At 43.3% G+C, this 144,179-nt stretch overlaps 2 protein-coding genes across 6 annotated transcripts in view; one reads left to right on the forward strand and one right to left on the reverse strand.

The window, feature by feature from the left end:
• Positions 1 to 8,600: 8,600 nt before the first annotated feature.
• On the forward strand, positions 8,601 to 85,400 carry ENTREP1 (endosomal transmembrane epsin interactor 1). 2 transcript variants are annotated; one of them, XM_075597714.1, is made up of 11 exons: positions 8,602 to 9,277; positions 20,055 to 20,111; positions 27,860 to 27,970; positions 52,318 to 52,446; positions 58,834 to 58,941; positions 63,240 to 63,367; positions 68,134 to 68,263; positions 71,313 to 71,388; positions 75,062 to 75,202; positions 80,721 to 81,010; positions 84,620 to 85,400. In XM_075597714.1, the coding sequence occupies exons 1-11, from the start codon at positions 8,906 to 8,908 to the stop codon at positions 84,821 to 84,823; spliced, it is 1,746 nt and encodes a 581-aa protein (XP_075453829.1). In that variant the 5' UTR covers positions 8,602 to 8,905; the 3' UTR covers positions 84,824 to 85,400. The 2 variants fall into 2 exon arrangements, with proteins under 2 accessions (XP_075453839.1, XP_075453829.1); XM_075597724.1 differs by lacking the exon at positions 27,860 to 27,970 and having other exon boundaries at positions 8,601 to 9,277.
• Positions 85,401 to 116,471: 31,071 nt separating this feature from the next.
• Positions 116,472 to 144,179, reverse strand: part of APBA1 (amyloid beta precursor protein binding family A member 1) — a 160,180-nt gene continuing 132,472 nt past the window's right edge. For 3 of the 4 annotated variants that reach the window (XM_075597746.1, XM_075597738.1, XM_075597755.1), the window contains 10 exons: positions 142,458 to 142,497; positions 141,179 to 141,324; positions 140,216 to 140,248; positions 138,366 to 138,452; positions 132,966 to 133,151; positions 129,117 to 129,296; positions 124,139 to 124,351; positions 120,766 to 120,885; positions 118,141 to 118,281; positions 116,472 to 117,418 (listed from right to left, as the gene is read on the reverse strand). In XM_075597746.1, coding sequence (XP_075453861.1) covers positions 117,347 to 117,418; positions 118,141 to 118,281; positions 120,766 to 120,885; positions 124,139 to 124,351; positions 129,117 to 129,296; positions 132,966 to 133,151; positions 138,366 to 138,452; positions 140,216 to 140,248; positions 141,179 to 141,324; positions 142,458 to 142,497 — 1,218 coding nt within the window. In that variant the 3' untranslated portion in view covers positions 116,472 to 117,346. The remainder of the gene's footprint in view (positions 117,419 to 118,140; positions 118,282 to 120,765; positions 120,886 to 124,138; positions 124,352 to 129,116; positions 129,297 to 132,965; positions 133,152 to 138,365; positions 138,453 to 140,215; positions 140,249 to 141,178; positions 141,325 to 142,457; positions 142,498 to 144,179) is intronic. The other variant, XM_075597763.1, reaches the window with a different exon arrangement.

Consider the following 144,179-nt stretch of genomic DNA (forward strand, 5'->3'; position numbering starts at 1 on the left):
AACAGATAATATTGTAAAAGTGACAAAATCAGATGCTGCCTAAATACCTGCAGTTTCCCAAAACAGCATTGGCTACTAAACAAAACATACAAGTGTTTACGGCGCAAATTGATATATAGTGCAATAAGATGTAAAAATAACCCAGTGAGTATGAAATAAACACTGATATCTTATATTCTACTGCTCCATGGAAATGAATCCACTCGGATGTGTGCTCCTGGTAAACCTCAACTAGAGAAGAAACACAGTGCCAAAGATAGTGCATTAACATTTACTTGGCATGAAACAAACAACACAAAGGAGAAATGGAACACTGACACTTTCCCCTCAGTAAAATCGCAGAGAGTGACTCTGGGCACACTCAGCCCTACTCCAGACTCGGCTCCTTGGTGTGTATGTGCAGACATGCACGGTTTTCACCCGATCGCGTCTCTCACTCGAATCGGGTGATGCTCCACCTCCTTCACACATCCGCCAAATCAGAATCCTCGCGGAGTGGGTACAGTGGCCTCAGTAGCTCAAAACCCGACGCGTTTCATCCGTGTATCGACTTCTTCTGGGAACACGATGATGTCGTCCAGATAGACTAGGCATTCCCGGGGGTTCATATCACCAATGCTCTTCTCCATTAGCCTCTGGAAGGTCGCAGGCACACCGCAAATTTCTTGGGGCATCCGGGTGAACTGATAGAACCCAAGGGTACAGACAAACGCCGTCTTCTCCTGGTTTTCGGAGCTCATAGGTACCTGGTAGTACCCAGACCTCATGTCCAGCATGCTGAACCACTGACTTCCGGACAGTGTGCTGAGGATTTCTTCTATCCGTGGCAAACTGTACTGGTCTGTAACTATATGATGGTTCAGGATGTGTTAGTCTACGCACAGGCGGACTGACCCATTCTTCTTTTGTACTACCACGATCAGGGAGGCATAGGGGCCAAGGGACTCCGTTACGATGCCCGCCGTCTCCATCTCCTTAGGACGTCCATCACGTCCTGCACGTCTCTGCAAGCTATGTGTCTGGAACGCTCCTGGAATGGTGTCATTCAGCTGAATCGTGTGCTGGGCGTTCTTGCTGCAGCCCACATCCATCTCGCTGGTGGAGAATACTTCCCAGCGCTCCTCCAATTTGGCACTTAGTCACTTCTTCCAGTCCGTGGGCAGGGTCGATTCCCCAAAATCAAACTGCAGCCCGACAGGCTCTTCTTGCACGGTAGCTGCGTTCACATGAGCAGGGGATTCCACAGGCGTAACCGGGTATATTTGACCCAGTGCTTGCCCGATGTCAAACCGTATGGGGTGAGGCGAAATATTCTGTATAGCCACTTCGAAGCGATTAGGAAGGGCAGTCTTCCATTCCTTCATCTCTGGCACCATCCGGAACCCACTTTTGGTGTCCTCTTCGGGTGTAGTCTCTATTGAGAAGTACCAGTCGGCGTCATACGTCCCGGGTTGTTGGGCACCACAACCATGTGCTACACTCCCCCTGGTGGAATCACGGTCAACCCCTTCTCTAGATTGAAGAATTGTCCGAATCCGTCTCGGGCGGAGCTCCTGTAGTACTGTTCTTAGAAGACTAGGTGAATCTGTAGGGAGGATAGGGGTAATTCTCCCACCTCTTGCAGGTAGGCTCGGATACGAACCCGCACAATCTGCATTGGTTCCTAGTATGATGGGGGAGCTTGGATGTTCCCGGGGCTTGGGTAATATTAGAACCTCCACCTCAGGGCTAGGCACCGGGGCGCTCTCCAAGGAGGTGGTGGATTGCTCTGTTGTTTGTACTGTGAAGTCCTTGACTTTGGGCAGTCTTTTGCAAAGTGACCTACTTGGCGGTTACTTCGGCTTGCACCAGCACTAGAGATAGGGGCCGCTCTCCGGGACATCCTGGGTGCGGAGACAGGCGCCACTGAAGGAGGGTTATCCTCTGCACTTTCGGTGTCCTTAGACTTCTGGGCCGATGCCCCTTTGGTCTCTTCCTTGCAGGACTCCTTAGACTTCTTGGGGGTATGCAAGTATCCGTAGTCGGTATGGAAGCTGTGGTCAGGGCTGGCGACAGAGTTGCAAGGTCCAGGAGACAGAGATCAGTGCAGGCGAAAGGCAGCGAGGTCGGGGTCATGGTCCGGGGTCAGCAACAGGGAAATCCAATGAACAGGGGAGTCACAGGGATAGGCATGCCACAGCAATAGGCAAGCCACATAGAAGGCTCAGGAACGGGGAAACCACAGGGATAGGCACGCCACAGCAATAGGCAAGCCACACGGAAGGCTCTGGAACAGGGAAGGCCCAGGAACTAGTGGCCAGGAACACAGCTAAATGCATACAATGCTCGGGCAGGGACAGGGAGTCACTGGCTGCTATTTAAGCCTTGGGACAGGTGCAGCCAATATAGCAGGCTGCCAGTAACCAAAATGTCCACAGCAGCCAGGTAAGGGAGGGTTCTAGCCAAAGCCAGGACTGGAACCCTTAAATCCCTTGCATGAGCGCACATCGGAGCATGTTGGCTATACGATGGGTGGGGCTTGACCCTCTCAGGAACTGCATATGGTGGGATTCATCCACTTCAGAGACGGGCATGAGCTTGCGGGTGAGTAGCGGCCATAGTACTAATTGTATACGAATGAACGCAAACAGCTCCTCCCATTCTTTCTGACAGAGAGCATAGTACTAGCCCAGAGATCACATCATCACCATAGGCCTCAATTAGGAAATCCACTAGCATCCGAGCTGTTACGTCCCCATTCTGTTCCCGTTGCATGCTCACCATTGTAGAGGCGGGGGTCTTAGGCGTTCCATGATCCGCTGCCTTTTACCGCTTCGGTGCATGACCATTTCTCCAGTACCTTGAGTATGTTCTTTCCATGTTGCAATCCCTTCTTCTCTTACAGGAGTGGGTGATATCCCGGAGAAGGCCTTAAGTTTACGGTAGTTGTGAGACTGCGAGGACTGTGCTAGGGCTTCCACCAGCTGTTGTAGAGTTATCCCCAAGTCTGCGCTTTCGGTTGACAGGTGACTGTGGTATTCAGGCTGGTGGCTATGGACTTGCTCTGGACTAGTCCCGTACCTTCTAGAGTATATGAGGGTTGCAGGATTTCGGGCTAGAGGGACGCCTCTAGTGTGGTTCCCGGACTGAAGGTTACCCTGGGTCTGGGTAAATCTGGGTAAATCACTGAACTCGTGGCCGGCACTCCATTCCTCCATGGGGTGTAGGAGGGGAGTGAAGATTCTGCCCGATTGGGTACCTCAGATAAGGGTCCCGGACTGGAAGCTGCCAGTGGAGTTGGTAGATCGGAGTATATCAATGGGCAATCCGTGGGCAGGGCTTCCGGTAGATACAGGGCCTGTGGAGCACCCTCTTCACATATTTCGTGGCCCGCGGCTACTATTACGATACTCCAACGGTATGTATGGTCGTACTTTCGGCCTATGAGCCGTGCATTGGCTAGACTGGGGAGTTCTCTTAGGTGGTTGCAGACGTCACGCTTGGGTGTATTGGCGGGAACGTCTCCCACATGGCGGGAAATTCGTGGTGCTTCAAGGCCCAGTGGCGGACCTCCTTGCTTGGGTGGCACAAACATGGTTTCGCTAATTTGCACTACTCTCTCGGGCACCCCAGGTCTGAATCTCAGCAGCGCCTCCAAATGTAGCCCCCATCGTGTCCAAGGGAACTATGCATGCTGAGTTACCTGTCTGGCGTGCAGGAGGCCTGATCCTCCGCCACTGGGATTCTGGGGTGATCGCGTTCTCTCTGGTGACAGCGCCTCCACTGAGAGGGATCCTAGCATAGCTGGATAACCCTCACAGAATACCCAATACAGTCTGGGACTAAGTATACACACACGGGTATAACAAACTTATCTTTACTGACACAAACTTAATACACAATAACAATACAGGCCCCACCATACAATACCCACACACAATGTATATATATATCACCCCGGTGGAACCCCCAAAGTACTGAGGGTGCCCTGGGCACCTAACCACCCCGGTGTCCACAGAGTCAAGCCCACCTGAAGTGTGGGGAATAGCGCTACCCCGTGTGTGGCCGTTGGTGCACGTTGGGTACCTTCCTGGTCTTAGGCCAGACCAGGCTGACTTGAGATAGTAGATCTGCAGAACCGCAACGTGATCCCACAAAGTGGTCTACCGGATCCTCTCCTGTCCATAGGTGTCCGCCTCTTGAGGGCGCTCCCGCTGGAGAGTGTCCCTTAATGTCTATGGTTGCCTGCGGTCTGGTCCCAGGCGCGCTGTGGAGCTCCGGCAACGTGGTCACCTCACAGCCGCCCCCCTCTCCGGTGCAGGAGGTAAGAGGGGGCCCTGCTACTTCTATATACTGTATATTGGTCATACGGCCTTACTTTTTGTGTATATAATCGATACTGTATTGTTCAACACATTACAGTATAGATTATGTACACAGAAGATAAGGTTTCATAAGGGAGTTATAATTAGAAACCTAAACATGAAACCTTAATTCTTCAGTATGGCTCTGTAGACTTTACTGAAACAGACGTTTACAGGAGATAATAACTAACTGACAGACTCACTTATTTTCCCAGTGCAGTGGAGCAACTGCATTTCAAAAATTAAAGATACAGTAATTAAAATAGCAGGAAACCAAATACTTTTTCGGCGAGGGGGGGTTAGATGCCATTTTTAAAAGGTTAATTGTGTATTTATGTATAAAAATAATGAAAACTGAAAGGTTATTTTTACAACAGATCTCGTATTCTTTTGGAAATGCAATGGAAGGTTATGTTTCGTAGTAGAACAGTATTAGTATTCAGTACCTCTTTGTACCATCATACATGTACCCCACTACCCCCAGTCGTTAACTGAGCCACCTGTGCTGAAGCAGGGATATCCTGAAAATCTGACCTATTTGTGGCCCTGGAGGACTGGAGTTGGCCAACCCTGCTCTACATTATCTTGTTGTACCCTAACCAAAAATGGTGCAATGTCGTGTATTTCCAGTTCCTGTGCTTTACAGAAGAATGATTGATGACTTTTTCAAGGCTAAAATGCAACAATAGTAATACAATCCGTAAGAATGTCCTGTCTGTCGGTGGGAAAGCAATGTGTGCATGGAGGCAAGTCCACATTTAGTCATTAAAATGATAGGCAGAGGGCATGTTTTCTTGTAACTTCTCAACAAAGCTGGAAGGAATCTCTCTCTCTCTCTCTGTCCCCTGCCAAGTGCTTCCCTGGCATTGGTGACCAGTTTAGTAAATTAATCCCGGCATACTTTCCCTGTGACTGTGGAAAAGGAAACCAAACCTGTTCGGATGTGAACCTTATTACAGCGGTGGCAGCACAGCATATACGTACAGTCATTTCAGACGCAGCTGGTTGAAGGCAATGAGTGTTGCAGTAGTTTTATGGTGAGTTAAAAAGGGTAATCGAAAGAATACCATACACATGAATTTCCTAAATTCAGCATCTCTTCGAAGCAAAAAAAAAAAAGCTGAAAATACATCAAAGTAAAGCAACCACATACTGTGCACATCACAACCCCCTGCTGCAGCCGAGAGTCTCTTGTCTTAGGCCTCGTCCAGGTAGGGAACGGGCACACTGGCTCTCCAACGCTGCGCCCTGCTCAGCAGTGCTTTTTCTGGCCGGCTAGGGGCGCGCGCGTCTGTAGGCGCGGCCCCGTCACAGAGCTGGTTCGCCCTCATTGGGCAAACTGCTCACGGGACGCGCTTGCGAGCAGCAAAATCCATTTTGCTTGCTCGGCGAGCGCTGAGGTGGACCCGCCCGCTCACGCAGGCCACGTGTATTGTCGCCACGTGTCCAGCGTGAGCGTCACCGCCACCCTGGACGAGGCCTTAGGTCGCGCTTATAGTGCCGGCGATGGTGACGTCGCCCAAAAACAAACTCATTGGCGCCGGCGCGTGAGCTTAAAGTAAGCGCAACGGCGAAAAAGCGACAGGGCGACGCGAATTTCTGCAGCCCGAAATATTTGATTTTTCAGGGGCTGAAACAATCAATGGCCCGGTTGGCCTCGCCGCCGCCGCAAAGCGAAATACAACTTTCGCTAGCGGCAACAGCTACGGGTGATGTCACGCGTTTGGTCACGTCGCCCGTCGCGGGCACAATACGCGCGACCTTAGGCTGTGTCCATGCTTCCGCCAATCACACACACCCCTGCTCGCGCTTGCAAAATTCTGCAGGACAGTCTGCGCTCATGCTTGAAGAGTTAGTGACGTCACCGTTCTCACGCATGAGCGCGCTCAGCGGCAGCGTGGACGCTGCCTTACAATTGCAACTGTACAATGACCTTTAAATTACCTCCAACTTCTGGGAATTGAAGGAGGAGAATGGGAGGGGTTTGTCTGCGCCTATGTATTATTTTCTCTAAACAAAAAGGTATTTTTGTACCACTATAAAGCTGACCTGTGTCCTCGAATGCCAATAATATTTACGTTTGGAATGTACGACTCAGTTGTTAGACTTGAACATATTAAGCAACTTCAAACACCTCACGTCCACAAGATACCAGTTTTTCAAGAATATACACAATTATAATAATAAGAGGTCCCACCCCAACCGTATTGATTTGTACATTGGGGTTAGAGGTGGTTGACGATCAATTATTGGAGGTCTCCAGTAAAGTTTTTCGGATGTTATTTTCTGAGTGACATAAAATTGTACATGGAGGGCAGTCTGTGATCCCACAGTGTCACTTTATATTGCAGTATGTCAGTTTTTCATTTGCATACTGTACTGTACACAGGTCGGTATCAAACAATATCAGACATGTCAAAGAAATGCCATTTTTTTTTTTAAACAATGCTGGTGCTACACTTAAAACCGGTTCTTACTAAGTTTTACGCACAGGATAGTTGTATACTGTAAAGTAGCCCATTGGCAGCAGGGAGTGTATCCCCAACAGTCTCCACAGGAAAATCAAATTAAAAGAATTTCTGGAACAAGGTCACCAAGGAGAACTTTTGCAAGGTGAACCTATTAGTGTGGGGTTTTACAAAAAAAACCTTTCTTTTTCATTTTAAGGATTCAAAAAGAAGAAAACAGAATGGAGTTTCAGGGATACACACATAGAAAAGGGGAGAGGGAGCCATGTACAATATACCACATTAAGAAAGGCTGTGTAAAGAATGTAAGGGCTTAGGGCACAGGTGGCTCAATCTGTGGCTCAGTCAAAGTCCTGTGCTGAAGCAGGGAAATCCTCAAAACCCGACCAGTTGGTGGCCCTTGAGGACTAGAGTTGTCCACTCCTGGCTTAGGCTGCGTCCCCGCCAGCGCTGAGCGGGCGGCGCTTGCCGCGTTAACTTACATATATATAAATATGTAAGTTCCCGCTCACGCGGCGCTCGTGCGCGGGCACACACTGACCCACATTCGGCGCTTACCAAAACAAAAAAACTATACTTCCCAGCGCGCTCAGCTGGCCCGCAATGCTGCCTCCCCTTCCCTCCCCTCACCCCGCGCTTGCATAAGGCCTCGGCCATGGTTATTGCTGGCGGGCGGAGGCGCGCTGAGGCTGCGGGAAAACGGGTGCTTTCCCTGGCCTTAGACAGCGCGCCGTCCGGGGGCGTGTCAGCGGGCGGGCCAGTGACATCACGGAGCTGGTTCGCCCTCATTGGGCGAACCGCTCACGTGACCGGCCCTGCACTCCGGCAAGCGCGAAGATTTAAAATTTTCCTAAGACCTACGATTCCATGCGCTTGCGGAAGCGTACACGAGCCCCTACTAAAGCCGCTCTCATTGCGGCTGTAGGGGCTCAGTGCCGAGCGGAAGCGAGCCTCAGCCCGCAAGCACTATCCATGGACGCTGCCTTAATCGGAGGACACCCGGCGCTCATGCTTGGAGCGCTCTCCAAGCATGAGCACGCTCAGCGCCAAAGGGGACTCAGCTTAGGCTGAGTCCCCGCTAGCGCTGAGCGGGCGGCGCTTGCGGCGGTTACTTACATATATAGCTATATGTAAATCCCTGCTCACGCGGTGCACACACGCTCACCCGCGATCGGCGCTTAGGTAAACAAAAAACGATACTTACCCCTGCGCTCAACCACCCGCAATGCCCCCCCTCCCCCGCGCGCATACAAGCAGGACACCCGGTGCTCATGCGCTCCGCGCCAGCGGGGACTCAGCCTTAGGGTGTAGCTCTGAGACACCTTTCCCCTAGAATAATTCCGCAGGGTTTGATATAACTAAATCCATCACAGGTTAGCTATGGGCTATTATTTTTCTCTGGTAGTTGAAACCCAATCATGATACAGCGGGGTTGTGTCTAGACTGCATTGACCTCTTTTTCTCGCATCAAGGCTGCCAAATCTTTTTTTTTTTTTTTAATTTCCGAGACCTTATCGTTTAAAAGAAGAAAAAAAAGGTTTCATTGTTGTCTTTATTAGTTATTTTGTGTGTTGGTTTTAAAGCCTGTGAGGGGGAACTGCTGCTTCCCAAAGCACCCACCCATTTTGTTCCAGTGCCAAAAAATGTGAAAGTGAAACGCAGCCCAGCCTGTCCCTGCTGCTCCCTCCTCCTGCTAATCACTGGAGTTATTTTAAAACTTCTAGCTCGGATAACCCTCTGAAAACAGCACCCAGGAGAGAGGAAAAGGGGGTGGGGGAAGGGAGAGAGAGGGGGAGAGGGGGGAACAGACATGCAGGGATAAACACTGCAGGAAGCAAGGGTTGCACCCACACACAAAAAGAGGAGCAAAGAGAGAAAGGGGAGTGACCAGGGGCGGTGGGATCCCAGGGTCAAATAAATAAGGGTGAGCAGGGGTCAGTGCTTTGGTCCCTCATGCACTGGCTGTGTGATAATATCAGTGCAAGGAGATATTAGGCTGTGTGTTTTCAATCTGATCGGGTTTCTCCTTCTCCCTTGGCTCCCTGCCCTGCTTCCCCCCCCCCCTCTCTCTCTCTCCTCATCTCCAGCCCCCCCATGATGTCTCTCCCTGTGCTGCTCCCTGGCTCCTGCTGCCCCATGGCCGGGTTGTCCTCTTCCATGGGCAATGCAGCCTCCAGTTCTTCCCCCGGGAGGGACCTCTCACATTACCGCCGGCCCCGCAGGACACGCGGGGGTCTGCTGCAGCCCCCTGGTTGCTCGCTGGGTCTGTGCCCCCCGCCTCCTCCTCCCTTGTCCTCCAGGCGCCGGGCGGGGTCCGGGCTGATCCTGCCCGGGAGACCCCTGCTGTCACTGGGCTTGTTGCAGCTCATCTTGGGATGCTGCACGGTGGCTCTAAGCTTTGGGGCTTTGTCACTCAGCAAGTCCCCCCAGATCAGGAGCTCCTGCCCCTTCTGGGCTGGATCCTCGGTGAGTACATGAGCATGTCACCTGCTGCACCCTCCTCACAGAGGGAGACCACATGGTGTGTTGGCTCTCACACACCCCTGTCCCCATACACTGGGTGGCTGAGCCTACACACACATGTGGGATTAGTAAGAGGGGGATCCTGATTCCTGACGTGCAAGGTGGTGAATGTGATGCTATTCCGTGTGTTACTAAAGTATGTGTGATAACAACTGATGTGTGTCTGGTACTGTATGAATGTGTGTAACTAGAGAGATTGTGACTAGTACATGTGGTGTGTGTGTGTGTGTGTGTGTGTATGTGTGGGTGTCTGGTATTGTATGAATGTGTATAACTGTAGAGAGATTGTGACTAGTACATGGGTGTGTGTGATTGTTGTGGCTCTGTGTGTTACATTGTGTGATTGTGTAACTGATTTGAGTGTTTCTAATCTTGTGTGAGGTATGTATGTGCGACTCGTGTGTAACTGATGTGAGTGTGTGATTGAGGTGTATGACAGACAGATCATGTCTTTAGGCAGACTTGTCACCTCACAGATTTTTACCTGCACTTGTTATACTTCAGTGGACACTCACTGATGAAAATGACTTTTCATTTCCATATCATTTTTTGGTCCAGAGCTCCCAAACCTCACTAAATTTAATCCATCTCTGGCTCACCTTGGAGAAACTGATCTCTCTCTTCTTTTTTTTTTTTTTTTTTTTTTTTTTTTTTAATAGCAAGTGATGTGTATCAGAGGGTGATGAGGGAGAAAGTGTGTGTGTGTGTGTGTGTGTTAAGGACAATACTGTACACTCAAAAGCTATAGATTAACTGATGGATGTAAGAAGATGCTATTTGAAGTGTGGGGGGGGGGGGGGGGGGAGACTGATGTGTGTAACAGGGAAATTGTGACATTGAAGAAATTATACTTTTCAAATCCAATTGTGTGTAAAGGGGTGACCCTGATTTTAAGTCCTTCCCTGACGAATTTAATCCAATTTGGCAGGAAAAGGTTTAATAAACATGATGGACTTAATTGATGCTAAATATATTTTTCTATTAGCACCTGCCTTCAAAAAAAATTCTCTGTCAAGTCTTCAATTTCTAAGAAATATTCTCATGAACTAGTGTTTTTATAGACCTCTAAATACTGACACCCTTGTAAATAGAAAGCCCTGTAACATTTTTACCTCATTTAGTATCTTTCTATAACCAGTTCCTAGCCAAACCAATACATAGACAGTCCCTATATGTATAATTTTATGTATGAAAAGAAGATTGTGGGCGCTGATGGATACTATCTACAATCTTGTGGTGGTTTAACGTGTGTGTGTGTGACACACACACACACACACACACACACCATTGGAAATAGCATTTTATTTTAACACCATGGAGTAAATTTATGTTGCCATAATACATCCCTACAGGAAATCCAAATAGATTGGATTGTGTTTCTCTATTCCCCTGTGATCAGGGAAGAGGGTTCATTAAATCCCTAACAGACATAACGTGGAGACAAATTTTCTTCTTGGGGCCTCATGCAGAGAGCAGCGCTATTAACAATCTCGCTAAAAACAGCCGAAAATGGCGAGGTATGAAAAAAGCGCCATTTTTTTTTCTATTTATAAATCTCGCCGCGCGTCTGGCGAGAACCTACATCTCGCCAGTCTGAAAAATATCCAAATTCAGAAAGGCGCGCTCGCCATCTAGCGGCTGTTTTTGGCGCGATTTTCGTCAATTTTCTCCGCCAACTAAAGTTGGCAAGAAGCAGGAGCTCGCCGGCTATAGGGAGAAAAAAAAAATGCGCGATTTTTTTTTCTCCCTTTCAGCTGCGCGCATCTCCTCATTTACAATTCTCCACATGCAGTAATGCTAAAAAATAGCGGATTTCGCCCATTTCTGCATATGGAGAATAAAACTCTCCATTAAAGCTACTTTTTCTTAAACTCTCCAATTTATTCTAGCGCTGCTCTCTGCATAGACCCCTTGGTCTCTTATTGTGGTCCATAGTGCCTAATGCATCAAGCATAATCAATTGAAAAAACTCTGATTGGGAATATATTAATTGATTGTCATTATACTGCATTAATTAGTGTGTGTAAAAATAAAATTGTTTGCTTTGATTATTATATATGTTTTTATTAAGTGTTGAATATAATTAGGGTTCAGGATTCAAGCTTGAACAAGGTTTTAGGTATACTAAACTTATAGTTTGGTATTTGTTGTAATTATTATTCGTATAATCGTTAAATTAAATCTTAAATAATTTTTTTTATTACTTTAAACTGCATTTTTATTTTAGGAACCTGGGTACCATTTAACCGCCTAACAATTTAGGGTATAGTATTTCTTAGATTTTTTGCGCTAGGGTATTTTTTCCCTCTAATAATGATATATATATCTCTTAAATGGGCTCCATGTGAATGATATTCCAGGCAAATGGTGACACATTGTGTGCTCATTTGCATGTCATTTCCCAGAATCCCTTGCTGCAGTGGGAGCACTGTATGCGAGGTGATGATGGTGAAAGGCAGGGTTGCAGACCTGTCGAAGACATGTGAATGTGCTCACAAGTGATATTCTTTATTGGCTATATGCTAAAGGTGGAGGTTTTCTGTCGCCTTTTTCACCCACCATAATTTAAAACGTGTGTGTGTGTGTGTGTGTGTGTATATATATCTATATCTAGCGCATGGGGCGGAACTAGTCACTGGTGGGCCCAAGTTCAAACAATGATTAAAAAAACTCCTAACTGTGGAGCAGGTGTGTTGGCAACGACGGAGGAAGCCCACCCCGGAGATGATTGACTTCAAGTGGGGCCTAACTTCTGTGTTAGGATCACCTGGGTGGGCTCCCTCTGCCGGGTAAGCCCCGTACCACAGGTAAGTCCTGGGGAAGGGGTGTGAAAAGAGGGGGTGCTAGAACATTGTTCCGGAGCATGGTGGATGGGTCTTTATGGTGGTGGGCCCTGGTGCAGCTGAACTGGCTTCTCATATGGCAATTCTGCCATTGTATAGTGCCAACAATGTACGCAGTGCGTCATAAAGTTACAATACAAGGTAAATAATTTCCAAAACAGTGGGGTAAATTAAAACGTAAGGCAACGGGAGACCATCTGCAGTAGGTGGTATTTGTTGTGCCTTTTGGCGTTGGGCTGTTGGGAGTACGTATCAAGTTACTAAACACATTTAACATTTTTACAATATTAAACGAGATGTTTTGACTGCTCTCACTTTATTGAAAATTTATTGTATGTACCTACACGGCACTGATGCTGTAATACAGTGATATAAGTAAAGTCTGTAGGGCTCTTCAACTGGTAGCCAAACACAAAAAGAGGACTTTGGAATGGCCCTTGGGCGCTCTGCTCATGCTAATTTCATTGTGGTTTCTCAGGCTGCTAAGTACACATTTTCACTCTAACATTCACTTGCCAGATAAAGTAATGTAAATATATATGGTACATACTGTATGTTTATAAATGGTTGCACATTCTTGAAGTATATGAAGTTTTCAGTCTTTAAATGTCTCCAAAATTACATTTATAATACTACTGTGGGCCTTTTACACATATTTATTTTGGATCCGTCTCTAAGTTTCTCAACATACCACTTAGATTGTAAGCTCTCCGGGGGAAGGGATTTCCTTTCCTATTGTCTGATTTTGCTTGTTGTACTTATTGTATTATAATTCCCTGTATTGTATTGTAAAGCGCTGAGTACAGCTGTGGGCGCTATTCCGCTATATAAATAAAGATATACATACATACGATACATCTGTCCCCTTTGGAAAGATGGTTTAAGAGCCCTGCTGTAGGGTCCTGCAGTATGTATAACAGTGTGATTCAAGTGGAATACAGACAAGTGTTATGTGTAAGAGGTTATTTTTGTTCAATATGCCATGCATCTGTCTTGCCAGTGTTGGAGATGAGATCTGCTTCAATCAAATGAATGTGATAAAACTATGCTCCACATCAGAGAAGCCACATCACAGTATATTAAATAAAGGCCTATGAGGGCACGGTGGGTGAAAGTAATGGAAATAAGCAGGGCACCCTCTCTATAAGGGTGCTCTGAGAGGGATGTAGATGGAATTTAGAAGATGAAGGCAGAGTCTGAACTTGCTCACTGAGGGTTAAGAGAGAGAATATATTTTCGCTGCTTGTTGCTGCCCTAATAATTTACTTATTTAACTTTTTTTTTAATTATTTTTATTTATTTTTTATGTCTGTCTCTTCAAGTATATTTTACATTTGGAGCAATATTTTTTTTTATTTTTATTTTTTGCTGGGATTTGTAAATGTTCTGTAATGCAGGCTTTACAATTTCTTTTGCAGTCTTTCCTCGGTTAAAATCAGGAGCCTCTAACCAAGCCTTTATCACAGCAGTATATAGCCGTTCAGCAGGGACTTCTAAGAAAATTGCAGGGCTCGGTGTAGGACAATGGTGTGGGGCTTTTTACCTTTTCCTTTGCCATCTCTTCCTGTCAGTGTCCCTCATCATGGCACCACCATGGCAAATGGCGTCAAATTGCCATGACAATGCAATGCCATGATGAGACCTTGCAGGAAGAGAAGGAGAAGGTAAGAGAGTTACAGGGGCCCCGTGCTCTTCCCCGGCAATCAGTTTAATTGTTGTGGGGAAGATCGCGAGGCCTCTGTAACCGCGGGGGCTCGGTGCAGTGGCACCAACGGCACCACCATCAATCCCGCCTTGACGTTCAGTATGTTACATAGTTACAGAGGAGATGATGTTGAAAACAAGACATACTGTACATACATCACATTCAACCTATGTTAAATGTAGATGACAAATACTTAACATACATTTGTATTTACAGTATATTGATCCAGAGGAAGGCAAACACAAATCCCCAGTGAAACATTATACAATGAGAAACGCACAATCACAGCAAGCTCGAACACCAGACACCAGAGCTTGCTGAGATTTGTGTGTTTATTAATTTTCAACTGGTATCAGTTGGTTGGGGGTTAGTGACCCCTCCTCCCAGGGTTTAAGCCCACCCCACTTTTAAAGAAGCATTTTTTTTCATGTACATATGCAGGACAAAACACACTGAGGCCATTCTCTATCCAGCAGCGGTAACTAAGCATTGTCACAGGTAGTGTTAGGACCTGCAGAGTGGTCATGCCGTGATGTGGCTGCAGGCTTGTAACGCTTTGGCCATAGGGTTTAACTGAATTTCCCTTACTCATGAGAATACTAACACTGAAGTATTTAACTATGTATTTTATCACATGTACTATTGGGTATCTTTATCTCTTGTTGTATTATTCTATGATGTCTTCTCATAAAGGAGAAAAAATAAATTAATTCATTACTCCAGTAATGGCAATCAGATTACTCCCTGGATCAACATCCTTCCCATGTTTACTTATTTGGTATATTGTGCTTTTCCATTTCAGGTTTGTGGGCCTAACTATGCTCGGGTATCATATCTTAATTTACGAGACAGTCCGTAAACACATCATTGAGATACATGACTGCTTTCTTTTGTGTTGCAGTGTTAGAAGTGGAACTGTTGCTTTTAAAGCAACAATCTCATCTTCGGTAGAATAGGAGACTGATGGAGCGACAGTAGAAATTGCCACATGAGTAGCTACTGATGACATATCTAGTTCCCTTTGACACTCATGGCTGGTGGTACAGGAGCAAGATAGACCGTTATCCGAAGCTTTGTATCTCCCGTTGTCTGTACAGTGATTGCTGGGAAGTGTTGATGTTCTGGACATTACTTGGACTTGTATCTGAAAATAACTGACAAGGTTGTACAGCTGCTTGAAATGAAGATAAAAACGAGCACACTACAGTTTATGATGCAATAAACAACTCCTACTGTTTCTGGGAAGTATGAGAATATAAGGGTCAACCTCCCTATTTATTACAGCCAGTATTACGAGGAAAATGTTGTGCTGGTTATAAGACGGCACCAGTGTCTAATACAAGGGAATAGTTTCACTTTTCATGGTGCAAACTTGTGACAGCTGTATAGGGGCAGGTCCTTCTAGGACCAAAGTAAACCAATGGCATGCTTATTAGGCATAGTCTAGGTCAGGGGTGCGCAAGCTGGGGGGCGCGAGATTGTCTTTTGGGGGTCGCTGTGGTTACAGAGGTCCCGCGCTCTCCCCCAAGGCATTTAAAGTTAAATGCCGGGGGACCTCGCATAGCCTCTAACTAACGTAGCTTGGCTTCCAGCGATGCGTCGTCATGGTAACCCGGCGGTAAATGATGCCGCGGGGTCACGTGACACCGGAGCAGAAGGGGGGGCGCGAGCAGAGGAGGAGAGCAGGCAGGGGGGCGCAGGGGGAAAACATTGCCCAACCCTGGTCTAGGTGATTGTGGGTTTAATACTCTGCCTGATATGTATCTTTAAATATTTGTTACATTTTTATTGTTTATATAACAAAATAGTTGTGAGGTTTATAATAATCTTTCATCTCTGTTGCAATAAGTGTTTTTGGATCTTAAGATCCAAAGGTAAATGGGTAGGGTCTTCTTCTGGTCTTTGTAAATTAATTTTGTCCCACTAATTAACCAAACAGATAATATTGTAGGTCATTATGTCTTTGACAAGCATAAACTTTAAGGCCCTGGAGAAAATAAAAACACCCTTATTAACGTATAGTATGAAAGGCATTCCCTCCTAGGGCTAAATAAAAGATTATTGGGTTAAATGTAGGTGCTTGACACCAATTTTAAACAAATCAGAGAGGGGGCAATTCTATATTGTCCAAAGTTAGCGGTCCGACCGTTCGACTGAAAAATCCCCATTGACGTTATGGCGGCTTCGGATAATATAGAATCTACCTGCTGCAGATTCTATTTTTTGGGACCCCCTGTTTTTTTTAACATAGATGGAAGCAAGGGGTCTCTGGAGCTGAACCGCGCTCATTTCAGCTCAGAGGAGTCCTGGTTCCTGAGATACTTACAGAGGAAGGTTCCGCCAGTACTATCGCCCGCGGGAGAAACAAAATGGCGGTTTTCTATTGATTAAATTAGCGTAGTTCAGCTCTGGGTATGACCTACATCCAATCTATATTAAGAAACGAAACTGGGAGCAAGGTGGGGAATGCTCCTTTAGGGTCTCCGTAGTAACCAAATGCTTTGTGGTGTTTTTACAATCTTTACCTAATCTCGTTAGTGGTAAAACCAATGTAACCCTCTTTCCTGCTGACATAGAAAGGCTACTAATGCTGTATATACCTGTTGGCTCAGCGAGATCTGAGCCTCCGCGAACTGGGAGCCTGGGGTAACAATAAGTACTTTGGCAGCGCCTCCACTTGCCCAGGATACCCCAATAAGTGAGATGCCCCTGGACAAGAATAACAAGGACAATCCACAACTTTGTAACCTTTTACTATAGGAGTGTAGAGCATATAGTTATAGTTATATATGTGAAACAGAGGTCTGACAGTGCATAGCATATACCTGGCAACGATAAAGTACACACACACAATATATTTGTCCTTCAATAGGACTCTATCCACACTCCACCAGCTCCAGCAGCCGGTAACTGTACTTCGAAAAGGATCCGCCGATCCAGCGTGGTCTCTCACGAGTCTTTACTTGGATCCAATAGCTTGATCCCAAACTACCGATCGCCAGGTAGCGCAGGAAGATACTGTGTCCCTGTCTACTAATATCAATAAAGGGTATGCTGTTCCTATCTATGGCTGTTCCCTGCAGTACCACAAGCTGGTGGTGACTCTGGGCCTGTACTGGGGCCTAGAGGGAATTCCTGGCCTATGCAGAGGGTCATTGACCCCCTGCAATGCACACCTCCTCTCCCCTTGCTCTCCCAGGACACTCTGGCTAGCGTGGTCTCTGCTGCACGCTTCCCCTTCCTGCCTGTCAGCAATACTCACACCCTATTGGCTGCTGAGCCCCCTCTGACCCTACTGAGACTCATGGTGAAGTGTAGTCCCAGCTCAGAGCCTCCTATCTATTGGCCAGCCGTTCGCACACTTACACTGCGCATGCGCGACCTACCAGGGATGCCCCGTCGCACATCTACTCTGCGCATGCGCCAAGATACATCATTGCGGCACCCTGTTTTTGTCGGGCCGCTGCGGGGCCTCCGAAGTACTGGAGCGTTCCCTGCTCGGCCCCCACCTTCCAGACCTGCCGGCGGTCTGCCGCTTGGCTCAGGCGACACCCCCGATACCCCTGGCAGCGCAGGTAACAAGGGGACCAGGAGAACCCCATTACACCAGTAAACTGTTTTACGTTGAGATAACTTGTTCATTCAGACACACAGGAAGGGACACAGAATGACACATGGCGGGGTGACCCGTAATGACACACCAGAGGCACACAGAGGGGGACATAGAATGACACACACAGTGGGGGGAACCTGTCTCTGTAGCTAAGATATCGGACGCCTAGAGAGCAGGAGATGTTATCATGCAGAGCTGAGTGGGAGATATGAGAGAAGAGGAGGTGAACTTCCAGCTGTCATATAGACGTTTCATTAACACGTTCACTCTAAGGGGCAATCCCTCGTACTTTTAAATAGCACATTTCCTGGACCCTGACCACTTTTTTTCTTTTTTTTTTCTTTAATGGCTTCTCCTGTCCACACGCTTGAGATTTTTAGATAACATAAACAAGTCTCTGTCATAACAACTGTTTTGCTGCCTAACTTCTCACACACATTTGTGGAGGGAGGGGCGGGGGGCACTGGCAGGTCCTCGAGATTCTGATTACACCCGGCAGCCCTAGAGAGGAGGCAGGAAGGGTAAAAACCCCGATCTACCCCTAGCACCCTCACTTTTCTGCGCTTGGCGTGTATTGGAAGCAGCTCCTGCACAAAGTGGCCGCCTCCTCCCACTTGCTGCACAGGGTGAAGCTCTGGAGAAAAGAAAAAATTTTTTATTTAGTGCAAAAGTCGGCATCAGATTTATGAGTAAAAAATAAATCCTATTGCTTTCAGTGGCATCTCTTTACTCTGAATGTTTAAGGACCTATTTTCATTTAAGCGGGAATCCACGCTGCTTGCCTTTTTTTTTTTTTTTTTTTAGAAATCTACTTTACGAGATCGAGCTCTACTTGCCCTTTCCAAAGCTGTTTTTATTTTTAAAATCATAACCACGTTATGATTCTTCGTACAAGAGATATAAGCTTTCGACATATTAGGAGTTCGGGAGGTTCAAATTAAGTTTCCCAGAGCCCAGTGCAGTCCGAAGGTTACCATGGTAACCTCTGGAGCTAAAGATGTTTATGTTTTTATTTTAACACTAGAAAACGATAATGAGATGTATTATATTCTGTGTGTGCAATAGGAGGAGTTAGGGAGGAGTTACATGATGCACAGGTTATAATGATATGTATTATATTCTGTGTGTACAATAGGAGGAGTTAGGGAGGAGTTACACGATGCACAGGTTATAATGAGATGTATTATATTCTGTGTGTACAATAGGAGGAGTTAGGGAGGAGTTACATGATGCACAGATTATAAAGAGATGTATTATATTCTGTGTGTACAATAGGAGGAGTTAGGGAGGAGTTACATGATGCACAGATTATAAAGAGATGTAATGTATTCTGTATGTACAATAGGAGGAGTTACATGATGCACAGGTTATAATGAGATGTATTATATTCTGTGTGTACAATAGGAGGAGTTAGGGAGGAGTTACATGATGCACAGGTTATAATGAGATGTATTATATTCTGTGTGTACAATAGGAGGAGATAGGGAGGAGTTACATGATGCACAGGTTATAATGAGATGTATTATATTCTGTGTGTACAATAGGAGGAGTTAGGGAGGAGTTACATGATGCACAGATTATAATAAAATGTATTATATTCTGTGTGTACAATAGGAGGAGTTAGGGAGGAGTTACATGATGCACAGGTTATAATGTGATGTATTATATTCTGTGTGTACAATAGGAGGAGTTAGGGAGGAGTTACATGATGCACAGATTATAATGTGATTTATTATATTCTGTGTGTACAATAGGATGAGTTAGGGAGGAGTTACATGATGCACAGATTATAATGAGATGTATTATATTCTGTGTGTACAATAGGATGAGTTAGGGAGGAGTTACATGATGCACAGATTATAATGAGATGTATTATATTCTGTGTGTACAATAGGAGGAGTTAGGGAGGAGTTACATGATGCACAGATTATAATGAGATGTATTATATTCTGTGTGTACAATAGGAGGAGTTAGGGATGAGTTACATGATGCTCAGGTTATAATGAGATGTATTATATTCCGTGTGTACAATAGGAGGAGTTAGGGAGGAGTTACATGATGCACAGATTATGATGTAGCAAACTCTGCATCTGCGTCACTTTTGTATCTTGTATTTGTGTCAAAACAACAAGGTCTGGTGATGTAACATTTTCTGACCAACAATTTGTCAGATATAAGAAACACTGATACATTTGACCCACACGTGAGCATAAATTGGAGAAATGCATCAAAACAAGCTCTTATTTGCACTTTCTTTTACTTTGATAAGAGTTAAACTCCTATACTGTAGTCTTCTGGGGGGTGGGGGAGGGGGGGTGCTGCTTTAAACATATTGATTATTTGAATACGATAGTTATGTAAACATCTCACAAGTCAGCCGTAAATCAGCGCAGAAATGCTGAGTTTGTGGCAGTGCTGATCTACATTACCTGTCAGTCCTTAACCATGTCTGTGTGTCTTTTGCTGCTGCAAATACTTTGTATAGTTTATTGTTTTTACATGTAATCAATAAATATTGGGATTCTCATAGTAAGCTTTATGCTTTTGTCTTTATTGCAGGTCATTCTATCAGGTATAATAGGATTAACAACATGGAAGAGGCCAATGGTTCTCCTAGTAAGTAAAACTATATACATTATGATAATTATCACTGCTTCTTTTTCTTACATAGCTGCAAGGTAAACTGTAGGTAGATGTGTCTGAGATATTATCTTTTATAACGGCAATAAAAGAGCCCGTCCTTTGCCAGCCATCACACTAGTTTGCAATGTATTTGTTGAAGAACTTATTCCTGAACCTTTATCAAGACCAATTAATAAATGTACTGTTTCTTCTATGTCCTCCTTGGCAGCCAAACACGAATTCACAGCTGGTAGGACAAGCTTTTCTTGTGACCCCCTATATGAGGGGGCGTTATCCGCCTTAGGTCAGTTATTCTTGTCCTACCTAGGAAAGACGTCAGGCAGGTTCCCTGGCGGCTTCATTTATTCGTGTGTATTTTGTTCTGAGGGCCGCGCTGATGCCGCCCTAAACGGAATAGGAGGGGATTTCCTTACCCAGCTTGCCTCGTACGGCCGCTTTCACGCCGCCCTGGGAATGCTATTGCCAGCCTCATACAGCCTTGTTGCAGGCATCTGCCCGTGACCCCGTGGGAGACGCTTCTCTGTTGGGAGGGACACAGCGCTTTGATACCAGCAGATGGCATCATGACAGAGCGGGTTGGTTTTTTTTTGCGCCAAATGTTAGTTCCCCACTAGGGAGGAAACTGGTTCTGGACGCTAGGTATTTAAAAAGCATGCATATTCTCAGTGGTTGACAAATCACCAAAAAATCTACTCGCCACACAAAAAAATCTACTCGCCACCTAGTACCAAACGTGTGCTGCTTGGGCCAATAGTTACTCGCCCGGGGGTTAAATCCACTCGCCCGGGGCGAGCAAATGTATAGGTTTGTCGAACACTGCATATTTTTGCTTATTTATTAATCTTATGTTTTTTTATTGATTTATTTTTAAATAAATCAGTTCTGCAGTATTAGATAATACAGCATTTTTTTCAACTCTTAAAGCTGCAGACCAAGCAACATGCATTTTTAAAAAAAACTTCTAAATGACATTTTTAATGTATTATAATGTAACAAGCGTTTTTGTTTCTATAACGACCATTTACAAAGTCACATCCCCCTTCCTCTCCTGAAACAGGCTCTGGCACACCCCTTTTAGAGCCCTGCCCTCTCTCTCTAGCAGTACACCAATAGTATATAGTGACTGCCTGGTCACATGATCTTCCCCACAGAACTTTGCAACTTTAGTCCTCTTCTGCTGCACTGACAGTCATTTAGTGAACCCCCGAGACGTATGTTCGCCGATTGATTGGCAACTTGGCTAATTCCTTATCGTGTGGTTTTGTATTGATGCACATATTAAAGGGGAAAAAACAAAACATGTTTATTTATTTTTTATTTTTAAGGCAGCTTGGACTGCTGCTGTGTGTTTTTTTTTTTTGTTTTGTTTGTTTTTTAAATAGTTTTTTTAATTGGGTTCATAAACATTAAACAACAACAATACAGAAAAAAACAATTCCAGACTAAGACCAGTAATAACACCAATCTTGAACTTCGTGGACAAACAAAAATTGCTGAATGCTTACAAAGAGTGAGAAGGGATCTTATATGAAGGAAAAAAGATCAGTTTATTTCAGGAGTATTCTATATGTGTGTCCCAGAAGAGGAGGGGATTTGGGAAAGAGTGCACGCTTTTGTTCAAACAACGTACAAAGTTTGCTCTAACATACCCTGCCACAGTAAAGATTGTTGCAGACTCGGACACGAAAATCTTTTATTCAAATGCAGAGGCAGGTGTACGTCGAGAGCAGAGGATCAACAGGCAGAGCTTGAGGTTCCCAGGACAAATCCCCATCTTCCAAAGGCGCAAAGCAAATCACCAGACGGTTGACAACAAACCACAAAAGACTTAATTGTTTATTGAAAAATATGTGTCATGCTGGGGAAAAAAAATAAGAAAGGGGGAAACCTGCTCTGGGCTCATAATGTAAGAATTTGAAGCCATAACACCTGATAAAAAAAAAAAAAAAAGAGAGGGTGCAAGGGAGAAAGCTGACTAGATGGGGGGGGGGGCGCGTGGATGTGCGCCCCCCCCATAAATTTTTTTATAATGTGGTCAAAATGAAATAATACGAGTGAGCATAACTGCAAGGTGATCCCAATCCCCGACATTAAACTGGAGCTAATATCTGAGAACGTCAAGGGGTTGAACAATCCTAGAAAAAGATCTTGTTACCTGAAAAAACAGAAAGCAGATATTGCATTTTGAAAGGAGACTCACCTAGACTCTATGGAAAATGTTAAATGTCGAGAGATTTATTTATAAAATGTTTTTTTTACCAGGAAGTAATACATTGAGAGTTACGTCTCGTTTTGAAGTATGTCCTGGGCATAGAGTTATGATGACAGAAACATGGTGACAAATACATAGTTAGTGTGATTGGTTACGATACTGTATCTTCTCCCCTGCGAGAGGGGAGGGGGGGAGGGAAGCAGGGATAGCTATCTTAATAAATACAAACTTACTGGTAGACTAAAGAATATATTCAATGTAACATACAAGCTGGCCCCACTCATACAGCGGGTTCGGTTCCAGGCTCCGCTCAAAAAGGTGGAAATCACCGAAAAACAGAACATAGCTTTTTTTTTTTGCGCAGAGCGCACCAATGCTATGTTCACTGGCTATATCCCGTCCCTCCTCCCTCCTTCTTCGTCCCAGAATGCAGTATTCTGCACATGCGCGGAGTTGGATGATCCCTTCGGCGCATGCACGGAAACATGGTGGAGTCAGCAAATAGTACCGCTAAGTTAGCGGAACGCCGAAAAGTGGAACGCTGAGAAGCAGGGCCCTACTTATATGTTCCTAATGACCATGATGTGAAATTCTTCCATGACATTACAACAAAAATATTGGGACCTACAAGTGGAAACCTGATTGTGGGAGGAGATGTGAACTCCATACAAGACGCATTGTTAAGATAGGTCAAACACAGGAACTAACACTCCCAGATCCAACACACAAACAAAAAATATGCAACTATAAAGAAACCATGGGGGTTAGTAGACACATGGAGAAATTTAAACCCAATCAAAAGGGACCATACATTTTATTATAATGGCCATAATACGTTCTCTAGGATTTTTACAGGGCTGGCCTTAGGGCAAGGCGGCCGGCCGCTTTGGGCCCCGCGCTCCCTCCTCTCTCTCCTTCCCTCCTGTCGACGCTGGGATCCAACTTTCACCCAACTGGAGGAGGGCGTTTTTTTGTTTGTTTTGTTTATACATGGGGGGGGGGGGGAGGCTGCTGCCAACATGCTGCCTTGGGCACCACAAACCATAAGGCTGGCCCTGTAATACTTATAAGTTTGCATTTATTGGGTAACGTGTCAGATGCTCAAATAGGAAATATCGTCATATCAGATAATGCCGTGGTTAGGATGGATATGAAGAAGGTGCAAATACCTGGATATTTCCTAACTGTGGCAACCAACGAAAATGGTCTTACAAGCAAATGGAAACAATTTAGTGGAACAAATAGGGAACACCGCAAAAACCCTATACTTTTTATTGGGAGACGTCAAAGGGGGGACATATTTCATATGTAGCGAGGTTACAAAAAAGGAATATTGTAGCATATGCGAATGCAAGAACTATCCAAAGAATATGGGAATTTTAAAATACTCCCTTCATAAAGGAAGAATGAAATGTATTTACAAAAACAGATAGCTTGTGAAATGTGGTTAGGAAACGAGGGAAAAAAAAAACAATTAGGGAAGCCCAATATTTCAGATATGGGAACAAAACAAGTAGACTATTAAGTAACCTACTAAAAAATGTAAGCACTCCACTCCTATCACAAAGCTATTAGAAATCAGAACGTGGCATTTCATCCTAAGAAAATAAACAAAACATTTAAACATTTCTATACACATCTAGGAAAATCACATCAGATAAGGCAAAAGAAGAATGAAAAAAAAAATAGATTACCCAAGATATAAAAAAACAAACTGCGCACCAAATGCAGCTTATTATAATAATAAATAAATAATTGTGAACCGTTTACAACCCAAATAAAGTTGTGAATTTAAAAGTGCACTTATAAAGGTTTAAGGGAACACAATGTTGTGTTCCTAAATGTGAAATAAATAAATTGAGAAGAAAATAAGATGCAAAAAACCTTTAACATCCGTGGAGAGTCTGCAGCCTGTCAGAGTGGATGGCTCAACATCACACAGGGAACATGCAAAAAAGAGAAAACACAGCGCACGACTCTCATAGACTATGAGAGTCGTGCGTTGTGTTTTCTCTTTTTTGCATTACCCAAGATAGCATGAGGATATGGAGATTCCTTGTCGGAGAAGGAAGAGACCCAAGCAGATGTGGGTTCCTTTAAGACAGATGCTATAAACTAGCTCATTAAAAATATGAGATTGACAGTGAACATTGAGGACATCAGCAGGGTATCGAACTACCCTATAGCCAGCAATGCGGTGCACGCCTGGGGATCGCTGTCAGTGTCGTTCTCGTGTGACACACTGTAATGCAACAAAAAGTGGGACCCCAAGGAACGGGGCACCAGAATCTCCAAAGAATGAGTGCACTAATAGTACTTGCCAAAAATATCAAAACAATTTCTTAAGACAATAAGGGCTGACGGTAACACACAACTTAAAACTCTAAAACAAATACGTTTCAGAGGATTCAGAGCAATTCTGAATCTAAAAGAAATAAATGCCTTTCTCAACATCTGGCACTTCAAGATGGAGTCCTTGAGGGCAATCATAACAGTGATGGCGCTACCATCGTGATTGGTATGTGCGCTTTCATTGCATTTTATTGTTATGAAGCTGCACGGCATATCGCTGTTGCGCGCGATTTCTGTTTTAATCATGGCCTTAATGTCTATGGTGCCGCTGCTACCCGCAGTCACGCGACCGAGTTGGTTGCGACACTGGAGGATTAACGTGGCAGGGGGTCCCATTCGGAAGCATGAAACCCTGCATGTCAATGGCGCTAGACACTGTCTTCTGCGCCGCGGACTTTCACTTTTATGGCCGTGGGACCGGACAAAGTAAGTCTAGGGACATCTGGGCATGAAAAATCAATCCTCCTTCATACATTATCATTAATTCATAATTATCATTATATATTAATTTGTGCGGTGTATGAATATATTGTATTGTTCCTTGCCAGTGGTCCAAGTGGCTTAAACAAACAAACAAACAAACAAAAACTGTAGCGATACTGTGACAGAAATATAACAAAAAACGGATCTACATCTGCTAACCTTTGTGGCCACGCTTTGTGTACTCTATTTTTAGAAATATTTAAGGAAGGTAGCAATAAGAAGGGATGCAAACGTCTAACGGAAAGCCTTTTTTTTTTTTTTTAAACAAATAGGAATTGAAAAGTTGTAAACCAGCAGTGGCTGTAAAAATAAAAAACAAATGAGTGGTGCCTTCCGGTTACCACCATACGTTGAATGCTGTTCCTTGCCTATGTTTGTGATTTCTTGCATTTATTGGCTTGTGAGGCTGTCTCGTCCCTCTTTCCCAGCAGGCTATCAAAACTTGGCTCCTGCCACTTCCCCTTCTTAAAGCTTTTACAAAATGTTTGTCTGTGTGATTTTAATCTTTAATTACAACTGTGTGAACTGTTGTGCAGGCTTTCCTCTTAATGTGGAGTTCTGCTAGCAGGCATTCTATACCAGGGGACTGCAACCTCTGGAGGAAGAAGAGCCATTTTATAAAAAAATTTCTTTCTCCAAAATATTCACATGCATGAATATTACACCCCACAAACAGATACATATACTGTACACACACTAATAGTTATATACTGTATAAGCATTAACATACGACAAAATATGTGGGGGAATAAAATGCATCTCACAATAAGTCCCTTTATTTCTTTTTTTTCATTGTTTTTCTGTGCAAAACAGTGTCAATTACAAATACATATATACATACACTCACTACCCCCTAAAAAAACCCACCTACATGACCCCCCCAAACACACACACACACACACTATCCCCCCAAATATACACACACACTTAAACCCCATTATAACGCGGTGCTCGGGGGCCACAGAATGAGACCGCGTTATAATCGCGAAATGGCCGCCGCGCAAGGACTTACCCGGAATCTGCAGCTCTCCTCTCTGCAGCATCAGGCTGCGTACACGTGCGTGGCGCACATCTCCAAAGTTTTTAAAAAAAATTATAACATTCAATGCTTTATTGCTTACAGACACACACATACATACACACCTCCCCCTACACTAATAATTTTACCATACCATGCAGGAATCGAACCCATGACCCTTCATACACTAGTTGCAATTCTCTAGCTGCTACACCATAGGATTGGTGTGATGTCATTGACTCTATAAATAAACTGCTACTGCACAGTACTGCCTTTCAGTACTGTGCAGTAGAAGTTGTTTGTTTATAGAGTCAATTACATCACACCAATCCTATGGTGTAGCAGCTAGAGAATTGCAACTAGTCAAAGGGTCATGGGTTCGATTCTAGTGTAGTGTGAGCAATAAAGCATTGAATGTTATAATAATATTAAAAAATAAAAAAACCTTGGAGATGTTTTTAAATCGGGAGCCATGCTCAGATCGCGTTATAAGTGGATCTGCGTTGTAGTGGATTGCGTTATAATGGGGTTGAGCCATACATACATATACTTTGGGCCTCTCTGCCTCACTGTCCTGCCGGTGGCTATCTAGTGCTGATCAGGCCTCTTGTTACCGCCGGACCCGGCGTCTCCACAGTTGCTTGCCTGCCTTTCTCCTGTACTGTCCCACACCGGGATCTGTGATGTCGGCTCGCGCCGGAAGTTGCGTCACACACTTCTGATGCATGAGAGCCCGGCGTGGTTCAAGCTGCCGTTTAAAAACAAAAACATTTTCCATTCAATATGTGCATCAATACAATCTACACACTGAAAAGTGATTAGCTAAGTTGCCGATCAATCCGTTCTCCTGTGATCGATCGGCGAATATTCGGCTTGGGGGTTCACTAAATGACCGTCAGTGCAGCAGAAGAGGACCCAAGATGCAAAGTTCTGTGTGGAAGATCATGTGACCAGACAGTCACTAGATACAATTGGTCCATTGCTAGAGAGAGGGCAGGGCTCACACACAGGGGTCTCAGAAGAGGATGCGACTTTTTAAATGGTTGCTATAAAAACAAAAAATGTTTGTTACATTAGAACAGGGAAGCGCAAACTTTTTGAGCTGCACCCCCCTGCCTGCTCACTCTCGCACCCCCCTCACCTTGTTTGGTGGTGTCAAATGACACCGCGGGGTCATGTGACGTGATGTCACATGACCCTGTTACCATGGAGATTGACGTGTGACGTCACTCCACATGACACCGCGGCGTCACTGGATGCCGCGTTGCCCTGGCAACACATCTTAGCAGCTCTTAAAACTGGTAAGTGAGTTGGAGAGGCCTCACGCGATCCCCCGGCATTTCATTTTAAATGCCTCGGGGAAGAGCGCGGGGCATCTGCAACCATCCACTCCCTCACTTTGTGCACCGTTGCATTAGAATCCATTAAAAAGTCTTTACATTTTTTTTTTTTTAAACACACATAAGATATTGCTTGAACTGCTGCTTTAAGAACCAAGAAACCTTTATAACAACCCTTCTCACTCCTTGGAACCCCAGCCTATCCTACCCACCCAATTCACCTGGATAGGGACTTCTTGCGAACCCACAGAGTTTTCCGGTACACGGTTGAACACTGCTGGTCTGAATATTGTTGTGTTTTTTTTTTCCATTCAAGGTAAACCTATTTGTCATGTTATCGGTCGTCTGTGTCCTTCTGAACCTTGCTGGATTTATCCTGGGATGCCAGGGAGCTCAGTTTGTATCCAGTGTTCCCAGCTGTCAGTTGGTGAGTTGATGATTGTATTATAACTGTAGTGTGTTTTCCTGACTTGAGAACATCATGGTTTTAGTATTCAGTAGTTGGTGTACATTGTGCAACATGCAACTTCGCAGCACTCCTGATACTGTAGATGAAGAAAGGTTAAGAGCCGGTTGAATCACAAATGGCATCATTTTTTATTTTAGGAACATGGAGAGATGTATTTAACAGCTTAATGCAATTCTATCTGAACCATCTATATCAACCATCCAAGACTATTGAAGAACCAGCACAAGAGAGGTTAAAAAAAGCCATATGTCCACCAAGTTCAACCTATGTTAATTTTAGACTGATACTTATCCTATATTTGTACTTATAAATTCCTTCCTGGCTCTAATAATTGACAGTCAGATAACTCCCTGGACCAACATCCTTCCCATGTTTACTTATTTGGTATATCCCTGTATACCTTTCCTTTCTAAAACGAATAAAGAAATGTCAATGGTCACATAACAAACCCGATGTTTTGGTCCTATGGGGTATCCCTGAGGAAGGTTCAACTGAGAATTGAGGGAGAGAGAGAAACAGTGCAACATATGTACTGTATATACTTATTATAACATATTATTAGAGTAAATGTGTTCTATTCCATTCTTACGGCATATTAAATGTGCAGCTTCTCCCCCAAAAATGTTTTTTCAAAAGACAGGAAATAAAATTTCAGCATCTTGGTTTTATTTTCCTTTCATTGTTTACATTTCTCCCTAGAACGCATATTGTACACATTAAATAATTAGGCAGCCAAATGGTTTTATGTTTGTGTCTGTGATGTGCAAGCGAAAGGTATGTAGGGAATGTGTGGGCAACTAGATAGATGTAGCAAAGTAAGTTTTAATGTAACAGATACAGATCTTATTTGCTGTATAACAGGAATTGTTGCTGCGTTCCTTCCATCAAGGTTCTTCCCGATCTCTGCAGTGTTTGAGTGACCTGCAAATACATCGCTAACATTATGTTGTGGACACAACTATTAGGGAAGAGCTAAAAATGTGTAATCTCGTGTTAATCCTAGGACCAAAGTGTATTAATGACCGTGCCATTTATGCCTTTTTTTTCCACTGTCTTTTTAAATATTGGTAGCTCAGACTTGGGAGAGGTTTGATTTTCTCTGGCTACTCCTTTTTTCTGATGTCACTGTGTGTTCAACTACAATTTGCGCAGCCATACAGTAAGTCCCAACTCTCTCCTCTCCCATTATCTTTATTGGCTCTCTGATAAGGACAGGGTTTGAGTAACGGTAAAGAAAATAATCGACAAACGCTCCACCATTCAGAAATGCATTTTGTTGAGAAACAAAGAAGCCAAACCTTTTGCGTGTAGCATAATTAAATTGGTTTCACCCCATACGGGTTAAACATTTGGACGCACTCTGGGGGCCCCTCATGATGTACGTGTGTCGTGTCTTCTTTGCTCGTTTTCAATGGGAAATCACAATCAACGCTCCCCAGGAGAGCGGAACGCGAGGACCGTCTGCTTCTATTCACGTTATAGCGGTGACGTGGAAAATCATTCCCCAAGAATGAGCACATGATCGGGATTTGCCGGAAAGGCGGTGTCACTGTGGTAATGCAGACCCACCAAAATTCAAAAGGAAGCCAGGTAGACTTGTACACTGTTTATAAAAGTTTATTTTTTTGCCCGGTATGTGGAATTGCACCTAAATGTAGCCGTCTCCCCCTCCCTCCCCCCCCCCCCCCCCATTTCAATATTCTGTGAAATCGCTTTTGCAGTAAAACAAAAAAGATCAGCTCTATTCAAATAAATTGTACTAAAATCTTCTGCATGGGGACCTTTGTGGTACTGCATTTGAATGTAGGGTAGAAAAATATGAAAGCGCAATCCACACTGATCACATTTCTGCCTTGCATACTACAATAGATCTCTTCTTGCCCTTTCCAAAGCTGTATTTATTGTTAAATCTGATGTTTCGTTGAGGAGATGTGGTTTTTAAAATGGAGTTATCCCCAGGACCGAATGTATTCTAAAAGTTAGACGCCAGAGAGGAAGAAAATCATGATTTTTAACACTAAAAATGTATTTATTCTTTTTATAAGCAAGCACGCTCGGTGATCAAGATACTAAAAAGTCATGTTAAAGTATTAAACTCATATAGGCTCCGGGGGGGGGGGGGGGGGGGAGAGAATGTTGCTTTAAACAAGACTGAAAACTATTTAGATTTAGTTACAAAAGGCCTTAAGAACTGAAAACGCATGATTTACATGTACATTTGTTTGCCCAGCTGCATGTATTTTTAAAAATAGATAGAATATGTACAGCAGTAAATTGTATATATTTGTCTCTGTCTCTTTCTAGTTGTTTGACTTAAATACAGAAGGGCCCCGCTTTTCGGCGGCCCGCTTTACGGCGTTCCGCTCATACAGCGGTACCGGGAAGGGGGCCGCCATGTCTGCACATTCACAGGATGGGGGCTGCCCAGGTCACGCATGCGCAGAACGGGGGGGTGCAGAGGTCGCGCATGCGCAGAACGGTGGTTGCGCATGCACAGAACAGAGGTTGCGCATGCGCAGAAGGGAAAATTGCCGGTCTGCGCATGCGCAGATGCCGAAAATCGCCGGTTCCGCTTTCCGCCGATTTTTTTACTTTGCGGTGGGACCATAGAACCGAACTCGCCGCACTACCGTGGCCCGCCTGTATGCATAGTGTACTTTACATGTCCCAGTCTAACAAAGAAGAGAAAAGCACTGCTCAGTAGTACATTTAAGTAACATTATTTGGTGATTTTTAAAAGAATACAACTAGATTTAAAATGTGTTTATAACATGTGGCACACTGTGAGTGCTCATTTGCATGTCATTACCCAGAATCCCTGGCTGCAATGGATGCATTGTATGCTAAGCGATAATGGGAAAGACAGGGTTGCAGACAAGGGCTGACTGGCAAATTGTAGCAGTGGGCAACATCAACAAACCAGCCAAAGATTTGGGTGGCCCACACATCAAACACTGATGTACGTTACACGTACACAACACCCACCATACACAGACACACGCACATCAGATACACGCACCATACCCACATGCATGTCATACACTGTTCAATGAGAGCAGTCCATAGACATACAAAAACACAATAAACACAATAAACACACACCAGATACAGGCTATAGATACTGCGGCCCGAAACGTTGCACGTCATTGTTTTAGTTTTTGTATTTTGAAGGCATCAATAAAAAAAAAATTTTTATATACTCCAGAGTGCTGTGGACAACCCCAATTGTGTGTGTATGTGTGTGTATGTGTGTTGAGGCAATGTAGTAACGTACTCCTAAAAAGTAGAAACCAAGATGGCACAGAAGGAGAGTCCAGCACATTTCTTGACGAAGATCCCAGTGGGAACCGACACGTCGATCACATTTAGAAAAATCCCAAGTGTGCTGGACTTTTACTTTGTGTGTGATATAGATATATGTATATATGTGTGTATATATTACAGTTAGGTACGGAAATAATTGGACACTGACACAATTTTCATCATTTTTGCTCTGTACGCCACCATAATGGATTTCAAATGAAACAACCGAGATGCAATAGAAGTGCAGACTTTCAGCTTTAATTCAAGATGTTGAATAAAAATATTGTATGAAACGTTTAGGAATTGCAACCATTTTCATACACAGACCCCTTATTTCAGGGGCTCTAACGTAATTGGACAAATGAACACAATCATAAATATAATGTTCATTTTTATACTTTGTTGAGAATCCTTTGCAGGCAATGACTGCCTGAAGTCTGGAACGCATGGACATCACCAAACGCTGGGTTTCCTCCTTTGTGATGCTTTGCCAGGCCTTTACTGCAGCTGTCTTCAGTTGTTGTTCGTGGGTCTTTCTGCCTTAAGTTTTGTCTTCAGCAAGTGAAATGCATGCTCGATCAGGTTGAGATCAGGGGATTACTCGGCCATTGCAGAATATTCCACTTCTTTGCCTTAAAAAAACTCCTGGGTTGCTTTCGCAGTATATTTTGGGTCATTGTCCAATCAACTTTGCTGAATCTGAGCAGACAATATATCCCTTTACACTTCATAATTCATCCGGCTGCTTCTGTCTTCTGTCACATCATCAATAAACACTAGTGACCCAGTGCCATTGTAAGCCATGCCTGCCCATGCCATCACACTGCCTCCACCGAGTTTTACAGATGATGTGGTATGATTTGGGTCATGAGCAGTTCCAAGCCTTCTCCATACTTTTTTCTTCCCATCATTCTGGTACAGGTTGATCTTAGTTTCATCTGTCCAAAGAATGCTGTTCCAGAACTGGGCTGTCTTTTTTAGATATTGTTTGGCAAAGTATAGGATGTTTGTGGGGAGCGCAGATATATATGTGGAAAGAAAAACAGAAGCAAAATAGTGCAAATATGCCTTTCAAAAAACTGGATATTCAATGAGTTCTTAGTAGAATCCAGAGAAATTTGTACTTACAAATTTCCCAAAGTACACATGTAAATCAAGGTATCTTTTATCCCGAAACAGCAGCTTTCACCGAGATGTGTGTGTGTGTGTGTGTGTGTGTGTGTGTGTGTGTGTGTGTGTGTGTGTGTGTGTGTGTGTGTGTGTGTGTGTGTGTGTATTGGGACCTTATCCGAATAGAACAGAAATACAGGACATAGCTCAGACTGTTCAAATTTTATCTTCTTAAAATACAAAGTATAAAAATGCACTCACATTTTACAAAATATAATCACGCATTTCAGATATAATATGCGCACCAACAGAACTCTGCTTCCACAATCTGTATGGCGTGTGACGCCTGCTCTCACGTGTCTGGAAGGGAATCCCTCAGGCTGACTGGAGATCGAGCTGCAAGCAGACAGATGTTCTTGGATACGCCCACCTCTGACGTCACTCTGATCGTCACATCTCCAGGAGGCGCCTTCCAACAGCGTGGAGTCAGGAAAGGTAGTGCAGACCGGTCTCAGCTCATGTGTCCCTCTGCTCACCAATGCTGGATTACACTCTACGCGTTTCACCTATGCAGGTTTCATCAGGAGTGTTTCATGATGGTAATTGCACACTATAAGTACCCTGTCTCTGCTTCTCATTGGCTGATAATAAACCAATAGAAAGGTGTGTTATTTACCGTACTATAAGTGCCCTGTCTCTGCTTCTCATTGGCTGATAATAAACCAATGGAAAGGTGTGTTATTTACCTTACGATATATGCTCAAAATCGAAGATGTAAACATTGAGTCACAAATGTGATAGCAAAAATTAAAATTCAATGTAAGACATACAAAGAATTCCAAAATTGGAGGACATTATAATAACATATCATATTAAAAATAATTCTAAAATATTAAGTATAAACTATAAACAATCTCTACTTAAATTTTTTATGAATAAATAAATAAAATATTTTGAAATCTGGAAGAACAGAAGGAAACTGATATGTCAAATGTAGATCTAAATTCATTGTCTACCTTTTGACTTGTCCCTGTGGACTGCAATACATTGGGAAGACCATCAGACCACTACGTACCAGAGTCTTGGAACATGTGGGAAATATCAAAAGAAAGTTGGAGAAACATAGTGTCTCCAAACATTTCCTCAAGTTCCATGACTCTGACTCTTCCGGATTAAGATATATGGGTATAGAATCAGTTTTACCACATTGGAGAGGTGGAGATAGCAATATAGATCTTATTAGGAGAGAATCATTCTGGATCTATCAATTAAACACCCTCAGTCCCGCTGGTTTAAATGACGATTTTGATCTGAGTGTTTTCTAATATTCTGTTTCCTTCTGTTCTTCCAGATTTCAAAATATTTTATTTTTTATTTATTCATAAAAACTTAATAAGTTAGCAATAGCAATAGATAATAGCAATAAATGGGGAAATAAATATACATAGTGCAAATTAAATCTGTAAGTCAAAGGAGACTTTTGGTTATATCCTTTGATGCTATTGCTATCCCAATGGGAGAAGCGCAGGGATTCACTTTCTGTTTTTTCACATTTGTATGGCCAATCCTTTAACCAGCAGCATGCTCCTTACACTGAGAAGCGCGGTGAATATATGTTTGTTTTACATTTTCTGTTGGGCGGAATTAAATCCTTAGCAGCACGCTCCCAGAGGGCACCACTATTAGGGTGTGAATAATGTGTTTAGCCAATCCACCTGCAACTGTTTATTGAGCAGTTTGTGGGAGGCCAGTCCCTCCTTTTTTAAGGTATATAATCTCCCGGTAAGGTCCCTGTAAATTCACTTTTCACTCTACTTGCTTACATGTAAGTAGCTTCACTGGTATATACCAGTTTTTAACTGTACTACGTTACATACGCTTACGCTTAGTATATTAACCCCTTCAGGGTATATTTCACAGAACATTTGTATGCATTTAGCATAGGGACCTGCTATTGAGACGTACCTTGATGTTGGTTAGCAGGCTCGGCATTATTTGATCAAAGGATATAACCAAAAGTCTCCTTTGTCTTACAGATTTAGTTTGCACTATGTATATTTATTTCCCCATTTATTGCTATCCCAATGGGAGAAGCGCAGGGATTCACTTCCTGTTTTTTCTCATATGTATGGCCAATCCTTTCACCAGCAGCATGCTCCTTACACAGAGAATCGCAGTGAATATATATTTGTTTTACATTTACTGTGTGCTCATTTGCATGTCATTTCCTAGAATCCCTTGCTGTAGTGGAAGCACTGGATGCTAGGCGATAATGGTGAAAAGTAGGTTTGCAGACCTGTCTAAGACATGTGAATATGCTCACACGTGCTATTTTGATTTGCTATATTTTGCAAGGAAAAGAAACTCCACAGACTGAGGCTGAGAACGGTATATTCTGCAGCAGCCATCACAACCACAAACAATACAAACAGGGACAATCACCAACAGCAAGACTGCACTGTTAACATCTCAGACTACAAACCAAAGCAGAGTCCTCGGCCTCGGTATTATCAAAGGGACTCACATTCTGCCTTACCAAGCCTATGGACAAGATTGAGCTGTGCAGTGACCTGGAAGAGTTCTTCAGAAGATTACGTCTTAAGGAGTTCTTCCATGACAGACCCAACCAAGATTATGCCAACACTGCAGAAGGAGAGCCGCTGCACATGAGCAGGGAGAAGCAAAAATCCAACTGGATCCCACAGACTAAGCGCAACCCCAAACTGGACCAGTACATAGAAAGCTTTAGACACCAAGCTAAATCCACTATCCTGGACAAAGAAAGGAAACAAACGTATAATCTGACACCGTTCGAGAGGAGAGCCATAGAATCGCTAAAGGCCAACCACAACATAACAATCAAACCTGCGGCCAAGGGAAGAGCAGTGGTCATAATGAATACCACAGACAACTCTCTGATGCAAGGTATTAGGCTGCGGCCACATTACCTGCGCTGCATGCGCGTCAGCGAGACTGGCGGCGCGTGCAGCCGATTCCCCTGGTCTGCAGGGAGCTGCAGACCAAAAAACAGGGGGGGGTGTGACGGGGGCGCGGCCGTGACATCACCCGGCAGGTTCGCCCTCATAGGCTGAACCGCCGGGGGGCGTGGCTTAGCGCTCCGTCGCGTCTCGTGATCACAATTCTCTTGCGAGCAGGAGTCGTGTCGGCAGAGCGCAGCGCCCCCTCTCGCAGCAGGCCCGGTCCCATTGTGCAGCAGCTATTGTCCCTGCAGCGTCCCCAACAGCGGGCGCTGCAGTAGCCAGCGGGGGACCTGGCCTTACACCAAACTGCAGGAGGATCCGACAAAAAAACACATGAGAACTCAATAGGATCATTAAAACACTACCGATTCACATAGGAGAACACATTCTGGACCTGATACCAGCTAACCCAGTACCTGACACATTCTACATGCTCCCTAAAATTCACAAAGAGGGTAACCCTGGGCGCTCTATTATCCCTGGATTTGGCACACTGACTGAGAATATTTCTGGCTGGTTGGAAGGCATTCTAAAACCACTTGTCAGGAACACACCCAACTATATGCAGGACACCACCGACCTGCTAAACAAACTTAATACCATCGCCCCCCTCGCAACAGGAACACTACTAGCAACTATGGATGTAGAATCCCTTTAAATAAACATCCCCCACGAAGATGGGATTTCAGCCTGCAGATACTTTCTGGGACAGCAGGATCCACTCACAGAGACATTGACTGAATGCATCAAATTTATTCTGACCCATAACTACTTCACATGTGGAAATTACACATACCTCCAGACAACCGGGACCACTGTGGGCACTCAGATGGCGCCACAGTATGCCAATCTGTTCTGTGCAAAACTGAAGAGTGATTTTCTTTCCACCTGTCACTTGAACCCCCTTACATACCTTCGGTACATCGATGACATCCTCCTGATTTGGACCACTGGTGAACAGGACCTCATACCATTCCATGAGAACTTCCATATGTTGCACCCGACCATCAACCTCAAACTTTCCAATTCCCCGGACGAAGTACATTTCCTATGCAACTTCATTACTATAAAGAACAACCAACTACAGACCTCTATATACCGCAAATCTACAGACAGAGCCAGCTATTTGAGGGACAGCTTCCACCCCAAATACACTAAGCATACAACCATCTACAGTAAAGCCATATGATACAACCGGATATGCTCCGACACAGGAGACAGAGGCCAGTAGATTACAGCCTTGAGATCGGATTTCATAAACCGTGGATACAACCACAGAATTCTAGACCAGCAAATCAACAAAGCCACCAGAATATCAATAACCAGAATTGATATACAGTAAGTGATCTCCTTCATTACAGAAAGAAAGAGACAATCGACAGGGTACCTTTTTGGTGGTCACATATAACCCACACCTAGAAGCCCTACGCAAGATTGCCAAGGAACTACAACCCATTCTCCAGGAAGATACAAGACTGCAACAGGTCTTCCCTGAAACACCCTTATTATCATACAGACAACCACATAATCTCAAGAAAATTATGGCGAGGATTAAAGTATTCAACAGTACAACTGAGTGCGAGACAAGACCATGCCAGGACGCAAGATGCAAAACCTGCGCAATGCTCCACACAGCGGGCACAATACAAATACCACACAGGAATCTGGAGTACAAAATCAGAGGAAGGTTCACCTGTTCCTCCAGCAATGTCGTGTACCTTATCATGTGCATTAAATGCCCACAGGGCTGCTACTACATACTGTAGGTGAGACGGGACAGGGGCTAAACAAGAGAATGAATCTGCATCGCCATAGCATCACATGCAGAACAAGATACAGCCCTACCGGCGAACATTTCTCTGACTCTGGCCATAAGATGAACGATCTGAAGGTGGCCATACTCAAAGGTAATCTTAGAACACCCCGAAAAGAGATATGGTTGCACGAATACAAATGTATTAAACTGTTCGGGACACTCACCGGTGGCCTAAACCGAGATTACAGCTTTATGAGCTACTACCCTGACACGAGAGAACTCTCTTCCCATGAGTGCTAAAGCCCATATCTATTAACACTGCGCTATATGAATGCACACACACACCTGTCTCGTACACATACAAATGTACTATGTACTATGTACTATATACCAATAGGGACTAAATAATAGCCTCACACATAAACAGAAATGCAACTCCCTCTCACATTTCTACACCTACCCACACCATTGTTATAGGCTTCCCCTCCACACACCTTTTGTAAAGTGCTGTATACACTATGGTCGCTTTATTAATTAAGATTTATGCATGCACATACGTACACACACACACACACATACATGCATTCCCTTACATCTCAAGCATTCAGGGACCATTTAACACCTTAAGTCATAAATCGCATGTTGTACAGGGGGAGGCTTCACCAATAGATAACATTCCAGTTGCCTTTTTTCTAAGAAAGTTTTTTGGCTTAATCAATTGTAACATCGCCCGAAAAAGAGATCAGTGCATCTCGAAAGCTCGCACAAATAAAAGCATTTCCTTAGTCACAGAACGGGTTTGAGTATCTGTTTTTGATTATGTATACACAAACACACACACATCATATACACACTCCTTTAGCAGTAGCACACAGCAGGCAGCCAAGGAGAATAGGAGCTGCTGGGCTCTGCATTGCTGCTTGCTGACTGGAATCTACAGTGCGCTGCACACATGTTCTCCTCTCTGCTACTGGACCAATTCCTTCAAATCTGATCAGTCCGCCCCTGGTTGCAGTCCTGTCTGAGACATGCGAATGTACCCACAAGAGGTGTTTTTATTTACTTTATAACGTGTGAAAGTATAAAGAGTCTTGCCTCACTGTATAATAAATGTAAAAAACAAAACAAAAATAGCAATTCAAGAACAGCTGCTTTTTAGGCCTCATTGCAAATGAAAAGGAAGTTGCCAACACAGTTCTGAAGTAGAAACTGTTACATATTCAAATACATTTGTTTACAGTGGCAAAACAGATCAGCACGCGATTAGTGGTTTCAATTTGTGTGTGAGCTGCAAAACTTCAAGGCTGTAATTGAGTTCTTTATCCGTATCCTGTGGGGGAAAAAATCATGTTTTCCTTTTCTTCAGTTCTGCTACTTACGTTTATATGTTTAACTAATCACAGCATCATAATTACTTGACAAGCAGGAACAAAAGGGAGAATTCCATTCAGCAGTGGACTTGAGGATCGAGAAACCGTCTCTGACAAGTTATTAAAGATTTATTAAAATATTCCAAAGCATTTGGCTGCCATAGACACATGAAGGGCCTTATTCTTTATTCACCAAAGCGGCAGTTTGGGCCATTTTAGGTTGACAATCCCCAGTGACTTCAACATGGGGTTTTTCATCTGAAAACAGCCAAAATGGCTACTTCAGTGCATATAGAATGACCCCTTACACATTTGTTTAAGAAAAATTAAATATTTAACTTTTCTGTTTTTACAATGTCATTATTGATAGTTATGGTTGTTGTGGTTTTTTTTTCCCAACACTTCATTTTTATTTTTTTAAATTGTAGTGACCAAGGATGCAGGAAAAGGGGGACAACACTATATTTTCAATGTCACAATATGTGTATGACAAAAGAGGAAAGCCAAAGGGACAGACAGATGTAAAGGGGGAGTGGAAGAACAAGCTAGTGGGAGGTGGGATCCAATCACCAGTAGACTTGGTCGAGAAGAGAGAGGCTCAACGTAGTGAAGTGCATTCTGTGACAGTAAGGTTAGATTTGGCTACTTTGAATAAAGGTTAAGCCCGCCATTACCCTTACCTGTCAGTAATACATTTGTATTATGTATGTGTTGTGTTGCCTGGTTCCTGCACTTCAGGGACCATGGGTTAATTCTGTACTCAGGAGAAATGTTGCTAGTTCGGGCTGACCTTCTCCATGTAACTGTTTTCATGTTACTCTTTTAATGTTGCATGTTAACCCACCGATCGGTGGCTGGGTCATATTGAAGGCACCTGGCCCTAACCCTCCCTCAAATGTAACTATGTTGTGCCATGGAGTTTAAAAGTGGAGAGGGAGGCCCTTGTTATTTAGTTCTAGTGGGGATTCCAGAGCCAGCTCCAGCCTGATGCAGTGTCAGTTAGAGGTCCTAGAGTTCTGGGTTCCTGGTGTGTTGGTTGGGGTCTCGGAAGGAAGCCTGCTAGATACGGCGTGGGAACATCACAGGGAAATTTTCTTTGCATAGGTTCCTGCACCTAGGCCTGCTGGGTGTTCTTTAATTACCCCAGTTGGGAGTGTGTGTATTTATGTACGTGGTATGCACGATCAATTAAAATCTAAGGAAAAAGAAACCCTAGAGAGTGAAATGAAACATCTGTAAATCAAACTTAAACAGTACACCCTTATGGATGGCTTTAAAGACCTGGAACGAACCCTCTCAACAAATATGAACAAAATGGAGGGGGAAATCATGGCAAAAAAACAGGGAAAGTTTGAACGAGGCCGTCAGGATTATGAGAAGAAATAGGTTTATTCCTGGCAGAGACCTCAACCTACCCCGAAGGTTTAATTATTCAACTCCATCTGGAATAAAAACAAGACGCCTCAGAACTTTCCCTTTAACAAGTCTATTCTGAAGAAGAAATCGTTCACAGAGTCAGCGAGTGGGGACTCAGATTTCTCTGATACGGATCCCTTGGCACACTCGGCCTCTTTCCAAAGTCCTAGTTGTTCTGATAAACACCCCAGTTCTGATAAGTCCCATGTGCCCCGGACCTTTTGAGGACAGGATTCTAGGGAATCTAGTGACAGAAGTTATTCTGGCTATCAACAGCAACAAAAGGAACAACAGCAGGCAAAAAACTCAAATGGATCAAGCTGGGGTGGGTGGGGTGGGGGGAGGAAGAGGATGTTGTCAAGGAAATCCACAGAAAAGGTAGAAACATTCTTAAATCAAAGATCGGGGGTGATTCATACCTCCAATATGGAGTTACCAGAATCTGAAATCTCTCTCTTGAATAAGGGGTTGAAGTATGCACCTACCACTAATTTTAGAATCTTTGACACTGTAATTGATCTAAATACATTTGTTTGAACGATCACTCTCAATAGATTTTTTGGTGCCAGAGATAAAAATACCAGTGAAATTTGAGGCGTACTTGACCCAAGTGTTATTGAGTCTCTTCCCAATGATGTTGAGGGTGGTGATAACTATATGGATTTCAAAGATCTTTGTAGGGTACAAGACATTAATTACTCAATGATCAGTTTGAGGGTGCTGAGCCCCCTAGGGAATTGGATAGCCTAAGTTCAGGCTTTAAGAACAAATCAGTTTTTTATCTATCCTTCGTTAAGGGTCACTACATATCCACCTTTTGAGAGATTAGTTGAAAGGGACTTACTCCTTCTTGCTGGGGGTTATAGCTTTGAGACTTGCCCTCTTCGGCATCATTTCAAACAAAACAATTTAACCAAGGTTTAATAACTAGCCTTAGTTTCCCTACGGGAGAATAAAAATGTGGTTATCAAAGGCACGGATAAGGGTGGGGCCATTGTGGTGCAGCATAGGAGGGACTATCACTATCATATTCATTGTATACATCTATGTGTAGCAAGGGATACAATAGTTAGAGCCAATCTTGCATTAACATTTGGATCATTAAAGGAGCATATGCTTTCCCTCCCAAAAAAAATGTCCCCTTGGTGGGAAACAAGGGGTCTCCGGAGCTGAACTGTGATAATTTCAGCTCCAGGGACCTCCTGCTCCCCAAGATACTAACCTCCGTAGGCGGTGCTGGTACAGGCTCTACAGGTTTAATTGTCCTTGTTAGGCCAATAACGGGAAGCATGGGGTCCATGAAGCTGAAGTTAACACAGTTCAGCTACAGAGACACCCTGCTTCAATCCTATAACTATATTAAAAAAAAGGGAAGCAGGATTGCTGCTTTAATATTGTTCAGCAATGGATTTCAGACTGATTGAAATTTGCAGCATTATAAACCCGGGGTGGTTTGTAGTTTGTAGAGATAATCAAAAATAATTGTAAAAAATCCTGTGACAAAGACACATGGGCATCAAATTCAGTAGGGAAGGTGTGCTGGCCTTTTTTTTGTTTGTTTCAAATTTTTTTATTGTTTTTTACACAGAATAACAGATTATACATTTCCGACTGATCAATAAAGAGTGGAGTACACTTAAAAATGTAGTCACAATGGTTCACAGGCTTTATAACACTTAGCTTATCAGAAACTTAGACATTAGTTCTGACAGTATGGCTCCCCATACCTTTGTGGGTTAGGTGAGGGTGACCTCAGATGCATGAGTATCTTTGAGTTTGTCCACTCTTAAGGTTAACCAATTTGGAATGATAGGACAGAGAAAGAGAAATAATAGAAAGTGAGAGGGGGGAGGGGGTGGGTGGGGAGGGGGGTGTCAGGTAGGGCCCGAGCTTGCAGAGCCTCATCATCTCTGTCAATCTTTTGTTAGTTGCTGCTCCCTATTCCCTTATTCCTCTGCATTGGGGGGTTGGTCTGGGGTTTAGACTAGGATGGGGACCATATGTCCCAAACTTTGTGGAATTTTTCCACTTTTTGGGAGAGCTGGGCCGAAAGCAGCTCCACTGTTTTGACTTCTCTCAACCTTTTGTTCACCGTTTGCTTGGAAGGTGCATTGACGTTCTTCCAGGCAGCTGCTATTGAACAGCGTGCGGCCGTGAGGATGAATCTGATCATTTTGCCCTCTGGTGAGGGGATCTCTTCCACAGGCTTTCCCAGTAGGTATATCATCAGGTCCAAAGGGATTCTCAGCTCTGTGGTTTCTTGCAACATATTTTGTATGTGCGTCCAGAAACGCTGTATCTTTGGACAGAACCACCATATATGTGCCATATCTCCTCTCAGGCCACACCCTCTCCAGCAGAGATCCGGTGTGCCTGGGAAGATCTGGCTCAGCCTATTCGGGGTTAGGTACCATTGAAATAGAATTTTGTATATGTTTTCTTTCGTGGTCGTGCAGATTGATGCTTTAGCTGCCGATTCCCAGATATCGTCCCAATCTTCCCTATCTATTTCTATCCCAAGGTCTTCGGCCCATTTCAACATATAATTATGGTTTTGTGGGGTGGTTGTCGAAGTCAGTCCCGCATATATCCTCGAGATCAGACCCTTCTGGTGCACCCCTATTGTGCATTGTCTTTCAAATTTTGTCAAATTCGGAAAGCTCTTGTTCTGCGAAACCGACTGCAGAAAGTGTCTAACCTGTAGGAAGCCAAAGATTGGGATATCCCGTGCTTGGTATTTTGTTTGCACCTCTTGGAATGTCATAGGTTTGCCTCCGACCACAAGGTCCTCTAATCTTACAATGCCAAGCTCCTTTAGTTTTTTAAGGAGTTTTTTATACCCCCTGGGGCAAACTCGGGGTTATTATATAAAGGAGTTAACAGTGATGGATTCGAATTGAGTGAGTATTTCTTTTTGGATCTGGACCAAATCTCCCACGTTCACCTCATCGATCCCAGCTCAAATCTCCCGGGAGGTCCCTCGCCCTCCGCTCCGCCCCACAGGGTCGAGGTCAGGGAGCGAGGGGACACAAAGACAGACTCCATCTGCAACCAGCCTGCAGAAGTGGGGTCGTTGTTCCACGACACCACTTGTTTTAACTGGGACTCTTGATAATATTTGGTGATATCAGGTACCCCCACGCCACCCTCCCCCTCCTTAGGTGACAACATTACTGTTCTCGCCACTCTCGGCCTTTTGTTCTTCCATATAAATTGGAACACTCTATTTTGTATGTTTTTAAGTTATGCTATCGGGACTTTTACCGGGATTGTTTGGAATAGGTATAACAATCTTGGGACTACATTCATCTTTACTGTGGCTATCCGTCCCAACCAGGAGATCTGTAGATCGTTCCATCGCTGAAGATCTTTTTTTATTCTTTCAAACAGCGTGGGGTAGTTACTCTTATAGAGTTCCCGGTATGATTTTGTTATTTTAATTCCAAGGTATTTTATATTATTAGCAGCCCATTTGTATTTAAATTTGGATTGTAATATTGCCCTCTCTGCATCTGGTAGGTTTAGGTTTAGTATTTCAGATTTATCGTTATTAATTTTGTACCCGGATATTTTGCCAAAGTGGTTTAGTTGTAGCTGGAGATTGGGCAAGGATATTAATGGGTTTGCTATAGATAGTATAATGTCATCTGCGAAGAGGGAGATCTTATAGTCCACCTCCCCTATTTTGATACCTTGGATGTTTTGGTCTTCTGTAATCGTCGCTGCCTGTGGCTCAATTGTTAATGCGAAGAGGAGTGGGGACAGGGGGCATCCTTGTCTGGTGCCATTTCTAATTTTGATTGGAGTTGAATCCCCCCCGGGAGCTTGACGTAGGCAGTGGGCGATCTATACAGGGCTCTGACGCCCTCCAGGTATGGTCCCGCGAATCCGAATTTTAATAGTGTTTTATCCAAAAAATTCCACTTGATTCTATCTAACGCTCTCTCAGCGTCTATGCTTAATAGAAAATAGCCTTTGTATCGGCCAGGTGTACGCAGTCCACTATGTTTATGACTTTTCGGGTGTTGTCAGAGGCCTGCCTGTTTTGAATGAAGCCCACCTGATCTATATGGATGAGTCTCGGCAGGATCGGAGACAACCTGTTCGCTAAAATTTTACTATATATTTTCAAGTCGGTATTCAATAGCGAAATAGGCCTATAGCTTCCACATTGAAGGGGGTCCCGCCCCTCCTTATGAACGATGTCTAGGTTGGCCATGGACAATGAGGTCGGGACGCGTTCCCCCTCCAGGAAAGAATTGAATGTCTCAAGGATATATGTGGAGAGCACCTTCGCAAATTTTTTATAGTACAGGTTGGAAAAGCCGTCCGGGCCTGGGGTCTTATTTGTTTTTAGTGAGCCTGTGGCCTCCATCAGTTCTTCTTTAGAAATGCTTTTGTTTAACATTTGGGATTCCTCCTCATTTAGTTTCGGTAGTTTACAGTTATTTAAGTACTCTGTTATTGCCTCGGACCCTGTGCTACCCTCTTGGGGGGGGGGGAGTGTAGGTTGTATAATTTGGTGTAGAAATTTGAGAATTCCCTAGCTATCTCTTTCTCATTATATGTAGTTGGCCCTGCTTTTGTACGAATTACTGGGATTTGAGATTTAACTCTCAGACCTCTTAGTTTGCAGGCCAACAACCTATCTGCTTTATTCCCTTTGTCGTAGTATCTTTGGTTTGTCCATCGTAATGCTCTCTCCACTTCGTCAATTTGGGTTTCCTTTAGATCTAGTCTGGCTTTTTCCAGTTTTTTAAGAGTTTTCTTACACGGGGTATCTTTATATTGCCTTTCTAGTGAGGCTAATTGGATAGATAGTTCTTTATATCTTTTAAGTTTCTCTTTTTTCTTGAGATGCTATGGAGATCAATTCTCCTCTAATCGCTGCTTTATGCGCCTCCCACAGAATTGACGGGCATGACACAGAGCCTTTATTCAATTGAAAGTAGTCCCTCAACTTTTGCTTAACAGTCCTCTCTATCTCTTTCGAATTTAATAGAGAGGCGTTCAGTTTCCACGTGTAACTGTTGTTTTTACCGAATGGCAGGGAGAGCATTAACTCTATCTGAGCATGGTCAGACAAAGATATAGACCCTATATTTGACTGGGAGGATGCCTGGGAATATTGTTGGTACCCAAGAAACAATCAATCCTCGAGTAGGTCTGATGAGGGGCTGAGTAGAATGTATAATCCCTTTGTCCCTGATGTTGGGCTCTCCATATATCTGTTAGTGAAAACTCCTTGATTGTCTCTCTAAATTTTGTGGAGTTTGCGCGTAGTCGACTAGATTGGTTCGTACCTGCTATTGTGGTTTTGTCTATGTCTGGGTTGTAGACCACATTCATATCTCCTGCTATCAGCAAGGAGGATAGTGTTTGTTGATCTAGGGTCTCCAAAACCCCGTTCAAGAATTCGGCTTGGGCTTCATTAGGGGCATAGACATTAAGAAGGGAAACTTTAACTCCCGCCAGAGACCCTATCACCAACAGATATCTGCCCTCTGCATCTGATCTAACCTCATCCACTGCAAATGGTGTATTGTTTTTAAACAAGATGGCTATTCCTCTTTTCTTTGTTTTAGAGGATGCAAAGTATGCTTGGGGATAAGTTTGCTTAAATGTGTTGGGGGGAGAGTTTGTATTGAAGTGTGTTTCTTGAAGGAACACTATGTCCCCCTTTGACTTTTTAAACTCCTGAAGAGCCAATCTTCTTTTTTTGTTAGAGTTGAGGCCCTTTACGTTTAGTGATATTATTTTTATGGCTGATGTGTTAGCCATAGTCTAGTTCCCTTGACCTTAGTCAAAGGGGAAAGATAGAAAGGGGAGATAGAGAGAGGAGAGAAAAAGAGCGTTTTTTTTGGAAAAAAAACAAAAATGGAAACCATGATCACCTGTGTGATCTGGATTTTGGGCTTATTTCCCGTGTGGAGACGACCGTGAGCCATGAGCACACTCAGCCCTCCGTGGTCGTGTCCCAACCCTCCACTAAATATTTATGTCTGTAACCTTTTTTCTTTCTCTCTCTTTTTTTCTTTCCACCCCAATATCTATACTGTATGCTACTGTGTCCTACGGCACCTTAATCGACAGGCCACCCTGTGGTTAGGGTCACAATCGGATAGTCACCCTCCTCTCCCTGCTGTAGGCCTACCGCTGGGGGTAGAAACAGATCCTGATATTAGGCCCGCATTTTGTAGTTCTTCTGGTCTCTTACTGGCGCAAGGCTTCACTCAACCAGAGGGGTTAAACCTCGATGTGGTGGGAGAGGGGGAGAGGGGGGGGAAGCCGCGTGGGAGGAGGGGGGAGATGGGAGGAGGGGAATGAGAAGGGGGGTGGCAAGGGGGGGGGGTTGGGTGGACGGGAGTACGATGGCTTGCTCTTGTCTGTTTGTTATCTGGTACATTTCAATTTGGACATACGTCCTCTGTTGCTTGTATTTCCGCTATATCGTGTCTTTTGCTTCCATTCCTGTATAGAGGGGGGGGCTGGGGCTAGGGTGTTTTTAATACAACACTTTTTACAATAAAAGTGAATTTTAGTTGCTATTTGGGTTCCCAGGAGTGGACATCCCAGCAAATTCACCCCAAGGTCAGACCGTGCAATGCTCAGAGAAATTGCAAAAAAAACAAGAGTTACATCTCGGACTCTACAGGCCTCAGTTAGCATGTCAAATGTTAAAGTTCATGACAAACAATTAGAAAAAGACTGAACAAGTATGGTTTGTTTGGAAGGGTTGCCAGGAGAAAGCCTCTTCTCTATAAAAAGAACATGGCAGCATGGCTTAGGTTTGCAAAGTTCCATCTGAACAAACCACAAGACTTCTGGAACAATGTCCTTTGGACAGACGAGACCAAAGGGGAGATGATTGGCCATAATGCACAGCGCCACGTTTTGTTTTTGCCAAACACAGCATATCAGCACAAACACCTCATACCAACTGTCAAGCACGGTGGTGGAGGGGTGATGATTTGGGCTTGTTTTAGAAAGGTGGTTCTACAAGCTATTCAATCATATGGTATACTTAGTTTTTCACACATGGCTTCTCCATTTTGGCTTTATCTTTGTTAAATAAATCATGACACAGTGTAATATGTCATGTGTTGTTGTTCATCTGAGGTTGTATTTACCTAATTTTAAGACCTGCTAAGGAACAGATGATTGTTATTATGTTCTGATATGTAAAACCATAGAATTCTAAGAGTGTGTACTTTCTTTATGTGTGATTATATACACATATATATATGTATATATATATGTATATATATATATATATATATATATATGTGCACCTTTTCAGAGGGTTATATCTATTTCATTCTCACTAGAAGTGATACACTTTTGTCATTTTTATCTTATTCGTTGTGTTTGTGTTGTGCATATTCTAAACTCTCTTTGTATTCGCAATAAAGCTCTATTTTGATTCTCATCATACCTCTCCCAGGGGGTCTTTGTCTTCTGTTGATCTGTCTGTTGGTGTACTTCAGGGCTCTGTTCTGGAAGCTCCCCACCCTTTTTTTTTTTCTCTCTCTCTCTACACACTATCAATTGGTGACCTCATAAACTCGTTTGGCCTCAGGTATCATCTTTATGCAGATGATATGCAGATATCAATCCACCACTACCCTCAAACCTGAAATTTATTCCCAAGTCTCTCATTGCCAACTGGCTATATCCTTGTGGATGGTGCTCCGCCGCCTTAAACGTATGTCTAAAACCTGATCTCCTCATATGTCCCCCGAAACCTAGCCTAATATTCCCTCTTTCCATCACAGTAAACTTTACTACCATCTATAGCAGGGGTGCGCAAAGTGGGGGGTGCAAGATTCGCTGCAGGGGGCGCGGGGTTTTACAGAGGCCCCGTGCACTTCCCGAAGGCATTTAAATTGATGCCGGGGGAGCTGCAAGGCCTCTGTAAACTTCTCCTTACCTTGGTTCAGATGGCTCCTGGTGACGCAGCGTCAAATGACACCGCGGGGTCATGTGATGTCGCGTTGCCATGGCAACATGACATCAGAGACAAGGTAAGGAGGGGGCAGGCGCGAGGAGAGGGGGACCGCCGGCAGGGGGCGCAAGGAAAAAAAGATTGCGCTCCCCTGATCTATACTGTTGCCACAACATGTTACTTAGGAGTAATATTACCAAAATCTACTCTTTCCACTGTCAATCTACTGTTAAAACTCTAATGCATGCCCTTATGCTCTCCCATCTGGATTATTGTAACTTACGGCTGAGAGGCCTCCCTGCCTCACAACTTTCTCATTTGCAATATATCCAAAATGTGATGCTGGAACAATTTCACCTTTCTGCTCATCTCCTTTATATCCCTTTCCTGGCTTCCCATCTTCTCCTCCCTACATACCAACTTTGATCTCGTTATGCTCCTGCTCACCTGCTGTACTCTACCCATAACTGTTTCCTTTCCACCCCTTTCATCTCGACTGCTCTCTGCTCTCTATTGCCTTAGACCCTTTTCCTTCACAGCCCCTTACCTGTGTAACGCCCTCACACTCTGTATACGCCAAGCAGCCTCTCTCTCTCCACCTTTGTCAAACCTTAAAATTCACTTCTTAAATTAAGCATTTCAATAGCCAGAGATTCATGGTTACTGTCCCACTCCTACCAACCATTGTGGCCACGCACTGCAATCTACTACATTTATTTCCTCACTTGTCTATGTAAGTCTCCCAGGATGTAAGGATATTCTCAAAAATCAAGGGGGAGCATATAAGGGAGAAAAGACAAACAAAACACACAATATAAGTGCAGATGTATGACATTCTGAGATGAGGCACTTTGTGTATTCTTGGCTCGTATGCTCAGCCTACTCACAGGATGCAGATGAGTTAAAATCACTTGCAAGAAGGGCTGCGACCCATAGTGGATGTGTGTTGACAGGGACTCCCCTCAATGGCACAACCGATGATGAGATACGATTTGGGAGAGATGGAAAAACGACATAGTGCGATCAGACTGATAGACTAAATCTTTATGTAAAAAATATAAAATGTGCACTTACAATGTGCAAGTAAAATACAGGCATATATCCCTTAATGCGTGAATTGAAGGGTCACCGCACCGCTCACCGCCTCCTTTGCTTTTTCAATCTTCCACTGCTTGTGGGCTGTTGTTGGAGCTTGTCCCTGCTCTCTCGCATCCGTCAGAGTGTCTAACTAGGTAGGCATGGTTAGGTACGGATCGCCTCCAGGACCAAAAAAACAACACTCTACGCGTTTCGCCCAGTTTAGAACTGTTTCCGGCTTCATCAGGAGTGTATGGAAGACTGAAAAAGCAAAGGAGGCGGTGAGCGGTGCGGTGACCCTTCAATTCACGCATTAAGTGATATATGCCTGTATTTTACTTGCACATTGTAAGTGCACATTTTATATTTTTTACATAAAGATTTAGTCTATCAGTCTGATCGCACTATGTCGTTTTTCCATCTCTCCCAAATCGTATCTCATCATCGGTTGTGCCATTGAGGGGAGTCCCTGTCAACACACATCCACTACGGGTCGCAGCCCTTCTTGCAAGTGCTTTTAACTCATCTGCATCCTGTGAGTAGGCTGGGCATACGAGCCAAGAATACACGAAGTGCCTTATCTCAGAATGTCATACATCTGCACTTATATTGTGTGTTTTGTTTGTCTTTTCTCCCTTATATGCTCCCCTGGATTGTTTGAGAATATCCTTACATCTTGGAACCAGTGAAGACAGGTCCCACCAGAGGGTTTGAGCTGGGATATTAGTTTCACTTTTTTATTTGTCACTATTTTATTATTATTTTTATGTGCATTATATAGTTCTACACATTCACAGTTTTGATTTCACTTTTAGTTGTTCGCGCCTTGATATTCACCTTCACGATTCACTATGTAAGTCTCCCAACATACCACTTAGATTGTAAGCTCTCTTGAGCAGAGATTTTCTTTCCTATTGTCTGATTTTGTTTGTTGTATTGTTTTATTGTTGTATTATAATTCCCTGTACTGTATTGTCTTGTAAAGTGCTGATTACAGCAGTGGGTGCTATATAAATAAAGATATAAATACATAAATCTGCCCCTTTTGGAAAGCTAGTTTAAGAGCCCTGCTGTAGGGTCCTGCAGTATGTAGCCCTGCTTCCTAGCGAACACAGGCCACTACCATATGCTGTATTACCTGTAGGCTCACAGGGTCTGAGCCTCTGCCACGGAGAGCCTGGGGTACACACAATACCTATAACTTGGTGCAGCGCCTCCACCTGTGACAGCTTCCGCCCGAGGGGAAGTGGGTCTTCGCAGGACTTATGTACATAACACACACACACAGCAATATCCCTTAACCAATCAACTTTACTTGCAGAAGCGTATGTTATACCAACAGGTGTCCCTCCCTAGAGGAGACACTATACTCGCGTCTCGCCAAACGCTCACCCTCCCGTTTCCCTTCACCGGGTGATCCCAACCCGTGTCCAGTTCCCCTTGGGAATAGTTCTCCCACCCTCAAGTGAGTCAATGAATGTGTATGAGTGTGACTGCGCAGCCATTTTGTCCTGAGTGAAAGATGGTACCGTTGGTGCACTTTAGAATTACCTGCCGGGCACTCCAGTACCCGGTGCGGCTACAATCTTCACAAAGGATCAGCGAGGTGTAGATGACGTCACCCGTAGGTGTCTGGGGCGATCCCATCCAGACACGCTGCGGCTCGATAGCGGGGTCTGAGCCCAGACCTCCAGCTCACTTAGAACTGTCCCAGTGGGGATAGTGTGGCAATAACGGCAACCGGAACCTAACTATGGCCAGTCCCTAGCTCCGCTTGTCTCTACGGGGACTCAGGGTCTAACGGCCTGGGGCATGCGGCCTGGGTAGGGGGTGGTCTGCCTCCCCACACCGAAGCTCCTTCTCCTCTCCAACCAACTCTGACCTCACGTGCGCGCAACCTCTTCCTTTTCCTCCTGGCCTCGCACCTCATTGGTCCAGGCGCATCACGGGGACCCGCGGGGGGCTGCTGGGACCCATCGTGCTCTACCTCCTTCGCGGGCTTTTCCTCACCCTCGCTCTGCGCATGCGCAACCTCTGCTAGACTAAGTCTGCGCTGACGCCAACCACAACATGGTGGCTCCCTTATGCGGAACCTCCGTTATCGGAGTGTTCCTTAACTGCAGCATACAGAGGCGGCACATTTTATTTGAGTGCGGCTAGCTCCACAAGCCTGGGGATGCCCCGGCATGCTAGCCGCACTCCCTCGGCGTGCTGACGCGCGGTCACGCATCATCGGGTGCCTGGGGACCCGGCGGACCCGGCAGCGGGAGGGAGAAAGCCCCGATCGGAGGGCGCTCCTCCGTGTCTTCGGCGCGCGCCCGGCACCCTCTGGCGCGCGCCAGGTTACTGCTGCGGCCGAGAACGGGCAAATGCTCGAATAAACTCGGCCGCAGCAGTACCCACCCATAACAACCAAAAGGGTGGAAAAGGGGTCCCGGCTACAAGTATGTATAAGAGTTTGATTCAATTGGAATACACACATACAACCAGGAAGTTATCCGCTTCTAAAAGATGCCAGGGGAGTGTCCACGAGGTTGATTGGGAACAGATGTGACCTGTGAGTAGTAGAGCTTAAAAGTATGCTGTGCCAGAAGAGCTATACAGTGGCTGCGTTAGCTCACTGCTACCCTGAGTTCTGTTCCTGTTTGGCCTGACAACATTGTACAGAGGAAAAATGCACCATCATTTTGCCCTTCAAAATGGTCTATTGCATCCTTGGATACGAGAGGTCTTCCTGTCAATTTGGTTGTGCTCCCCCCAAACCTTGTCCATTGCATGTTATTATATAAAGGGTACCTTTTTAATAGATCTTTGTACTTAAAACATTAGTTACTCCCCCTCCAACACCCCCCCTCTTCTTCCCCATGTCGTTCCCAACTATCCACCCGCCCCTCGTCGTCCCCTTTCTTTTTACTACTGAAAGTAGGAAAAAATGGTTTATTGTGTGTCTCAGAGTACTTCACTGTAATGTGCCTGTATTCCAAAATGACTTGTTATGCTGTGAATGTCACCTTATTATCCACATGTATGTACCTTGCAAGACGCCAATAAAGGAAAAAAATATTTAAAAAAAAAAAACATTAGTTACTTGAGGTGGCTGCAAATGACAAAGGTGTGGTTTTCCTAAAAAAAAAAAAAACGTTAACCCTTAACTGAAACAATGTAAGTCTTCCCTGGCAACACAATGTTTACCATTCTTTTTTTTAAGCAAAATGGAGGCTGTTCATGAAGATGTTTAACTCAAAGGTACAGCTCCGTGTGAAATGCATTTTGGTATTATCTGCATTATTTAGTATGATTGGTGCAAATATATATTACTTTAATAGAAGTTATTTCTGTCATTGCAGGTAGAAATGGTTGAAGGCAAAATCTGTGTGTGCTGTGAAGAGCCCCAAGCCAACAGTTGTTTGGAGAAAGAGAATGTTCTGAAGCTCTTCCCAGTCCAGTCATGTAATGCAGTTCATCTGTTACTCAAGGTACGATTAGGAGGCTCACCAACACCAAGATACAGTACACTCACACACGCATTTATTATTTGCAAACTGCCCTCGCTGTACTTTCTCTTTTTATATTGATGATTTGCTGAAAGGAGCGTGTCTGACTCAAATACGTTTTTGAAGATTTTGTTTATTAAGCACAGTACGCAATAAAAAGGTAGTAGTACTGCGGTGTCCCCATGTGTGAGAGACCAGCACCACTGGTCTAAACACCGGCTCCCTCTCAAAGCATCAGTATATACACGGCTAAAAACATGAACCCTGCTTTATTCACAACTCATTCTGCACGTGTGTACTGTCCACGCTATCTTTATCTTCTATGAAACCTTTCCCATGCCTTCTTTATCAACACCAGGGTTGCCACTACTCCGGGTTTGACCCAGAGACTACGGGTTCCGGTCGCGTATCTCCAGGCTATGAGTTTACCCGAAAAATCTCAGGGTGGCATGCGGCTGCATTTCCCGGCATCTCCCCCTGCAAATCCCATCAACATGGCTGCGCGATGTGAAATGGCGCCGCATTGCCATGACAACAGGACGTTACGGGATGTCACTTGGCATCCCGTTGCCATGACCTTGGGGCGTCACGTGACGCCTCCGCACCATAAGGCATCCAGTTGTCATGGCAATGGGACGTTATGTTGTCATGGCAACGTGCACTGTTTGACGTCACGGAGCCATGCTGACTGGACCTTGCAGGGGAAGGTGATGCCGCCGGTAAGAGAAATGCAGCCGGTAAGACAAATGTAAAAAAAAAAAATATTGCAAAATGTCTCCGGGTTAGCCTTCAATAGACGGGGACAACCCTTATCAACACCTTATTCTGCATTCCTTTGGCGTAGTGTATACGAGGGGAAATCCCTCTGTTCCTTGTATTCAGTGTCTACAGCTAGTACCTAAATCATCTTTGGCGCTGGCAATGGACAGTTCAGCGATAACGGTTTTGCATATTTACTGCCACTGTGTCTTTTTCCTTCGCCCTTGTTGATCTGTCTGTTGTTTGGTCTCCTACTGCATTGAACATTAAGCCCCTTTTTTGTGCTGGAACGTAACACACCAGTAACACCAGTTCATACTCCGTCTCTGGGATTCACAGTCCAAAGTCCAACATTTGTCCACGCGTAGATTACTGGATCCAGTTCTGGTCACCTCAACTTAAAATGGAGCGTTAAAAAGAAATCTGCCAGGTCTGGGTGGCGTAAACCTAACATTTTGCTCCAGATATGGGAAACTTTTTTTGCTGTAGCCCCTTTACCCCACCCTAAGTGAGTTTTGGTCTGCTACTAGTGTTTTGGTGTAGAATGGTGCATACCTGTGAGGTAACAGGAGGGCTGAGCACTTCCGCGTTGGTGGGGGGAATCATCAGGATAGGATTTACAGGGTACCTTTGTTCATTGGTTGCAGCGCCTTCAGTCAGCGTGGATCCTATGGATAGTAGGATGGTCCAGACTGACACCTTTCTTTAGCCCAAGACAGTGAATCACACTGGTATATGGTTCCATGGTATTTATTGCAGTGTTTAGGATCTTACACAGCAGGCACATCACTTTGCTTGCTTCCCCTAAGAAGGTGACTTCAAGGCTTGAGGCCTATTCAAGCTTCCTCCTGCATGGTGCTCCTCCTGATGCCCCCTTATGGGACACAGGGAAGCTGTTGCTCACTCCACAGACGGAGGAAAGAGACACACCCACTTTTGGGAGAGAGACAGTATTTATACCCTGGGGTTGGGCTTGTAACCCTGCCCCATAACAGACAGGTCATCACAATCCAGCATGACACCCAGACAGTACCTCCCCTAGGCTGACACACTGGCTGTTGCTAGGCCCGCCCTTAGATACAGCTACTGCATCTATTGCTGCAATAGCAAACAAGGCCTTATGGAGGAATTAACCCTTCCACTGCCTGTACCCAACACGGCTTACACTGGTAGGGCCCAGGGAAATAAGTAGCTGCCGGAGGCTAGGCTTCATTGCATTTCACGTAAACGCAGGCACAAAATTGAGGAATGTCTTCCAAACATCTCTACACTTCTTTTTTTTACATTAAATACAGGACTGTATGGCATATTCTGTGATTTTATTTTTTGTTGGTATTGTTTTATATTGTTTACACTTGTAAAAGCTATTAAACACATCTTACATTCTGAAAAACAAAACCGTTAAAAACGGAGAGAGAAGCAGTTCCATACTTTCACTTACTTGCGACTGCAATAAACATTCTGAGCGGGCTGCACCTTTGGATCATTGCTTTTGTTAACGCTTGCCTGCAGACTGTAAGCTTTGTATTGTTTTCAAAGATGCTTAAGTAAGATATCAAATGGTCTGCTGTTGCCATCTATACATTAACATGGTCAAGGTGACCTTCCTGTTATGCTGAAGTGTTCTAATTTCCTGTAACTCCTACGTCAGGTATCCTCTTATTTGATCAATAGGTTGTCCTGACTCTAGCAACGCAAAAAGGCTTCTGTTATTTTGTGTAACATTCTAAGAAAAGAAAAAATAGTCGTGCAGTTGAGTAGGGGGATCTTTTCATTGTATCTCATTTATAGGATGTGTTTTCATAACAGACAACCATTATTGCAAGCACCTCTGGTGTACTTAACAGTGTTATGTTTATTGGAAATAACAGAGGGCATAGAGAATGCATAACTTGCACAATTGCTGCTTCACTGCCATCGTGATATAATATAGCAAGAATCAGACCTTGCTTAAATAAGCCGTTCCTCTCCCCACAGACCCCATCTCTTTTTTTTCTTTTTCTTTTTTTACACGGGGAGGAAGTTGGTGGTTCACGGAGCTGAACCACAGTAATTTTAGCTGCAGGGAGCCCTAGCTCACGAGATACATATTGTGAATGCTAGTGCTGGTACTTACTGGCTGTCTAAATCCCCCGCATCATGCAGGCCGACATGAACTGATGATGGGCCTTCCTATTGGCCGGCGTATTGTGGAACATTTCACGTTTCGTTTTATTTTCCTTGCTACATTTGCAGGCAAGTATCTTGGGAACAAGAGGGTACCTGCAGCTAAAATTAAAGCGTTTCAGTTCCCAAGATACACTGCTTCCTACTGAGCTGTAAAAAAAGGGGGGGTGGTTAAAAAAAAAAAAAAAAAGTAGGGAGAACTGCTGCTTTAAAGGAGAGGGGAAAAAAAATCTTACTTGAACTGGTCCCCCAGAGCGGATTGGTGATCCCCCTCCCCCCCACCCTTTTATTTTCCCTATGGAGGTGAAGCCCCTGAAAATATGTTGAGGTGAATTAATCTTGGCTGGCTGCCAACACTCAAAAGGTGCTTCACGCAGAGCACTGCTAATGTACTGGCAGCTTCCACACATCCTGCACTTAATAGTTCTTCTCTGCAGCCATAGGTATGTTTTATTGGTCAGCAAAAAATATATTAGTGGTGTTGGTGGGACTTTTAAATTGTGACTTTCCAGAACATCTGGATTTCGTAAAAACAACTTTGTCCAGCAGCAAATGCCTAAAATTCCCACTCAATCTTTTTTTTTTTTTCCTAGAGCTTTCGCGTGGCTTTAGTAGATACTTCCATTGCGTGTTAAGGCTCAGTAAGGTCTTCAATTCTTACTGGCATTGCTTTACAAGGTATGCAGTCCAGTGATAAAGATTTAAAGGTAAACTCTCATAAGCAGAGCACTCAGTAACTATTGTGTAGATAGCATTCATTTGTTCTTATTCTGTATGTCAATCTGTCTATGTAGCCACGATTTCCCCATTGTACCACACTGCGGAATATGTTGGCGCCTTATAAATAAATGATGATAATATTAATAATAATAAAGGTCAACTCATCTGGTAGTGGGAGGGAATATAATATCATGCTGGGATTAGCACACAGCAGTGCACACAGAACAAGACATTCAGAGCAAGGGATTGTGGGACATACTATAATCTACAACCAACTCCTCTTTCAAGCAACAAAAATAAGCAATTGCTTATTAAGTTCAATAAATGTATATTTTAATAACTTTGCATTTCTGCCTTCTATTCTTATTATAGGTGTTGAGGTATATTGTATAGTTGCACACACCCATTCGGTTCTTTTCTGTACCTACCTCCCTTCTACATATAATTATTATCATATTATTAACATAGCATGGTACCTGACATAGGACATATGTAAATGAAAAGTGACAGTGTTGGGGAAAATCCATTTAACTGCTTTGTTCTCCAAGTGAGCATTAAAAAGGTCACATTTGGGGGGCATTTTTCAAGTATTTAATTTTTCTAATCTATTGCAAACGTTTCCATCAGACATGGTAAAATATCAGCCCCAGACAAGTACTGTACCAAAACATACAGTCGTATGCCATTTATAGTTCAAACGTTTTTAGAGTCTGAAAACAGATTGAAGCAGAAGTAGCCAGTCGACGATAATGGTTTATTATGGAGAATACTTCTTTCTTTACATTGGACGCCACCATTGTTTTCACTGGCAGAAACGGAGGATATCCATGTCAATATGACTTCCAGCAAAAATTGTTGGACCTGGGACAAAGACAAAGTTGACTGTGGGGAAAGGGCTAAGATCAAGGAAAAAGACAAGGGGTTAATAATATAGAAGATTTCAGGGGAGAAATAGAGCGGGCTAAGGAGAAGCAGGAGACTATTTGTCACGGGAGACCAGGACTTTTAACACTTTTATACTGGGATCATTCACTAGGCAAAACAAAGTAGTGTAATAAAATGTAGTTTATTCGGGTAAACCCACGTACACCCAATGAATATACAAAATACAGATGAAAAACGCACTTATTGGGCTCTGGCGGTGAAAACTAGGCTAAAATAGGTGCAGGGTGCTTGCTTCGGAAGGCTTACCCTGACAGGGATATCCACCCAGGCTTCCTGGTCCTCTCTTCGGCTAGAAGTTCTAGCTGCGACAATTACGTTCTAAAACGAGAACTTGGACCTCGTGTCTGACTTAGCCTCAGCTAGGCAAGCTTTCTTAGCTCCAAAAATGAAGCTGGTTGCTCTGCTATTCATAACAGAGAAACTTAAAAGTCCGCCTTTGCATTACTGGCCCAAGTCACAGGATCGTCTGGTTCTCTGACTGGGGCTTCTCCTTACATACCTTCCCCTGTTCTATGTTCAGCTTGGAAGTAGGAGGAGTGACCAATCAGAGCGTGGGAATTCCTCCCCATCAGCCAATAGGAATAGGAGCTCGTCTTTTCGCTGATGTCAGAGGGGGCGTGGCCAAGCTGGCACGGGATGCCCTTTGGGCAGGACATATGAATTGACCAATGGGAAATGTGCCAACATTCTGCCGCTTCCCCTAGTCAACCCATTGCCACCTACTGGGCAGGCTCCACTGAGTCTGGCAAACCAGAAGGTCCTCCCCGCAGGGGGTCTCTGTTCTCCGGACTCAGTACTCCACCCTGCCCCGGCCACTTAGCACCCTGACACCTTCCAACATCCCGTCTCCTCTTTGAACGACGATGTCTATCCAGACTTCCCGGCACCTATATGTATGCCCGGGCTGACTGAATAGACATTTATAGTAAATGCACAAAACATTATAAAACATATTTTAATACATGTTATAACTTTGGGAGACCCATATCTATGAGGGACATAGGATTGGGATATCTGGACTCGAAAACCAGGAGTCTGGGGGACACTGGGCAGTCCCGGTGTAATTCAACCCGCGTACCGGCAAATCATGCCTGCACGTTGGGGAGAATTAGGGGACTACCGGTATCTTTGGCCCCCGAACTCCTGCAAACAAAACAACTGAATTTCGACCCAAATATCCCACCTAAAACTTACACACAGAAAGTTTCTGTCTGGGGCAAAGGGAACATGAAAAGTGGAAAAGCAGGGGACACTAACTTTTGCATGTTTTGTTACCTGGCCCCTTTTCTTATGGTGCTATGTAGCTGCCATGGACCCTACTGTTTCAGGGGTAACCAGATGGGCTTAACTTTTATTGTATAGCCTGGTTACCCCCTACCGTCACACTATTGTTAAACCCATATGTAACGTTAGCCTGGTAATAACCACTATTTAGAGAATGAGGGCAAGCATTGTTGCATCAATAGTATTAAATGCATTCCCTGTCCAAGGTGTCTGCAACACATTGCTTAGATCAGTTTTAATGTCATAAATGCATCTTAACCAATGCAGGCTCTTGGAAAGCACTTGTGTTCTTCATAAAGAACTCGTATTGTTACAGGACAGGTTTCTTAAAAGTTGGATTATAAAAATGCACAAGCTGTTTCCGTCACTGCGTTCCGACACCCTCTAACAACTACATTATTGAATATATCATGGCTAATTAAATGGTACCTTCCCCACTTTTGTAGCTCTGGATAGTACATCAACAATGTCAACGCTTTTTCATCCCTCCTTTAGAAAGTCTTCTTCGCGGTATGTGCCCTGAATGCTCTGACTACAACAGTCTGCCTGGTCGCGGCCGCCCTGCGTTACCTGCAGCTGCTGACTGCTAGAAGACCCTGCACAGTAAGTGAGTGTAAAGTATAAATGTTGTACAATTATTTGTCATATGGGGCAAAATGCTGAGAATCAAGCAGGCAAGATGGTAAATATTTGGTACAAGTGGGAGTGTTTCATCTTGTACATCAACGTAGTAGAAACAGGAGTATTTGTTCGTTACATTTCTTATATGTAACTTTTTGTTACTTTATGTAACTTTTTCACGGTTCCAAATAGTACAACTTGGCGTTTCTGACGGCGTCCCTTCACCTCCATTTTGTGTTTGTTTTTAGGGAAAAGGGCGCTGGAGCCCTTAGAAAAGTCAAAATAATTTAGATCTAGACTAAAAGAAATGGTTCAACTGATTTTTTTTATTTTTTATATATAAGTAGTATAAACAGCATTTATTCCATGCCAGCTAGTATTCAAGCCCATTCCTAATATTGCCATCATTACTGGAGTTTGTTGATCCTTAAAAAAATGTGCTGGAACTTAAAAAAACAAATTGGTGCTGGAACTCAGGGGCTGTAAGTCCCCACACAAATATCCCTGTGTGTATATAACCACAACATTGTCCTCTGTATCAGTGTAAATATTCTGTTTAATTGTAAACAGAATTGTTCTTAAAATACTTTTTTTTAAACACAAACAAAACATATTTTGTAGCTTTTGGGCATTTACAAGTGACTAGCATGCCAAGTAAACATACTGTACTTTATGGGTTCAAATTCTTGTATACACACTAAAGGACAGGCGTCAACTGCAATGTTAAACAGCTTTTAGATGGAAATGTTGATTGCGGCAATCACTATTCTGTTGCCACTTTGATGCAGAGAAACTTCATGATGTTCCTTATAGATCTACAAAAACTTGCTACATGTCCCCTGCATTTGCTTTTTCATTTCGGTCCCATACTACTTTAAAACCTCATTTCCTGTCTTGGGGAAAAGGAAGTGACACTTTAGAATAGTCTCTGTTCTGAATGTTCTATTAAGTGTATTAAAACTCTGCCCTGATCTCTGCAACCTTAAAATGACAGCAGAGTGGTGTCCTTATATGAGTATGACTAATTACTCTCCAATAGAAGAAGCATAAATTGCGATGCTCATCGGTCGGGAGTCATAAAGCTGTCATGTGGGTGATCTGGTGGTATCTGCCATTAAAGGGTAGATCCGCAGAGGTCCATTAAATCTCGGCTACTAACGGGACGATACATAGATCACGCCCGTTCGTTTCCCTCGGTTTAATGGTTATCCACAAAGCTAATGATATGCAAAAACAGCAGCGGTTCAGCAAACTAGCATCATTACATTAGCTGTGTTAACAGGGATTTTCATTGCACAGAGACGCGTTAACCAATACACTACACATGCGCAAAACTATAGCGTGCATTCCAATTAACGAACATGTGTTACAGACGTATTACCCAGGGGGCCTAGTGAGCCGGGCAGTTCTGCTCCATAAGAGAAAATTTTCTGTAAATATTTTTCTTGTTATTTGACCTGTACATTTTTTCTTCCTTTATTGTTTACACACAGTCTTGTCTCTTGGAAATTATTGTTATAATATGTAGACACGTTATTGTATACTCATACTTATTACAGTCAAGATTATATACTATATTAGGTCAGACAAACATATCCTACCTTCACTTTAATCACTAAAAACCGTAGTATAGTTTTATTACAGGAACTGTATGACCCATTATCAGATCCATCTCTTGATGTGTTTTAGAGATTTATATGACCCATAGTATATATCTGTGTGACGCATAACTTTTTGTAATGAAAGGATTAAGCTCTATAATGGGTACAATCATTTGTGTAGCACTATAGACCTGCCAGTTTTCCTTGTAGGCTCTTCCCTGAAATAACACTATGACAGTCATGATCTGGATGTGATTCATGGAAGGTTTTGGTGTGACCTAATTACCGTAACGTTATATCCATAGACTAAAATTAACGGAGGTTTGTGGATCTGCGATGTTAGGTTAACAGCTCATTAGCATACGATTAGCATACGAGTAAGCCAGAAGTCCATTTAAACGTTAGCGATCCGATATTTTTCTGGTTAACGCGAGGACATCATAACACGAATCACATTTGTGGATATGCGTTACGAGTATCAATATGTTAAATGGGGAGGGGGGTTACGTCACAATAAAAGATGTAGTGGACCTCTGGGGATCTATCCCCAAGTCTCCATTACTCCTGGATATATATATATGTGAGCAATGTGTGCAATGTGTGTAATGTGAGCATGAGATAAAAGGTGGCACTGTGTGCTCATTTGCATGTCATTTCCCAGAATCCCTTGCTGCAGTGAAAGTGCTGTTTGCTGGGTGATAATGGTGAAAGACAGGGTTGCAGACCTGTCTAAGACATGCAAATGAATATACAGGAATATTTACAGTTGCTTTATGCTTTACTGTGGAGGGTTTTAGTCACTTTTCTTACCCACCATAACCTTAATAGTCGCGGTGATTACCTACTCTTATCTCATTTGAGCAAATGTCAGCGAGCCAACCTCACACTGATGATACCCATCAAGGTTGAAACATGTCTGTGAGTGGGTTAACTGACTTTGCATCTCCCAAGTCCTTGCTTAAAAGCTGTGTTTAAAGCAGCATGCATTGACTAAGGGTTGCTCATGTAATGTGAGCATGAGATAAAAGGTGGCACTGTGTGCTCATTTGCATGTCATTTCCCAGAATCCCTTGCTGCAGTGAAAGTGCTGTTTGCTGGGTGACAATGGTGAAAGACAGGGTTGCAGACCTGTCTAAGACATGCAAATGAATATACAGGAATATTTACAGTTGCTTTATGCTTTACTGTGGAGGGTTTTAGTTACTTTTTTTACCCACCATAACCTTAATAGTCGTGTATATATATATATATATATATATATATATATATATATATATATATATATATGAGAGCTTGAGTTTTTTTAGTTAAGGATTTTTAGAACGAACATTACAAAATATATTTTTTCATTAAATTACATTTTTTTTAAATGTATTGCGTACACCTGGGGGAAAAACAGAAAAGACACAGCGCAAAACGCTCATAGTGCAATAAAAATTATATTGACATAAATAACAAAAGGTGAGTATTAAGCGTACTTCAATAAGGCGTAAAACAAACAGTTTCGGGATATTGTTACCCAAACACCACAGGAAACCGGAACAGATGTCCTCGCATGGATATGGACACTGGTGCCTCTGGTACACAGTCCTATTGGGGTAAGTAGGAAGCCTTTGAAAGTTCTACTCCCATGACACGGATTACACGTGTGCTGCTGTCCCATGCAATGCTTTTTGACAAAGCGGAGCTCCACGCCAGCTAGGTTCTCTCTTTCCCCTCCGTGCAGAACACTTCCGGGTTGATGACGTCACCGCGGGGAAAAACACCGATTTTGGCGCCGTTTTCACTGGGGCAGCTCGCGTGATGGGGTAGTTGTTAAAGATCAGACTCTTGACAGTTTTTCCAACGCGTTTCGAAACCCGTGGGTTTCTTCTTCAGGGAATTCCCTGCATGCGAGGACATCTGTTCCGGTTTCCTGTGGTGTTTGGGTAACAATATCCCGAAACTGTTTGTTTTACACCTTATTGAAGTACGCTTAATACTCACCTTTTGTTATTTATGTCAATATAATTTTTATTACACTATGAGCGTTTTGCGCTGTGTCTTTTCTGTTTTTCTCTGTTAGTTACAGGGGGTCCCTGAGCCCCCCCTTCATCGCAGCTGCAGACGCTCTGTTCAAGGTCACGTCATTTATATTAATATTCATCACGTCACTTAATATAACTTTAGTTGCGCACTTTTTCTCTTTTCACCCGTACACCTGGGGAGCCAGAGATTTCTTTGGGGGGGACGCGATGGTTACAAAGGCCTCCTGGGGGGCACGGCATTTGCAGAGGCATTTAAATTACGTGCCATGGGTTGTGCAAGGCCTGTGTAACTTCCCTTACCGTTAGTCGGTCGCCTTATGTGATGCATCGCCATGGCAACGCGACGTCAAATGACATTGCAGGGTCATGTGACATGATGTCACATGACCCTGTGGCGTCATTTGATGCTTCAGACTAGTAAGGGGAGGTGCGAGCAGTGGGGAAGAGCAGGCAGGTGGGCGCAGGGCAAAACGTTTGCGCACCCCTGGTGTACACTGTATGTTGCTTAGAAATTTCTCCTTTATGCCTAACATTTTATACAAAGAGAACCATACAGCCTTTAAACGTCCAAATTATTCTTTTGCTTCTGACACGCCTGCCATTGTATTGTATCTTCCTGTATGTAACCGCGCATTCCTTTTTGTTTTGTTAGGATGAGTCACAAGTTTCAGCAGAGGACGCAGAAGTACAAGATCGGGTTCTAGACCCTGAAGATTTTGTTCCTCCTGCACCTCCCCCTTCATACTTCTCAACATTTTACACACCCACAATCAATCAGAGGTACTGTACAACAGTTGTGCATGCATATGTATTTTACAGTATTCTATGTATTCTATTTTATAAGGTAGGACAAAGGGGGAAATTTGTTAAACTGCTGCAGGAACACGTTTTTCCTTCAAAATCATGTAACAAGTGGGATCCAGGAAGCCCCCTGCGTGTGCGCGCAGGCGAGTGCCGCAGTGGGAGAAGGGGGGGGGGGCGCTCTTGGCGGCGTGCCGGAGGAACAGGGTTCTGTTCAGTACTTGGTCCACTGAAAGTGTTTTGGACCAGAGGAGAGGTCATGGATACCACACCACCAGGTACATGCCCCCAGACTGTTAAGACTCTTCCACTCCAAGTTTCCCCAGAAGCCATATTGGAGTTGTCCTGAGGCCGCTCCTCAAGGGTGGGTGGGGGGGTACTGTAAGGACTCGGGGAACACCTCTCTCAAAGAGGGTTCCCTCCTTACCTTCTGCTGTCTTGCGTCTCCCGGTCCCTCCGGCACGCCGCCAAGAGCCCAACCCTCCTTCTCCCGCTGCGGCAAGCGCCCGCGCAGGGGGCTTCCTGGATCCCCACGGAGTGAGGCTCCGCCCCCTGCTCGGGCTGCGCGCTCTTCTCCCGTGCCGTACACACGCAGGACGCGCGTGCACCGTTCCCAAGCCGCGCGGCAAGAGGATCAGCTGGTCTCCCTGTCTCTTACATCTAAGGACCAATCTATGCCTCCGTAGTGGTCGCGCCTCCGTTCCGCCCCACAGCCTTATTCGTCCAGCCCCACTATTTAGTTCCTGTTTCCACTTCCACGCTTTGCTGAGCATAGTTCTATGGTTCCTTGCGTTCCCACTACTCTGCCTGTACCGACCCGGCTTGACCTTTGGACCCTTCTCTGGAAATTGACCCCGGCTACCTCCTGACCTTCCGCTGCTCACCAAACCCTCGACCTCGGTTTTCGGACACTGACCATTCTCCTGGCTCCAACCCCGGACCTCGGCACTCGGACTCTTACCACCCTCCTGGCTTCGCTCCACGACCCGGCAAGTATTCTGCTAACCCACCTTCTCCAATCCCGACCCGGCACTACAGACTATCCTTCTACCGGGCCCGGCCCCGTTGCCGTGGGTGCGTGGTATCATACCTCCCCACCTCAGTACCAGGGTCCGTACTTGTTTGTGGAGAGCGTAAGCATTACAGTGGCTCACATGTATCCAACTGTGAATTACTATATTCTTGCTATTCTCTGCAAATTTATACCCTATTACTGAAATAAGGTTTATTATGTATACCATGTTGTTAAATGGATGGTCATCCTTGTAGGCAAAAAGATTCAAATGATTCAGTCTTAGGCCCGGATGCACAAAGCTCCGTTAGGGATGAGATGCAAGAGGCATGCCTCCTAACATTTCATATCCACTAAGGTCTGTTATAGTTAACGCGGGGACTTAAATGTTACGTTAGTTAGGTCTTAACTAAACTTGGCATTACTCCCACCCAAACCCTGAAATAGGGCGTTTGCAGGGTCTAAGTGGGTAATACCATAGTTGGGTATGATTAAACTAATATCGCGTTATTTTCAATATTATTTCCTTCTCCTCTACTTTTTTTAAAATGTAGTTAAACATCTATTTCAGGGTCTGGAAGGGAGTAATGCTAAGAGATACTGAACGGCCCGTTATAGGAAGCTAACGCAATGTTGTGATACAGTAACAGGACTCGAAGTCTATGCTAATGAGATACTGTGGGCATTATTTTTACATATAATTAGCTTCGTGCATATGCGTTAACCTCAGGGGAAATAACACCTGTTCCGGTTTTTGGTAACGCCAGGTGCCTTCATTTAACAGAGCTTAGTGAATCGACCTATAAAGTCCATAATGATTAACGTTAACTACTGTTGGTCCGTTGCTGTAATGTTTAAAAGCATTGAAAAGCTAGAGGCTTAAAAGGCTTGGTGTGAGAGTGTAATCCTTTTCATTTTCAAGAATTCAGGATCAAGACAGACTTTACACCACTGTAATCAGGCGTATCATTTATCTTAATATATTGAATGCATTAAACAAAGTAAGAAAATTCTTGTACATACAATCTGTAACTGTTAAAAGCATCAATCCCCCCCCCCCCCCACCCTCACCCCGAATCCTACATGAATTTAACTCGTATAATGTTACTATCTTGCCCACTCAGCATGCTCTTTCAATGGATCTTTAAAAAAAGTTTTATTTTTGTATTTTTGTGTGTGTTAAAAATCAGTTTACTGTGCAGGACCACCGACAGGGCTCGGGGAGATCCTTAAATGCATTTGATCTAAGGCGCGCTATTAGAGAGGGTTGGGGTTCCTTACAATGCATCTGATCTCAGACACGTTATTAGCGAGGGTTGGGGTTCCTTACAATGCATCTTATCTCAGACGCGCTAATAGCGAGGATTGGGGTTCCTTACAATGCATCTGATCTCAGACGCGCTATTAGGCCTCGGACATGGTGCAGGGAGCGGCACTGACCCGTGCTGAGGTGCGCGCATGCTTACCAGTGAGCCCCTGCAGCCGCAATGAGAGCGGCTTTAGCAGGGGCTTGCGCACGCTTCCGCACGCTTGCGGAAGCGTGTGTCTTACCTAATCTTTAGTTTCTGCGCTCCCAGAGCGCAGGGCCGGTCACGTGAGCGGTTCGCCCAATGAGGGCGAACCAGCTCCGTGACGTCACTGGCCCGCCCCCCAGACACGCCCACGGACTGCGCGCGCTCTAAGGCCAGGGAAAGCACCACTTTTCCTCAGCCTCAGCGCGCCTCCGCACGGCTTCAGTCTCTATGGACTTAGCCTTAGAGAGGTTGGGGTTCCTCAGAATTTCACAATATACTGTAATTATAGGTTTCCTAAACAACAACAAAAAAGTTAATAAAAAACACTGGAACAGTATGTACAGTACAAAGGCAAATCATTTGTTTAATACCTCTGTCTTCTCCTGTCCATTACCAATAATTTGCCTGCCCAGCTCACACTGAAAGGGTCCTACATTCTCTTTTCTTTTTGCTATTAATGTACTTGAAGAACTTTTACAGTTGATTCTACTTTCTATTGCAATCGTTTTTTTTCCGTTTCAATTTGTTCTGATTCAAAATCTGGCTGCCCTTATGCAACTTTTGTTACAGTACATTCCTGATCATTCTGAAATGATGGCTCTGCCTCCGTTGCAAGGATATCCTCAATTCACAGCGCTAAACATGTGCATTGTATCTTGTTCATTTCAAAAGGGGACTCCAGCTAATATTTAACCCCTTCAGTGTTGAAGGGTCACCCGGCGCAAGTCAAAAACATTTAAGAGATTCATGTCTCTTACGGCTGTGGCCCCCAAATAGATTCTTGTGGTTTTTGTGATACAGCTGTTGTTAACCCCTTAGCTGCCCTGCGGGGGTTAGGGGAAGGGGGGGGGGGGGGGCAGTGTTGACCGGAATGGCAGCAAAAATACTACTTAACTACATTAAATAATCTATTAGGAGCTTGTTCAATAAACTCTAAAAAAGCTGATCTCAGGAAACTCCTATTCAAGACAATTATTTATTTATTTATAAAAATATTTTACCAGGAAGTAATACATTGAGAGTTACCTCTCGTTTTCAAGTATGTCCTGGGCACAGAGACAATGGGAGTGTTCGGCCTATCCTTATGGGGAAAGACTATCCTCATAAGTCAAACTTTTACTGTTGTGGTAGCTCTAATGTTCATTTTTTTGCAGCGCAGAGTTTGAGTTTATAGAATAAAACCCTTACAGAAACACACTCTAGTTTTCCCACAATTGTGCTCACTGTATAATCGGAAGCATGGTTTCAGCATTTGCTTGACAAATACCATGCAGCTTACTTTTGGTTTTAGCACAAACATTTATGAGTGTGTGTGTATACATATATTTTGGGAAACATCCAAATCTTCTTATATCAGGGGTGCGCAAACTTTTCCCCATGCGCACCCCTGCCTGCTCTTCTCGGTGCCTCGCACCCCCCACCCTCCCACTTGGCCACGGGGTCAAATGACGCACGGGGTAACGTGATGACCCCGCAGCATCATTTGACGCCGGGTTACCAGGACGACGCGTCACTGGAAGGGAAGGTAAGTGTATTATAGAGGCCTTGCGCGCCCCCCCAAAAAAATCTAGCGCCCCAAGTTTGCGCACCGCTGCCTTATATCACACTTAGCTTTCCTAGATGTTATGGGAACAGGATATATTCACTTGCAGTCCCACTAATAGCAACATATATATCCGTGTTTCAATACAGTGAAATAATTCAGCCATGTAACCAACATCTTTTCTATCAGTTTTAATGGTCACCTTTTCATTTGAGATACTTTAACAAAGATTAAAACTGAACCGCTAACTGTGAAAAGCACAATGGCCAAAATTATAGGGCCATATTTAATAAGCAGTCTCCTAAAATATCCTCACAGCCCATTGAAGGGGTAATAAAAAATATTTAGCGACATGGCCTATCCTAGTGGTATTTAGTGCTTCGTATAAGCATTTCTCTAGACTACAAGTATAAAATTCAGAAAAGTGCTCATGGGAAGTATTTATGATGTTGTATACTATAAACATTTAGTTAAACAATAATTAAATCATAATACATAGTTATGACAAAATGGTTTAATATGTGTCATCTTAGTTTTAGACCTGCTGTACTCAGATGACTCTTTCTGCTAATTCCTCAGAAAGTCATAGCTTTTTATGGTATGCTAATCAGCCAGCAATTCTCAATGAATGAATAAAAACCTGCATTGGAGTAACGATGGTTCTCTTCTCTGCTAGGATTCTTGGTAACGAGATGATTCCCCTGCCACACATCTATGGATCCAGGTTCAAAGGGATTGAAGTGTTTTGTCCCATGGAGCCACCTCCTCCATATGAAGCTGTGGTTGGCCAAAGTTATTTATTGGAGGTATTGTATGTGTTATTTATGTAGTAATACATCAGGCCTGCACAACTCGCACTTCAAATCGCCCCCCCGCCCTGCACTTCAAATCGCCCCCCGCCCCCGGAACTTCAAATCGCCCCCCCTGCACTTCAAATCGCCCCCCCCCTGCACTTCAAATCGCCCCCCCCCTGCACTTCAAATCGCCCCCCGCCCCCGGAACTTCAAATCGCCCCCCCTGCACTTCAAATCGCCCCCCCCCTGCACTTCAAATCGCCCCCCCCCTGCACTTCAAATCGCCCCCCCCTGCACTTCAAATCGCCCCCCCTGCACTTCAAATCGCCCCCCCCCTGCACTTCAAATCGCCCCCCCCCTGCACTTCAAATCGCCCCCCCCCTGCACTTCAAATCGCCCCCCCTGCACTTCAAATCGCCCCCCCTGCACTTCAAATCGCCTCCCCCCTGCACTTCAAATCGCCCCCCCTGCACTTCAAATCGCCCCCCCCGCACTTCAAATCGCCCCCCCCTGCACTTCAAATCGCCCCCCCCTGCACTTCAAATCGCCCCCCCCGCACTTCAAATCGCCCCCCCCCTGCACTTCAAATCGCCCCCCCCGCACTTCAAATCGCCCCCCCCTGCACTTCAAATCGCCCCCCCTGCACTTCAAATCGCCCCCCCCTGCACTTCAAATCACCCCCCCCTGCACTTCAAATCACCCCCCCCTGCACTTCAAATCGCCCCCCCCTGCACTTCAAATCACCCCCCCCTGCACTTCAAATCGCCCCCCCCTGCACTTCAAATCGCCCGCCCCTGCACTTCAAATCGCCCCCCCCTGCACTTCAAATCGCCCCCCCTGCACTTCAAATCGCCCCCCCCTGCACTTCAAATCGCCCCCCCCTGCACTTCAAATCGCCCCCCCCTGCACTTCAAATCGCCCCCCCCTGCACTTCAAATCGCCCCCCCTGCACTTCAAATCGCCCCCCCTGCACTTCAAATCGCCCCCCCTGCACTTCAAATCGCCCCCCCTGCACTTCAAATCGTCCCCCTTGCACTTCAAATCACCCCCCCTGCACTTCAAATCACCCCCCCTGCACTTCAAATCGCCCCCCCCTGCACTTCAAATCGCCCCCCCTGCACTTCAAATCGCCCCCCCCGCACTTCAAATCGCCCCCCCTGCACTTCAAATCGCCCCCCCTGCACTTCAAATCGCCCCCCCCTGCACTTCAAATCACCCCCCCCTGCACTTCAAATCACCCCCCCCTGCACTTCAAATCGCCCCCCCCTGCACTTCAAATCACCCCCCCCTGCACTTCAAATCGCCCCCCCTGCACTTCAAATCGCCCGCCCCTGCACTTCAAATCGCCCCCCCCTGCACTTCAAATCGCCCCCCCTGCACTTCAAATCGCCCCCCCCTGCACTTCAAATCGCCCCCCCCTTGCACTTCAAATCGCCCCCCCTGCACTTCAATCGCCCCCCCCCTGCACTTCAAATCGCCCCCCCCTGCACTTCAAATCACCCCCCCTGCACTTCAAATCGCCCCCCCCTGCACTTCAAATCGCCCCCCCTGCACTTCAAATCGCCCCCCTGCACTTCAAATCGCCCCCCCCTGCACTTCAAATCGCCCGCCCCTGCACTTCAAATCGCCCCCCCCTGCACTTCAAATCGCCCCCCCTGCACTTCAAATCGCCCCCCCCCTGCACTTCAAATCGCCCCCCCCCTGCACTTCAAATCACCCCCCCTGCACTTCAAATCGCCCCCCCCTGCACTTCAAATCGCCCCCCCCTGCACTTCAAATCGCCCCCCCTGCACTTCAAATCGCCTCCCCCAGCACTTCAAATCGCCCCCCCCTGCACTTCAAATCGCCCCCCCCCCCTGCACTTCAAATCGCCCCCCCCTGCACTTCAAATCGCCCCCCCCTGCACTTCAAATCGCCCCCCCCCCTGCACTTCAAATCGCCCCCCCCCCCCTGCATTACCTTACCTTGGTTGGCGGTGGAGGAGGCAGCGGCAGAGCAGACAGGAGTGCACACACGCTCTAGCAAGCAGCAGGCAGAAAGTGCCTCAATGCTAGAGCACGCTATTACCCTGCGAGGGGGAGAGCGGGCTCGCGGGGAAGGGTGACAGCGGGCTCGCGGGGGATGGCAACAGGGGGTTCGAGGGGGATGGTGACAGCAGACTCGCGGGGGATGGTGACAACGGGCTGGCGGGGGGGGGGGGCGCGGGCTCACGGGGGGGCACGGGAGAGTGGATTCTGGAGGGAGGGGGAGAGCAGAAAGCCGCCGCGGGCCGCACAGTGAGTTTCGCGTGAGCGGGCCGCGTGTTGTGCAGGCCTGTAATACATACTATAGCATGTTCTTGTACATTTTTTGGGGTAGGCATATTTTGCATGAGATGAGTCTTCAGTATCTGCTCCTAGAGTGAAATGTAAAGTCACAGACTGAAAAATGTGGTACACAATGAAATGAATTGGAATGAATTATAGACTCTTAAGGCACTGGTATTGAATGTAATTTCAGGGAAGTCACAATAATCATATTCTAGACATGGAGGTATATTCATTAAACGGCATATACAATAATAATTGGGTATACAAAACTATCACTACTCATTCTTATGCAGTTTTCAAAAAGGGGCTTGTTTGACTGGATTTGTCTTTGTTTCAGTTCGACTTGCCTCCCTTTATAACAAACTTTCTAAACACATTCCAACTGCTGAATTATCAATCTCTCCAGTTTGAGGTGGCTGAACATATTTTGCGGTACTTCACCTGTCAGTTCCTACCTTGCACCTTATTGAATATGTAAATACCAAGTCTGTCATTTTTGCTGCTTTCCATATTGCACTGCATTTCAAAGACCAAACAAAACAGCTACTTAAATAACACTTTTTACATGGTTTGGACTTGCAAGTCTAATGAATATGGCGAGATTACTTTTCGAGGGACGATATTGCCATTTACCAGACACAAAAAACGAATTCTCGCACTTCAAAGAACAGGCCCCATAGAGTCATTTTTGTTGTATTATTAAATGTAATTTACGGTCTTGTAATAGCGGTATTGCCAATATTTTGACACAGGAAACAACTCTGCAAACCACAGATTTAGTAGAAGCTACTCCGACCGTGGGATCGCATGGTGTGCAGACCACTCCAGGTAACGCATGAATCAAAGAACACTTACCTTCTGAGCTACAGTACAAAAATACATTGATTTACATTGACATTGCATTACAAAATTAGATTGAAGATTAGGCCTTCTGCAGAAGGTGAACCATTTATTTCACCCTTTGAGTGCTGAGGGTGTTTGTACAGCGGAGTGCTGAAGAAATGTTGGAGTTTGTATGGTGCTAGCAATGTTCAAACCACAATAACAATAATCGTCTCAGTATAAGCCTAGATAAATCATATGTACTTTCTTTTTCCAGCAGAACCTGTGCATTCGAAATCTTCCCATTGGTTAATGTTATTTATAGACATTTCAGTCCAAATGCTGCAAAATGTGTATTTAATGAAAAACTAATAAAGGGCAACTTGCATACAGTAGTTGCTTAGTAGATGAGGTTCAAAAAAGGACATATGTCCATCAAGTTCAAGCTATGTTAAATGTAAAATGTTACACAATATAAACTGAAACAAAAAGAAAACAATAGAAACTGTTCTGTTTCCGTTTGTATTTTGTAAAATGTTAACTGTATACATGTTGATGTATTTGCTACTCAGGTTTGCACATACAAAGTCTCCCTGTATCTATATTATCTGTGTATCACATGACATACTGTACATTGTGGACTACACTGCAGTAGATGTTAAGTTTGTTTATAGAGTCAGGTTCATCACACCAACCCTGTTGTGTAGCAGCTAGAGAATTGCACTAGCATATGAAAGATCATGGGTTAAATTCCTGTGTATTCCATGTGTATTATATAAAATGTATTCACTGTTGGGCTGTCATTGGTCAGAGAAAGGGCATTTGACCCTCCTCTGTGCTCGAAAGTCAAGCATGTGGATGCAGCATGATGAAACAGAGAGAAGTGAGAGCTGCAGAAGCTGGGCACCCATTTTGCGATCCCCTGGTTATAATGCGGTCCCAGTATGTGGACCCCGAGCACCGCGTTATAACGGGGTTCAGCTGTACTTGTTTTGCATGTGTGATGGGAGGTTATCTCCCAACTGAGCAGCGACCCAGGTATTTCCCCTCCCTGTACTCTCCTTCTTCCACCTTCACCTGCTTCTCCAGTGACGTAGAGATCAGGTAGGATTTCTGGGGTCGTCGTCCGCTTGGGAGACGGCTACAAAAAGATGCTAGACGCCTTCATGATTACTCTTTTTGATAATAATAGTTTGTACTTAAAACAAGCAGCGCTATACAAGAACAGAGACATTTTGCAGACACAGTCCCTGCCCCATACAATCTATGTTTTTGGTGCCTAATAAAGCGCCGCACAGCGAGAAACGTGTCAAAGGATTTGTATTCCGTTCCTGTTTGTTCGTGCCATATTCATTAATTAAATCCTATCTTTACTATACTGCCTCCAGCCCTTTCATCATATCAGTGCCTCGCCTCGCCTAACCTTTTTCTATTTAGAAGCACTGGAAACAGTGACAAACGCATCGAACAATAAAATACTAAATATGTTTTCATGAAATCAGCATTGCATAAAGTTTTTATAAAATCGGATATTTTATTAATGCATATATATTGTAAAACTGGGATTAACAAGGCTCTTATTTCAATGAAGTTCACCTAACTCCAGTTATAAAATGTTGTAGGACCTTCCCACAGGCTCTGAGTCCAGCAGCAGTCATATTAAATGTCCACCTGATAAAACAGCATACCCAAGATTAAAATAGGGGACCCCATTCCAGGTCCGGGTGTGAATTACACTCTCCAAACTTTCCAGGACCTGGGAAATGTCCCCAATGTTAGTGCCACCTCGCCTCCCCCCCCCCCTCTCTCTCTCTCTCTCCCTCCCCACCCCCTCCTGTTTGGTGCCATAAATAAAGATTATCGGGCTTATTCTACAGAATATTGGCCAAAGTGGCTGGTCAGGCTGTTTTGGGCTGAAATTCCCCCATGACTTCAATGGGGATTTTCGGCTGAAAACTGCCCCATCAAACTTTTATGTAGACTAGGGCCTTTATAATTCACATGAGAAATAAAGAGACACTAGGGAATTCTGGGATTTCATGGCAGGACACCCTGACCCAATATCTAATAGGTGATGTCGCCCCCCCCCCCCCCACCTTTAAGTTGCAAAGGTAAACTTTCAATATTTTGGCACATGCTGCTAAAAAGGCCCCTCTCTGCTATGCTGTAAGTGTTACGTTATGCAGCACCACAGTGGGACTTTCAGGTCATGCAGCACTCAGAGGGGTAAATATAACATATTTCTAAGAATTTGATCTATTTAGGAAGCTTACTAAAGCTCCACCATTCACAAAAAGACATGGAGAGCAGAAGAAGTCTTGTATGGTAGAATACTGGATGGCCGTTGCTGATCTGGAAGCCACAATCACATCAGTATGAATGCTTGTGTATCACAGGAGCACACTGGGTTATTATAGTCAAATGTGCACTATAGTTACATGACGACGATCATAAATATTGTTTGTGCAGCTGAGGTCTCTACTATTCTTTAATGCTACACTGGTGTCGGTGTGAGATTCTTATGTAGACCCAGAAGAAAACAAACAAAAAACACAAGTGCAACAATTGTAAAAATAAATTCTGGTCTAAAAGTCATTAGTCTGTGGTGTGTGGGCTGGCTCATTAGGATAAAGACAGCTGCTATTACACACCAGGGTCTAACTGTACTGTACCATCTAATACTCAAAACACTGTGGCTCCTAAGTGCAATGTAATCTGTTCAAGACAGCAGCGTCAATCAACTGTTCAGGAGAAGAGAGAGGTTATAAAAGGAAAAACATTTCTTGAGAAGCAGCACTACTTACCGTTAAGTGAAGTAACCAAACAAATACGTTTTCCATTAAACATCTAGACTTTTATTTTCACATTGACAAATTCTTCTCTTCCCGATTTACACTGGAAATGCATTTATGGGGTATTCAGTGATTGTCTGTGGGTTTGGCTGTATTGTAACGTTGAACTGGCAGCAAATGGTGAAAGCGTCTCCAGTTTTTATTTGATTTAGTATAATGAAGGCTGGCCATAAACTAGATTCCACTTAGCCTAAGATATGGGAGATATGAGTACATGTTATTAGATGTCTTCAAATATCACTGCAGTACAAAGGGCACTTTTTGGGGCACTAGAATAGGACAGAGACATTATTTCACGGCAGTTGCAAAATTGTGCTTTTATGCTCGTAGGTGCCGTGGGAATAAATGTATCAGGTATCACACGTGGGAAAAGTTGTTATTCTACTAAAATAGGTAGCTGTTTGGTTCATGTACTGCAGAGATTGCAACTTGTAAACACTTTTTGTTTTTTTTTCAACTTCATTAACACAATTGCTATATTTTCATTTACTCTGCACATGTTTCCAATTCCTTTCTTAAATTGGTTAAAGAACAGATGTTTACAGTATAAAGGAGGGCCAGAGTTAGGGTGGATAATCATTTTACTGCTAATTTTCTTTCTTTTGAACCATTATAGTGGACTTTTTTTTAGTGCATTGTGTGTATTCCAGTACAGCAAAATTCAATAAACCTGTTTAAAAGAGAGACGTGCAAATGCGACATTTCTTTGTGAGCTTCCACTCTTGCTTGAAACTTTTGATGAACCGTTATGCTTTGCAATGGTAATTGTATGTCAACTGAGCAAAATGTGTTTCTAATCTAATCAGTACTCTTCATTATACTTGTAGAATCTTCAACCTCTTGTAATGTTGAGATTTTACCCGGACCCAGTCGTCAGCCCGATACAGTAGCAGGAAGTGATGCATCTAATAAGCCACCAAGAAAAAGATCACACAGTGATCCAATCGTCCACGATCTTCCTGCAAGGGGTAATGTAATTATATCGACTCCTAATGAAATGAGTATGATATGTACCTTTCGCCGCATATGCCAAGATGTAGTGTGCTCTAAGCTCCTCGGTTGTCCTTCACATACACTCTAAGGCCTTGGCCATGTTTACCGCTTGCTGGCGGAAGCGTGCTGACGCGCGCTCCCGCTCAGCACTGAGCCCCTACAGCCGCAATTAGAGCGGCTTTAGTAGGGGCTCACCTGCGCTTCCGCGCGCTTGCGGAAGCGCAGGTCTTAGGGGAATTTAAAATTCCCCCGCTTGCCGGCGCGACAGGCCGGTCACGTGAGCGGTTCGCCCAATGAGGGCGAACCAGCTCCGTGACGTCACTGGCCCGCCCCGGCCAGTGACGTGCCCACCCCCTTATGGCGAGCAGGACAAGCAACCGCAAGGCCAGGGAAAGCACCCGCTTTCCCTGAGCCTCAGCGCGCATCAGCACGCCAGCGGTAAGCATGTCCAAGGCCTAAAGGAGCCTGTTCATTTCCATGCAAAAAACAGGAGATGTTGCACAGAATCATATCTTCTCATAATTCATTAATAGTTCTCGCATGTCAAATGCATAAGAAAATGTATCTGTAGATCTCAATTTTATTCTGGCTGTTAAAATCTGTGGTGGAAGTTTAAAGCAGTAATCTCCCATGCAAAAAGAGCATGCAAATTTAGGCTTTTTCTTGTAGCAATATTTCTCCATGGATAATCCTTAAAGAATACAGTGAATAGGACCAATTTTTATTGCATCAAATTTCATTCTGTTTCAGGGGAATTGTACTTGACAGATTTTGCATGGCAGCTCGACTACAAAGGGGATATGTAGCAATTTGACTCCTTATATGATGAATACCATCAGTGATTTATGGAGTGTGGGTTCCTGGTGCAAATGTAAGCACTTTTTTTTAAATGAAATTTCATGCATTTGATACACATTTAGAAGAGAATGCATCAATACAGCTCATGTTTGTGCTAACTTTTTCTCTCTCAAAACTTTTTATTTTTAAAAAAAAAAAGAAATTGAGAAGGGTACAAAAACCTAAAAGAGGGAGGGGAAGGGTAAGGGTAATCAGGGCAACACATTTTACAGTCACATAATTATCATAACATAATTTGTAGTAATATAGTCGGCATAATAACTCTTGTCAATAGTTTTAGTCTTCTAAGGGTTAATATTTATCAGGTATGTACTCGTGGGTGGTAAGGTATGAACTGAGTGGCGTCAATTATGACCACTTGATTAATCTGATCGGTTATTTTATCCCAAAAAGATACAATCAGTGGGCGTGATCAAAATTATACATTCCTTTATGACCACATCCTCTCCAGCACTGAGCATGTGTTCCTTTATAGATTTGGGATCGTCTATCTGGGGGTTAGATACCATCTGATGAGGATTTTGTATCTGTTTTCTTTAATTGTCGTGCATATCGGTGAATGAGCGGCCGCCTCCCATATATCCACGATATCTTCCAAGATTTCGATCCCAGATCTCTTTCCCATAATAACATATAGTTGTATCTTTCCTGTCTCCCCGAGGAGCTTAGGATAGTATATACAGCTGAGATTAGCCCTTTCTGGTGTCCTTTAACTGTGCGTAGCTGTTCAAAAGGGGTAAACTGTTTATCTTTAAGTGTCTTCAATTTGGAGATAATAAAATGTTTAATCAGATTATATCTAAACCGCTCAGTGTTGGGTATGTTATATTTTTCTTGCAGCTCTTCAAAAGTCCCAAGACTGTTAAAAAAAAGCATCATATCTTTAGTTCTCATTAGATATTGCGATGATAACTTTTTAATGGACTAACCACACTTTTCATTGACCATCTTCCTGGAGCCAAACCTCTTCATAAGGCAAGAGATATGTTTTCAGGAGCTAAACATCTCCCCTTTTATTATCAGTGTACAATTTTAACAGTCCATTAACAAGGTAGCGCAAACAGAGGTGGTGTTACTTTTTCTCCTATATCTTTGATTGGACTAATTTGGCTAAAACCCAATCTTACACATTTGACACACATTTGTACGAAAATAGGCTTACATAAATTTAGACTTGCCAGTTTATTTGTTTTACAAAACATGGGTAAATACTCATCCCATTAGAATATGTCGCTCTTGTTTACTTACCTAACTGAGGCATGGGATTCATAAAGTTGGGAACAGCAAGGCCAGCTCTTGGCATTAATTGTGATACTTTAAAACCGAATGCAGCCATTAGACTGAGAACAGCTGCAGAATGCTTTATGTTGTGTCAGCGTGTCATCAGGACAGCATTGGCATTCATCCAGCAGTTTTGGCCTTGTACAAAATAAACTTCATGTGATGATAGAATTATGTATCCTTTTGTCTCTATATTTCCACATACTGTAGTAAAGATGTGCTTCAACGTCTCAAAGGTTTTTTTCATCACTGTGTCAATATTATTAGAGTAAAGATGGATTAAGCAATTAAACTTCAACAAATAAAGTAGTAACAATAAAAAAACATTTTTGCAAGCCATTTGGTGAGTTATAGCAAAAATGGGAAACTGATGTAATCTCTTACCTCAATTTATCTGGCTATTTATGCCTGTTATTCCTGGTGTGCAAAATTAGTGTTTAGTAATGGTTGTAGGTGGAGTATTTTTTGTAGGGTGCAGATATTATAATGGGATGCATTACATTTTGCATCTGAGGCTGTAATTTTTATCCATGTTACCTGCGTTGATAAATTCTGCCTGGTCTCAGGCAGCATGAACCTCAGTGACCAACAGTGTGCATCAAATATAGGATAGGACTGAATGTAAACGGGCAGCTCGCAGAGTTCATGTATGGGATGATGTAGCATTATAAATAACTATCTACTTTTTCATGTATACACGCTTTGGTAGTTGTAAGAACAGGGTCAAAAATGGAGGCACTTTCTCATTTTAACTCGTTCCTCTGAACGCCTCTGGAGGAAGTCTCACACTCTCGCAGACTTCCTTCACTACAAATTTATGCTATCCTGTTTCAACTCTGCCCTCTCGCAAGCTAAACAAGCCTACTTTTCTGCACTAATCAACATGCACAAGTCTAACTAACCCACGCCGACTGTTCTCTGTCTTTGATACTCTACTCAAACCACCCTCAGCTGCCTCTCCTTCCTCCATCTCCGCTCAGGACTTTGCTGACTATTTTAAGGAAAAGGTGGAATCCATACGTCAGAACATCCCCTCTGTTTCTTCCCCCCATCCTACACCTCTTCCTAACTCTCCTCCTGCCTTCCTTGACTCTTTTTCCACTGTCTCAGAGGAGGATGTGTCGCTGTTGATCGTCTCTTCTCCCTCTACCACTTGCCCTCTTGACCCCATTCCCTCCCATCTCCTAAAACCTCTAGCTCCTACTATAATCCCTACGCTTACACACATTTTTAACTCCTCCCTCTGCTCTGGAACCTTTCCATCCTCCTTCAAACATGCAACAGTCATACCATTACTCAAAAACAGCAAGCTTGACCCTACCTGTCTTTCTAACTATCGACCTGTCTCCCTCCTGCCTTTTGCCTCTAAACTCCTTGAACGTCTTGTATTCTCTCGCTTGCTCCATTTTCTCAACACCTATTCTCTCCTAGACCCTCTACAATCTGGCTTCCGCACTGCTCACTCCACCGAAACAGCCCTCACTAAAATAACTGACGACCTCCATGCTGCCAAAGACAGAGGTCATTACACTCTGCTCATATTACTCGACCTCTCTGCAGCATTTGACACAGTGGACCACCCTCTTCTTCTCCACATTCTCCATACTCTAGGTATTCGGAACAAAGCTCTATCCTGGATCTCATCCTACCTCTCCCATCGTACTTTCAGTGTCTCTTCTGCTAACACCTCCTCCTCCTCTATTGATCTCTCTGTGGGGGTACGCCAGGGCTCTGTTCTGGGACCTCTTCTCTTTTCTCTGTACACACTCTCTCTAGGTGACCTAATAACATCTTTTGGGTTTAATTATCACCTCTATGCCGACGACACACAAATATACTTTTCAACACCTGACCTTACACCTGCTGTATAAACCAAAGTTTCCGAATGTCTCTCTGCTATATCATCCTGGATGGCCCTCCGACGCCTTAAACTCAACATGGCTAAAACAGAGCTCCTCATACTTCCTCCCAAACCTGGCCCTACTACCTCCTTCCACATTACTGTTGGAACTACAATCATTCACCCAGTAGCCCAAGCACGCTGCCTAGGGGTCACACTCGACTCCTCTCTCACATTCGCCCCTCACATTCAAAACATTTCTAAAACTTGTCGCTTTTTCCTCCGCAATATAACTAAGATACGCCCTTTCCTCTGTTGTTCGACTGCTAAAACTCTGACTCAGGCCCTCATTCTCTCCCGTCTTGATTACTGTAACCTCCTGCTGTCTGGCCTTCCTGCCCCTCACCTGTCTCCCCTACAATCTATCCTAAATGCTGCTGCCAGAATCACTCTACTCTTTCCTAGATCTGTCTCAGCATCTCCCCTCATGAAATCCCTCTCCTGGCTTCCGATCAAATCCCGCATCTCACACTCCATTCTTCTCCTCACTTTTAAAGCTTTACATTCTTCTGCCCCTCCTTACATCTCATCTCTAATTTCTCGCTATGCACCATCCAGACTCTTGCGTTCTTCTCAAGGATGTCTTCTTTCTACCCCCTTTGTATCTAAAGCCCTCTCCCGCCTTAAACCTTTTTCACTGACTGCCCCACACCTCTGGAATGCCCTTCCCCTCAGTACCCGACTAGCACCCTCTCTATCCACCTTTAAGACCCACCTTAAGACACACTTGCTTAAAGAAGCATATGAATAGCACTGTGGATATTCTGAACACAGGATACATAAAGATTGGCCCCCTGCAGACGCACTTACCAGAACTCCCTCCTACTGTCTCTGTACGTTCTACCTACCTACCAATTAGACTGTAAGCTCCTCGGGGCAGGGACTCCTCTTCCGAAATGTTACTTTTATGTCTAAAGCACTTATTCCCATGATCTGTTATTTATATTATCTGTTATTTATTTGATTACCACATGTATTACTACTGTGAAGCGCTATGTACACTAATGGCGCTATATAAATAAAGACATACAATACAATACAATTTTAATGATTGGCTGTCAAAAAAAGATTTTAGCCTATTGTCACAAAAGTGTGGTAACGTCTGTGTTTTTTCTACCAACACTAAACTATTCTGTAAACAGATAATGTAATATTTTTAGATGTCATAGGTCCTTATTCTATAAGCTTTGATAATAATAATAACAACTTTATTTCAATTAGCGCTTTTTTTAGCGCTTTTCTCTCTGAGCGCTTCACAATGACAGTACAGTGCGCGGTACGCAGCACATAGCATTGTTACAGACGCAGTCCCTGCCCAGATGAGATTACAATCTAGGTTTTTGGTGCCTCTGTTTATAGAATAGGGGCCATAGTGACATTTATTAAAGAGAGAAAAGAATGACAGGTGAAGAGGTAACACTAACAATTATGACTTACTTCCTTTCTGCATTTAGGAGCAATGCCAAGCTGTGAAGCTGCCACTCAGACTGAATTAAGACCGACTTTGGCTGCTGTCACCATGAGACGGGCTTTACGAGCAAGAGCTATCAGGTCAAGACCTCGGTCTCTAGTAGATTACAAATCGTACATTGACACTAAACTCCTGGTGACAAGATTCCTAGATCAGCCATCCGGCAGCATGACACCTGACATACAGGAACTGGTGGAGAGCATCAAATCTGTTCTGAAGTCAGATGAAGAACACATGGATGAAGCCATTCTAAGTGCCAACATTCTCGATCAGGTAGCTTCATTATACAGCAGGTTCATCGTTTTGTGAAAGGAGTTTATAACAATTGTTAGTTTCTTTTTCTGGTTTGTGTCACTGCTGCATACTTAGACCTTTAGGCGCTTTAGTGTAACTGTATGAAGGTGCCTTTGTTGCGTGAATTAGTTGCAGTGTACTTAAATGAAAGTGGACAACGCACGGGAGTCAGAAGGTATGCATCCAAAATATAAGTTTACCTTTGTTGCTTTTCCACCACTAAAGGACCTGCTTAACCCGTCACTAGTAGTAGGTGCCATTCCACAGAACTGGAGTAGAAATGATTTAATGCCTGCATAAAAAGGGGAAGAGGCTTTTCACTATGAGAACTTAACGAAAACATTGGCCCATTCCTCCTTACAGAACTGCTTCAACTCGTGACATTTGAGGGCTTCCTTGATTGGACTGCCCTTTTCAGATCTTGCCACAATATTTCGATGGGTTTAGGTACGGAATTTAACTAGGCTATTCTAAAATGCGGAGTTTCTTCTTCTGCAGACGTTCTTTTGTAGATCTGTTTGTATGTTTAGGCTCATTGTCTTGCTGCATGATCCACTTTTGCTCAGCTTCAGTTCATGGATGATGGCCTGACATTCTCCTCTATAATCTTCTGATACATTCTAGAATTCATGGTTCTGTTAATGATCGCAAGGCGTCCAGTTTCTGAGGCAGCAAAACAGCCCCAAACCATCACACTCCCACCACCATGCTTGATGGTTTGGATGAGGTTCTTGTGTTCGAACGCAGGGTTTAGTTTTCACCACAAATAACATTTCTTATTGAGGCAAAAAAATTCTACCTTTGACTCGCCTGTCCAGAGAACATTATTCCAGAATTCTGGTGGATCATCTATGTGGTCTTTGGTGACCTTCAGACGGGCAGCAATGTTCTTTTTAGAGCGCAGTGGTTTCCTCGTGGCTATCCTTCCATGAAAAGCATTATTGGTCAGTATTTTTCTGATACTGGAGTCATGAAGACTCATTAGCCAAGGCGAGAGTGGCGTACAGATCCTTGGAACCGTTACTCTGGTGTTCTTTATTACTTACTGAATGATTTGCCGGTTTGTTTGTAGAGAGATTTTGGTAGGATGACCGTTCCTGGGTAGAGTGACTGCAGTCTTTAACTTTCTTAATTTGTAGACTATCTGTCTGACAACAGATTGGTGGAGCTACAAAACCTTAGAAATGGGTTTGTAACCCTTTCTAGACTGATGAGCATCAATAACTGCTTTTCTGAGGTCCTCAGAGATTTCTTTTGATCGTGGCATGACGTGTTTCCACACACCTGTATGGTGGAGACCAAACTCCCAAAGTTTCTGATCTTTATATAGGGTGGGGCCTCCCAAACTCACACATGAAGATCTACCTAATTATTTAAACACCTGATTCTAATTATCCCCTTTAATTTAGCTGACAAAACCAGGGTCTCACTTACTTTTGCACATACGCTCACTCTTAATTATTCATTGTTTGTCTAATTGATACATCATTTTGTGTCAAAAGACATGGAATTGGTTAATTGAAACCCTATTGGATATTTAAAAAATACTGGTTTTGATTCAAGAAGGTTATCATTGAAAAGCTATGGCATTTCCACAATTATCATTGAGGTTCACACACTTTTTTTCTTGCCACTGTAGGTGGATGGAATGATAGACAAAAAAAGATGTTGCTAAATGGAAGTGAAGATAAGCAGTAGAGTAAAACAGGGTCAGTGTGCTAACAGTGATGTTACATTTAACCGAGAAAAGTATACTTTTTTTTGTAGATGACACAAGGTCGAAAAAAGGCTTAAATGGTCAACAGAGTGGTAACTATAATTCAAATCAAAGAAGTGAACAATTATGCAGTTGGCACAGAAAACCCCAGGAGTAAAATTCACAATCAGGGGTACATTCATGTCAACCTTCTTAAAGGAAAGGCACCTGGGTTATTGTACCTGTTGACTTAAAACTGTCCAAACAATATGATATAAAGTTGTAAGAAAAGCTAGTGGGATGCTAGGTTACATTTTTTTAACCTTGTATTTTATTCATTTTTTAAAGGTAAAAGGTCACAGAAATGAAAAGGGGAGATAGTGGGTGGGAGTTAAGCGTACAGAAATACAACAGGGTTGGGGGGGAGGGGTCTGATTTGGACTAATAATACAAACATCTGTATACTTTTTAAATACTTATACAGAATATGTAGAACAATAGAAAATATTACACAGAGCATTAAAGTACATTTAGGTCACACTCCTTGTTTCTGTGTGTAGAGCTGGGTTGTTAGCAAGGGGAAACTCCAGTTTTTGTGATTTTTAGAAGAGAAACATTTTGTAGGGATACTGGTTTAAAGAATCGGCTATTGTCTCTTTGTGTGTATTTAATAAAGGGTTCCCATACAGTATACTAAAGTATTTCCATGGTTTCTTCTTGTTTAAAGCTGTCAGTTTGTCCATAGCCTCCAACTGCCAAAATCTTTTATACCACGAGTTAATGGGTGGGACCACCTACTGTATAAAATGATCAAATCAATTTGGCCCCATTCAGCAGAAGGGTAACAAGAGTCTTCCTATTACTAGACCACCCGCTAGGTAAATATTTTTTTAAATAAATATTTTGGAAATAAAGGGAAGATTGAGTCTCCCGTTACATCCTTTATGGAACCTCTAACTTCCTTCCAGTATTACAGGTGGGCCCCACTAATATGGCGGGTTCTGTTCCAGGCCCCCACCGACAAGCAAAAATCACCTTAAAGCGGGACACAGCATTTGTGCGCTTTGCACAAAAAAAAAGCCAACTTCACCTGCGACCTCCTGTCCCCTACTACTCTGTCCCAGAATGCAGCATTCCAAAAGCAAACGGAGGCAAGCCGAGAAAGGATTGGACGGGAACCGAGGTCGGAAAGAGGAAGGGGGCATGAGCGTGTGGAGAGCTTTGGCTGCATGACGCAACCAAGCGCCCTGGGAGGGGGGGGGGCAAGCAACCGACGCTGGGGTCAGGAAACTTCTAATTATAAAACAACCGTATTCATGAAACTCCAAGAAGCAGTGCCCTACTGTATTGAATAATGGGGCATTCCCACCAAATATGGAAAAAGGAACCTTCAATTCTGTAGTTTCTCCAACAGAGATTGGACACGCTCGGATAAATCAACCTAAGCCTAGCTGCGGTATAATACCATCCAAGAACTACCTTATATTGGACTTCTCTAGTGTTAACCGATCTTGGTAAAGTCGCGGCATTGTTTCAAATCTCGCCGAGCGGTTCCTCATCTATTTCAGAACCAATGTCCTTGTGACGGAAGGGGTAAATGTGATTGCTTTTAATAAAGGTCTAGTCCGCCATTACCCCTACCTGTCAATAATACATCTGTATTGTGGTTGTGTGTATTGAATGTATGTATTGTAAGCTTGGTTCCAGCACTTCAGGGACATGGGGTTTATTTTGTGTTCAGCTGGGAATGTTGCAAAGGTAGTCAACTTAGGTTGATTTTTTTCACCGTTTATTCGTGATAATTTACGCTCGATTTTCTGTTTCTGTTAATGTTTACCATGTAAATATTGCTCATAAGATTTACCATAACTTTGTTTTCCCATTCTGTGAAGGTGATGTCTCCTACCCAGCAAACTACATCTACAGCTCCTAGACTGCCGTGCAGGAAACACCCTGGACTGCTTCACCTAGAGAGCTGTGGTGATTTAAGTACTTTTTGTACTACTGAGATGAGGAAAGATGTGAGAAGGAGCCAGCGAACAGTCACTGAAAGACCTCATAGCCTCATCGGAGTTGTGCGAGAAACAGTATTGTGAGTCAGGATGTGGTGAGGAGCAGCTGGAGGAAGGACAATGAAGGCCATGTGGCCGCCATTAAATATTGCAAGGAACTATCCTCTGCGCCTGTTTTGTTTATGCAATCTCCCAAAGTGCTGCATTCTTTTAATATACCGTCAATAGGTTGATTTTTTGTTGGCTGGGAAACCACTAAATACCAATCGGATGAAAATGAAATGATGCATCAGGACTACAATGGCTGCTGTGACAATTTATGTGATTGGTTCATATATTTGTGGAAGATTGAACAACATAAGCCCTAAAAACACAGACGTTATTCTGACTTTATGGGCACACAACCACTATATTAGATCTTTGCAGGAGGAATTCTCTTACGTGAAATGATCCATGCATACATAGATCATTTAGAACAGCCTCAGATCTTTGCAACACTGTGAGATAGGACATGATGCACTGTAAGTAAAAACATGCAATACCGACATGGTAATGTTAATCCTTTCATTGATGATGCTTGAGTTAATGATGCAGTCCCATTTTTAGGAAAGTGATGTGCTGTACTATACAATAATGGGTTGTAATAAAGTATAAACACTCAGCTATTCTTTATCATTCTTAATGTTAGCATGTTCATTCAAGATACGGTGCGCTAGATTCACTCAAGCTTGATGTCAGAAAATATTGGTAATATGCAGGGATATCACCAATTAATCTTTTAATGGAACTATTCACTAAAGCAACTTCGTCGGCAGCAAAGCAGTGAAAATACACTTTTTTACGTGGCGTATACAAATAAGTAATGTTTGCAAAATTACATATTCACACACTATTCACAAAAGTACGATATCTGGTGATATCTAGCTACCACCAAAACAATATCACATTTTTATCACCTACCCCAGGCTGGCATTAGACCAATTTTTCCAGTGTATATAATGGCCACTATATACATAGTTAAGATAACACTAGCCAACCTAGAATAAGGAATAAAATACATGAAATAAGGGCGGCAACAAACATGAAGGGAATGGGGCCTACTATAAAAACTAAGGATGGGCACCTTCACAGGTTTGGAATCTAAAACCCTCAAACAGGGTGAGTGTTCGGGTCCCCCGAATAAGGCTCCAGGGAAAAGTTGCTTTCCGTGTTATTACAAGTGACTGCATCTACTGTGACAGAGTCACTAACTCAGTATGCTGGAGTGGGCTTCCCGCATACAAGCTGGTAACCTTCTGCTAGAAAATTACATGCACCTGCAGCTAATTAAGCAGGAAGGACCTCCACAAGTGAGTTAGTTTTTCCCCAGGAGGGTAGAGAGACTTCTCCAGACTAGGAAGACTGTACTGGTCCTTCAGCCCTGCGAGGAGCTCTGCTGCTGGGACCCCAATCCCATGATAAAAGGTTGCTATGAGTTGGACACAGTCTGCTCCCCGGAACCGGCATTCCTGAAGAATTGAAGGAGCGACACAAAGACCCTGGGATAGGTATCCCCTACAAACAGATAAGCCATAAATAACACTCTGCAATTTTAAAAGTCTGTTTGCTGCTGCGATTTTAGACAAGAGACTTTCTTATTATACTTTGAGGAGCACTTGTTCTGGGGGCGGATAACAAAATTAGCTGGCTGCCCGATAGATAGGGCTGAAGAAGTTGAGTTAGTTTCCCTAACGGGAATAGGAATTTATTTAATGTTTTATTTTGCCTTAAAGCGACAGTACCCTGCTGTTTATTTGGCTGGGGGATAATAAAACCACTATAGTTAAAGTTTCATAAAGTGTCTAGCGTCTTACTGACCCTGCCGCGAGGCCGTCCTGCCACCACGTAGGTGATCCGAATAGAAACCGAAAAACCTAATTTTCACTTCCAACACAGATTGAATGTATATGTGTGTGTGTGTGTGTGTGTGTATATATATATATATATATATATGTGGGTGTGTGTGTGTGTGTGTGTGTGTGTGTGTGTGTGTGTGTGTGTGTGTGTGTGTGTGTGTGTGTGTGTATATATATATATTTTACACGCACAAAAAGAGAAAAGTAGGTCTACAAAAAGCACTCAAAATAATTAGAAAAATAAGATGGATTTTAACACAGAATAAATAAAAAACATTAAAACAACACCAACCGCTCATCTCCAAAATAATATTGCTGCAAAAGATATATAAATGTGACCAAAAAAGTAATTAAATATATAAATACAAAATAGTAACAATAACTAAATTACTTAATGGACAGATAAATACATAGATGAAAATCAAAATATAAACTTAGAAATACATGAATATGTAAATACAAGGCAGGGAAAAAAATTAATTCCCCTGAGATGTAACAAAGACTGGCCGCCAGTCATATGATAAACACCAGTATTTCCTAAGTATATCTAATAGAAGGATAAACCAATACCACAGAGCTACTAGGCAGAAGATGGTGCAAGATAGTAAAAAAAAACCTGCTTAAGGAATCTACGTCTCAAAAGTAGGAGCAGTACTCAAATCATGATTAGTTGGTATTGTTGGTTGTAATGACTGTAGTACTTCCAAGCACATGAAAAACATGAGTCAGTCCCATTAAATGTCCATGGTAAAGCTGGTAAATGATTCTCAAGCATAAAATTGCAAATAGGATCCACAAAAAAGATCAGCAGCAAAAAAACGAAATTTGTAGACATCTAGTTCCCAGTTGCCTAATAATGTTAACCCCCGGTACATGGAGTCACACGCACAGAGACCCACAATGAGCGTGATTGTACAGAGTCGCACGCAGTCGCACACGCAGAGTTACACACGCAGTGCAGAACTCACAGTTGGTATAAATATATTAGTGCTGTGCACGTATGTTCTAAGTCACACTTCTTTGTGTTTTGTCACTTTATTACAACTTCTGTGACAAAAGACAAAGAAGTTTCACTTCAAATGCACGTGCTCAGCACACACACACCCTTTTTTTTTTTACAGACTAAGAACAATCTGTTGATGGATTTCTAGAAAAAAAGAACACACCCACCCTTTGTATATAAATATATCCCTCCAAATAAATTAGGGAGACAGGCCTGTGCTGAAAAAGGAGCATACCTGAGGTACCTGGCTGGGATATATGCTAATGGATAGGCAAAGTGTATTTAAATGAGTCCCTCGCACACTTCCTAAAAGGGTCCTCGGGTGGGCCCCGTGGGCGTGTACCATTCCTGTATTTAAAAAAACAAAAACATGGCCTACATTTCAATAAATACACCGCCCCCCTCCCACCAAACACATACAGTACAGTAATGTGCAAAAGAACTATTCCAGATATGGATAATAGATTATTTGCCCATTATTAAACACAACATTAGCCAGGCAGCATAAATGAAGTAAATAAAAACTGTTCTACTTACCCCTGCCATCATGAAGGGCATCCTCATCAGCATACTGCAGGGCCATGTAAATACAATCTAATAGTCCCTAGCCCCTTAATCACCTTAGCAGTTAATAACCGCTATAGTAATTAAGGGGGTTAACCCACCCTCCCCTGCTACCCACCCGGGAAGCCTAACCACCCACCCCTGACCCACTATACCCACCCTGTACCCATTGTAGTACTTCATACCCATATAATATGGGCATGATAAGCTACTATAGCAGTCAATGGTCACCCTAATACAAAAGCATGAATGTCCAAAATACATAAGAATAAAACTTATACAACAAGCACCTAAACCCCCCTAAGCACAAATTACAAGCACTAGCCAACCAATCAATTACATAAATAAAACCACTAGCCAATCAATTAAATAAATCACACCACTAGTCCAAAAATAAATGTAATACCTAAAACCAGTGTCCAACACAATAATTAATTAATACAACCACTAGTCAACACCAATTAAAACCAGTAGGTAACAAAATACATCATGTAATAAAAACGTAAAACAATCTGAAAAAAAATAAATTCAAACCATCAAAATTCAAAACAATTTAATCTAAACAATAAAAAGAATGCGCAGAAATTGCACTGATGAAGAAGTCTTTGGAGAACAGTGTGAGACATTAAAATCACGATTTATTCAGAAAAGATATAGAGAAGAAGTTTTGGACAGAGCATTTGAGAAAGCTAAAGCTCTAGATAGAAAAGATCTAATTAAATGCAATACTAAACAAAAAAACTCAAATAATAATTTCGATACTGCATTTTTGACAACCTTTAATAGAGAAGCAAGTAATATTGGCAAAATAATTCGCAAACACTGGCACATTCTACGTAATGACCCTATATTAAAAAATGAAATTCCAGAGAATCCTAAAATAATCTTTAAAAAGCAAAAAATTTCAAAAGCATCATCGCTCCAAGTGCACTCAAAAAAATGGATACAAAAAATAAAGGGTGGTTTCAAAAACTTGAGGGGTTCTTTGGTTGCTCAACTTGCAAAGCCTGTGAGTATAAGCAAACAGATAAAAAGAAGTTCAGATCCAATAATCGAAATGAAGACTTTAAAATCAAACAATATATGAACTGTTACATTGAATATGTCATTTATGTATTAGAATGCCCATGTGGGCTGCAATACGTGGGAAAGACAAAAAGAGCTTTAAAAACACGTATTATTGAACATTTGAGTAACATCAGACGAGGTATAATGACGCATAGCGTCTCTAAACATTTTGCAGACTTTCATAACTCTAACCCTAAAGGCTTGGTATTTACTACCATTGAAAATGTAACCCAACATTGGAGAGGCCGTAGTAGAGATATAGATCTAAGCAAACGAGAAATGTACTGGATCCACAGACTTAATACTCTTATACCAAATGGTCTCAACGCAGATTTTGAATTAGCACCATTCCTAGATGAGCCTTGAGATCCATTTGTTATTATTTTTTAGGCACCTTTGGGATTACATCTATTTATGCCTTCTCCTTTCCTATATACCTAATCGGTCTACTTATTCTAGTCCACTAATATGTCTTTCTCTTTCAGTCTTATTTCATGACTCATAACAGTCTCTCATATATTTTTGCGTATGACTAATTGTTGTTTTTTTTCCCTCTCTCTCTCTCTCCCTCTTACTTCACGTTGCTGAGTTATTCAGCTTATATATCTCTCTCTCAAGTTTTTTGTTCAGTTTAGGTTATTTTTAGTAATTTTTAGACACATTTGTTTTTTAATAAAAATTTTAGTGCGTCGTTATTTTGACCACAGCGTTATGTACTCCCAATTGAGAGAACCTGTGAGAATATCTGTTACTTAATTAAACAATTAATTAATCAATTAAACATACCATTTATATAGTACACCCATTAAGGGTATCGTTATGCTCCTGAGGAAGCTGACGCCAGTTCAGCGAAACGCGTAGAGCTTTCAACACCTTATGCAGCTGCTCCTGACTTGAAGGTGAAGAGGTTGCCGTGCTGTCCTGCTATCCACTTCTCCCTCCGCTCAACCGGAAGTTGTCATTCCTTGCTGGACGTGACGTCAGACGCTATCCACCCCGACTGAGGGAGCTCTGAAGGGAACAGCAGGTTTACCACCTACTCCGGCATCTCTCTACTGCCTCAAGTAAAACCTTATGTGCCCGCTACCTATGTACACATTGTGAGTACATTTCATATGCTTTTACCATATAAATTTGTCTATTGGTCCACACCATGGTATCTCCTTGTTGTCTTTTATGAACACCATCCTGAGTGAAGAGCCCTCCTGAGTTACCATCCACCTTGTTCCCTGTTTATGCTGTTTTTCTACTTACCTGCTGTTAGTAGGCAATCCTTATGAGCCAAGATTTTACCTTGTTTAAAAGTGTGTAAACTTGCTGCACCATCATTTTCTATTTTTCTTTTTTCGGGTGTTCCTGAACCATCGCTCCCTTCAAACCTTGGACACCTATACTGTTTATAAGGGAATCTGTACATATTCCCTGTGAAGGTTGAGAATTATTTCTATTACACCTTACAATTTAATATAATTTATTTGTTCACCATTAATTATCACTGTTGTTTAGCGCCGTTCTAAATCACTTGGGTTCACTTTAAAAAAACAAAAACATGGCCTACATTTCAATAAATACACCGCCCCCCCCTCCCACCAAACACATACAGTACAGTAATGTGCAAAATAACTATTCCAGATATGGATAATAGATTATTTGCCCATTATTAAACACAACATTAGCCAGGCAGCATAAATGAAGTAAATAAAAACTGTTCTACTTACCCCTGCCAACATGAAGGGCATCCTCGTCAACATACTGCAGGGCCATGTAAATACAATCTAATGGCCCCTAGCCCCTTAATCACCTTAGCAGTTAATAAACGCTAGAGTAATTAAGGGGGTTAACCCACCCTTCCCTGCAACCCACTCGGGAAGCCTAACCACCCACCCCAGACCCACTATACCCACCCTGTACCCATTGATTGCCATAGTAGTACATCATACCCATATAATATGGGCATGATAAGCTACTATAGCAGTCAATGGTCACCCTAATACAAAAGCATGAATGTCCAAAATACATAAGAATAAAGCTTATACAACAAGCACCTAAACCCCCCTAAGCACAAATTACAAGCACTAGCCAACCAATCAATTACATAAATAAAACCACTAGCCAATCAATTAAATAAATCACACCACTAGTCCAAAATAAATGTAATACCTAAAACCAGTGTCCAACACAACAATTAATTAATACAACCACTAGTCAACACCAATTAAAACCAGTAGGTAACAAAATACATCATGTAATAAAAACGTAAAACAATCTGAAAAAAAAAAATTCAAACCATCAAAATTCAAACAATTTAATCTAAACAATAAAAAGAAATAGAACATATAACGGTCTATTCTGCAAGCCAGGGTCATACGCAAGATGATTTAGCCCAGATAGTGTCAACTCGGCCCTCTTTTCCAAGCACGACAAGGTCTGTTTCTTATCTTTACTTTATTTGTGGGAAGCAGGTGAAAAAACAGTCACTTGTGTAGAGATGTAGATGTAGGGATAATGTCTCTCTGTGTGTGCTTGGTAGTTAACGGCAGGTGAAAAGATAATCCTACCATACAGGAGTTTACAGCAGTGCTCACTCATCCAGAGGTAATGGTGGAAAAGGAAGTGAGGGGCAAGGGTCACACTAAAATGGAGTGAGTCTGCACTACTGTCAGCAAAAAGACAGGGGAGAAAATGGGAAAGTCCATTAACTGGAGGACTGGAGATGTTGCCAGAGCAACCAGGGGTGTGGCAGCTTGGAAGGAAAAAGGCTACTTAATGTATCCATTCCATCTGCACTAGGAGTAAACTGCAAGGAAAGTAAATCCACGTACAGCTAGCAAGTAGAACTGCCAAGGGAGAGGGGGGCTGAACAGAAAAGGCAGACAGGGGTATTTCTGTTCCATGACACAGTCAAAAGAAAAAATGCATTTGCCAAATAATGCATTGGCTCCCATTGTATTCATTTGTACCCTAAACAGGCACAGATTAATACATTAGCAGTCAATGGGCAATGAAAAACATAAAAAAAAGAAAAATCCAATCAAAAAACCTGTACAAATAAAAGTACATACATTAAATATTTATCTTACCTTTAGAAGCGTTTGCCCTCCGAATCCCGGTGAATCAATAAGCTCTCGTATGTGACGTCACACAAAAAAATCCAACGCCATCCACCGTAAAGATCCGGAACAGGTAACCAAATTCTTCTTTCTGTAATCTTCCATCATCTTCTTTCTTCATCTGTGATTATTTCTTGATTTTCTTTATCTTCTGTCTTTATCTGCATCTGTTAATCCAATAACCCCATGTTAAATCCACGATTTTGACCCGTTGGCTGCTTGAGCTCAAATGAGATGTCACGGCCTTAAATATGGCCTGTGATTTTACATTTGGGCGGCAAATGGTTCACACGCCATCTGTGAAAACCGTGTTTTTTTTTTTTTTTTAATGTGACGTCATGAAAGGGACTGAAGCCAGCCAATCAGAATGGCTGTGCTTCCTTTCCCTTTAACATGACATCAGTAATTCTTGGGAAGGGATGTGACGTCATCCAAAGGGAGTCACATGGTCTACTACAACCAATCAGATTGGAGATATAGGGCCTCATGCAGAGAGCATAGAATTTTAAAAGTGGCGAATTTCATAAAAAGTAGCTTTTTTGGAGAGTTTTATTCTCCATATGCAGAAAAGTGCGAATTCTGCTATGTTTAACATGGATGCGTGTGGCGAGTTTAAATTGGCGAGATGCGCGCTTCAGAAACGTGTAAAAACAAATTCGCGCCTTTTTTTCCCCTTTACTATAGGCGGCGAGCGCCATCTTGCCATCTTTTCCTGGCGCGGCAAAAATGCGAGAATCGCGCCATTTTTTGGCGCGAACAGCCGCTACATGCCGTTCGCACCTCTCTGCATTCGGAGAGTTTTAAAAATGGCGAGATGGAGGTTCTCGCCAGCCGCGAGGCGAGTTTTAGACATAGGAAAAAAAAATTGGCGCGTTTTTCGTAACTCGCCATTTTCTGCCGTTTTCTGCGCGAAATTGAACAAAAAATGGCGAGTTTTGAAATAACGATGCTCTCTGCATGAGGCCCATAGTTCTTACAATCTGATTGGCTAAAATACCATGTGACAGCGCCATGTTGGATTTGGTGACGTCATTTTAAAGTGAAAGGTGCACAGCCATTCTGATTGGTTGGCTTCAGTTCCTTTCATGATGTCACATAAAAAAAGGGCACATGGTATTCACAGCAAATCAGATGGCGTGTGAACCATTTGCCGCCCATATGTGACGTCACAGGCCATATTTAAGGCCGTGACATCTCATTTGAGCTGAAGAAGCCGACGGGTCCACATCGTGGATTTAACATGGGGTTATTGGATTAACAGATGCAGATAAAGACAGAAGATAAAGAAAATCAAGAAATAATCACGGATGAAGAAAGAAGATGAGAGAAGATTGAAGAATTTGGTTACCGGTTCCTGATCTTCACGATGGATGACGTTGGATTGCGTTTCATGATGTGATGGTACGAGAGCTTGCTGATTCCCCAGGATTCAGAGGGCCAACGCTTCTAAAGGCAAGATAAATATTGAAATGTATGAACTTTTATTTTTACAGGTTTTTTGATTGGATTTGTTGGTTATGTTTTTCATTCCCATTGACTGCTAATGTATTAATCTGTGCATGTTTAGGGTACAGATGACTTCAGTGGGACCCAATGCATTTTCTCTATTTCTGTGTATTGTTTAGATTAAATTGTTTTGAATTGTGATGGCTTGTTTTTTTATTTTTACAGATTGGTTAGCAATTTTATTTAAGGATGTATTTTGGTGGCTACTGGTTTTAATTAATGTGTTGCATAGTGGTTGTATTAATTAATTGTTGTGTTGGTTACTGCTTTTAAGTATTACATTTATTTTTTGGCTAGTGGTATGATTTATGTAATTTATTGCATAGTTGTTTTAATTATTATATTGAATGCCTAGTGGTTTTATTTCTTTACTTGATTGGCTAGTGGTTTTATTTAGTAATTGCTTGGTTGGCTAGTGCTTTTAATTTTTGTTTCTGTGGGTTTAGGTGCTTGTTGTATCTGTTTTATTATTGTGTATTTTGGACATTCAGGCTTTTGTATTAGGGTGACCATTGACTGCTTTAGTAGCTTATCATGCCCATATTATATGGGTATGATCTACTACATTGCTACTCAATGGGTACACGGTGGGTATAGTGGGTCAAAGGCGGGTGGTTAGGCCTCCTGGGTGGGTAGTGAGGGAGGGTGGGTTAACCCCTTAATGACTATAGCGGTTATTAACCGCTAAGGAGATTAAGGGGTTAGGGGCCATTAGATTGTATTTTTAATGTATTGTTGCTGGCATCGGAGCACATGGCCCTGCAGTATGCTGACGAGGATGCCCTTCATAATGGCAGGGGTAAGTAGAACAGTTTTTATTTACTTTATTTATGCTGGCTGGCTAATGTTTTGTTTAATAATGGGCAATTAATCTATTATCTATATCTGGATAATAGTTATTTTGCACATTACTGTACTGTATGTGTTTGGGGGGAGGTGTATTTATTGAAATGTAGGCCATCTTTATTTTTTAACACAAATGGTACCGCAGGCCAGCGGCGACCCACGGGGACCACCCGAGGACCCCCAGACACCCGTGGGGACCACCACCGGCCTATGTTATCAATCACGTGTTCACATAAATAAATAATGGTTTTATGTGGGGACACGGGGTGGGTTGTGTATTGGTTTTTACTACATATTTTAATTAAAATTTTCTCACTAGTGACGATGAGCAGAGGGTCTCCGGAGCAGAACCTTGTTGATTTGAGGTCCGGTGACCCCTTGCTTTTACTGATACCGGCACCCTATAACGGGGCCTGTATCTCCTATGCATGTAAATGTCCCGTCTCACGTGACCGGGACATTTCAATGCATAGGAGATACCGGCACCCCATAACGGGGCCGGTATCTCAGGAAGCAGGGGGTCCCCAGACCTGAAATGAATGCGGTTCTGCTCCGGAGACCCCCTGCTCATCTACACTAGTAAAAAAAATAAATGTTAAATATTTTTATTTCGGACGAGATTTGCGCAGAGAGAGGCGTCTCTCTCTCTCTCTCCAGCAGAATCAACTCGCCGGGTGAGCCCTTTTCAGAGGGACGATCATCTTGTCGCCGGCTACTCGCCATTTTAGCAAATGTTGCTATCACTGGTATTGGGTCCTTTCTGCATACCGTGATAGCACCACTGTCAAAAATGGCAAATTAAAAATCGTGGCGATTTTTTTCTATTGGAGTTTACTGCATGAGGCCCTAAATGTATTGCCATTAAATCAAAGGTGTCAAACCTATTTTAGAAGGCGGACTGATAAATTGAAACAGGAAAACAAGTCACTGACAATAATACAAAGTTTTCTCTTTACATTTTAGATTCAGTTATAGCTACACCCTGGGGCATAGGCAGTGACATGTCAAGGTTACCTGTTCAAAACCATGGCAAAACCTATATTTCCTTTTTTTCTGTAATACTCTCCCATTTGTTTTGGTTGATTTAGTAAATCATTTATTTCATTTTGGATTTAGGAATATTTTGTAATGAATCATTGTGCAGGAATTAAAAAAAAATTCAAAACCTGAACAACAAAAAAATAGGACCCTAGATTATGCAAAATGTATTAATTTTTCTCTATAAAATGTTTTACCAGGAAATAATATATTGAGATTTTCCTCTCTTTTTCAAGTATGTTGTGGGCACAGAGTTATGATGAGAATACATGGTTACGTTAGATGAACAGGGTTATACATTATATTTAAAGACATTGCATGAACACAAAGATAATGTTATAGGCGTATGTAACAGTTACAGACCAGATTTAAATGTGAGACGGCTTTAATTTTGAAAGAATTTAAACTGGTGGTGACTGTGAGAGTCTCCGGTAGAGTGTTCCAGTTTTGGGGTGCACGGTAAGAGAAGGAGGAGCAGCCAGATACTTTGTTGAATCTTGGGACTGTGAACAGTCTTTTGGAGTCAGATCTCAGATGATAAGTGCTGCATGTGGTAGGGGTGAGGAGCTTGTCCAGATAGGCGAGTAGCTTGCCCAGAAAGTATTTGAAGGCAAGACCACAAACATGAACTTTGTGCCTAGACTCAAGGGAAAACCAATTTAGTTATTTGAGCATTTTGCTGTGATGCTGTAGCTAGATATGAACTGAAACTAGTAAGAGAACAAGGAAAAAAAGGGGCCCCCTATTTTAGCACTCCTAATTATGAAATGATGATGCCATTAAAATCAATCTTTAATAGGTATCAAAATGGTAAAATAAAGTTGAACTGACTAACAAAAAACACATTCAAATATGGTATATGTATCTCCTCCTAAGTTGATCTAGAGGGAGGAGTAAAACCTACTGGGTGGCTAGTGTAAGTGCACTCCAGGCGAGAGATCGTCTCGTCTGCAAAAGACCACTCGAGTAGGGGTATTAGATAAATCCTGATAATATACCAATGTGTCTAGGGGTATATATAAAACTCTTAGTAGAATGGTAAGAGTGAGGTGAAACTAGCCTCTTAAGTCAAATAAAGATGACTAGTAACAAATACCGAAGTCTATCATAAGTGAAAACCCGGATCAGGTCCATGTTACTTGGCTATATCTCAACTAGGCTTGTATAGGTGCATTAGCAAATTCTTAAGTACCTGGATATGGTACTTTGAACGTACACTGTGTAATAATATTGCTTCAAAGGACACCTCCCTTGGTAAGTAGCAACACAATAGGCTGTGGTATTGACTAGGTTAAGCTGAATGAACCCAATCAATTATAACCCGCCACTATGGGTGTATATGTTATAAAGCATATATTTACATACACATATAGGTACCTACAGTATAACACTATGTCCATGGAGATATTGCTGCCAATAGCCTAAAAGTGGCAGACTGAGCTAGGTGGCATATAAGATGGCATTTCAATTAAAGGGGATAAATGCCCTAGAACGTTTGCTTAGACAGAGTTAGTCTATGTTGTGTTCGATTAAAGGGTTAAATACCCCAGAACATATGCTTGGACAGGGTTAGTCTGTGTGGGTCTGATGCTGTAGTTACATCAGGTAGTTAGTGTAGTGGTGTTGGTCTGATGCTGTTAGTCTGATGCTGTAGTTACATTGTAGGACAAAGCGGCATATTGGGGCATAAAAAGGCACGTACAAAGGAGCATCTACCCGAGACTCTCAAAACCACCACCAGTCTAAGTTCTTTAAAAAATAAAGCTGTCTCATATATTAATGTGGTCTGTTGGTAAGTGAGAGTAACTTTTACATGAGGCCACAATAAAGAACAGGCACGAGGCATGTAGCAGGTTAATTATCACAAAGGTAGGTAACTTTTGCATGACGCTGTGGTAAGTCCAGTTAGTGTGAAAATTTCAGATTGATTTGGTGCAGTTTTTTTGGGGAGCTGGGGGACTTGGATAAATAAACCCCTTTATACCAGAAATTTTGGGTGCAATATAACTGGACACAGCTTCCAGAGCACTTTAACTAAAGGGCAAGACACACCTCCACATGGATAGCTATGAGGTGTGCCAGAGCAGAACAGCTGCTCTGCAGCATGCTTCCATAGGTCAACTACTCCTTAATCCTATGATAAGATTTTTCACACATTGTTTGCTTTCTTTCATGCTACAGAGATGTCTGTTACTCTACACCGCTCCTGTAAGAAATATTTGCTGTTTTTCATCATAGGGAGTCACGGTTTTGCTGCATCTTCACATAATGCTTATTAAATGATTTGCCAAAAAGATTAAAAAAAAATAAAAAATCTCTGAATATTTTGTTTTAGGCAATCTCTGCTTTATGTAATGTGTTATTTTCTCTTAGGAAAAACTAGACCCCTAGTTTACAATGAAGTTCCAGTTTCCAAAATAAATCATAGTTAAAAATATTGGGAACCCTCGTAGAAGAGTAATAAACAGCAGGTGTCTGCCCTGCATATTCCAATGGCATCCACTATGTTTCCATGATAAATGATATGAAATGATAGCTACACGTAAAAGTCAAATGAAATAAAGAGAACAGCAAAATCACAGGGGCCTCTCTATGCACAGCATACGGGGTGATGATGCCTTCCAGCGTCTGTGGGCGGTAATAGAATCTGACTGCTGCTCACTGAACTGTGTGTAGAGCAATTGTGCGGTATTGATCCCTTCTGCTAATCCAGAGCATTTCACTCGTTCATATTGGGACACACATAAAGGTCATCCTTCTGTGAATTGCTTTGGAAGATCAGCAATACTGGAGCCATTTATTGAATATCTTTGTATCCGATGTCCCACATTTAATGTGCTTTATGAAAAGGCAATTTCACATGTTACATTAGACATGAGCACAGTTTTATTAGCCGAATCGATGCTAGAAAAGACGCTATACCTGGGAAGATCAGATGACAATTTAATATTTATGAGGGCTCCACTACATACCGTATATTGATCATTAATTATTCAGAGGTACATTAAAGTAAAATTCCTGTTCTAAATGGTAGGAGGAGTGTGGTGTGAAGAGAAATTAATTCAACGTGCCCACCACATCTGCAAATGGACATGCCACAATGTATAATGATGAAAAATAAGCATGCTTCACTGAATAAGTCTTCTAAGGAAAAGTATTTTGCACAGAAACTAAAAAGAGAGAAAGGAACAGAGAGAGAGAAAAAATAATTTTGTAAAAGTATTGTTAGTATAAAGAATGCTAAATTATGCACTCGCATGGGAGTTTCTTGGATTACGATTTTGTACTTATGAAATAGCTCATTCGCTATATTACCGCGTATACATAATTTTTGTATATATTTTTCTAGCGCACAAATAAAATGGGTTTTTATCAGCACCCTCTTTTCCTATTGTGCTGCACTGAATATCAATACTGTACTACACAGTCACAATACTCATTCTAAGAGAACATACAATGGGAGTTATTTACTACAGTGTCCTGGCTACAAAATTGGGGCAAAACCAGTGCAAATGAATTGCATCACATAAATCAAAGTAAAAACTCATTGCTTTCACTGTTTGTGTCCAAGGGAGAGTTTAGTAAATAACCCCCAATGTAACAGCTCAGCCACAACACACTGGTCTTACCAAGGCTTGCAGGCATGCCCATTTTGCATTACATTTGGGACATTGCAGGTCAGTGGCTCTAATTAATGGGGACTCTGTCATTATCGTTTGCAGTACTGAGTATAACGGCAAATCTGTAACCACCTACAATAGTATATACTTTAAAAATGTAGGCACAATAACATTGTTTGGGCTCTCCCAAAATGTTTCTCTCTGTGCCAGTAATGATCTTGATCCAGCTCAGGTCTGTAGGAAAATCCTCTAGATTGTATGATCTCAAGAGCAGGGCCCTCATTATCTTCTGTCTGTTGGTGCTTGTCTAACCTTACTTGTATGTCATTCAGTTTATGTCATTGATGTCAATCTGTACTCGTTGTACCGCACTGCGGAATATGTTAGTGCTTTACAAATAAAGGATAATAGTATTACAGGTGGTCCTCGGTATCCGTCGTTTCATTTTCCTTCTAATCGATTTATCAGACGCGTCATAACGCATTCCGGGGAACGCATTATCCGACGCTCGCGGCCGCGGAATAAGATTGGATTCGCAATCCGCGAGGGTTCACTCTCTGCCGCGGTTTGGCAGAACGGATTCCGTCGTATGACCGAGGACCGCCTGTAATAATAATTTCACAGTGTGGGTAATGCGTCTTCTGTTGATCAATGACGTGGTTGAAGGACAGCAGAAGACGCCGTGGTGTGATGCAGAACGAATGTGTTTTCACAAACATATCAGTGTGAAGCTTAAAGCATATTGTGAGCATCATTATATAATATGCGACAATGTATTATTAGCATAGGGCCGGCATTTTGGTGTTTATCTTACCATAATGGATTTGTAGATATAGAAAAAAATATTTAATGAATACTCTGGTGCATTTATTAATTGGTTTAATTTCTTTTAAACACCGTTACATACACACTTGGTAATATATGTTTTATGTAATAAGCAATAAAAGTTATATCTTAACTAGTGGTGTGCATTTAAGTGAATTTTCTTTGGGTACAATCACTTTGTACTCTTCATTTTTACTGATTCACTTTTCAGTTCACAGTTTGCACCCATTTTACAAATTATCGATTTGGATTTGTTAATTTATCATCGATCATTTCAATTAGTATGGTTTAGTTGATCACTCCCTAATCTCCCCTCTTTTGTAAAACATTATATACTGACAATATTGGAGTGAATAATGAATCGTAGACATTATGCAGCTTGTCAAATACAATCTAAAGATTTTAAATGGAGATTTAAGTACTAGGAAATTAACTGTTTTGGGTCACTCTAGCTGCCATGCTAACATGGTAATCACACGAAAAAGCAGTAACATGTTCCAGTTTGTTTCTTGCCAAAGCCGAGATTTCCAGGTTGTGTTGATGCTGCTCTGTCACGGAAACTGCAGAATACAGAAAGTGCTCATCTCGACCACAAGATGGCATATGTGGACCTTTCATTTCTTTTTGTTAACCAAATACATAAAACCCCTTAAATTAAACCCCTATCCTAACTGCTAAAAACCCTTAAATTAACCCCCTACCCTATTTGCTAAAAACCCTTAAATTAACACCTTACCCTAACTGCTAATCCCCCTTAAACTAAACCCCTATCCTAAAACATACCTTCTTGTAGAATCGGCCGGTGGCGGAGGTTCCAACATTGAAGCAGCGGGGGCGGAGGGACCCTTGGCGGCAAAACACAGGCGGAGAGTTGGTCGCGGCAGGACGGCGGGACCACAAAAAAGGTCACAACAGTATATTGTACAAGTCTTATTATGGGCCTCATGCAGAGAGCATAGAATTTTAAAAGTGGCGAATTTCATAAAAAGTAGCTTTTTTGGAGAGTTTTATTCTCCATATGCAGAAAAGTGCGAATTCTGCTATGTTTAACATGGATGCGTGTGGCGAGTTTAAATTGGCGAGATGCGCGCTTCAGAAACGTGTAAAAACAAATTCGCGCCTTTTTTTTCCCCTTTACTATAGGCGGCGAGCGCCATCTTGCCATCTTTTCCTGGCGCGGCAAAAATGCGAGAATCGCGCCATTTTTTGGCGCGAACAGCCGCTACATGCCGTTCGCACCTCTCTGCATTCGGAGAGTTTTAAAAATGGCGAGATGGAGGTTCTCGCCAGCCGCGAGGCGAGTTTTAGACATAGGAAAAAAAAATTGGCGCGTTTTTCGTAACTCGCCATTTTCTGCCGTTTTCTGCGCGAAATTGAACAAAAAATGGCGAGTTTTGAAATAACGATGCTCTCTGCATGAGGCCCTTAATCGGTATCTAGAACACCGTTTTCAGTAATGGCCTGTAACATCAATAAACATCAACAAACCCCGACAGTGGAGAAAGATTGTCCAGTTGTTTTACTCCATTACTGTGGATTTAAGTGAAAGCCAAATTAACAGTGCAGGCCTGCAGATGCCTTTCATATATTGGGAGTCCTCGATGGGGTGGGGACCAGGACAGGCTTATGGTGATCATTATGTTCTTTCCATGGTGATACAGCGCCTCCAGACACGGCAGGCTACAGCAAGGCTGCAGGCAATCCCTACCATGACAGTTCTTTCTCTCCAATACCTCTGACTAATAGACCGCAACTCAGCCAGGGGTATATAAATGGAGGTTTTTATTTGTGGTAAACAGTGTTGCATATAGTAGAGAAGGGTCTCAGATCCCTGGATGGTGCTGGCCCGCAGTTAATGGTTGAGGCCTTGTGCCATGCACAGATCTTGCTCCCTTTTGCTTTTCGCACATACCCAGGTGCTGGAGCACCTGGACAGGTACCTCACAACGTGCAGCAACAATAACACTTTCACTGTCTCACACATTGGGTGGGTTGGCTCTTGTGGACACCAGGGAGGTTGGGTGCCCAGGGGCCCCTCAGTACTTTGGGGAAATCCCATCAGGGGTGGACAATACGGTTGAAGGACACAGTGGGGCTACGGCCGTACAAGGCCTATATTGTATGTGGGTTAATGATATATCTAGTTGTACCTGTGTTCAGTAAACTGTTATTTAATACAAGTGTGTGATCTTATTGCATTGGGTCCTGTGAAGGGGATATCCGGCGCTGTCAGGATCTCTCACAGTTGGAGGCGCTGTCACCAGACAGATCATGTACACCCCGGGCTCCCAGCAGCGGAGGTTCAGGCCTCCTGTGAGCCGCAGGTAAAGCACCACACACTCAGTAGCTGCCACATTTCCCATAGGGTGGGGGAAACAGCGCTATATTAGTCTGATCCTAATCTAATACCAGTGAGTAAAATGTACTGGTCTTGAACAATAACAATTTAAAACCTACAAATAGCCGAGATTTTAAAGCGTTGTATGAGATAACTCATGCCCCAACATGTGATCCAAGAAGTTGCTCTGCTCGGTCCGTCGTGGGATAGTCTCCTTGAGAATCCTCTCAGTGTGTGTTACTCTTTAGGGAGTCCTTCGGCAACCAGCAGTAGTTCAACAGTGTTCCAAGTGGAAAAGTTCCCGATACTCTAGGGCAGGGGGGCGCAAACTTTTTTCCCTGCGCCCCCCTGCCGGCTGTCCCCTCACTCCCGCCCCCCCCCCCCCCCAACCCCAACTTACCCCCGCTCCGGCGTAAGGACGTCACGTTGCCATAGCAACGTGACGTCACATGACCTCGCAGTGTCGTTTTGACGCCGCGTTGCCATGGCGACGCAGGGAGGAAGCCGCCGGAGCCACGGTAAGTTATTTTTACAGAGGCCCTGCAGCTCCCCTGGCACTTAATTTAAGTGCCTTCGGGAAGCGCGCGGGGCCTCTGTAAACCCCGTACCCCCCGTCGGCAGTCTCGCGCCCCCCCTGGGGGTCGCATTCCCCAGTTTGCGCACCGCTGCTCTAGGGCAGAGTATAACCTGTTTCTCTGGTGTTGTGAGTTAAAATCTTTACACACCGCATCCCACAGCAGCACGTGACCCTACGTGTTTCCTCAGACCAGGCTGATTTAATCAGCGGATGGATTCTAACGGCACTTGCATGATAAATATAGTGCCAGAATCCAATCAAGAGAGACATGATTAATTTGCACCTGTGTATATACCATTCTAGGCGCATGAGTTTACTCATACCATGCTTTTTATTCATGGCTGTATTGTGAGTTTTTAATCGTAAAAAGTCCTAATTATTACATTTTTTACCATCTGATATCACACTAGGATCGGGCGCTTTCTTCTTTTAAAAAAAAAAAAAAAAAATATATATATATATATATATATATATATATATATGCTACATTATTCAATGTAAGATCTAACTTCTACCCCATACTAACAATGCCTGAAGGATTAAGGATACTTTACAGTAATCAAGTGGTTTATCTTTATCCCAGTCATGATTGTTGCTTGAACTTGAAGCAGTACTTATACTTACAGTAAATATATACTTCTAATATATTCCCCCCGTTTGTTTTATGGGTGGGAGGGAAGAGGGGTCCCCCCTCCCCGTAGCTGAACCATGGTATTTTCAACTCCAGGGATTCCCAGATTCTCGAGATACCTGCCGGTGAAGATACTTGGTTTTAATCTATCTTTGGGGAAAATAAAACAGCTGCTAAATCAGGGGTCAAAAAGAAGCTACAATGACATCTCATTGCAGCTTCCTATTTCACGGCCATTTACGTCCCCCTTGAAAACCAGGACTTCATTCTGGGAATGTAAATGGTAAGCATCTCAGGACTCAGGAGGTCCATGGAGCTTAAAATAGTGCAGTTCAGCTCTGGGACACTCCAGTTCCAATGCTGGACATTTAAAATAAAAATTGGGGGTTAGTTAGAGGGGATGACTGCTTTAAGAACCTTAAAGAAATCAGAGCATCATCCATTGGGACCATACGCCTGATAACTGTACTATAAAGTATTTGGGCATTTGAGTCCAGTGTCTATATTTGACAGGTCTCGCTACTTTTTGAATCCTTAGGCCGCGCGTATAGTGCCATCGATGGCGACACGATGGGTGGCGTCACTTGTCGCCACAGGCGAAAGTTATATTTCGTCCGGGCGGCGGCATCGCCGTTACATGAAGCGACAGCCCTTGAAAAATCAAATGTTGCCGGCTACCAGTTTTCGCGACGGCGACATCGGCGTCGCATTGTTGCCGTCACGCGCACTATAAGCGCACGCGGCGGCAGCAATGCATTTGTTTTCTGGCGACGTCTCGTTGCCTTCGCCAGCACTATAAGCGCAGCTTTAGCTATTTAACGAACTCATATTGCTTGACTAGGGGGTGTAAGGAGGTCGGAAGGGATTGTTTCCCCTAGAGCAGGGGTGCAGAAACTTTTCCCTTTGTGCCCCCCTCCCTACCTTGTCTACGGTGTTCTGATGTCACATTGCAACACTGTGTCATGTGACCAGAAGCCACCGGAGCCAAGGTAAGCGAAGTTACATTGGCCTTCTCCGCTCCAAACCCCCTGCATTTAATTTAAATGCCTTCGGGGAGGAGCGCGGGGCCTCTGTAACCACCGCGCCCACCAATAGAAAAGCTCACGCCGCCCAGTTTGTGCACCCCTGCCCTAGAGCAAAAGTGACCCACTCCATCCCTCAAGGGCCACCAACAGGTCTTCGACTGAGCCACTGATAGAGCCACCTGTGCTGAAGCAGGTATATCCTGAAAACCTGACCTCAATGTGGCCCTTGCGGACTGGAGTGGGCTACCCCTGCCCTAGACCTTTGAGGGCCCCAGTTTAGGAAAATAAGTGTATGTAAAACAACATGAGCACCATTGGACGGCCACCTTAACCTTGCTGCCCTTCATGTTTGTCTCTGGCTGCGTAGCAGAACTATGTGCGTTCCTCATTAGGTGTCTGCACTTGTAGTTGTGAGCTGCCCTGAAAAATAATGTTCAACTTGGTAAATCCAGACTGAGACACCCTGACACTGTACATTTGTATTATGCGATAAAGAAAATTGTGATTGTATGTATATTCCTGCTCCTCTTCCTAACATGCAAATTGCAATGAAAGTAATGACAGGATAAGGAGGAAAAACATTTGACAATAGGCAGATACATTATTGGCTACTGTTGCTTGCAGCCTACATCAATCATCAGGTGCCTGCCAGTTCTCAGTTCCTCGGCAGCAGATTTTGACATACCAGCACGTGTGTAGGAATTTCATCTTGAGACAATGTTTTATTACCTCTCATTCTGCAAAATAAACTTAGATTTCTGGAAAATGGAAAGTGTTTCGGTGCCAATGACTTCCAAACATTCGTCACAGCACCTCGCAGTGTGGTGACAGCACCTCGCAGTGTGGTGACAGCACCTCGCAGTGTGGTGACAGCACCTCGCAGTGTGGTGACAGCACCTCGCAGTGTGGTGACAGCACCTCGCAGTGTGGTGACAGCACCTCGCAGTGTGGTGACAGCACCTCGCAGTCTAGTGACAGCACCTCACAGTCTGGTGACAGCACCTCACAGTCTAGTGACAGCACCTCACAGTCTAGTGACAGCACCTCACAGTCTAGTGACAGCACCTCACAGTCTAGTGACAGCACCTCACAGTCTGGTGACAGCACCTCGCAGTCTAGTGACAGCACCTCGCAGTCTGGTGACAGCACCTCACAGTCTGGTGACAGCACCTCACAGTCTGGTGACAGCACCTCACAGTCTGGTGACAGCACCTCACAGTCTGGTGACAGCACCTCACAGTCTGGTGACAGCACATCACAGTCTAGTGACAGCACCTCACAGTCTAGTGACAGCACCTCACAGTCTGGTGACAGCACCTCACAGTCTAGTGACAGCACCTCACAGTCTGGTGACAGCACCTCACAGTCTGGTGACAGCACCTCACAGTCTGGTGACAGCACCTCACAGTCTAGTGACAGCACCTCACAGTCTAGTGACAGCACCTCACAGTCTAGTGACAGCACCTCACAGTCTGGTGACAGCACCTCGCAGTCTAGTGACAGCACCTCACAGTCTGGTGACAGCACCTCACAGTCTAGTGACAGCACCTCACAGTCTAGTGACAGCACCTCGCAGTCTAGTGACAGCACCTCACAGTCTGGTGACAGCACCTCGCAGTCTAGTGACAGCACCTCACAGTCTGGTGACAGCACCTCGCAGTCTAGTGACAGCACCTCACAGTCTGGTGACAGCACCTCACAGTCTAGTGACAGCACCTCGCAGTCTAGTGACAGCACCTCACAGTCTGGTGACAGCACCTCACAGTCTAGTGACAGCACCTCACAGTCTGGTGACAGCACCTCGCAGTCTAGTGACAGCACCTCACAGTCTAGTGACAGCACCTCACAGTCTAGTGACAGCACCTCACAGTCTGGTGACAGCACCTCGCAGTCTAGTGACAGCACCTCACAGTCTGGTGACAGCACCTCGCAGTCTAGTGACAGCACCTCACAGTCTAGTGACAGCACCTCACAGTCTAGTGACAGCACCTCGCAGTCTAGTGACAGCACCTCGCAGTCTAGTGACAGCACCTCACAGTCTAGTGACAGCACCTCACAGTCTAGTGACAGCACCTCACAGTCTGGTGACAGCACCTCACAGTCTGGTAACAGCACCTCACAGTCTAGTGACAGCACCTCACAGTCTAGTGACAGCACCTCACAGTCTGGTGACAGCACCTCACAGTCTAGTGACAGCACCTCACAGTCTAGTGACAGCACCTCACAGTCTAGTGACAGCACCTCACAGTCTAGTGACAGCACCTCGCAGTCTAGTGACAGCACCTCACAGTCTAGTGACAGCACCTCACAGTCTAGTGACAGCACCTCACAGTCTGGTGACAGCACCTCGCAGTCTAGTGACAGCACCTCGCAGTCTGGTGACAGCACCTCACAGTCTAGTGACAGCACCTCACAGTCTAGTGACAGCACCTCGCAGTCTAGTGACAGCACCTCACAGTCTAGTGACAGCACCTCACACTCTAGAGACAGCACCTCACAGTCTGGTGACAGCACCTCACAGTCTAGTGACAGCACCTCACACTCTAGAGACAGCACCTCGCAGTCTAGTGACAGCACCTCACAGTCTAGTGACAGCACCTCACAGTCTAGTGACAGCACCTCACAGTCTGGTGACAGCACCTCACAGTCTGGTGACAGCACCTCGCAGTCTAGAGACAGCACCTCACAGTCTAGTGACAGGCTCTGAATTGTAGGATTATTGCGTACGAGGTTAAACAGAAATCCCTCACATATTTTTGAACATTTTGGGGCCATAGCTACTAAGCATTGTTACTCAATGAGACATTTTTTGGCACTGGAAGATATCTTACGTTCTAACCCAGTAATGGTCTGCAAGGTGTTATCCCGTGCCAGGTGTCATAATGAGTAGCACGGACCTTGATCCCACCCCAAAAACAAATTAGTCTTTGCTGTTCCCCTTACAAAACTGTTTGCCTCTTATATGGGGTAATGCAGGACCATAAACAGGGAGGTGGGAAAATGTTCCGGGGTCCAGCGGCTGCAAGGGGTCCGGTCGGCTGGTGCTGGAAGTTGGGCCCAGCCAAAGGTCAGGCCTAAGTTCTGCATCCAGGTGCTGGACCTCTTGATTGCTGCCGCACCCCAGCTCTCCCCAGCTGCAGCCTCCCCCGCCGGTCGGTATCGGACCTCCCTCCCCCACAGGTCGGCACTGGAAGATGGGCCTGCCCAGAAGTCAGGCCGCAAAACTAGAGGTAAAAGTGCCTGTGTGTATTGTGGGGGAGGGGGGGGGGAATTGTGTGTGTGTGTATTGGGGGGGGGGGATTGTCTGTGGGTATTGGGAATTGTGTGTGTGTGTGGGGTGGAATTGTGTTTGTATGTGGGGGGAATATATATGTGTGTGGAGGGTTGAGTCTGAGGAGGGGGGATTGAGTGATAAAGGGGAGGGAGAGTGTGAGAGGGAGGGAAGGGGAGAGTGAGACGGAGGTGGGGGAGTGAGACGGAGAGGAAGAGTATAAGACAGGGACATAGAGTGGGGTGAGAGAGCAAGGAGATAAGAGAAAGAGGCCCTGTTTAAGCTGTCGGCTGCCTTGGAGTTAGAAATTATTATAGCAGAAAAGGACCTCGCAAAATGTTGGAATAATTATACCACTGAGGCAGAGCATGTGTCAATTGTCTGCAATTATCACAAAAACCTTGTTCAAAATGATACCTTCTTACTGTTCACTCAGAACTTTTTGAACTGTACATCAGTCTCCAGCTTTACAACACCACCCGGGCGCAAAATGTAATACTTCTGTCTGAAGCGTTCAATTATTCAGCCAGTGTGGGAGCACACGATAAAAAACACCTGGAGCACAGTAAGAGGTACAAAGAACAAAACCACCAGCATGCACAGATCTTGCAAAAGAAAGAGTTTTGTACTAATATATATATATAATTAACACACATTCCCAGCTAGCTCAAACTCCCACCATATCATGAATATATATTTATGTCAACAAGAGAGCTACTGAGCGTGGCAATTGTATATAACAAGAGACAGGTGTGCTCAATGCTACATCCCATTGACAAAACATATATGGTAAAAAGTATAAAGTAAAATACTTCAATAATAATAATAATAAATACTTGGTTATTTAGTTAACCCTTTGGCCAAAGCGTCATAAGCCTGCATACCAACGCCAAGGTATAACCAAATTCATGCAGGTCCTACACTACACTGTGAACCCTTCCTTTTACCTCTGTATGAGGGGAAAGAACCATTATAGGTCCTGTTCCTGTAGCAAATGAAAAGACCTCCCAAGTTAAAAAGTTGAAGGAGGAGTGAGCTCTGGGTGGAGGTGCCACCAGCCTCCGAACAACTGTTACCAGTCAGAAATTGATTAACACACATTCCCAGCTAGCTCAAACTCCCACACTCACCACACCATGAATATATATTTATGTCAAAAAGAGAGCTACTGAGTGTGGCAATTGTATATAACAAGAGACAGGGGTGCCCAATGCTACATCCCATTGACAAAACATATATGGTTAAAAGTATAAAGTAAAATACTTCAATAATAATAATAAATACTTGGTTTTACACTTGGGAGGTTTTTCCATTTGCTGCAAGAACAGGACCTATGATGGTTCTTCCCCTCTTACAGAGGTAAAAGGAAGGGTTCACAGTGTAGTGTAGGACCTGCATTAATTTGGTTATACCTTGGCGTCGGTATGCAGGCTTATGACGCTTTGTCCAAAGGGTTAACTATATAACCAAGTATTTATTATTATTGAAGTATTTTACTTTATACTTTTTACCATATATGTTTTGTCAATGGGATGTAGAATTGGGCACCCGTCTCTTTTTATATATATATATATATATATATATCCCTCTTTCCCCCTGACTAAAGGGACTACCAGTGCTGTATTACCTGAGTGGCGTACAGGAGGCATGATCCTACGGCGCTGGGAGCCTGGGGTGATCACATTCGTGATACACAGCGCCTCCACCCGGGAAAGATCCTAACGCAGTAGGATAGCCTCTCCCAGGAACCCAATTCAGACAGTAATTACACACAACCAGGTATATACAACAGTATTTACTGACACATAGCAAGACACAACAATATGTATATGGCAACACAATATGCTACCACCCAAAGTAACACCTCCCTGGTGGAACCCCCAAGTACTGGAGTGCCTGGGCACTTAACCCGTTAGTGTCCACAGACCAGTCTCTCCCCAAAGAGCGTGTGTGGGATAGTGCTACCCACAGTGTGTGCTGGGCCGTTGGTGCACATGTAGGTTATGCCTCCCTGGTCTCAGTCCTTACCAGGTCAATTGAGCAGCTGAGTCAGTGGATCCACGACGTGGTCCCACGGTGCAATCGGATGAATCCTCTCTTGCTCTGATCCGCTGGCGGTTGCCTCTGGAGGGGTTTCCCGCTGGAGTGTGTCCCAATAAAATAGTCTTTGGTGATGCCACAGGCTATGCTTTATAGCATGGTGTAATAACTGTATCCCTGACACTGTACAATACTCGGGAAGGGTCCCTGCCTATGGACTTTCCCTGCAGCAACCATAAGATGAGTGTGGCCTATCTGTGACCTAAAAGGGATAATCTGGCCGAATCTGGGTGCCACTGACACCCAGACCCTACCTACCCCTTCTCTGTCCTGGCTCCAACTGTCTCCAACCATCCTGTCAGAGCGAACTCCTTAGTGCCAAACTGCCTCTCTCCCCTCACCCTGAATGCAGCAGCCATATTGACTGAGCTGTGCCACGTGATCGGGCCGCCCCAGGGGATCCTGCAAGGTGTAGTTCCCTGCGGAGCAAATACAGAAGATGGCCACCGCGCTCTTCCCCCCGGCGCATGCGAGCCTATCTCTAATGGCCGACGGACCTTGAGGGCTCTTCTGCGCATGCGCCGGTTTAAACATGGTGACGCCCTTAGTGGTGACCGCCTCCAAGCACCGGAGCTCCGACAGCTCCCTTCGCACTATTGGCAGACCCTCTGCCCCCCGCACCCGTTCGAGGCAAGAGGGAAGCTCCAACCTCCGTCGCATTAGTCTCCCCGCATCGGAGGTAAGGGGGGGGGAGGGGGACACGGCTATATATATATATATATATACACACACACACACAAGCTGTACCGGACATAACATACGCCAATCTAGCAGAACTTAAAGGTTATTAAGCATTACTCTTTTTCACCCCTCCCTGTAATGTCTTGCTGTCTCTCATCCCCTTTTCCAACATACTCTCCTCCATCATACTGTGATGGATTGGATAAAATGCCTATTTCTTCATTTGTAATGTGTACCTTGCTATGCCTATGATCCTTACTCAAAATGGCTACCGCAGCTCCCCCTCCCATCAAGTATGGAAGATGGCGCCCAACCCAAAAAGCTGATGTGTCCACTAAACTACAATAACAAGACCATACAAGGACATGACCTAACAAGAACCAATGAGACACTGACCTGTGCATTTGCACACAACCCTTAGACCCTTAGATAAGACAGCTCCTTTTTTTGCATACAATCTCTCTCCTGAGCCCCTATATAAGAAACAGTGGGCTGTAACAATAAAAGGAAGCATTATCATTCTGAACTGAGGTGTCAGTGTGATTCTTCTCGTGCATGCACTACCTACGTAGGAAACCAATTTGGACGGGGACAGATACTCTGCAGACGTTTGGTCTGATCCAACTCAATACCCTGCTCCTGTTTCCACTCTCCTCTCTGCCTTACTGTCTGCTCCTCTCTGTGCACAAGACACTCTCTCCTCTCCCATCTCCTCCTCTCCCTGCTGTCCGTTTCCTTCTCCCTTCTGTCGCTCCTCCCCTCCTTGAGGAGGCATTCCGGTTGTTGCAGACATCCTTCGCCTTTTATTTATATATTTATATATATACATACACGTGTGTGTGTGTGTGTGTGTGTGTGTGTGTGTGTGTGTGTGTGTGTGTGTACGCTCAGATATAATAAAACTATAACATATTACTAGTGAAAACCACTACACCTTTTTGTACTCTGCAATTTTTTTTAATTATTATTATTATTACTATTGTTGTTGCAAATGTTACAGACATCAGCAAGCGCTCCGTTAAATAAAGATACATAGCAGAGTAGATACACCACAACAAAATAGCTGGCAAATCAATCAAACCATCGCAGCTGCATCACAGATAAAAGGTGTCGGGGACCTGTGATAAAACCGTCAGAGGAATTACATTCAGTAGGTGTGCAGTATCAACATTCCAGGCTCACACAGATTCGTTTAGTTTACGGTTTACAAAGAACAATATTGTTACAAATACATTACTATACTTTCCCAGCGATTTACAATAATTTCTATTCCACCCTCTTTACAGAACAATAATACAACTTCATATTCTAAGTACTCCGCCAGGTATGTACAAGAGGTCTCGTTGATGGTGTGATTTCGTACGAGTAACACAGCCGAAAATAAAATAGGAAAAATAGGCAGGCAATTTAGAGTATTCATAGCAAGCATTAACCCTTCAAGAGATCAATTCAAAAAGTTTTGATTGTATGAATTTTGCCAAAAAAAAGAAGAAAAATGTCCTCCTGTTAAAGAGAAACAGACATACAATGTGAGCCGGCAAGTGAGTAGGAGCAGCTGCGTATGTGTTTACAGAAGTGAGTAACAGAAGGCTCATTTTGGAATGTGTTAAAAACGAAATGTTAATACCAACTAGTGCACCTTTCATTTGTGAGCAATTAAAAAAAATGGAGCTTTGTCCAGTTTCAGATTTGGATAGTACAGTGCAGCTCTGTCGTGGTAAACTAGATGTGTGTACACTCTTGGCTCAATATTGCAGGTCAGGGCAGCTCTCCACTGAAACTTTGCCTTATGTTGTCACTTGTTACCCATTGTTTGTACTTTATTTACCCTGTATTGCAATTTTGCAAAGCACAGCGTACAGTTGGCGCTTTAGAAATAAAATTATACAGTACATACATGTAAGTCACACGTTAACAGGGTTAGGGCTTCATTATCCTGACCACCTCTCCCCATTTATCACGAAGATTTAGATACTTGTTCTCTCCTCACTCAGATGTCATGAAAAGATCAAGATAACTCATTCCTTTACAAGTTTTCCTTCTAGGAGATCTCGTGCTGGCAACACAGTGCAAACACTATTCCAGTTTGTTTCCAGCCTGTTTTCATTGAAAATAAAGGGTTGTATTTCATCTGCGTAGAAGTGTTTTTGTACCACGGCAAAACTGTACGAACACTTTGACATATCTCCCACTCAAGCTTTATTAAAGATGAATGAAGGAGCAGGGAGCCAGTTTTGGAACGGCACATCTAAGACTGATATTGGATGAGCTTTCTTGGCCTTTGCGAGTGACGGGTTTATGACATCACAATCGTGTAAAAATTGTGCATAATGTAAACTTGGAGTTGCATGAGGAGCCACACTAGACATTGTTGCTGTGAAGCCGGGTGCCACCATATGAAGACACGTTGAATGTTGGGGATTTCTTATGCTGCAGGGGTCACGGAGGTGCTGCAAAATTCAGTAGCCCAGAAGTGCAGAACAGTTTGAAATATAGTTTTACTTTCCATCATGGTCAATTTCTATTAAGTTGCAGGCTGTTTATACACCCCCTGTTCTCCCCCAAAGGCTGTATCAATAGTTTGAGTGTAAAACAAATGAACAAGGTTAACTTGGAGCAAGGTTGCTAATTCCATCTACGAAGCAGTTCTTACGTTAATTATCTCCGTTACATTATCTGTCCATTTTGTACTTTTACTAAAAGTATAAATCAGAAAGCTTATCCCCAGTTGCATGAGTTCAGCAGTGGAGGTAAAAAGGAGTGTCCTGGTATGGGTATTGACAAACGCTTGTTCTATAACCTTAATGGGAAAAAAGGTGAACCACTGATGCTTGTCAATTCCAATGTAATCTGCCAGGCAAAGTAGCATCTGTTGTTCTCCATTTATGTCATGCTTCTTTCTTCCATAAGACTAGAGTATGGTTCTGAACAGCAGCCGGCAGAAGGGAGCAGCAATGAAGATGCAATTGGGAACTCGAGCGATATCAATGGAGTCAAGTCCGTGCCTCTTCAAATGATTGAAGAGGAATATTATCTCCTATCTGAGACAAAACACTGGATACTTTTTCTTTATGTCCATATTATTCAGATTTTGGACCACAACACCTCCATCAGATGCAACTTCGTTAGCTAAACATCAAGGCAACTTGTTGGTCCACTTCAGCCCACGACAGCAACAATGCTACAAATGAAATTTACGGTAATCTGATTCTGTTATACTCGGGCAAAGCATTAAGTGCTACTGAAGCGCCTTAGCCCTGTCTTTGCCAGGAGGCACGAAACTCATTGCAATGTGTTTCATGCCTCCAGGCAGCATGGGGTTAATATTCCCAAACACGTTACATGCCTTAATAAATAAATAAATAATTCAGTTTTAAACATCTTCTTTCATGGATGCACCAAACTTCAAGGAACTAATGCAAACATCCACATGCCATATTGGTATAATCCTGACACAATAAAATTATCTCTACATCACAAAATAAATATGAATTTCTGTTTCTATGTTAGATTGGTTGACTGGAGGAAACCAAACTACATTTATATTACATGTGGCTTTGTGAACCGACTGCCCTTCACTTAAACTAGGGAACAATAAACATGAATAGGGAACTATACATTTATTGGCAAACAAGTCTTTACTATGCCCTCCCCCCCCCCCGATCCTCCCCGAAGAAGAGCCATGAATGGTCCTAAAAGGTGTAATCCCATTTAGGAAAAACAATTATTTTTGTCCAAAAATCAGGCAACTATAAGTGTTTTTAAAACATTCCTTTAAGGTTCGTTTGTAAACGTGGTCATTTGAAACGTGGGAGTGCTTTGACTTCTCTTAGCTTCTCCTTTTAAGTGATGTGACTGTTCAGCAAGACCTTGCATGACCTCCACCCCACTCATGATTGGTCCTTTCTTGAGGGGCGAGGGGGAAGTGTTCTAGGGTGATATCAAATGATTTATATGCATTGTCCACACTTATTTTCAAAAGAGACAAAAGTGAAATGTTAGGTTTAAAAAGGAGCCATCCCTCCTAGAAAGAAAAGTAACGCCTGCGACCTGCTTATGCGATTACATCTAGGTGATCGATACCTTTTTACCCAAATCTGACACAAATATAAGTATTTTAAATCAAGTTCTGTAAACGTGGGGAGCTGAGACTTGGGAGAGGTTTGATTTCCTCTGGCTGCTCCCTTTTGTGCAATGTCACTGTGTGTTCAGTGGGTGCGAATATAGCCAGAGCCGCCTCTCATGCCTTCCCTTAATACCTGTATTGGCTCTCTGATAAGGACAGGGTGGGGTACGGGTAAAGACTTCCTTGTGCATAGGCCTGTAAGAAAATCATTATGGCATTACTTTTCAAAATGGCCATATTTTTTTTTGCTATTACCGTGGTTAGATTTGTTTAGGAAAGCCAATTAGACTAACGTCCTTTACAAAGGGTAGTTTTCTGGCTGACTGCATAGAATTGCACATTTGGTTCAAGAATCCAATCTACTATGGTTTTCATACACTTTACTGTAAGTCTCATGTGAGGTCATGGGGACTCCCCTTTTAATGTGTGAATATTGAAACATCTATTCAATAAGAGCATCATACCTTCCAACCCCTTTTTGCTCTTCACAAACTGTCATTTTCCTCTAGTACTCCCTGCACTATTTGTCCCATAAAAACAGAAAAAGTAACATTTCCTATGGGAACATTGAACGGCTTTATATCAAGCTCCTGAAAAACGAGCCATATTTTGTGTGTGTAGTGCAGGCGCGGTAACTGCAAGGAACTCGCTGACCCAGTTTCCTACACTCAGGCCGACTTTTTAGGATGCAGGAAAAAGAAATACAGAAAAGTGATGGCCCCTGGTGCATAAATTGCAGCATCCTATTGTAATTTGCGAGTAGCTGCTCACTTAACACCTCCTGCTGCTCCATCCAACCAGTTCCTACAATCACTCAGTGGTGCTAGGGGACTCATTTAGGTGCAAAGTGCTTTTTGTAGATTGGTGCTAATGGAAGCATGTTCAAAACCACATACTCGGCATCATTTGAACGGCTTAATATCAGTTTAATAGCGACAAGTCATAAATAGCCGCCATTGTTAATTCATTCTACTTTACAACTGCGGCCCATGCATGATGGATCTCCGTGGAATGTAATAGCTAAATGCTGGTCCATCCGCAGTGCCAGACCTCATCTGCATTAACGTGATAAACAGTTCCACTAAGCAAGGTGAATTGGAGATGTACTGTAGTAAAGGAAAATACCTGCCATTGTAACGTTTGTTTCCTCAACATTGAGGGCCATATCGGCTAAGCAGTCTTCTGCCATAAGACACAGACTGGCAGTGGAGGACACCGTACAAGTCCATTGACTGTAAGGTGACCTCAAGTTCTCTAAGCAGAAGACTGCTTAGTAAATAAGGACTTTCATTTCAGTTTTTCATTTCCTTAAGCACAACTACAGCACCGGGGGCATTAAATCCATATGGTTTGCATTAGGGCTGATTTGACAAGAACACTGCACAGATTCCAATGATGCAGTGATAAGGACGCAGATAAAACAAGGTGGTGAATGTACACAATGTTCATGTGATCAGGATAACGAGAAACAAAGAAAATGTGCAAAATAAATCTATATATAATTGATATAAAAGGAGAGCTGGAGGTACCTATTTATTCTGCCTTGAGGATCACTTCATGTTAACACTACCATACAGTGCCACTGTATTGAAAGAGGCAATCCAAGCAGGCGATTTTGTTTGCAATTTTTTGAACATGGGCGGGGACGGGGGCTCTCCGGAGCAGAACCCCATTAATTTCAGCGCCAGCGATCCGCTGCTTCCAGAGATACCGCTGTAGTAGATGTCGATAGCCGCTCTGCTCAGCGACCAGGGATCACATAATGGCTGCTTTTCAATGCTCCCGCGCCCCCCGGCCAATAGGAAGCTATGATGACATCGGTGCAGATTCCTATTGGCCCATGTGACACAGGAGTTTTAAAAAGCAGAGAGATACCAGCACCCCCTTTGGAGGCAGGTATCTCTGGGAGCAGGGGTCCCCGGAGCTGAAATTTACGGGTTTCAGCTCTGGAGACCGCCTGCTTCAATCCTATGTTAAAAAAAAAAAAACGCCAGCTTGGATCTCTCCTTTAAGGAAACCTGCAGTGCTGTAGGGAGTTGGTTTTACCACCATGGAAATGTAAACTGCAACTCCTTCCTTATCTTGAAGCTGTGCAATACTTTCTTCATCTTGGGAATGCAGGCATAAAATAGTCTCTTATTTACATTCTGCAAAACGATTTGCAAAATAACACAGCTTCTCTGAGTGCCTATGTTACGATGAATGAGAGAGGAGACGGGAGGAGAGGGTAAAAGAGAAAGAGATGGGGGGGGGGGAGGACGGGGGCAAAGAATGGAACTAGTGGGTTGGAGATGTTTCTGCAGACACATATTCAGCACTATGAACACAACCACAAGTGAGGAGAAGTGTCCTCCATGCATGTCGTGAAGTGAGTGAGAGGCTTTTAGATGTAAACAGGCTGCTCTTGCGCAGTCAGCAGTCGGTACATCGCGGCTGGCATGGTCTTCATGTGTATCTGTTGAGATGGAAAACACAAGAAAGTATTCCATATTTTATCCATGAAGTCATAGCATTAGTACGCTTCCTGTGTGTACCGCTATTTACTTAGTACCCTATGCCCGGGTTTCCCAACCTGGCAAGCTCTCCCTCTCACCCCTTGCGGACCCAGGAGACTTAAATCCTCTACTGCTAATGTGTTGCATTACCCTCTGCCAGTGAAAGCGTTGTTGGTTTCAGCGAGATGGCAGTGACCCATACACAGAAAAAGAGGACACAGAGTGACCAATAGGCATCTCTGGCAGAAATAGCACATACCCTCTTCAGTCCAATTTAGTGGAAGATTCTTGGAGAGGCGACTATCAGGCTCAGACATATTTATCTCTACACTTAAATGAGCAATCCACCCTAACTAGCCGCCATTTCGTTTTACATGATTGCAAGTGGGGGACTCTCCAGAGCTGAACCGCATTATTTTCAGCTCCGGGGACCTCTCGGTTGAAGAAATACTGATGAAGTTGCCGATATTACGTCCTGTTCTTTAATGGGGATTTAAATGGTAATATCGAATCGGCGCTATTGCACGCTATATAGAATAAGGCCCATAGATGCTAATGGATACATGACATTTTTTACATATTACACTAAATTAGATGTTTTTAAGACGTTCGCACAGCAAATGACTTGGAAAAATTATTTGTTTTCAGTTTTGTTAAAGGCGATCATGAATTGAGTCCTTACCTCACCAACAGCATTGGAGAGAATGTGAACTATCTTCTCATGGGGGGTTGCTACAACGCTTTGTCCATTGATCTCAATGATACGATGGCCCACTCGCACGCCTCCTCGCTCTGCTATACCACCTCGCATAAGGCTACAGATCTGCAAGGAAGAAGCCACGTTAACTTCAACACAAATAGCACTGGATCCTTTTCGGCATTATCTGTGATTGCAACACTACAACCACTAATAAATGGATGTTATTTACCATAATTTTTTGGAACATAGTAATTCTTGCGTCAGATAAGTAAAACAAAACGGAGCGTCCCACCATACCGGACCTCCCTATGCACTTTATCCATATGCAGTGTTAACTTGTCCATACATGAGCTTGTTTCCATACCATAGTTTTTCACCCCATAATGCTGAAGTCTTGTAAATAAAGGCTAATAATAAACGTTATTAATAACGTAGTGGATTGTTCATATCTCTACGGGACACTTGAGCTAAAAACACTCCCAAGAGAACACACGCCAGCTGCAGATGTCACTTTGAGGATAATGCTTTCTCAGTTCGTGTCAATACTTGCAGTGCTATGGCAACACAACAGTGCCCCGATGGCACAGACACTTTGGTAGATTGGTTAGATCAGTCTGCAAGATAAACATGCTACAAAACAATTTACATGGAAGTTACAAAAGAGAAGGGGCCCTGAAAACATGTCTGGGATTGAAAACAAAGAAGAGAAGAGTTTAAATTTCTGACACCACACAACAAAAATGGAATGTTAGAAGAAACAGTGAAGTTTCATTCAAATACATTGCATGACATGACATGGCTTTACATTACATGGCATGACATGACATGGCTTTACATTACATGGCATGACATTGCATGGCTTTACATTACATGGCATGACATTGCATGGCTTTACATTACATGGCATGACATTACAAAGCATGGCATGACATTACATTACATGGCATTACATTGCACTACTGGCCTTTCACTGTCTGAAAAGTTCCTCATGATTTTCTTTTTTTAACTTGCTCTGAATTTCTCAATGTTGCCAATAGCAGGACGAACAGCTGACATTTTTCTATATGGTGCTATGTAATGTGGAGCTTATTAAATTGCTACACAATGACGGTAGTAAATAAAGGACATGCATTGTTGCTTATTTGGATATACGCTTCATCTCCCCATACTTCACTGTCTAATTCCAACAACAACAAACATGAACCCATGATAGTTCAATCAAACAATGAAAGAAGGTTTTAGTTAAATGTAGAAAAAACAAACTTTTGATACAATTCCCCACAGCTTTTATCCTTTGAAAGGTGTTAATTTATGGCACACATTTGGCTTATGCCCGTAGTGGGGGCTGTTTGAGCTCACTAAGGTTCAGATCCACAGAAGGGAGCGAAGCTTTAGCACACCTTTACTCTCTTGTTCATATGAATGGAAGTAAATGTGTGCTAACGCTTAGCTCACTTTAGTGGACTGGGCTTAAAAGAAGCCTGTATAAGAGTAACAAAAAACGTGTGATGTCACAATCGGGTTTATAAATACAGCTCAAACATGTATAATTACCTTCACAGTCTGTGACACCTTACACACTGCCAAGGTTTTACTGGAATGAACTGTATGAATATTGATTGGGAAAACGACGCAGAAAGAAAAATCGATGACATTGGTCTTTCTTTCTCAGCAGGAAACACTGGGGACCTAAGCTTGCATGTAATTAACGCATGCAGCATGTTAATCTTGAAACTCACTGCACGTATACTTATTACGGCTGGTAGACGCCACCATTTATATCAGCACACCAAGGTTCAACCCTTCAGTGCTGAACAGACCGGCAATACATGACCAACACATTACTCAAGGATCCACAGTTTGGACTTTTAGGGCAACAATTACAGTTTAATAAAAACAGAGTAATTATTTTGATGAATGACACTTCACTGAAGTCCATGTGGTCATTGGCACAGGGAAGAACAGAATGAACTTCTTTGCTACTTTGACTGGATCATCTGTGCAGGCACTTAAAGTTCTGTCATTCATCAATAAGAACTCTTCTTAAAATGTGTAACCTTTGAAGATCTTACACCCCTTTTCTTGAGACTTGAGGTCTGAAGATATCATGAAGCACTCCCATGGGGGTCCATTCAATACCAATATACTTAAACGGTAACTTCCTGCACATGTATTGTATGCACTGAGCATTGCCCACTAATAATAACCATACCTGGATTTTACACTGGTTTGGCTGTTCTGAAAAAAGTGGTAGCTGGTGCCCTCCTATTTTCATGTTTATTTAGTTATATTATTGCATACGTCCGACCAACGTTTCGGTTCCATACTGGCCTTTATCAGGGTCGTGATCCTGGAGAAAGCAAATAGAGCCGAAATGTTGGTCGAACGTACAGTATCCACCGATGTAACCAGGTAAAAAGAACGTATTTATTTCATTATTGTCTATTGGAGTGCCTGGATATTTTTATTTTTCTGTTTGATCGACATTACATACACATATGCCATTTCATTATACTATTTATTTTCAGGATAGAAATTAGAAAAGGAAAAATCCTATAGGTATTGTCTAGAGGGGCATCATAGCTTGAGATATACTCAGTCACTTACAATGCCATTCTGTACACTGAAGCCCAGCTGATATCTGAGGTCGGGTCTTCTGATTAAGACAGTGGTTACTGGAGGACATCTCACAATGTTCAGCTTCACACGAGACTGGTTTTTCAAGCCCTTTAAAAACACAGCGCGTTGTTAGTGAATCTGCAGCTGCTCTTGTATTCACATGCACTTTCACAAGGTATGTTTCACTGATGCCACTCTTTCTACACACTACCGCTAATTAGACACACAACTCAGCTGACTGATACATACTTCGCATACATGAACATAGAAACTGGTGACGGAAAATACAATTTCTGACCATTTCCCCTTACTTTGTCTGGTCCTATGGCTCCCCCTGGCATAATTGCTAACACAATTTGCAATCCCCAGATCAGTGGTGTATCTGCCATGGAGAACACTTAAGATACTGTACTTTGGAGACAATGCTATATACACAAATATTCACTGAAGAAGGCAGAATGCTTGTTAAAGATAAATCATTATGTTAGGATGGAAGTTTCCTGCTGTTCCCGGCTATGTATGTTCTGTATCCTCTTCGCCTGGGCTGGCCCGTCACATATCACTTACAAGGCTATGTGTGGCTGAGAGTTTCACAAAGGGAAATGGAAGCACACGTATGATATACAATAGTTATATATCCCTCTAGCCGTTTCATTAGACTCACACAGTAGTGTAAAACATGAACCACAGTAAGAATGGAAATAGTTCAATCAGAAACCCTGTGGCTTCTTTTCTGATTATATATACAGAGCTGCTGGAAAAAACATCTGATTCAAAGGGCTGGGGAAACTGATCTGATAATCTGAACTTGGCTGCATGTCTCCGTTCTCCTTCTGTACATTCTTCTCTGCATTTATTTTAGATACACACGAGTAAGATGAATTATCTTGAAAAAGCTGTGTAATGTGTCAGGCATAAGCTTACAGGGCTCCATGTTAAAATGGATCAGAAGGTAAAAGGTGACAGACACGGTGTGCTAATTTGCATGTCATTACCCAGAATCCCTGGCTGCAGTGGAAGCGCTGTATGCCAAGGCCACAATCATACAGCGCGCGATGGCGCTCACGTGCGCACCAACCACAAATTGCATAATGCCTATAAGGCCATTCCTAGTGCGCGCACGACGGAGCGCGATGGCGTGACGCGATTTGAAGAGACATTTTTTTGTCTTTTTAAGCGCGGCCGCGTGACGTCCGCCTCACGTGAGCGGTTCAGCCACTGAATCAGCTTTGTGATGCGTCCGCTAGGCCTCCCCAATCTCCTGCAGCCAAGTTCACAGATCGCTGGGGCTGCAGGAGTGCGTGAGGCTATGCGCACCGAATATAATCTCAGCCTAAGAGATAATGGTGAAAAGCAGGGTTGCAGACCTGTCTGAGACATGTGAATGTGCTCACAAGTGATATTCTTTTATCTTGAGTAACCCAAAACGAATGAATTCCAAAGACAACACCCATAATGGGAGAAGAAAGACCCAAGACAAGAGCGGTTTGCTTTAGGTTGCAATAAGCAAGCCGTGCATTAGCTAACTGCTTTTCAATTATGGTCTTTGGGCGGAAAGATCTTTGGTTCCAGAAGAAGCGAGTGAAAACAGTGCGAGACTGTGTAACGAAGCAGAAAATTGCACATGTATTCTTTAGCTGGAAAGATTAACTCTGCCGTTCACAAATATGCTTAGGTTATTAAAAATGTCCCTCAGTTACTAGGCGACACAGCAGTAAGCCAAGGCATAAATTAATATTTAAATGTATATTTACTGGGGATATTTAGCAAAGCATTATTGACCAGAAAGCAAGGCCATGAAGGTCTTCCAAGGTCTTTTTTGGTGGTGTATTTTGTAAACTTGCGGATCAAAATCCAGTACAGATGTAGCAACACTTACTGTTTTCGGCAGTGAGGCAAGCTGTGGGACAGCGACACCCCCGATGCCGGAAGATTATCGCTGACAGACACCCCCGATCCCGAAGCATGGACCCCCTTGCAGCCCGACTGCGGCAGTACCACCTCCAGAGCGGAAGCTTTAAGCTTTTTCAGCCGCCGCTTCGGAGACGGTAAGTCTTACTACATCTGTATGTCACTGAAACCCTTAGCCGCGGAAGGGACCGGTAATACATTGTATTGCAATAAAGGCGTGCCAGATGGTTTCTTACATAGGGGACAACATTCTGACTCCTGCCAAATACTGTATTGTGGTCCCAAACCTCTCTTCCTCATCCTGAGCCACTTTCCTGTAGAAATGAAGTACGCTCATTCACTAGCGCATCAGTTATTGTAAGTGGCTGATACTGAGCAAGAACCAGCACTTTTGAATAGTCTGAAGTGTCCCCAAAAGAAATGTGGGTCTGTTAACGGTTGCAATACCTGCGATAACAAAGATAGTCCCTTTACTGCTCTGTTGATGGGATAATAAATCATATTGGAGAGGGCAGTGTGGTTTAGCAGTTGCAGCATTTTGAGAGCCGTAGTATTACTTTGCACTGACACATGCATTGTTCAGCACAGGTAACATTACTACGAGAGTCAGTAAGAGCAATGTGAATTCCACACAGAAGGTCAAACATCAGATTTCATCAATGCGCTTATTTGTTGTTGACTAATTTTTATACTCAAAAATTAGCCATGGCCTCAAACAGCCTGCGACTCAAGTCAAAGGAGTTTCAAACCTATTCTGAGGGATACCTACTAACAGTATGGTAATGTAACAGCGTAACAAACTTGTGCACGGTGATTACATATAAATGGAATACTTGTTGGTTATTGTAACAGTATGGTACCGCTTGGGACTCTGCGGAGGTTTTACAGCCGCCCCCTCTGGTAAAGATGTTGATGTTTCCCTATGTCACATGGAAGACAAAGGATCCACTACAGAAGATAACAAAATCACCACCATGAGTATTTATGGGGGTAATTCTATATAGTCAGCAGCGTCCTTTTGAGACGTTTTTAGCCTACGAACCCCATTGACTTCACTGGTGATTTTCAGATGAAAACGGCCTCATTGGCTACTTCGGAATATATAAAATAAGGTCCTATGACTCTAACCTGGTTAGAATAACCCAGCGCCTATTGATTTACAGAGAATAAATATACTGGTGTTAAAGTATATAACAATGGATATATCTTTGAAGGCCCCTTATCCAGAGAGAATACTGTGTTGTCATGGAAATGTAGGATGATAGATATAGATATCTGTGATCTTCAGAGTAATACTGTGATATCCCTACTACGGCCAATGGCACTGGCTACATATCTATGTGTGTAGCCTCAACTACTTAATAATTGGTGGATGACTTCAGACAGATGCGCTTCTCACAGTCCATGCTGCCCCATATTGTCACAGCTGCCTGATTTTACCCAATCTTACCTTTATGATGCTCTGACAAGTGGACAGTGGCAGACCAACCAAGCTGGTGCCATTAATAGACATAATCTGATCCCCAATGTTCAGTTTCCCTGATTTCTCGGCCGGTCCTCCATGCATCATGTTGGCTATGATAACCGTGGGCAGGATGGAGCCCCAGCCGGACTCCACAATCACTACTCCCAGAATTTCCCCCTTTTGCTTTTCTATAAATACCTGAAAAATACACGTGGAAACAACACAATCATTTTTTTAAAGATAGACTTTTTTTCCCAACACTTTACATTCTTTTCTGATAAAAGAGCCTCCAAGGCATGGAGTTGTAAAAAAAAATATTGTGATTATATACCCTATGTACAATATGTTCTCATAGGTTATTACTGAATGGAAACAAGATAGAGCAACTTTAATTAGAAGGGTTGTATGGCCTTAACCATCTCTGTTAGTGTATTAGGTCCTTGATAATGAAAACCAACCCAAGGGAGGCATATTCAATGACAATAGAGCACAGAGGGCAGCAGTCTTCTATTTATAGGCTCTAAATGTGGAATGGCCTATTCCCACACCCATAATGGAAAAATCATTTACAAAAACAACTCAGAACGTTCAGCCTGGACTAATACAACCTTGCAGAAGGCCAGGCACCCGGGCTGCCTAAACTATTTTACTGGGCAACTGATACTTGTGGACATTTATCTACTATGTAACGATTTAACCATTGAGAAAGAAGATGTGGGCCACCAGATGTTTCCAGCAGGCTCCTAAGCATTCAAATTGTATGTGTAAGGCTGGACCAGTAGAATGTAAATTGACCTGTCAAACATTGGTTTAACTATAATCTAATTGTCAAACTCAGTATACAACAGATACCAGATACCTTTTTCCCCCCCGAACTGCAGTAAAGTAATTGCATATGTAAGCATTTTTGATGGCAGAGGGGTTAAATGCAGCCACCCAAGGAAACCCAGAAATGAATGGGTTTCGTTGTGTGGCTGCATTTACCCCATCAAGAGATGCAGATAACCATACAGAAGATTATTTATCAAAAACATTCGGCTGCAAAACGGTAAAAAAAATGAACCAGATTTATAAAGGAAAACATCTCCATTAAAACCAATATAACTTTCTTGTTTATGCTGTTGCAGTCACACGATTTTGCTAAATGACCCCCAAAAAGCACATTTGTTTTCATATTTTAGTTTGTGAATGTGTAGTCCCCCTTCTTTTAAAAAAAGAAGAAGAAAAGAGAGGACCGTCCAGAAGTCCGTGACTGCACTCAACCGACCTGACCAAGATAAGGGTCCTTTCACTTTGGCTAAGTCGGATTAGTTGGTGGAGGAGGTTGGCGGCTCAGAATATTTGATCCGCAGCGAACTTTTCTCCCCTGTGATGTTTGACATTTTCGATGTCCCCCTGAGGTCCCGTTGGACCTATTTATTTATTTTTTATTTATAAAATGTTTTACCAGGAAGTAATACATTGAGAGTTACCTCTCGTTTTCAAGTACGTCCTGGGCATAGAGTTAAGATGACAAAGAATACATGGTTACAAATACAGTTACATAAGTGAACAGTGCCTTTTTAGCCCTTTATTTTTGTCCACACAAGGACCTACAGTTAAAAGGTTTTAGGATGAATAATAGATGCACCCCCCCCCCATATATTCTTTATTGTTGTTATTCTCTGTTTTTGTTTCCCCAATTCCCCCCTCCCCCCCTAGTACCACCACAGATCTTCAAGGAGGATGCGTCTACTCTCCCTTAAAGTGGACCGTAGTAAGAATTCGAGCTCAGGTAATGACGTCTTCACACCCACACCCCATTCCACACTTCATGATGACTAGAGAGCGAGTTTTAATCGGTTTCCTATGACTACTCAACTGCCCATAAAAGTAGTCTCTTTAAATGTAAAGGGACTAAACTCGAATAAGAAAAGGAGACTAGCTCTGAGAGAATTTAAGAAGATGCAGGCAGGTATTTTATTTCTTCATGAAACTTATTTTAACAATGAGGACCCTCCTAACACTTTTCGGGGTACTTACCCGTTACCTTATTTTTCTTCTTTCTCCAAAAAGAAAGAAGAAGAAAATAGCTATTTTGTTAAAACATGACATCCCATTCCAAATGTAAGAAATTAAAAGGAATAACGAGGGCAGATTTATAATGGTGAGGGGTCTTCTATCTGGGGTTAGACTAACCTTGGTTAATATATATGCTCCAAATGACCAACAAATTGATTTTCTGAAATCAGTTTTAGAAGAAATTGAGGAGCACCCCAGGTGATATAATTTTTGGAGGAGATTTTAATATGACCCAGAACCCCGATCTGAACAGATCCTCATCAACACGACAAAAGATAGCAAACGATGTTTAACAAAGAAAAATATTTTAGAAACGGAAAAGATTTCACACTCGAAGACGCTTGGTGCATAAAGAACAAAAAACAACGAGATTATAAATGTTATTCTCCCCCTCACGATATTTATACAAGAATTAATTATATATTTGTTTCTGCAAATCTTTTAGATCGGGTCGCCCAGATGAATATTGGTCCTATAACATGGTTTGACCACGCTCCAGTTGAAATGGTCCTGAAACCCCCTTTTATTAGGCCCAAGGTGGTCCAGTGCCGCCTAAACTAATCGCTTTTGAATCAGACGGGGATCGAGGAACATATAGGGAATATTTTGGTAAACTATTTCAAATTAAATAAAGGGCCAGTCGAAAACCCGTCCACCCTCTGGGAGGCCCATAAAACCTCCATTAGAGGTCAATTTATTTCAATAGCTTCATATAGAAAAAGTGCAAAAAAAAAATTTAAACAGGGTAAACTTATGGCAAAAATAATTGAGCTGGAACAGTAACATAAATCACGCCGATGCAGGAAGACATATAAACTTCTTTGCCAGTCTATAGAGGAATTACATAAATTAAGATTGGAAGATACTGAGAAAGCATTAAAGTGGACCCGTCATATCTATTTTGATAAGGGTAATAAAGCAGATAAACTGCTCGCTAGCAAGTTAAGAGGTATTAAAACTAAATCTTAAGTCTCAGCGATAAGACAAGGTAACGGGGAAATTACACCCAATTTTTTCCAAATTGCTGAGGAATTTTCTAAATATTATAATCTGAACTCATCAGACCCCAACTTTAATAAATCCTCCACTGAACAAGAAGAATCGGAGGGACTCAATGCTAAAATAAATATCGCAGAGTTTATGACAGACTCTGAAGTCTACATAAGCCACATGTGCTGGTATGATATCTAAGAATCTGATAAAAGTGAATTGGCTTCATTTTGTGATAGGAGGATGCCTGGAATTACAGGTAAGCAGTGAAGATCAGCTTTTCTGGCTTGCAGAAAACCTGTAAGACATCTTATCATCCAATAGGTGAGTCGCCAATATTTAGTAAATCAAACAGTAAATACTGCTTTTGATGCTAATAGCACTTTGAAGTGCTAATACTATTATTGTTTTTGTTACAAGGCGTCATAAGGAATACAGCATGCCATGGAGGGTCTCAACAAAAGAGGGTCCCCAAATGCCTCTGATCAGCTCTATCTGCGGATCAGCCCTAAAGCTTCTCATCAGTCTGTGTGGAAGTGGCAGTTCCCAAACACAAACAGCAAAGTATTGGGTCAAGAACAATGAGACCCATCAGAATTTTCCGTAGGGGCCTCGAATAGTCGGATCACTATCTAAAGGGTTCCGAAGAGACAAGGAGGGCAGGTCCCACAACTACCTAAGCAATTAAGGCACAGAGGGAAAGAAGTATTTGTGTACGTCTTTATATAAAACGCTGTCCAACGTGTCAAGATATGTCTGAGCGGTCCCTGAGTTGGGGACACAAATAAATGACGATTGTGCTATAAAAGATCCTGGAGACCATTATTTTACAACCTTGCAACCTCATCGTCCATCCGCCCCAATGCCAGCACCCTGAGTCAAAGTAACCCAAGCGAGGTGGCCATATAAACACCACACCGATGTAACCTCTCTAGCAGGCAGGGTTACATATGTGTTCCCCCCACGAGCTTAGAACAATATACTTCCTGGGTTCGGTCAACCAGTTTTCTTAGCAATAGTCTGAGGCCATACATTTCATCAATTAGGAGTTCACAGAACAAATATTTTCTAGCAGTGGGTGCACAATGTAAAAAAGTTTGGGAACCTCTGCACTAGCATACTGTATAAAAGCACTAACTGGTAAAAGGTGGGAGCTGGGAAAGCTAGAGAAATGCAGGCTCTCTCTCTAACCTCTCTTTATGTGAGACATGAGGGCAACAGGAAAGTGAGATTTGTGGCAATAAGAGAGTGAGAAGTGAGGGCCACAAGAAAGAAAGGGGTCAGGCAACAGGAGTGATAGAGTGAGATGTGAATGCTAGAGGGGAAAACCGACATAGCAGCAACAGGGGAGACAAAGAGGCACATGGGAGTCAATGGAGAGAAATGTCTGTATTGGGGCCGTGGACTGAGAGGCTGCCCCATGCTTTTCATTTGTCCTACTGTAAGCACAAAGACAATTCTGTTAGTGTCCCTGTAAGAGATGGCTATAAATCAGCAGCATCAATCTCTGGGCCGGACCATAATGAATGTTAAAACTATATTCCAATAGAGTAACTATTCTTCCCGAGACAATCACTCACAGACCCTCCCTTCTACATAAGAAAAAAAGGTTCTTTCAAAGTAAAAGGAGTATACAGTAGTGGCTATTTGTAGGAAAATATATTTGTGACCACCACACAGAAAAGATCATTAAATTGTAAATGATGATATCCTATGGATATTTTGTGAACTACCGATCCATGAAAAAAAATAACACATTAGCTAACATGATCTGTGATCTCATTCTTATCAAGGGTCCATTCCCCAAAAATACCAACTGTGAAAGAGCAAATGTTAGTGCAGCCCAAGAAACACGAATAAAGGCTCCCTGTAAAACTGATGATAAAATAATACATTAGAATGGAATACATACATCTTTGCAGTTCTCAGACTTAGAAAAATGGATCAGGTCATCGTTATACATGTCCTGAGTGTTGAGCAGATCGCTGTATTCCTTCTGACTCAGATCTTCTGGGTTAATGCCATTCGCCCGCAGAAATTCCTGGTAAGCAACGCTGAATGCCTGACCTATGGACTGAGCGATTAGCTGAGCCTGCGTTAGGTGCAGAGAAGGACAAAAGATGAGGATTACCAGGACGTACATCACAATAAAACCAAGAGGGAAGTTACGTGGGATATGCAGACTTTTTGGCTGATTGTGAAGCATGCTTCTCAACACTTTATCGAGTATAGACTTAACATGAAGCGGGTTAAGCTCAGGCCTCATGGCCACATTTTCAAGATGTCTTTAATTACCCAATTCATCTAGCTCTAATTTAACACTAAGGCAACTTGCTTCAAAAAGCTAACCTGTTGGTGGCCTGAGGACTGAGTTTGACCTCTATGGCATAAAGCAAAATACACACCATCAAAAAAAACCCCAACAACCTATGTTATTCCTCAAGAAATAAGCCCTCAGAGACTGAGCACACAACCACTTATGGGTAGTTGGTGCCTCACTCACCAAAACGTTAATAAGATGACGGAAGTTCATGTTGTGTCCCTGCTATGATTATTGTCCTATTGTTAAGTCCTCACTATTGCTATTATTATTTACCAGAAGCCTATATTCAGTTACATACTGGTGTAATGACTGGGGACATAATGCACTACAGGGTCTTTGAAGAGAGTGGAGCATGGTCTTTAAAGTACAAGTCCAAGAAAGACGTGTCTTGCGAGAAGAGTAAAAATGTCACATCTGGATACAAAAAGTGCAGTAAATATATTTATATTGTCCCTTTCCCAATGTTCGACATATTAGAGAGAAAAAAGTTCCAATGGGTATGCTCAAACTCCAGGCATAATTCCACTGGTCCTGGAAAGATGCCATCTAATTAGCATCTCATCTCTCTTCATGAACTGCATGCAAGCAGACAGGAAGCAAGGAAGCAGTCAGCGACCAAGTACAGTATGACCTGCTGGCAAGGTCAGCCAGCATCTATCCATCCAGGCAATGCATGCCTTGTTCTAATTATAACTATGTCATAGCTTGGTGCTTGTGCTGGTGTGTAATGCATGCTGGGTAAATCCAGACCTCCAAATACAGTAATGTGAGAAAAGCAGCAAACATACAAGGTACATACGTTAGCGTTGAAAATGTAATGGAACATGAAAATAAAACGGATGATAATAACCATATTAACTAGTGGAACAAACCAATGATATTAGCAGTATCTTGTATTTGTACAGCACTTTCCAGTTCCTGGAAGACTGTACATATAACCGCACTCCTCTCTTTAGAAGTATGCTGCTGGTAAAAGGATTGGCCTTACATATATATGATAAACAGAGCCCCAACCAATTCTCCAATTAGCATAAAGGTATAATACACCTCATTGTCCGTCTACACATCACCCTCCACTGAAGAGCAGGCGAGTGTCTATGGCTGACAGAAAGAAGATTTATTATAAGGGAACTCTGATACTTGTTTTGGCCAACTTTTAATTGCACTAATTCACAAAAGCATACTGCTGCGGCCGAGTTTATTCGAGCATTTGCCCGTTCTCGGCCGCAGCAGTAAACTGGCGCGCGCCGGAGGGTGCCGGGCACGCGCCGAAGCAGCGGAAGAGCGCCCTCCGATCGGGGCGCTCTCCCTCCCGCTGCCGGGTCCGCCGGGTCCCCCGGAACCCCCTGCCGCCGTCCCCCACATCGCGGGACACCAGGGCTCCCTCGGGGATCCCTGGACACGCGTGCAGGGGGCGCAGGCTCCCGATGACGCGTGACCGCGCGTCACCGCACGCCGAGGGGCGGCCACTAGCAAGCCGGGAAATCTCCCGGCTTGCGGAACTGGCCGCAGTGCAATAAACTGTGTCGGTAGTGTATGCTTAATTTATTTAACCCCTTCAGGGCATTTTCACATATTTCACAAAGTTTAGTCCACAGGACAATAAGAAATGACATATATTCAGTGTATGTAGGTAAGTGCTAAACGCAGTCTACATTGACGAGGTTGGCAGGCTTGAAATCATGTTTTGATCAAAAGATGTAACCAAATGACTCCTTTGTCACACAGACTTAGGTTCTAAATGTAAACATGAGAATCTGTTCTTTTACTTTCCAGTTCCTAATAACTTTATTATTATTATTATCCCAAGATACTAATATAATAATTAATTTCAACAGCTTACCAAGGGGAAAGATGAGACACAGGTAGGTCAAACTATTTGCCAAATATTCCACAGTGGCTAAGGCTAAACTCAAACTCACAAACTTGCGAACTGAAGGCCCGAGCACCTGCTATTAAACGTGATAATGCCAATACTGCTTACTCTGATGAATGCTGGGGTCAGAGTACTACGTATTCTTGTTTCCAATTGCGATTACTTTTATTATGATATATGGTGCATTGGACTGATAATATATGTATCTAAAAAAAACATGATCTCCTAGGAAGAGAGATGCAGACGGTTAGCACCAGGGGAATCCAATGTATTTTGTTCATGAAAGGGTCTTACCTGCAAAGGCTTAATCAACATTGATGATCAACAAAGAACAAAAAAATTGAAGACAGTAAATACTATGGATTATATTTACTAAGTGCTTTACTATATTTACTACGTGCTATTCCATGAGACACCTCCCATCCCATTCATTTGAACGAGACATAAGGTGTCTTCCGGCATCGGAAGATGATTATGGAGTAGCATTGCTTAGTAAATATGGCCCTGACTGATCGCTAAATAATAATCATGATTTTATGATACAAGACTGGAAGGAAGATACATTTCAGCTGTCATTACTGAAATACACATTTTTGTTTAAAATGTCTTTTTCGCTTCCACCAAAATCCACAGGGAGATGAGAGAAAAAAAAGTGAGACTAACACAATAATACATTGTGGGAGTACTCTTAGAAATATGCTGCGCTACACTATAAGAACAACTTATTAAGAAGAAATGAGTCACTCAAAAGATGTATTGTCATACATCACAGCAGTTCTACTTTGTGCAAATTCATATCACTAATTTGTGCCAAATATAAAGAAACTTTCATTTAAAAATAGAGATAAATAACGGTAACATAATATTGATGTGGCACGTTATTTTCTTTTCTGCAAGATATTAAAAGCAGGAATTGGATATATATATATATATTTTTTTTAATTTTGCAACACTGGAACCATCGGGTTCCCTGGAGCGGGATAGTGTTACTTTTAGCTCTGGGACATCGCGGATGCCGAGATACTTACCATTGTTAAAACTCCTTTAAGGCAAATCAAAATGGTCATGAAATCTCCCAGGTTCCACGGGCCAATAGGAAGCTGCATCATCATCAGTTGCTGCTTCCTATTAGTTGATCGTTTAAATACCCAGGAAGGAACAAGCAGTAACTAAACCAATGCTTACTTCTGGAAATGTTTTGAGTCCTGTGTTAGAGCCCTCTCGCTGAGAAATCTGCCATGGGTGCTCACAAGAGCAAGCTATGAACAATACCTTACATACAGAAGACAGCACTTACATTGACTTGCATAAGAGTAAAAAGGTTAAAAAAAAAAAAAACAACTCTTACGTAAGTGCATGTGAGTGCTGTCCTCTGTCTACACAGTATTGTTTATATTTTTGCAAATAGCCATGCAAAATTAGTGCCAACAATATCACTTAAATTGACACATTACACGCTAGCAGATTACAGAATCAAGTGACTGTATTTTAGTCTAATTGTCTGTGTGTTACTGATCCTTTCAGATGCATCAACTCATGTTTATGCATCAGACGCTACTTACATCCTCAGATTCAAACACGTGGCAGATCATCTTGTACTGTCTTTTTCCATCCTGGGATGGGTGAGACGCCTCCACGCTTTCCTGGGAATTGGTGCGAGGCAGGCGCCGGCGCGCCATGAGGACCACAATATTCCCAATATCCGCAATGTAAGAGATGGTCCTCAGAGGGTGGTCCATCATTGTCTCCTAATGCGAGGAAGAGAAGAAGGGTGTGAACATAGGAGAAATAAATACCATTGTCGTCAGAGGAGAAGACAGACCCAGCCTCCCGAGACTGCTTATACGGACGCAGTGCTGGGAATGGCCGACCGATACACACAGACTCGAGCAGGTTCCTTCCCCTTCTAACTTTCCTGGCGTCAATGTCAGAGATGACAAATCACTCGCAGTTTAGTCAGCTACAAGGCATCCAAAGACCGAGGACCAATAGCATTGCCTGCGTTTTCTTTTGATGGAAAGGATGAAAAGAAAAAAAAAACCAGACTGGAGAAAGTGCCTGACCTTGGTTTCCTTTGCTTAAAAGAAAAATTAAAAAATAATAAGTCACTAAAAGCAGGACAATTCAGAGTTTATTAACAAAAGCAGCAGGAGTACAGGAACACCTGCAATGCTTTGGTCTACAGTGTATTAAATGTCTCTGTGGCACTGTAGGGATAAATGATGCACTTGGTTTTTAGACATTCAGGAAACGATTCCCCATCAAAACAGAATACAGTAGTAGTATTTTTCTACTTCTTATATACAGCTGACAATGTAGGCAACCCCAGAATGGGACATTTGGTCGGGGTTGTCCCTCCGTCACCAAATCCCCACCAGGATTTAGCCACGTAAGGAGCTGCAGCCGCCGGCCACTTTCACAATAAAGTACGTTTTAGGGTAGGGGGTTAACTTTAGGAGTTTCAGTTGTTATGTCCTAGACTGGGCAACATAGAGGTTTGCAGGCACAAAGCGCCCCAGCATTAAAGAACATAAAACCTAGCTTTTGGTATGGGCAATGTGCCTGAAGAAGGAAGAACAAAGACCCACTATAAAAATAAGGAACAAATTAGCTCATAATCATAATACAACATTTTTACCATCATTTAACCCCCCAAACATGAGAGACTGGATGTACAACATTTCTGGGACTCGTGGCCCCATCATGGGGCAATTAAATGTCCCAAGGAGAGCATTTACCATCTACACAGGTAACACTGAGACCTTTTCAAATGAAAAGGAAAGTGAAGGAGAATGGAAAGAAGGGTGGGCAGCCGAGTGGGTCCTTCCTTACATGTAGTAACTACAGAGAAGGAGAAAGTGGGAATTGATGTAATTAGTTGACATCAGTTATCCCAGTGGTGTGATGCCCTTATACCAGTATACTTACCTGATTGCATTGTAAGGTGACATGGTCCTTTTTTTCACCACCCATGGGTATCGTCTAAAGCAAGGGTGGGCAACTCCAGTCCTCAAGGTCCACCAACAGGTCAGGTTTTCTGGATGTCCCTACTTCAGAACAGGTGGTTCAATCAGTGGCCCAGTCAAAGACTGAGCCACCTGGGCTGAAGCAGGGAAAGCCTAAAAACCTGACCTGTTGGTGGCCCTTGAGGACTGGAGTTGCCCACCCCTGGTCTAAAGTGAATTGGATATTCTCTTTGGAATTGTGTGTTACGTTATTTTGGGGTAGTGTGCGGGCTCGCCTCTTTCCCTCACGTCTGTTATATATGAAGTGCGACCGCACCATAAGAGATAAGCACCTTCCCTTGTAACTCTGAAGAAAAAGAAACTGTTTGGCTCCATACTGGGGTGTTTGGCACTTGTTCCCTCCATTTTTGAAGTGAAACTTCCTTAGTGGCACCTCATTCGTGATGGGGCAAAAAAGAATTGTGGAGACAGAAATGAAACGGATGTGACGTCAGTGCTGGCAGTTGAGGCCGGGCTGTGTTCTGGCTCAGCCCGACCCCAACACTGACATCACACCCGCTCCACAAATCAGATGCGGCGGCGGCGGCGATAGCCGCCGGCGCCGCTCCTAATCACCCCCCACACCCCACCCAGCCCCACACACACCATGACATATGCGGCGGCGATAGCCGCCGCTCCTAACGGCCGCTGACATGCTGCGCAGCCTCTCTCCTCCCTACCTCCGCTTTCCTGCGTCCCGCTGACTCAGCGCCGCCGGGGTCGAGGAGAGGAGCCCAGGGATCATGGAGGGTATCCGCCGCCGCAGCTCATAACGAGCTCTGCTCCCCCCACCCGCTGACATGCGGCGGCGGCAGCCCTCAAAATTTAATTGCCGCCACTCCTGCTGACCTCCCTCGGCCGAGGCATGGAACGGGGGGGGGGGGGGGGGGGTAGAGTGAGCTGCGTTCCCCACAGCACCAAGCCAGCTCCCGCTGACGATGACACGCTGCCCCCCTTCCCCGCCGACACTGCCTCTGCCCACGCAGCACTTCCGGAGGGGGGGGGCCTTTATTAGGTATCTGCCCGGTGCCCGGTGCGGCCGCGTCTCGCCGGGGGGTGGAGGGGGGCGAGGAGAGACTCAGGCAGAGCCGCCGCGGGTCCGCAGCTCTGCCTGTCTGTGAGGGGAGTAGGAGTCTCAGGCAGAGCCGCCGCGGGTCCGCAGCTCTGCCTGTCTGTGAGGGGAGTAGGAGTCTCAGGCAGAGCCGCCGCGGGTCCGCAGCTCTGCCTGTCTGTGAGGGGGGGGGGGGAGGAGAGTCTCAGGCAGAGCCGCCGCGGGTCCGCAGCTCTGCCTGTCTGTGAGGGGGGGGGGGAGGGAGGAGAGTCTCAGGCAGAGCCGCCGCGAGTCCGCAGCTCTGCCTGTCTGTGAGGGGGGGGGGGGGGGAGGAGTCAGGAGAGAGGGGGCAGGACACAGAAAGAGAGACACACATACAGTGACAGACACACACACATACATATATACACACACTGACTGACACACATACACACACACACACTGACTGACACACATACACACACACTGACTGACACACATGCACACACACTGACACATACACACACACTGACTGACACACATGCACACACACTAACACATACACACACACTGACTGACATACACACACTGACTGTGAATAGGTTAGGGGGATGTGTGAGGTGCAGGGGGGCTGCGCATACGTCACACGGTCACACGCACGCACACGGTCACACACACACGCACATGGTCACGCACACACACACAGTCACACGCACACACACACAGTCACACGCACAGTCAGTCGCGTGCACACGCACTGTCACGTGCACTGTCACGTGCACTGTCACGCGTACACGCACTGTAACGCGCACAGTCACACAGTAACACGCACAGTCACACGCACAGTCGCACAGTCACACGCACAGTCGCACAGTCACACGCACAGTCGCACAGTCACACGCACAGTCACACAGTCACACGCACAGTCACACAGTCACACGCACACACACAGTCACACGCACACACACACAGTCACGCACACACACACAGTCACGCACACACGAGGAATTCACGCTTAGTGCAAATACAAGGGATGTGTACGCATGTTCTAAGTCAAATTTATTTGCGTTTTGTCAATGAAATTGTATTTTGATTTTTAATTAAAACATCACCAATACAAATACAATTTCTGTGACAAAAGTCAAAGAAGTTTCACTTACTATGCGCGTGCACAGCACACACAGCTTTTTTTTTGTGATTGCTTATACCAGCATATAAATACATACCGGGTCACAGAACAGGAAATGAAAGATTAAAGAGAGCCTGTCAGCGTCACAGACATATTTGTTATGTACATAACTATGCTAGCTTACCCTCCTAACTCATTCCCTTCAATGGCTCTATTGCAATTAGTGAATGGGGTCATGTACTTTGTAACATGGAACAGTAATATTTCAACATGTTTACGGGTTAAACTGGCAATCAAATGATGATAATTCTATGAAGGGGAAATTCATTTAAATTACTACAGGTATATATGGATTCTCGGTTGTGGTGCCGTCAGAACATTTCGGTAATTACAAATGATATGCACCTATTACGTATTAAAGGAGGGGAGCGCTATTAACACCTTCCATGCTGAGGGCCCTGCAGTGCAAGGCTTTGCGATGTGCTGCAGGCTCCTGTTACACTGCAGGGATTAAAAGGAGAAGATGCCTGTTAATGACGGACAGACTAAGTGCTGCAGTGCCACTCACATACCAATTTTCACTAATCTGCTTGAGCTCCAATCACACCTTTCACCTTTTCCTCAGTATACCTCAAAGGTCATTGACCTTATTTACTACCACTCTCCCCCCACCCACCCTTTTTGTGCCCCCTCCCCTCCCTTGCACCAATCTTACCTATTCCAGTACAAGTTATACTAATTATGTGTCTCTAGCTCTCATTGAGTTCCGTCACTTTATTTTAAGTTGTGCATTAAAAGTTAGATTTTAACATATACATTTCACCTTTGAACATCAACTTAACGCCAATATTAACCCACTTGAGCGCACCTTTACAAATAGGTGTAATTGTGCCTCTTTGCCTTATCCAAGTTGAGATTGATAAATCCTGAAGTTCAGGCTCCTCTTAGTAAAAACATGTTATACCAGCAATGCTATTTACCTCCTACTTGAAGTTCAGCAGGGAGTTTGGCAGCATTTAGCTATAGCTGTGGGTGACAGCCTTTAGCTTGCTAAAAGGTTTCATTGTAGAATCTTGCAAATAATTGAGTCAGACTAACAGCATTGAACTATTCAGTCTCTGTATGGCAGGTATAAAGACATTAGATTGTATGTTCCACACCTCAGAGCTTCACTCTTATCTTTGTATCATTGCCCAGTATCTTATATATGGCTGGTATGGTTCTATTGTAAAACAGCACATACATAGCTAATGTTATTCATATTAAAAAGACCAAGGTGCCACGTATCAAAGCAATTGTGGAGCAAAATGTACATTATATTAGTGCCGAGTCTCTATGTATTAAGCTTAGCGCTCCTCTTTTTGCCCCATGTGATTCAGCTTGCGATTTGGGGAGTGTCAAACTATATGTAAGTTTTATTATATTCACACCAGGGAATTTGTGCACCAACAGTTTACCTCCATAGTAAGGTAACTATGATACTGGCTTTAGCCAGCTTTTAGTTGCACTATTCACACAAGCATATGCTTTATTTAACGCCGTCAGGGCTTTCTCACATTTTTCACTAGTCCACGGGACAATAATTACATATATTCAGTGTAGGTACCTGCATACGGTTATGCCTTGACGTTGGCTGCAGGCTTATAACGCTTTGGCCAAAGGCTTTAACAAAATAACCCTTATTCATGAGATCATTATTTTATTTTAGCCTAATTGGTAGGAGCGCAGGAATCGTTCTTTTTGTTTTCCTAATGATCTGTTGATGGCAAGATGCCTAAAGTCATGTATCCTTCCTTACCTGCGTGTCAGCATTCAACACTTTTATTCTCTGCGTAGAAATGAAGAGGTCCACTTCTGTCATGGGCTGTGCCTCCCCTTCTGCAGCCTAGAAAACAATGTATTAAGGTCAGCGGAATCGCTCAGAAGGTCGTCTCCTTCACATTCCGTTAGAGGACAGACGCACTGCACGTAGATCCAGCTATCAGAACAACAGCTCTTAGTGTCACAACACAACACACAGCAGCTGTTTATAAGAGGTCAAGGAAAAAAAGGCCGGGTGTTATTCGTTGTTTCATATTGTACCGTGCCCATCCAACCACTGCAGTATTTCTCTGTTTAAAATAGTGAACCCAAAAATGTGTTTTTTTTCCCGTCTTGCATACAATTCTGCTTCCTGTTCATGCCACTAGCTTCATGGTGAAATCTCCCATTGGTTTTTCTTATTATTTTTTTGACCTAAATGAAACCAAGATGGGCGGGTGTTCAGACATAAGTGTGTAAATATTTTCTGTATACAGTGTAAATATTCTGAAATAAAATGTATATTTGAATTTGTTTGTTTCTTTTGTATTGATATGTTTGTAAATGTTTTGTTTTTTATAAATAATAAATACCCTACAAATCAGCCCTCATCACTTCCATTCTATGATGACTTGTCAGCTACATACCGTATAATCCTTTAAGACGCCCCTAACAAATGGACGTACTGTATATTATGTGATATTAGCTTTACTGTCGGCAGCATGACACATTCTGATCAATATTTGAAACTATCGAACATTTATTAATTTAAGAAACAACCCTTCAAATTGGTAGGGAAAGTGTTACATAAATCAGTGCTGTTACTAAAGTGCAAGTCTATTTGGCTCTGTCTGTAAGGTGTGAAAAGCGCAGATGACGTGCTATCGAATGAAAAGCTCCATTGACTTTAATGAGACTTTCCCTGCGATAGCACGTTATCTGCGCTTATCCCACCTTACAGAATAAGGTCTTATGTGTGCCAAGGGGTAATGCATCTTGAAACAAACACATCTCACCTCTTTACACTTTATATTAGTGTCTTACATTGTGCCTGTGTCTATTTTCCACATCCCACCTCTTAAATAAGAAAAAACTATTTAACCTAATAAAGTTTGTGTTGGCTGCAAATACAGGGTTTTAATAATACACACGGGACTTAGCACAGAGAAGCTGCAGGATGAATTAAACGAAAACCTCAAACCACTTTTGGTGCTGGTGTTCTGATAACAGGATTGTTTAAAACACACTGTGAAACATAAACACAAACAAACGTAACAACTGCCGTCCATCAGACTTATACGCAGAAATTGTGAGTACGTGAAACGCGACATTAAACGTGTACATTAAAACAATTCAAATCAAGGGTAGTATGTATTTCTAACATATTTACATAGCGTGTGTGTGTGTGCGGGTGTGGAAAGTACGGCTAATATTAGTTTTTTTGTTGCATCCAGCAATTTAAAGACATTGGTGTGCTATGTTTTTAAACAATATCTTGTGCTGTTAAGGCTTAAGTCCACGGATGCCAGCTACCTGTTAGGTACATTAGGGACCAATTTACAGACGTGATGATTCTAATCTTGTTCTAATCTGTGTGTCCCCAGCTTCACTAAATATGGTACCAGTTAAATGGGAGCAACATGAAATGACTGGATGACCAGTGACAAAAAAGGAGAAAATGGCTAACTTGATAAAGAAATGGCTCATTCTGAGGCGATTCTGAAACAAATTAGGTGGCACTTTGCAGGATGCAGAAAACATGAAATGGAAAGAAAAAAATAAATAGAAAATGCAAAAACTAAAAAAGGATCAAGCATAAAACACCAAACTGATGAGATTGTACTGCACCTTCTTCCTGCTTTTGGCTAATTTCTGGGCCATCTGCTTAGCATGAAATAAACAAAGACAGGATTATGGTTAGAGAATAAGTTACAGATACTAAACCTAAGCAGGGAGATATACTCAGAGGCAGATAGCAGAAGACCTATTTCTGGTTGGCCTGTCAGATCCCAATCCAGATTGGATGCGTCTCACACACTAATAGCCTGTTTCACTCATCCCCACCATGAATGGAGGTATAAACCACCATAGAGTCTCAATCAGTGCTCTCAGATTTATTCCATTAAAATGTGCTTTGTTGGTTCCACAAATGTTTTTTCCTGATTCATATCTCACACACTTGGGTCCTTGGACCTAGACAGCTATAAACCAGTGAGATGGAGTTTGCATGTTACTGTATAGGGATAAGAACATGAATCACGTGGAAAGACAAAGTCACTAATACTGCTTTTTCTTTTAACCCAAACCCTCACTATGATCTCCAGAAAAAAAAAAACTATACTTTATGGAACATGAACTTAACGGCATGAAGAAAACTCATATTAAAATATGGATGCAGTATTGTAAAAAAATGAAGATGCAGGGACTTTAACCCTTCATCGCTGGGTTTTAATGCAATATACCAGTTGGGTGAGCCTTCTACACACTGAATTAGATGATTTACTATGAGTGCTGCTGCTCATCCGTTAAGAGTGAAGATAGAGAATGAAAAAGAGGACGCTGTGGGCTATGAATAACGTTCACAGCTGGAATTTCATCAGCTCATTGTATTGTCAACCTAGCTCTGTGACATCATAAGATGACGGAGTCCAGCTCTATTATTCTAAGTGTCCGCTTGCAGTAAATCTGCAGAAGTATTGAGTTCTGGAAGTGCACTCGCCTGGGAGGCTAAAGCACGGGGGTTGGACCCCTGATAACACAGAGGTAGGCTCGCAATGTTGTACCACTTATGAGGGAAGTGCAACTGCTCACCTTAATCCGACTGACGGCTTCCTGTGCTTGCATCATGCGCACATTCTTAGAAGGGGTCTTGTCAGAGAGCAGCTGTGTTGAGCCGAGGTAATTGGCAGCAAAAATGATTCCATCAATTAAGTCTTCTGGATCACAGGGTCCAGGAACTGCAGCAAAACATTGGGAATTACTTAGGTGTATGAGTTGGGAAAACTATACGGCCATCGTGTAATGTATAATTAGGAGGGACAGTTAGCCAATCAGAGCACTTTTTGGAGCAGTAGTTGGCATACCTGTTGCAAGATATAATATCATGATAAATAAAGAGACGGATTTATTATTATTTTTAGCATGCTTACAGGGTTTGTTTATCTGTTCCGTATAATCCTATAATGCAGAACCAAAGCTTTACATCTTTGAACACCTTTAAAAACGCTTGAATGCCAAAGGGGCGGCAGTACCAGAGGGCCTTGGCTCTTCAGGCAAAACTTATCACATGTCCGCAATGTCATCTGTGTGCCGTGAACAATGAAAAAGTGGCCTCCTCTTCTCAGATCGCATTCACGCAATCTCCCCATGAAAATGAGCAAAAGGGCGTGATGTAGCCACACGTCACGGGGGCCCTGGCGAGCCGGCCCTCAGCTATGTCACAGGGCACCCTATGGTCTAAACCATCAGAGTCTCCTCCAGTTTTCGTTAAATGGCAAAAGAGAAAGCTCATTAGAATAAACAGCAGGAGTTGCCATGTGAAAACTCTCCGACAGGCTTTGGGCCTTGAAAAAAAATAGCTAAGAAAAAATGAATACAAATAATGTTGGTAATCTGCTTTAAAGGGCATAGCATGGAGCTCCCTTTTAAAATAGGTCATATTGGGGTGAACTGCTCCTTTAAACCAATAATCCTCTCCTGGAGGATGCCAGCACATTATCAAGCTGCAAGTCTATGCATTTGGGATAATACTGAATAATAGAAACTATACCCCTTTGTAATACGATTTCTGATTGAATAATAAATGTGAGTCTGTCAGATTTATGAGTCATGGTTAATAGATTCCCAATAACCAATAAGAAGCTACAGCACTTTAAAAAAATGATGGCTGTCCCTCCTCATTATGACAGAAGTTTGAGTCAGATAATGCAAATATCACATTATTTGCCCTTTACCAAATCAAGTATAAGCTGCAGATGAAAAAAAAACTAGAGACCGGGGATATAATGGAGATGCAGTTTAGCTCCGGCCATCGCAGGCACTTATTCCGCTGACATTTCTAATTATAGTAGCCCCCACTTTTTATTCTTACCTTCCACGTAGGTTGGGAATGAAGCCAAACTTTTTCTTGACTGTAATTAAGACAAAGAGTGTTTGTTTCAAACAAATCAAATCATGCACAGCAAATACATCAAACTGTTCCATGCAAAAATCACACCGTATATATAGTCTGTTAAGAAAAATTAGATTATTTTCAAACGATTAGCAGTTATTCGGGGAACGGTGCGCAATCTTGTTTATTAGCGTGTTTAGATAATTAGGGAGTTCGGGGGTTGTATTGGCAGGCTCCTGTTGTTGATGGTTCGACAATGCTTGCAAACGCTGCATGCTACCTCTTGAAGTCACTGAGGTGACTGTCAGCAGGTCTCTGGATTTTCAGGCGCTGAAATTGAAATGATGGTAAAACATTCACGTCTCAAAAGTATTTTCTTTTGCCTCCCCTACCCCCCGGGGGTTAACAGGAGAAGAGTCCCTTTGGACTAACGGGATAAAGTGACATGGCAAACATGCTCTTATGTAGCACTGCAGCATTTGTAAATATTTACAACCTTAGAAAATGAGCACGCTGTTTTTTTTGTATTGATGCTTACAGAGCCATGCAAGCAGGTTTTGCTCATAATATTGCCAAACGGTAATAGTGTGAGCAAAACATACTTAGCAAACCTGGCCGTCATTATTTTAAAGGCAGCAGGAACTGTGGCTATCTCTGGCAGTTCCTATATCTACCAGATGTTTTGTTAATGTCATAGTGCAGTAAATGAGAAACATTTTCAACAGCTGGATGCGTTTATTGATATGATGCTTTGCAGTATATTCATTTTCATATGGGGCGGGGGGTGGGGGGGGGAGAGGGCTCTGTGCATGAACTGCTGCATAATAATTAACTTCCTTGTGAATCTCCATCGCTGTCAAAAGAAGATATCTTTACATTATATTCATTCTAGTCCCACGTTCCTGAGTCTGATGCATTCCTTGGCATGTCAAAGATTCGCTCCACATAAAAGAGGTGGCACTAGGGTAAAAGAAAGCGAGTGGCATTTGGGCACTCATTGATCATAGAGACCAATACTTGAGTGCTCCCAACCCTGTGTCACTTGGCTTGATGTTTCCTCGATACAGTTCTAAGGGTTTTTGGAGGCCTGGTATGCAAGGTTTTTCAAAGCACTCTAACGTACCATCACTAACATTGTATTAGCATCTACAAGACGACTCCAGGCCCCTAAATATTATTCTGCACAGGGTCCTACAAACATCCCAGTTACACAGACCATAGACCTTAACACTGAAGAAGAAGTTAATTCTAGAGGTAAAACTAATACATTTACATTTTGATTCAACGTGGGCGTCAACCTAACCATGGTAAAGCAGTCGAGCGAATCCATGCGAACATAATGATGGACTCTTATTTAGCATCTGTCAACTGTGGCTGAAATTGGACTTTCAGGCCAAAAGTAACTGAAAGGGAACATGGATAGACAGGCTGGCAGATTATATAAGCATTTTGTTCCATTAGAAAGATGGCTGGAAATAGAATAAATGAAGTTGGTTAGAGAACCGTGTGGAGATCTGTTATGTAATCTGCCACATTTGTTAAAGTGGGCAAATAGCTAGCACACTGTGACCCATTAACTGAAGCATTAGCCAGGGGACACATTGCCATTACATTTTTTTTTTTTAAAGGGACAAATTACCTCCCTGATGAGGACAAGGTTGGCCATGGGTAAATAAAACAGTTGATTGATAAACACTCATC

This window comes from Ascaphus truei, chromosome 1 (genome assembly GCF_040206685.1).
Source record: "Ascaphus truei isolate aAscTru1 chromosome 1, aAscTru1.hap1, whole genome shotgun sequence".
NCBI classification, from domain to species: domain Eukaryota; kingdom Metazoa; phylum Chordata; class Amphibia; order Anura; family Ascaphidae; genus Ascaphus; species Ascaphus truei.

Coding starts and splice junctions, on each gene's coding strand:
- ENTREP1 (XM_075597714.1), top strand. CDS start 8,906: ATGATGTCTCTCCCTGTGCTGCTCCCTGGCTCCTGCTGCCCCATGGCC. Junction 20,112..27,859: donor AGAGGCCAATGGTTCTCCTA/GTAAGTAAAACT, acceptor TTTCCATTCAAG/GTAAACCTATTTGTCATGTT. Junction 71,389..75,061: donor TGGTGTGCAGACCACTCCAG/GTAACGCATGAA, acceptor TTATACTTGTAG/AATCTTCAACCTCTTGTAAT.